We start from the raw sequence: 117,466 nt of genomic DNA on the forward strand, positions 1-117,466 counted from the left end.
GGAGTGCCACTGAATATCATTGCCTTTTCTAGACAAACAAAAACGAGAATGTTGTTTGATAGGTATTTGGCCTACAAAAGGGTATACTTTTATAATTAGTTATGTGTTGAAACACTAAACAATGCTCCACTGTATGTTATATATTACACCCATCACTGTCTATGATGTACACACATTACAGGCGGTTCTGTCCATTTGAAACGGTCTTATCTTTACCTAAACAGGTAAGACTACTGACACCGTCACAGACCATTTCAGCAACACTAGAAAGTTGTCTTCCACCTGCTTGCCATGCCTGTAAAAAATAAATACTAACACTTTCATCTCATTAGGTAGTGAAAGTGCCTTTACATAACTGAATATGGTTTATGAGCAGTTAACTGTGAGGTCTTTACAGCAACAATATACATCTTATGTATGGTTCAATAATAAGTAAACTCAGTTTCCTCACCCTCATTTGGGTTGTAGTAGAGTTAAAACATTGACAGTGTAGCTTGTAGTATGTTGCCTTAAATTGTGGTAAAAGGTATGATGCTGTGGGATTTAAATGGAAAAGTTATTTCCTGAAAATATGACTCATTGTCGTCGTTTGCCTCATTTTGACACCATATGGATGGCATTGTGTATCTATCTTTTTATTTATCACATCACTGACAAGATTATTCCCAATGAATAACTATTTTTCAAACTATATAACATCAGGAGAATCAACAACATGGTGCGGACGTATGGAGAAATGGACCACTGACTAGCAGCTATACAACTGAATAGTGAGCTACTCTGTTAGTTTGTCACCTATGTGAATTAGCCGAGGTTTAAACCGGCCTTTCAATGAAAGCCCCTGTGCTGTGTTCAAGCATGCAACAACACATACAGCAGGCTTAAAAGTCGAAAGGAATTTGATTTAACTCCACTTCTGTGCCCGCAGGGTTGCCAGATTTGTTGTGTGAAAACCTCTGAGCACTGTTTAAAATACAGGCTGCTGTGCTGTTAGCTAGCTTAGCATTGGGGCTCGCCCACAGCCTCCACAAGTAAGCTAACTAGCCACTATAAGCTAACCAAATGTGATTTACAAATAGCAATTACTTAATGCAACATTGTCTGCACCGTGTGCCCGGACAAAGTCGGTATCATTCATTCAAAAGGGGAATGGTGCAGATTGTGAAGCCGCCATTGACAGGCTAGCCCAAAGGTCTGCATTGCAGGGCCAGACGTTAGGTTAACAATTGGGCGTAGTTTGCACTACCAACGAAAATGAATATTTCCACTATAATGCCATTGTTCAGTGGTTACATATTGGACACACTGGCGTATCAACTAATTTAGTAATTACAATGTTGCAACAAACCCTTAAGTGACACACATGTATTAATTGTATCCATTTATTTTACCTTTTAGCGAGTGGAGTTCCGCGTCCGAAGTAGCGACCAAACAAGTCAAGCTGATAATCCTCTCGTTTCACACGATCTCTGCATTTCCTATTTCACACCAACACGCCCGCATTTAAGTCGTTCTACCTCGTATAAGAAGCAAGCGGTAACATGCAAAAAAGTGGGCAAATTAATCGATTGAACTTTCCATTTGATCCAGCGTCCGGCCTAGCTGCTCAGGTTGGCCTCCTTTAAGCGAATATGGGCGGATACCGGGGCGCACTTTACCCAGAAAGCATAGCTGGGGATTTCAACCGGTTTGGGGCATATTACTCGACTCTTCTGTGTCGCAATGTGGGCAACAATACGCTTTCTTTTGTCCTCTGTGAACATACTATTGGTGTTTTATACAGGGATTATTTAAAACTGTAGATGTATATAAACCCTGATTGTCTTTGTAATGTACAAGGTGTGTAGTGTGCGTGCAAATGTTACTTTTTTTATTATGATAAAATATCATTGGAAGTAGTTAACATTTATGCTTTAGTGATCATAAACAAAACTGTAACTATATAGATCACATGGTGTCTGTTTCAGGACGTCTCGTTTCAGTATCGTGATCCCTTGCTGCTGCCTGCTGCAGAGTCAACAAAGCCTAGGGGGCGACTCCACTATATATAGGCTCTAAATATAACTGAATTGTGCTGGAGAGACGTCATTCCCAGGCAAGGAAATGATTTGGCAATCCCTTGTCAGTTTTCCAAAGTGTTCACTAGGCTGCCTCATGCGCACTTTATGCGCATAAAGACTTGCAGGTTCATAACAAAACACAAAGCCAAAACAAAAATTCCCCCTGAGTAAGGACGAAGAGGACAAAGCATAAATGAATACACATTTTACCAACTTGATAAATACATTGTTATTTCACTACGAGGCTCCATTCGAGGGAATGCCTCTTTCAAAAGACGCAGTAACCCTATGATTAATATAACATAGACACTATCTATTTAATCTAATAGCCTGTTGTGGTTATACAAGACATGCAAGGGGCTTAAAAGATCATACAATACGAAAAGATGATAAACTGTTTTTACCCATGTTTTTTACTTCATACAGCAGACACACTAGAGGTCACTATTGACTTTGTGTCTGGCAGTTCTCCAAGCCTCTGTGATTTAAAAAAGAAATGAATGCATGTTCATGTGCCATCATAGTAAATTTAACTTATTTCTTCCCAAATAAATAACACGTTATGTAATTAATGGCATCTAAAGAAAAAAATATAAGGTTATATATTATTATTTTAGGAAAGTTAAAGTTAATTTGCATACTGTGTAAAAGGATAGTAGACAGAGTACATCAGGAAAATCTGTGCATGTCTCCTTCAAAATGATTGACAGTGTGCCCCTACCCCCTGATAGTGTGTGATTCTTTAAATTAGGACCCATGGCAAACATTTTTTTATTGTATGTTATCGATTAAAACGGCATTGGCTGCATTTGGGTGCTTTTGACTGGGGTCACTGGCAACAGTCTTTACCCTGCTCCTTGAATTGGTATTTTAAAAATTAATTATTAAAACAGAAACCGAAAAACAATGGTATGAAGTCATTAGGAACAGGTTGACTGACAAAGTCATGAACAATTAGAATGATAGATTAAAGCACATGTGAGACATGACAAAATGTATTCCTCTGGGGTCTGCAGGGACCCCAGTTGGTAGGATGAGGGTTAATGAGCAACCATTGTGTGCAGCGATGAGTGATTATTGGACCATTTTTGAGACGGTAATTGTACATTAATATTCCCATTTCTTGAGAAGGAACCAGCTTCTTTTATCTGCATCTCAAAGAAATGTATTGTGCATTTTCCCCACTGCATTCGGTTATAGTTACATGCAAAACAAAAACAAAAAATAAATAGAAAATAGTATATGAAGCATTGTGAGAGATTAAACTGCACGACAGGATGCAAACATATGTAAAATAGAATGTACCATAAGTGTGTTTCACTTAAAGCTCCATATTTCACTCATTCATTCTTATCGGAAATATTCTTCTCAAAGTCTGGCAAAACAAGAACAAAGTCCTTTCTATAACCACATTACATAGGTCATTAATGAGCTATAATTATATCCATATGGACATACATATGTATATCACAAACATACTGTCCTCAGATAATAAATACAATTATTCTGTTGGGTTAAATATTTATATTTAAAACTCAATCAAGAACTAATCTGAATCTAAGTTTCCTAAATAAAATGCATTGTGAAGCCAATTTCTTTTGGAGAGAATAATTGCTACAAGCCATTACAAAGTAGCAAAACACAACATGAAATGCGAAAAAAGCTCACATGAAGAGTGAGACTAAATAAAAACTAAATATGCTCTCCCTGTCTTATTTATATTTTCGTTTTTAAATATATTAGTGTTCTCAACCTAATTATTTGAATTATTGAAGAGATCCTATTTATTTTATTTTTCCAATGTTGTCCAATTGTTTTTTCTCATTTTGTGAGGTTATATTTTAACTTCATTATATTGTTGTGTTTGTTATTTGTATTATTAAAAACTTATTTTAAGTTATAGATTGCAAAATTGAATTTAGTGTAAAGATAATCTGAGACTTGTTTCCCAAGTGTTGGGCCTCTTCCTTCTGTAGGCTTACCTGTGGATACAAAACACACAAAAACTCCAATGTACTTTAATACATGAAAATAATTCATTTAACAAAAGTATAATGTCAACATTGCGTGGAAGTCTGGGACAGTGCCCAGGGGGTGGCAGACCGGGGTGGTGGTTCCCCTATTCAAAAAGGGGGACCAGAGAGTGTGTACCAACTACAGGGGTATCACACTTCTCAGCCTCCCGGGTAAAGTCTACTCCAAGGTGCTGGAAAGGAGGGTTCGGCCAAGAGTCGAACCTCCCATTGAAGAGGGACAATGCGGATTCCGTCCTGGTTGTGGAACAACAGACCAACTCTTCACTCTCGCAAGGATCCTGGAGGAGGCCTGGGAGTACCTGAGTACCAACCGGTCTACATGTGTTTTGTGGATCTGGAGAAGGCGTATGACCGGGTCCCCCGTGTGATACTGTGGGAGGTGCTGCGGGAGTATTGGGTGAGTGGGTCACTGCGCTTTATCACCAATCCTGTTTGTGATTCTCATGGACAGGCGTAGTCGTGGAGGAGAGGGGTTGCAGTTCGGTGACCTGAGGATTTCATCCCTGCTCTTTGCAGATGATTTGATCCTGATGGCATCATCGGTCTGTGACCTTCAGCAGTCACTGGATCGGTTCGCAGCCGAGTGTGAAGCGGTTGGGATGAGGATCAGCACCTCGAAATCTGAGGCCATGGCTCTCAGCAGGAAACCAGTGGATTGCCTACTCCGGGTAGGGAATGAGCCCTTACCCCAAGTGAAGGAGTTCAAGTACCTCAGGGTTTTGTTCGCGAATGAGGGGACGACGGAGCGAGAGATTGGCCAGAGAATCGGAGCAGCGGGGGCAGTACTGCAGTCGCTTTACCGGACCGTTGTGATGAAAAGAGAGCTGAGCCAAAAGGCCAAGCTCTTGATCTACCGGTCGATCTTCGTTCCTACCCTCACCTATGGTCATGAAGGCGGGGTCATGACCGAAAGAACGAGATCGCGGGTACAAGCGGCAAGGGTTTCTCAGGCGGGTGGCTGGCGTCTCCCTTAGAGATAGGGTGAGAAGCTCAGCCATCCGTGAGAGACTCGGAGTAGAGCCACATCTAGTAAGGATCCCACCTGGGCGCCTCCCTAGGTAGGTGTTCCAGGCACGTCCAGCTGGGAGGAGACCCCGGGGAAGACCCAGGACTCGGTGGAGAGATTATATCTCCTCTCTGGCCTGGGAACGCCTCAGGATCCCCCAGTCGGAGCTGGAGGATGTGGCCCGGAGAAGGGAAATTTGGGGTTCCTTACTGGAGCTGCTGCCCCCGCGACCCGACCCCGGATAAGCGATAGACGATGGATGGATGGATGGATGGACAGTATAATGTTTTTTTTACAGCTGACATTTTGACCTCTCATAGTAGGAACATTACAGATGTTCCTTATAACAATAATGATGGCTGAAGTTCATTTCACACATTGTGGCTTACTGGGACACTAAAGAGCCATCATAAACGTTATGTGTTTGACCCGTTTGTTCCTGCTGGTTATATCTACTGTGAAAAGGGGTCTATAATTGCATAGTTTTGATAATAATTTGCCAACGATTAAATGATATTTATAAAAGTGATTATTTCCCTTATATAGAATACCCTTCTGTAAAGTGAAGCTCTTATTTCTTTAGAAGAGACTTCATGTTCAGAGAATAAAACTGTAATTCTGACCTGCAGTCTTTAACTAGACTGGATGACTAATAGCCCTTAAACCTGCTGATTACACCTCTTATAAACCCGCCAGATAGCTGATAAAAGACCATATTTAGAGACATGACAGTTCCAGCTGGCATTTCATTACAACAGGAACGTGTGTTCTGTCACAAGAGGGCAGTAAGTCTCCATTGATGCATGGTCACATTGTCAAAGGTCCATCAGCTGCTCCAGTTCTGTATGTTTTAATTAATCTACATCTTTTTCAAATAACGTATGCATGTATTTTTGTGTCAGGTGTAGTGAGAAATATCATTTTTAAATCCACTATTTAGTTCACTATGGTATATTGTTGGATCTATACAGTGAGCAAAATAGTGACTGTTTTACATTAATTTCTTTCATGATGTGTAACAAAAATTCCACCAAAGTTTGCTATTTCATATCACTAACAAATTAATGTATTATGAAATGATCCTACTTTGCCTTTACGGTATGCCTATTTATATGTGAAATATGTTACTGCGTTTCAACTGCTTGGTAATTGTTCACCATTTAAATTTCAGATGCATGTTTTGCAATTGTATGGCATGACATTGTTATAGTTATTTTGAAGTAAGTAAAAGTGGGGCTTTTCTTCTGCAGTACCTTTTAATGAATGAAATGCACAACTTTCTTTACTCTGAAAACAAATTATGACCAAAGTAAACTACACATTTCTATTTTAATCTATCAGTTTCATGATATAATAGACTTTTGATAATAGGATTGACTCTGCTTTGTTCACACATCGCTACTGCTGATAATGTATTCTCTAAGTATGTTAGATGGGGCTATGTCTGTATAAGATAAGATAAGATAAACTCTTAATGATCCCCAGAAGGGAGATTCAGATGTTACAGCAGCACAAACACATAAATAAGTTCAGAAGTAAAGATAAGAATAGATAGACTAAAACAAGAGCTGAGTAGAAACTATACATAAGTGTCTTATGGAAAGAAGAGGACTGTTAAGATGTCCTGGATGTGTAAAAGTTGGCTGTAAGGTGGCCTCCCCCCTTCAGAGTGTATTGCAGCTTTAAACGGTCCACAATGCCTTGCGGTGTCCCAGTTCCAATGCGATGTATTTACCAGCAGGAGTAATGAAACGGGGAGAGGGGCTTTTTCCGCAGCTTCTTGCTGAGACAGAGACCGCAAAAGACTAGCGCACAGAGAGGACAGACGCAAACTTTCGGACAGAGGACCAGAACGTCAGTTATCTGTTAATGAAGGCGTCTGTAGCCTTTTATTCAGTTTTTTGTCCAGCAGCCAAACGATACTTTGTCGCAGTTCGTTGGAAGTGATTTACTGGGCAATGGTAAAGAAGGACACAGTTTGCGGAATTGACGCCTTTACCTGTGTTTTCCCCCTAAACTTCACTTCGGATAGGGAACACTAAGTTAAATCCTGTTTGAGCCATAAAGGTAAGAACCTTACACGGACCTAATAATAGCAGTGTGCTGCAGCTGTGCCCGTTGTAGTTGTGAGGCTGAAATAACGGAAACATTTCTGTAGTAGAATAGTTCGGGTATACTCTCTGAGTCCACTACAGCCCATTATCGCCATTTCTCCAGCCTCGTCCCACTCAACACAACACTATGAGGCAGAGGTGCAGTGTAACGCTCAAAGATGCAAACGTATTCTGTCTTTGGGGATTCAAAATGCCGAGACATCAAGCTAACACTGCTTTTTATTGTGTCTTTATCTGTAAGTATGAGAAATAATCAGTTGAAAGCATGTTTAGGTGTTCTCGGATGATTTAGACTTTATCTTGCACTATTTTTGTAGCAGGCCTAAATGTTTTGTAGAACATTCACTTAGAAATGTTGCAATACTTTTTCACAGTATTGTCTCTCATCAGGTTCAGCATTTTCTGTAAATAAAACGAGGTCTCATGCTTTCAAAAATCTTTACACATCAATAATCATAACGTATCTAGGTATAACATCACGTATTCCATCTGAAGTCCCAGTGCTCCACATTACTTACTAACACACACCAGGTGTAGCAGAACCAACCTGTGGAGTTGTTGCACTCAGCCAAGTTGTATGTCTCACAGGACACTTTGTGATCTGAGAGGCCTGCTTTAGTCTAGAAATAGAATCATGTAATTCAGTGGCCCTTGCTGCATTTAATAGTGTCACAGCACCACGAAGACCTGGCTGCAAAGAACTACCCACTGGCTGGAAACATACATAAGTGTTTGCCACTTTTTGTGTGTAGGTGCCATTTACTGCTGCTGAAAACCATTTTTATATCTGTTTATATGCAAGAGTGTGATTCATCACCAGATGATGTTTTACAAACCACTGTAACATGTAAACCTTGGCTAGAGGCCTCTTGTTGCCCCAGTGCAGGAGCCCGCTGCCTGCCTTGCTGGCTCTTCAAAGCTGGCTAGTGAGCAGTGAATATGGCAAGGGAACAAAGGCGGCATTATTGCTGGCCGAACGTGCCGTCCAGATGTTCAGGATCCTGCCAGCACTGACCTCCCAAATGGGGGAGGCCGCTCCAGCACCTAATAGTTTAATATCAGCCAGGCACAGAGACAAAGAGGGAGGCTTGCTCCAGGGCAGTAGCCACTGGAGAGCTCTCAGGAGCTGAGGGTGTTGCCTGTAGCGTGACTGGATGTGGGTTTAATCCCAAACACCCGGATCTTCAGATTGGAGCCAGAGCGAAAATTTTGAATTGAAACTAAGTTTCTAGAGGAAGTGCTGGGCAATGCCTCATTCTTTGTTTGTATTAGTTGGGCTACAACAAGCGGTTTTACACACAAAACAGTGCTCAATGAAATAGGCCTACATTCCTTTCTGCTAAATCTTGCAACTGCCTTTTAGCCTCTGATTTAAGTGGTGGTACAATGTCACCTTTAATTGCTTATTAATTAACAGTCATCTATATTGCAGGCCTTAGGTCATGTCATTGTGTAGAGGCTAATGCAACTGAGACACTACATTAACTGTGAGGAGGCTGACATTGTGCACAGCAGAGGCTTTTAGAAACTAATAAAAAATGACTAGAAATCTTCTTTTATCTTTTAGTGTTTTATATATTTCAAACATGTCAATTTCAGACGTTCGCTGATCTTTTAACGATGATCCATATGATATAAACACACTTTATATTGGAGGCAGTCCGTTGAAGTGTCATTGCATAGCTGTGGCCTGTTGCATAGCCATCAAGATCACAGAGCGAATGGACCCATAGCTTTCTTGTCTCTTCGTCATGGCCCGTTGCATTCTCACAGCCCAGGAATGCATACCCTGGATGTTATCAGTTTCCACTATACAGGATCAAGGCCTATCTCTGGAAACAGTCTTTGCCCTGCTCTGTAATGTTTACATTTACAAAGGATATTGTATACACTCGAGGCTGGCATACTGATTACGACGAGATTCTTTATCTGGTTCCCAGTGCAAGACCCTTTAACTTTTTAACCACAGGGGTCCCAGCTTGTCAGCGTGTCTTACATTTATGTTATACTGTTGCCACCCCAATTTGTTTTAGGCCTAGGGATTATACCTGGCTGTAGCACTTGATGACAATCAGTTGGAAGGAAAGCAAGGAATTAGATTCCTCCACTTAGTTCCAACTGATTCATCACCAGTGCCTCCACAATAAACCAGCGTCTGTCTTTGGCTGCTCGCAGAGATCTATTTCACAACAGATCTGTTACCAATTACAGCAAAGTATAAATTGCTAGTAAGTACATGTTGCTCTACAGGGAGTGCAATTTGAATTAAAGTTTGGTTAGCAATAGGCAACAAGGTTTAAGTACTAGAACAGACCGCTGTCTCGTACAGCCTGCAAGAATTATCCCATTGTCTTTAATTAACAGCAGCGTGGGGGAGTTTTGCATGTTTGAAACCCTCTATAATAAATTAGTTACTAGTTTTAATTAGCCACTTGGATACAAATTCCTTCAAACTTGCAATGCCTTAGTGAACAATGGCCAGAACATTTGGACAGGAACCAGGGTGTAATAGTGTCGATTCCTGTAAGATCATTTTTTTCAACTATGTTCATGTTGCCGCCCTGCAGGCTTTCTGTTGAGTAGAGCTCAGTCTTGGTTTTGTTTTAATGTAAGGAATGCTCATTTTGTTTTCCTCAAATACCCCTTTGTTCAGCAAACTGCTAAACCGCACGATACTCGGGCCACTTCGTGATGCTTGATGGACTGTAAATCCCCAAAAGAAGCAGTGCCATATTTAAGTTCCTACAGTATTTCTTCATGGTGTGTGTTACGGCAGTGTGTTGGTCGTGATGGAACGCCCACAGGAGCATATGGTAGGTTGTTTACACCAGCAGCCAGTTGAAGCCCTTTTCCTGCCAGCTCTGTGTGCTCCTGTAGGCCTGGAGAACTGTCATCAGCAGCCGGGCGGGCAGGCTGCTCAGTGCTGCTCACACACACCTCCCTGCTCTTAGAGGAATGCATCTTGAGTCAACACGACTGAACCAAAATGAGACTGAAACAAACATGCTCTGGAGTCATGAGGAGTTTGATGTTTTGCTGCAGTTGATCATCTCTCAACTGACCTTAAATAGAAATCACAGGAATTTAAGCCCTCCTCTGTCTCACTGAAATGCCTCTCTGGCATAAGATGAGCTGCACAAATCAGGGAGCGGGCATCTCCCCAGGCTGTGGCTTTGACAGGCCAGAGGAATGGAGCTTGCAGAGCTCAGGATGGCACTCTGCCCCACAGCGCTGTGCCTCTATCGTCAGTTGGATTCTGGTTAATGTTAATGAATGTAAATGTTCGGAGTCTGGTCCAGAGCAAGGGACATTTATAAATAAGCCCCGCTGAGACTTTTTGAGCTTGTGTAAGGAATAGCCATTGAATCAGTCCGCTTTTCTTTTGTCTAAAGAGTTGTCTCTTTGTTTTGTTTTTACTGAAAAACGTTTTTGTACTATTGTTAATGCAACACAGTATTCCATGCACTGGTCCTTGTAGATCCCTCTGACTCAGTGTTGTTTTAGGTAGCCCAGTATTTGTTTTTAAGGGCACTTTCCCCTTCCCCCTCAAGTTTATCCAAACCTTCTCCCTGGCTGATCCACTATGCCTGCTTTGCGTCAAGACCTACTCAGTCCCTAATACTGTTTCCACATCCCCTCAGAAAAAGGGTTAAAGAAAATGGTGACAGTGTTTTGGGTCACTGCAGAAAAATCTCAGTGTGCTTGTGTGTGACTGTTTTCCTGTTCCTCTCCATTCTTCAGCTCTTAATGCCATTTAAGGGCAGTCTGAATGAAGGACAAAAGCACTTTCCAACCAGCTGTGAATGCGCCAAGAATAGAGTGATCAAGAGTCTAGGCCACAGACACAGGTGACACTTACGTACATACAAATGCACATATTCAATTAATACACAATGAGATACACACACACACACACACACACACACACACACACACACACACACACACACACACACACACACACACACACACAATGCCTGTCTGCACTTCACACACACTTGAATCTGAATGTCCCTAAATGTCTTATAACTCCCTGAGGTTTTGTTTGGAGAGCTAAAATGATTATTCTATTAATTGGTAAGGGAATCGAATGAAAATTACAAAAACAATTTAATACTCTTATACTATTCTTATTAATAGACCTTGTTTTTTTTTTTTTACATAATTGCTGTTTTCCTTTCTCAAATGTGTGGAGTTTCTGCTCTCCTTTTGTTATATGTGATCTCTTTTGGGTTTTAGTCAGGGAAAACCAGCAATTTGGCGATGTCATCTTGGGCTTTGGGAACTTGTGATGGGCATTTTTGACCTTTTTTATAAAGTAAACAATTAATCAATCAACTTAAAAAATTATATAAAATGAGAATAATCAAAATTTAAAATAATCATTACATCATACAGTATCCAACAGTCACACTTAATCTAACTCCACAAATGTTACCTTGCAGCAATTGCTAATGTCTACCATATTTAGAAAAGCACTTGGTGGTGTGTAGGACAGGCTGGTGTGGGTGACTTTGTGACTGTGGATCGGGTCTACGTCGGCCGGGGGAGGTGTAATTGGTGGGGGGTTGGCGAACAAAAGGCCCTTTTGACTCGGTAGTGTAGGTGCAGTGAAGGTTAGATCCATGGAGAGTGATACAGATCTGGGGAGATGCCATTCATTCTCTCTCTGTCCGTTTTTCTTGAAGAATGCTTTGAAGGATCCATTCCCCTAGGTATTCCTTTACTGTGTTATGTCGGTAGTTATTAAACACATTTTTAGTATGTGCTTTGCAAATCTGATAAAGTGATAGCTGATTGTGTGACTCTTGTGACTGCATCAGCAATCAGTCAGTAGTGAAACTTCATGAAGACAGCCCGGCATCTCTAATATTTTGTTAAGTTTGTGCTTCTAATAAGGGATAAATAATTAACTATACCATAGAACATGACTTTATAACGTGTGCTACAGAACAGTGAAAATAACCGTGACATCTAAAACAAACCCTTACTCTACTCCCTCGTGTTATGATTCATCTGGCTCTCCTTTTTCCTTTTCAATTACATTTTTTTGCCTTCTCTGTTCCTGTCCTCTGTGTCACTGAGTCAATCTTCCTGCTCTGTCTTCGCTGCTTCCACGTCATTTCTTGTACAAAAGCAGGAACTGGGCTTGGGAATGTCTGCTGGCAGACTCTTCCTACATCCCCAACAGACATGTACCTATTCATAGAGAAGAACAAAACAACAGCGTTATGGCCAGCTGGTCCTAGCGTCCCTGGACCAGCTAGCTAAAATAGCCCAACTATACTTTGTATTTTTTGCTTATTTGACGACTTGTTTTAAAAGGTGTTACCACAAAGGGAAATGTTATGATTTCCGTGTGTCTGTTTAAGACTTAATCCTTCGAGGCGACTGATCATTACTACCGTGGCCTTGAGCACATCCTGACTAACCACTTCCTGTTTTCCCCTTGTGTTTCCTTTTCAGAGAAGTAGCCAGAGGGGCTTCAGCTGCCCTGCACCACTGGAGCCTTCAATAATGTTGGGGCCAACACACCACAACCGGCCCCATCGCTTCTGACCCAACATGGAGCTCAAGGTCTGGGTGGATGGAGTCCAGAGGGTCGTCTGTGGGGTCACTGAGGCAACCACCTGCCAAGAGGTGGTGATTGCTCTGGCACAGGCCATAGGTAGATCTTCATCATTCTTACTGTACAAACCACACACACGCGCACACAGTTTGAGATACAAACAGACCTGTTTGAACTTTCTGCTGAGTTGTATTTTTGACGTCTGATTATGAATTGGGCTATGTCCATTAAACTCATAGCCAGGCGATTGAACAGTTCATCGGTTACTAAATTGGCTGCTACACACAAAAAATCACCGGTTGTTTTTTTTAGCAACCATCATATTTAGTAAGAAAGATGTTTGTAACTGCTTTGTTTTAAAAACATTGGTAGCTAGCTATCAACAATAACCAATATTTATTGTTGGCAAATCGTGTTTTGTACATGTGGACCCAAGGACTGTATACTTCTGATTTGTTGATTAAGTTACACCACTGATATGTTCTGGTGTGTTGGTTTCACAGGGAACATTAAATTACTCATCTGCTTTGCTGAATTCCTGATCCAAATCCACTTTAGTCACTTGAGTTATTTCCGGTCTTGTTGAACGGCTTCTCCACATTACACTCATGGAGTGTTGGTGAGATCAGACAATGCATTGGGTTAGAAAAGGGTGCAGACAATTTAGGAATATTTAAAAACAGATTATAGCTAACCCTAACCCTCTGTGTGTTGTCCTTCCAGCTTCATGTTAGTTACAGGTTGATCTGTTAGCTTGTTCCATGTTAGCTTTGGTTGTGCAAGAGGACAGACTGCTACATTTGAAATGTCTGTCTCCCATGTAGTGCTTCAAGTTCTGGTTGTTGGTTAACATGGTATTAGCAGACTGATGTCCCTGTCCTGCTCCAGACAGGCTCAAGAACTCTTTTGTCCCCCTGGCCATAAGCCTGTACAACTCCTCTTGGTGATGGCCGGAGATTCAGATTCAATTCAATTTCAAATCATAACAGCCTGTACTTGTACTGTACAGTTTTATTGTATTTATCACTTTATCACTTAATTTTACTTTAAGTCTTATTTGTACTGTACATTTGTAATGAAGGGAGGGGGGTAGATGGGTAATGTTGTATGTTGTATGTCATGTTTTATCTATCTATCTATTCACTTTATTGTATTTTGGTCAAGTTTTCTTTACACAGTTTAAAAGTGTAAAACAGTTTAAGCCTATTTGTCAACTGTATTGTTAAGCATCAACCCACGACTGTAAACTGAGTACAAGGCTCTACAAAAATGCCAAATTGCCTTTAGTTAACTGAAAAAAAAGTCATTTGAGTCTCCTGCCGTTGAACTCCTGCTGCGATGCAGTGGGTCAGAGGCTTTTTTGGTACTTTCTTGGATCCAAACACCCCCCTTTCCCTTATGGCTCCTCCAAGAACGAGGGCACTTGAGCAGACTGTATTGACATCACTTCCCACAAAGCGCAGGGTAGGAGGAGGGAAAGTCTGACTCATCCCCCAGCCTCCTGCCAAATTGAGAAAGCAGCCCCCCCCCCCCCCCCTCCTCTGTCTTTTTTTCTATGAAAAGCATATACACCATGTTAAGTGATCAGACATCAATATTGATTTAGTACTTTGGCATTTTACAAGTGTTTCTGTCGCTACACTACAACAACTGTTGTGTTTGGGTTTCCTCTAGCATTAAGCAATTTATTTCTTATAAACATTGAGTCAAATGTAACGTGAAAGGGTTGCTCGTAGTGCCGGACCCACAGCTCCTTGCACTTTTAGCCTCTTTTAACTGATTGTTCTGTTTTACAGCCTGCATTTTTCCTGTATGGTTGAGACTTGAGGCATTTCAAGTGTTGCATCTCACTTCTAAAACTACTGTGGGCTGTTTTCAGAAATGTGAATGTTTCAATTGTTGGATTGCAACATGGCTCAACAGGATAATAATGTTGGCCTGTGTGCTAACACTTTTAACCCTTTTAGTGGTTAAAAGGTACTAAAAGTTTGAATATTTGCATTTTGGTGTAACCATCTACCAGCATTAGAATCTGTTAGGAATTCCTGTTTGTTTCTTGTTTCTAAGTGTGTTGTTCTGTTGTGTTTTGTACAGGTCGCACTGGGAGATACACTCTGGTAGAAAAATGGCGGGACACTGAGCGTCACCTAGCCCCTCATGAGAGCCCTGTGGCTTCTCTGAACACCTGGGGTCAGTATGCTGGTGACGTCCAGCTGATCCTGCATCGCACAGGCCCCTCCCTGACTGAACGACCCCCCTCAGAAGGACCCCCTCTCAGAGGTCCTGAACGTGGGCTGCATCGACAGAGCCTCCCTCCCCTTGCAAAGCTTCGTCATCCCAACGATCGCTCCCTCCGCCGGCGTGAACCGCGCCGCAAGTCTCTGACATTCACCGGTGCACCCAGAGGCCTTAGGGAGATACTGAGCGGAGGCCGAATTGGCGAGGCTGAGGCTAAACGAAGACTCCTCTTGGGAAACGGTGGAAATCACAACCATGCACCACCAGCCATCGGGACCGCGTCCCCTGGCCTGTGGGCGTGTCGCATGGAAGATCTGGTCAGACTGGTCGGTATACAGAGGGAGACTCTCAATGTGCTGGAGAAAAAGCTGGAGGCCTATGAGGCTGAGCTCCAGGTCTGGGCTGAAGGGCGAGGGATGAGGGGTGGAGGGTGCATTGGGGACCCAGATGGAGGAGGAGGGCTGATAAAGGAGATCCTGAGGCTGGAGAAGCATCTGAGGAAGAATGACGTGGAGATGGAGGAGGAGGAGTTTTGGGCCACTGAGTTGCAAATCGAGCTAGAGAGTGAGAGACAGCTAGAGGAAAGACTGCAGGAGCTAAGAGGACGCATGCAGGGCTGTGAAGTGGAGATTGAAGAAAAGCTGGCAATGGTACAGGTGTGCTATGTGTGGGAGAGTTTATATTGAATAACAATCCTGTATTTTAGTAGAAACTTTTGGGGAAAGATAAAAAATAACCAGCTAAGAATTCCACAGTCTGTTCTTCTGTTATCTTGTTTATCTAGATGTTTGGATATTGTAGTAGATGCTTTCCCTCGTTTTTTTCATATCTTTTTATCTCCTCGCCCTAATCAGGGTGTAGAGGCAGGCCTGGAAGAGGAGCGGCTGCAGAGGGAGCGGCAGGAGACCCAGTGGGTCAGTGAGGCCGAGGCTCGAGCTCAGCTGCTCAGGGTCAAAACAGAACTGAAAGCCCAGGAGAGACAGGCTGTCCAGCTGGAGAGCAGCTGCAGGGCTGTGGACCGGTCACTTGGACAAAGCAGCAAGAAGCTGCAGGTGAGACATATGCATACATTTAAGTTAGTAGTGCTGCAGGGTGATGTAGTGATAAGGTAGACATCCATCAGTAAGAATGGAGAATACTACTGCATATGTTGGGGAGGGAAAGTTATATAAAGCCTTCAGTGGGTACGGAGAGAGCTGTGTGAAATCTGAGAAATTGACAAAGAACTTGGAGATTTGTTGTTATATTCCTTATATTGTCCGGACATCAAAATACTAAAACATAGGCTCATATAATCTGTAGCAAACTAGTTTCAAGCTATTGTTAATGCTATCATGTTTCCTCGAGAATCATTCTTCTCGTGCCGTTTCTTTGAAGGACATGCAGCACGAGCTGGAACAGCTGACCAAGGAGCTGAGGCAGGTTAACCTGCAGCAGTTCATCAAGCAGACCGGCACCAAGGTCACCGTGCTGCCGGCTGAACCCACTGAGGATGAAAGCACTAACAACAGTCCAGGTATAGGTAATATCTTTTTGTTAACATTAAATGGGTGAATTTTTGTTCTCTATAGGAATATCGTTTGAGTTCAATTTGAACTCGTGCCACAGGACATGTTTTAAATATGAGGGTACAGTCACGTATAGTGCTATGTATGCCCAGGTATCTCTTGCTGTTGACAAGTAGAGAGCTGATCTGGTAACTACAGTGTGACTACAGTCAATGATATAGGGGTCATTTAAGTGCAACTGAGCTGAACTAATTGTATGTCAAAGTGTGTGCTGTCTGAGGATAAAAGCTGCTTTTTGGTTGCCATTCATGCAGGAAACACATGACTTGTTTTTATTGGAGTGCATGATGTGCCGTCTGAGTTGCTCTGTGCATTAGTAAAGTCATTCTGCTCCATCAAGGCACTTCATATTTTTCTACCTCATGCCTTGACAGGCTGCTGAGAGAAAATGACCCAAGTGTGAGTTGTCGTGCATGTTAGAGAGATTGTGATCGAGACAATGGGGAGAGGGGCAGTGGAGGAAACAGTATTAGTTTTTATCCACTCTGGTGGCAATTATAGTCTCCATGCCAACAGCTGCCTGGATACTGGCAGACCTGGTGTCATTCATTCACCTTACTTTCTCTGTCTCTCCCTCAGTCCTCTATCACGCTGTCACTCTATCACATGCTCAGCAGTTTCTGTGATGGGCTCATTGGGCCAAAGCTCTGTCATCCTACAGGAGACTAGCAGAGAGCTGACGCATGAACTAACAGCACTGATTAATGGCAGAGCAGTCACATGGCGATCCACATCAACTTTCTTTTTTCACATCAACTAAGTTTGACTTTCAGGAGCAAGTTTGAGATGATGGATATCCAACCTGAAACCAAAATGTACAAACTTCAACACAAATAAGCCTGCAATCACAGAAATGAATGTATAAATGCAAATTTACAAGCATAAACATTAAGCGAAACCTCCCACAACATCTATGAATAATTTACTATTCTACATGTTTGTAAATGCTGCATATTGGATTTCATGTTGCACTTGAATTTGAGAAAACAATTAAATGCAATCCAGCCTAAATGAATTGCATGGCTGTGTGAAACATGGAGAAGCATATTGAGAAACACGTGGTAACAGTAACAGTGATAGTTAACATTTTACACCTACTTGATTTTGTTTAAAATCTCTAATGCAGTGAATACAACTTGAATATCTCACCTCTGCAAGATATTTTTCTGATTGCATGACATGTACTTCATTATTTCATCGTTTAGAGCAGTAGGTCGCTTTATTAAACTTAACAGTGATGGATTTCAATTATGAAAAGTAATAAATTGAGTGTTCATGTCCTTCTAGTAACCTTCCATTTCATGTGTGTAAAATCGACAAGCAATTTTGTGCCTTGCCATAAAATTCACTGCATCGGCTGAATCTCTGCAGGGCTCGGCACTGCCCCCTAGTGGCACAAAGCAGAGATATCGTGTAGCGTCCAAAGGCCTTTGTTGTTTTACTTTAATCAAGTCATTTATTGGTATTAATTATGAATTTGAAATAATAAAGTGCATTTGGATGTAAGTTTAAAAAAACAAAACAATGACACACAAATGTGTTTTTTCCTTCTCAGATTTAGTTCCCCTGTCTGGCTCTCTGAAGCGCCCCGTGTCGTCGCACGCCAGTCACCTCCGGGTCCTCCACAGCCCTCTCACTTCTGGCTTGAACCCAGAAGGGATCTATGTGTGAGCCAGCTCTGCTCGGAGGGAACACGTCACGTCTCCCTCCCAGAGCCCATTTCACTCCAGAACACACGTGTAAGTGGATATCTGTGTACAGGATACCTCAGTAGCACACTACTATGCACTGTTGTCTCAATTACCTGAAGGCGACCTCGAGTGTGAAGACTCGTATAGTGAATGAACAATGTTGATCTTGAAATGGAAGTCGTGGAGCATGGTGATCAGGGTCTGAACACATTAGGACTTTCTAATCATCCGGCTGTTGTGAACTTCCTTTATAAACATATCCACTTAATGTACTTTTACTCTAACTTTAGTACCTGCTGAATGATTTGTATTGTTTTCTCAATAGCATCATGATTCTAAACTATTGCCTTTTGAAGAGTATTCTTGAGAATCTTGGTATGTGAATTTATGAACTATATCTCTAAAATCATATGTAATTTCTGCAGTGAATACAGCATAATGACTGGTTCTTATATACGTAATGAAGGATCCACTTGTGTCTATAGTAAACCTGTCTAGAATATATCGTTTTGCATATCAGAATGTATTCCTGTAGCTCTGATTGTCTGTTCATGTTAAAACTATGCACAACTGGTTAATGGTTTTGTTACTGAAGAATGTTACTGTCTGTGTGTACCACAATGATTTCTTACTGTAAATATGTTTTCTTACTTTTCAGCTTTATTTAGTGAATTATATTTTATTACAAAGCGGTTACAAAAATGCAGTGCCCTCATTCCCGCTACAATATCTGCATAATGAAACAATGTTAATTACCCTCTTAAGCTGATTATTTGTTGTTGTTGTTGTTGTTGTTAAGATGACTGCACAGTATATTTTTGCCAAATGTATTATGCTTGTTTTTTTTCTTCCTGTAAGGATTGGTGGCCAAAGATTAGCAGGTCTTGTTGCATGATTGTCGTTAATATAGCCATACCTGGATGTGCAGAGCACCCGCAGTACAGTAAATCGGTTAGTTGAAACTAAAAATGGAGGCATGTAATAATACAATGGATAGCTACACCGACAGCGTGTATGAGAGCGTGATTGAGATAGTGATTTAAAGACATGTGTTTGTGTGTGCAGAGTCATAATAGCCAAGATATAAAGCCCCTCTTAGGTTGTAGTTCAGCTGCTAATCACATCAAAGTGCCTTATATTCATTCCACAGTTGGTGTATTCAAATAATGTACAGCAAAGCTTTAGCATAGACATTGAAGCAATGATCATAGTCCGTTTGGATCAGATGTCGCTAGATGTATTAGGGCCACATTGCTGCACAGAGACAAATAGCACAGCGTCAAAGAGGAAACTATACTTATGTTTCTGTGTCAGTGTTTGGTAGAAACATCAATGGAAAGAACATTATTGATAGTGCTTCCAACTCTGTTACTGTATTATTGTCACCATAATACTATGTGCTGTAAAATGCATTCACATTATTTGATTTATTTCATCATGCAACACATAGTTGTACGCTGGAGTCACCAGTTTAAGAAGAAGACATTTATTGATCCCCATGGGGAAATTAAATCTTAGAGTTTAGATCAGTTCTGTCACCCAGGAATAAATGGCTGCAGAAGCGAAGTCCACCCTGTAACATCCAGTATCTACGAAAACACAACAAAACACTTCATCACTGCAGTTTGTCTCTGCTTCTTCATTTAAAGGAGAGACTGGTTTTAAAGTTCTTAGGTTTGAGATAGTCTATATATTGCGGTGGATTTTCCCTTTAAGAAACCACTTGTGTGCATTTTCCACCCTGGGATGAGACGTAGCTGTGGTCACTGTTTACAACCGTATAATGTTCTAGAGAACTAAGATGTCGACTGTACATAACCTGTTTTTATTTTTTCCTGCCTTAATATACTGCAAAGTGTTGACAGATGTATGGCTGTAACTGGCTGCTGATATGACATGGATTGCATGATTCAATAAACCATCTGACGAAATTACAAGTGTCACAGCTGGTGCTCGTGGTCAAAGTTTGCCTGTGGATGTAAAGCAGAAGAGGTTTGTACAGCATGTCCTCTACATGTTCTTCTAGCTTTTCGCCAGTAGATGGAGACATTTACTCAGTAATGGTAGAAACATGGAAATGTCGGCATATAGAAAATGCATATCCATGCAATTGCCAAACTGCTACATGGCTTCATAGGAGGGTTATGAGAGGATTGTATCTTGGAAAATAAAAGATGCTTTTGCTTAAAACTTTCAAAGTTGCTCTCACTGGTCAATGTAGATAGTGACAGAACCGTATTGTTATTTGAGCTGAGAAAGAAAAGGTTGCGTTTAAAAGGAAAGGGGGGGGAGGGGCCTTGATGCATCACTATGTGAATTTACTGAAAAAGGGCGCATGCAGGATCTTTCCAAGCCTTGAAAGGTATTCGTTGGCAGTAATTGGACTTCATCGTTGCCAGGATCACTGGAAAGCATAAAGTCAGACACTAAAGTTTTAAGGCTGTTGAAATTATGCATAAAGATTCAAATATAATGCAGTAAATCAGTTAAAGGTAAGCATGAAGACTGAGTTTGATCTTGCTGAAAGCTTTCGACAAGTTTGTAGGAGGCCCCTTGTTTTTCATCAGCCTGTACAGACGGAGTGTAATCTCACTTCATCATCACATGACGTGTGTAAAGCCTTGGCTTACTGTACACTGTAAATTCCTCTGCTGTGACCTGTCCGCTGATTAAAGTCTTAGCAACAATGCACTTCATCTCCTGGACTTCCAGTAGTGTTTATTCATAATACTGTACTCTGAACTGTTTGTCTTGTGCATGCATAACTTGGTGACTTACAGTGTGCATTGTTTCCCACGGCCTAGATATTACATGTGTAGGTATTTGTTGGTTTCCCATATGCTCACTGAACTTGTCCTGTATTTGCTAACATGTGGGACTGTGAGAACAAACAGAATTTGTGTTAAACAAGAAGAAGCCTGCAGAGTTTAGTTTTGATGTTTATTTTACAATTCATCAGCAATAATTTAGAACAGCATATGTGTAAAGCGTTAACGAAATGTGCAACAGTTGCTCAGTTAAATCTTTAAAAAAATCCATAGACTTCTACAACATTGACATAGACATGTATACTTTATGGTATATTCACAAAAAACTATTTACAGACACACATGCCACTTTATATAACAGTTTATAACAGATTTTGAGGCAAAACCAGCTGAAGTAAACTACAAAAGCAATGTCATGTATGCAAAATACAATGAAAATCTGTTTATTCAGTCACGTGTGAAACTTAAAAAAGCAGGAACAACACTACACTTGCAGGAATTAATCTCTTAGAAAACAGGCCAAGATAAAGTTAAAGTTCCTAAAACAGCTATTTTCATAAGTGATGGTCACATGACCACAGCTTCTTTCCCACCTTTGTCAAATATTTGAAAAGCAAGGTTTTACATAATGATAGCATATAACACTTAATCTGGGATAGTGTGGGGTGTCGTGGGGGTTTACAGGGTTTACAAATCTGATTTTGATTTGAATCAGTTTGCCTTTAAGAAATAAGCATTGTTTTGTCAAACCTGGTGAATGACTTATGACCACTTTACTGCATGAAATCATCACAAAGCATGAGGTATCTCTGCTCTCTCTTTTGAAATGAAATGATATATTTTTTTATTTCAAGACAACTCAACACAATAAAAAGGTTCTGAGAGAACTACAGTGATCGACTTTCAAAATGATGAGGTGACTGTTTGGGTGGAGTAAAAGCAGAAAAAGGTGCATTTTACATCTCAAAGATTTAAGATCATTCTACATACAAACTTTAACAGCTGGGAAAATACAGGTACATTCAATATCAAAGATCTATAAGGTGCTATCCTACAATGTTTCCTGGAGGTACAGGAGGTCACTGTATCTCAGTGCTGAAAAGCTTCATTCGGGGGACATACAATATGCTGGTCAAGCAGCCCCTTGTGAATTAAGGGTTTCTTCTTTCCATTATTCTGAACGATTTCAGTGATTGTTTTTTCTTTACTCACAAAACAAACAAGTAAAGGAAACCAAAGCAAACTCAGATCTGTAAAAAAAATGAGGCCAGGCATAATACCTTTCCCATAATTTCAGAATTTGTTATTATTATGTGTAAAGTAGCTGTTTTTTGTATGTAACGATGGAGATGGGGTGTGTGTTGGAAGGAGGGACAGTGAAGTACCTCCCACTCAGCCTACCCCATACAAAATTGGGGATGAGGTACATTGGGCGTTACACTTCCGGGAGCACTTCTTTTATAGGCCCATTTACATGTTAATAAACCAGACTGTCTTCCAGGTAATAATATTTACAGTCATAGTCAGCAAGGCTCTTAATAACCTTGGCAGAGGTCAGTTGCAACTGTATACATCCCAAGAGACTCGCTGGTTGGGATCTTGCGCACTGTTGTAGTACTCAAAGTTTTGGCACCAATGCTGCCACTTCAAAATATTTTATCAAAGAGGATACAAAACTAACTCCAGCACAACACAGCCGTATATTAATGTCAATCATTGTCGATAATCATTTATATTGATTAATCTAGCATAAGTGCAAAAGGCACACGCCGTCACAACTGTCCCCTGTTTCGCCAAGATACATGAGAAACTCTTCTGTGAAACCTCGTTTTAAAACTAGCCTAATTAAAAAACAAAATGAAACTCCTCAGCAGGAAAGGTAACACATACAAATTAGCTCGTTTGACAAGCAGAAAACTGATCGTGTGGGCTATTCTTGCTCTCCTGGGACGCATCAGCTACGTCATCCTCCCCGTCGTCACTGGCGGGACTTTCCTCGTGCTCATCTGGTGAACCTATGTCAGCCTCGTGTGACTCGTCGCTGTCTGGACTGTGGGAGTCATTGGACTGAGAAGAGGCTCCAAAGTGCACAGATAAGCCGGGGAAAGCGGCTGCAGCAGCAGCTGCGGCCGCCGCCGCTGACGCGTGTGCGGGGTATAGCCAGGGGAAAGGGGTTGCAAGAGCGGCCGCTGCTGGGTACATGTACTTTTCAATGTTGCTTTTGTCGAAAAAAGGCATGTAAGACGCCGCGGCTGAGGGGTTGATGAAGTAGAAAGGCATGCAAATAGGAGTCTGCTGTCCCACACTGCTTATTCCCATCAGAGAGTTCATAAACGCCAGGTCGGGTCTGGCGGGGTCTGTGCCCCCCAACCCGTTCCCAGGCCAGTTCATCTTTGGTTTCTTGGCTGCGCGATCATCTCCAAACTCTTGCTTGATCTTCACTGCCTTGGGTCCCTGCGCCGTATTGCGCTCACATTCTTTATCTTTGCCATCGCTCTTTTCAGCCTCGCCCCCGTATCCACTGTCCGTGTCTGTGTCATTCTCGTTAAGCTCCCCGCCGTGGGTCCTCTGGATGACTGGGACACAGTTAGCTTGGCTGTCGGCTTTCTGCCCATCATGTGCGTCCCCGGCGGGAAGCTGGTGCTGGAGAGGCGGTGCTCCGGGCTGGAACTGCGCCAACACCTTGTGAAGGTGGTTGATTAGCTGCGCGCACCGCTGCTCTCGTGCCGTCCAGTTCTCAAACTGACTCAGGTACTGCAGGACTTCTTTGGCACATGCCTGGAACCCGGAGTGGAACGCATCCAGATCTGCATGAATGGAAGATTTCGTCGACCGGTCCCCTACAAAACATGCAGTTGAAAGATTAACAGATCATTATTGTGTAAAGTGTAGCATATTATCATACAATGACAAGATAAAACGTGTCAATAGAACGATTTATAATTATGTTGTGGTATTCTCAAAATGCGCATTATCCTCTTTGTTCTATCCCTGTACATGTTCTGCTGCTGTAAAAACGGACTTTCTCGGACTATTAAAGTTTCATGCAAGACATTTCTATTAACTTCGGGTCTGCTTACCATTCTGCAGAGCAATAATCTTCTGGTGCTGCTGCTCAGTGACAGCAGTCAGAGCGTTTAAATGTTTCAACGTTAACTCCAGGACAACTGCTTTCTCCAAATGCCCGAGCGTCTAAGGAGAAAAAAACAAAGGCTCAGTTGGCTGTTTACGACATCTCATGTCATGTAAAACCAGGTTCGCTGAGCACGTAAAAAACATTTGGCATGAACTCACCGACAGCTTCAGATGTTCGGGTAACAAATCCTTCAGCTGGCCAATACATTCGTTGATTCTGTCTCTCCTCTTCTTCTCTATCAACCGGTGTGGTAACTTGTATGCGTCCTGCTGGCAAAAATAAAAGCGTTTACTGTATTAAAACACAAATATATAACAGTATAATAGAAGGCGCTGTATTATACCTGTTAAATTCACGAGTCTAATGCACACACAAAGGTTGGATCATGAAAACAACAAACTATATATTTAGATTGCCTTAGTATAAGAAACCGCGCGTACCTTCCCACCGTCCTCTCGTTTTATTCCTCTTTTGGATTTGCACATGTAGAGAGAGGGGTAATCCACCCTAAAGTCAAAAGGAAAGTGTCCGATTATTCACCAGGTTGTCATAACAGTTTATCGGACAGAGTTTGACAGAGTTTGCCAAAAGCGACACTCACCCCAAGAAATCTGCATGCTCCATGAACTGCCTGTCCTGTAAATGCGGTATTCTTTCATCCATCACTTCTATGCTGCTGGTTATCCGCTCCTGAGTTTCTTTAGGGAATGTTTGTTATTCCAAGAACCACACACACACGGACGGTTGAGGGAGATGATGCACAGTGCGTGTCCTCCAGTGGAGCTGCTCTTCAGACTGATGTCTATAGTTCCCTGAGCTGCCACTTTGCACAGCCGTCGGTGCTGTGGTTAGAGCGCACGCGCGCTTTCGGTAGGGAACAGCTTCCAACTCACGTGTAGCCTGCACCAGCACAAAGCCCGGTAATTAGACCTTCCCTGTATTATAGCAGCTATCGCCGCCGCTATTCCTACTGAGATCTAGTCCAAACACTTTTGACCTGGTTGCTGAAACGTGATTCATGCGCAACATATAGCGGAGGAAAAGGTGCACAGGAATGAGGAGAGATAGACTAATGCATCGGATCACTATTAATGCGTCTCATTTCATTTTGCTCCTTAACTTTGCAGCTCGAGCCTGTCTTACTGTGGCTACGGGATGATACGTGAACGGATAAGGCTGTAAGATCTAATGTGATAAATAATAATAGTGTAAACTGCAAGATAGTTTGGTGATTTTTGTAATTATTAGACAGAAATCACCGAACAATCTTGCTCACATTCACAGTTTAGAAGTAACCCAAAGGTTCATCTTTAAAAAAAACATTGCATTTTTTCCTGCTTTTGATAAAATAAAATAAAAATCAATTAGGAACTTCCTGATCTCTCTATAACAAAATTAATGCATGCTTATATAAAGTGGAAACACAGAGGTTAGTGTGAAGTAAACACAGAGCGTAAACAAATATTCAAGGTGTGCACGCTGTGTTGTTGCCAGGAGCAGGGCAGGGTAACCTATTCATACATCTCAAGCCGTTCAAAGCTGCGTTGTCAGTAACCATGGCACCGGCCCAGCTGTGTGCTAAAACACGTGCGTGGAGGTTCTCTATTAATCTCAGCATGGGTGCTGCTCTCCCACCTTCATCTGAGAGTCTTTGTCTAATAATGAAATATTAACAATGTGACAAAGATCGGTGTTATAATTGCTAAATGAGGTTTAGGAACTTTAACTTTTTGATTTGTCTGATCTCCTAAAATATTTAATATCCAAATAATCATCCAAAAAAGTCACTAAATTTGTGATGTTATTGTTATATTAACTAGTAATACACGTAAACAAGATCCAGAACTGTCATCTAAATATCTTATTACTAAAGTTTCATAAATGACTACAGGAAGTTAATCTGATTGTCGGTGACACCTGTTCCACTCTTGTGAACATTTAAGTGCTCAAAAACACTCAAATCTGAGCCCCTGTAATGCTCTCACATGCCTTATGATCACATTACTTCTTCCTGTAAGTCATGTGACTCTTCCTGGCTGGCAGCATATAGTTCTCTTGTGTAACACTGCTGACAAAGAATGATCCAATCACTTCGGCTCTCAAATGAAGTGTGACCTCCTCTGTGTTGGCTTTTCATTAACTCATACCTGCTGATTTGCCTCTGTACTTTCCCTTTCTTGTCTTTATTGTAACTACAAGTAAAATCATCCCACAGTCGTATGTTGGAATCCCCCTTTGTGACTTCCTGCCCCCCCTTCCCTCCTCTTCCTTTCCTCCACAGTATGCTGCCTGCTCTATATGTGGCACCGGAGCCGCTTTAGGAATCCAGTCCAAATGTTTTCCATATTAGTTCAGAGCCTTCTCTGTTTCCAAATAGCAGCCGAGCTGGGCTTATGGTGAGAGGAGGCCTTGGTAGGGAGGGGAAGGGAAGTTGAGAGAGGCAGACGGCAGGCAGACTCATCCACCCCAAACACTGCAACAGTAAAACTCAAGTGTACAGAAAGGGAAAAGTGAAGAGAGAAAAAAGGAGAAATGGGGCAGGGGCAGAAAGGTTCCTCAGACAAGGAGGGCAAGAAGAAGAAGAAGAGAGATGAAAGCCCAGCGCCAGAGGACGGCCATAAGTGCAGAGTCTGTCGCTTCCCTCTGCTCGTCGCCCTGCTCCAGTTGCTGTTGGGGGTGGCCGTCACAGTCGTGGCCTTCCTTATGTTGGCCATCAGCCCCTCACTCATGGCCAGGGAGACGCCACACTGGGCTGGATTCATTGTAAGCTCCATACTAACGCTCTAACATCAGCCACTACATTCACATGTTTGCATGGACCCCCATTTCTGATATGTCTGCATGACCCTCAGCTATATCCCTCACTGTGTTGTCCATCTTCACCACACTGCATGTCAGCACTGGCCCTCTCAGCCAGACAGTCACTGTAGGCATGGGAAATCACTGGTGTTGTCATGTTCTGATAAATCTACATCTGTCATATTCAACTGAAAGCATACACCTGGATCAACAATTTGTCTCAGTCACGCTAGCCTGCACGCACCTTCTGTTGCTTCTGTTGTATGTCCAACATATCCTCAACATCTGGCCTGATGAGACAAGCCAGCCAATCACAGCCAACTTGACTTTTGAACACTGAAGTAGCATCTAAATACCTTGTTATTATTTGAAAATGCAATGCTTATTATGTACTTGTTTACACCTGGTCCTCCTTACGGTCAATACACATAAATACACCACACCTTTAATTTACTTCATGTAAAAGTCTAAATTTGACGACAGAAAATGAAAGATAAGCTGTATATTTCTGATTAATGTGTGTGTAATAATATGTGTAAATTCTCTTATTAGTTTTTCTAAAGAACATTTGGTCCTAAAATGTCTTCTAATGTGAACTCTTTGCATGTGAAATATTGTTTGGAGATTGCATTTTGATACTTTTAAAGGAGTTCAAGTGTTAGTTCAAGTTCAGGTACCCCAGTGAAGGGTTGACAGGGGTTAAGAAGTCAGTTCAAGTGTTAGAGTTGAAATCAGTTCAAATCTAACTGCTTGAAAACATATGAAAGTTTAATATCATTTAAACCGTGTAGGAAGTTGAGTTGTCGGTTTGTTTGGAAGCACTGAGAGTAGGTAAACTAATAGTTGAGGAGTAAAAGCAGTTGAAGTGTACGAGATAAAAGAAGCCGAAATATCAGTTGATGTCTTAGCCATGAAAGTAACTAAAATGTCAGTAGACGTGTAAGCACTTAAAGCAGTTGAAGTGTCGCTGTTAGAGTTGAAAGCAGTTGTATGCACTGAAAGCATGTACAAAATCTCATTTTAAATCTTGTGGGAAGTTGCATTGTCAGTTTGTGTGTAAGTGCAGAGAGTAGTTAAACTAAGGGTTGAGGTGTGAGAGTGAAAACAGCAGAACTGTCAGCTAAAGTTTTAGAAATGAAGGAAGATGAACTATCTTAGCCATGGAAGCAATGAAATGTCACTGTAAGACATTTAATCACTGAAAGCAGTTGAAGCATCAGTTGAAAAGTAAAAAGATAAAGGCCGTTGCAGTTCCCTTTAAAGTGAAAGAAATGAACGTTTGAATGCCCGTTAACATATAAACAATGAAAGCACTTGAAATGTCATTTGAAGTGCTAAAGAATGTTGAAGTGTGTTGACAAATCACATGTTTACGTGCACGTTTATGACACTGTTAAATGTCTTTTTGCAGTTTAAAAGAAAATATTTTCAAGTGAACAATGATTAACTGTGAAATGTATAAAATATAACAACAAAAAGGTACAGTTTATTTATCATCATCATTTGAAATAGGACTTAAGGTCACATTTTGGTTGATAGAAAAAAATGTGTTGTTCCAGTCTGGATTGTATTCTAGTTTATCACAGATGCCATCTACCCTCGAAAACATCCCTGGACACCAACATCCCGAGGTAGATCCTCACGAGATTCAGCCAAGTGAAAAACACTGAGGTCATCAAGAACTTTCCAGAGAATCCTGAGTGCTTAAGACCTGAGAAAAACATTTAAATAAGATGCTGCATGCCAGTCACAAGACTCCAATTGCTCTAAAGAGATAGAGTGTGAGTGTGTCCGTGTGAGAGGGAGAGAGGGAGGGAGGGAGGGAGAGAGGGAGAGAGAGATAATAATGTAATCAGATGACAGCTTAGTGCTGAATCATGCAATATTAAGAGACACCCACGAAAACCTGAGCAGAAAATGCTATCTAGAAGAGTTTTGTTTCTATATTGTATCTGCCACTCATACTGTACATGCAAGAGATGAAGTTGAAAAGCTTCAAAATGAATATTATGTTGATGTTTTCATTGTCCTGATATGCGTTTATCTAATCAAACTATGTCAAATATCTTCTGATGTGTTGTTGCAGCTGTGTTTAGTTTCCATCCTGGGATTTATCCTGTACTGCATCACTTACCTCCCCGATGAGAAAACATCTATGCAATTCATTGGCAAGGTGAGTCTACACACCCTGTTTGACATATAGTTTGTAGAAATGATAGTGAACAATTTAGTCTGTGAATGATTGTCTGCCATGTTATGTATGGAGTTAAATCAGGTTACTCTATTAATGTACAATATGTCTATGTTTTCCCGACTGATAAGGTCTTTGCAGAAAACAATATTTTACTCACTGAGATACTGTAATTGTTAGATGGCCGTTCTTACAGTAAGGAACTGCAACTGTAAATGACATAGAGAGAAAGGCTTTCAGCTGCATTCTTGTTTAAAAGTCTCTGTGAGAGATCCTGTAAGTGAATGAGTGCATTCATTAATCCGTCTTGATTCTACAGCTTAATTAGCCATACAACATATGCAGTTGGAATTTCGAGGCAATTAAAATCAGTCCACCATTGTTTGCTACTGAGAAGCCGGTCCTTGGAAGTAGCAACCTCTTTTTCCTGTCAGGCTTGTGTTTGCGTGCCAGGTTCAAATATGTACATAGGCTGTGAAGAGAGTGCTTCAAAACGCTTCAATGGTATTTTGTCTTAAGAAGTAAAGCTAACGTGCATAATGGTTTTTGCAGAAAGCCATGATAAAAAGCAAGTAAAGAAGCAATCAAAATGGTGTATGCCAGAACAGCTGCAATTAGCCCACAGAGGTCCTAAAAACAAACTTTAATTTATCTGTGACATTAGTACAAATAAGTCAATGATCTAATGGCCTGACTATGATCATTTTTAACTTAAGAATTAATAGCTTAACAGTTATTAAATTTATTCCAATTTGCCCTTGACGCAAGGCGAGCAATGACTCTATTGAGTAGAAAATGTGTATCCTTTCTGAAGTAAAGTGTTACTATGTTGTCAGAAGAAGGCTCTCTGATATCCCTTTTAAATTCTAATAAATTGTTACAAGATGCTCAGTTTATCAAACATTAGTTATTTGAGTTTGTAAGCTACACACATACTGTAAACAACAATATTGGAGTTGACTCCTTTCAGTTTCAACCTGCTTTTGAATTTGAGATCATCGTCCTTTAGTGAAGTACATCATGTTCATTCTACTAGTACTTGTCGATGCAGTTGCTGTACATACATTTTGCTTTAACCAAACATACTCCACATTTCACAGCTGTTCCAAAATGAACATAAATGCCATTTCAAATCAAGCACCGCTCATCACTTGCTTAATTCCATAAGCAGCATGTAACTTAGAGCAAAACACACCAGCGAACGAGGGCTCCTGTTATATAAGCGAAGGATTAAGATAAAGGTTTAGTGTTATTGAGATTGTGCAACTGCATAAACAACACAAAGCCTCTGTCACATTTTACAACTGTATCTTTTAGACACTCTGTTCAGGACGTGCACTAAAGGTGGGAAGCGGCTGTAGCTGCAGGGCAGTCTAGCATGTGCCGTGTCTCCTCTGTGCTAATAGCTGGGCTCCTATTCTGAGGGTCAGGCCTTGCCTTGGAGAATTGTGGGTAATCTCTTTGAAGTTAACTTGCCATAGACACTGAACCAGCATGTCTGTATCAAAGCTACAGTTTTTGCACTCCGGGTTAATCATAAGACAACAGACTAAAGCAGGAGCCAGACTTTTAGCATGAAAATATCAAGAAATGTTTTTTTTTTTAAAGCTTTCAATGTGAAAGTGCACAACCTCTGACTTGTCCTCTGCCCTCTACTAGCTCCTGTACTTTGTCCTGTGTACCATCGGCCTGGTCATTTCAGTGCTGGTTATTGCGTTCGCTGGACACCACTACTCACAGACCAGCAGCTTCAGCTGTGAGCAGATGGGAGAGGACTGTGTGTGCAAACTGGATCAAAATGACCCAATAGCTCGCACCTTCACCTACGAGGGAGTCACCGACTGCGAGGTGATCACCGGGACGCTCACACTCTACTTCCTGCTCCAGATCATACTGAACGTGCTCCAAGCACTCGTGTGTGGCGTCGGTGCCTTCATCATGTGGAAGCACCGTTACCAGGTGTTTTTCGCCGGCCTTCAGATTGGCTCTCCCTCCTCTCAGCAGTGGCAGAAGGTTTAATGCGATGATGGGATGACTCTGATCAGGTTGGAGGGTAATTCCAACAGTGCGATCACACTGAGTGACGGGGTCACCTGCCTTTTTGGTTTTATGCCTAAGTGTGTTTTCTTTGATGTCAGTTTTTATTAACCGTTTGTGGTAGTTTTTCTATGATGGCATTTTGCACAAATTTTGTATACCATATAAGAAGCTTTATTCTTCCAATTGCCAATGCTATAAAAAAAACTATAAAGAGAAGCAAAGCATCTGGTCTATTTTTGAAAAAAGAATTGTGTTCCACTATTTCAATGTTTCTAATTATCTGGACATTTGCTCTGGTGACATATAGTTCATATACCATTACTTGACAAATTATGAGCACAACACTGAAACCACTATAGCTAATTTTTTATGCACTTAACTCCAAAAAAGTACTTGGCTTTCCTTTGGTTTGAGTTACTGAGATGTCATGCTCATGATTAGTTGCTCCAGTTATGCTTGTGTTGGTCACCAAATCATTGCTTTGTCAAATTATGGTTTCCAAATGTTAAATCACATGGCCTCGTTTTCACACAGTACAAATGTTAAATACTATTTGAATTCTGTAGGAAATATTAGTAAGACTTTTAAAAATAATTATCTAGTAGTTTATTGCTTTACAATAAGAACATTATATTGACATTTTTAACTATATTTAGCAGCTGTAACTTATTTTCAGTGTTGACACACACACAAATCAACTAGGTGGATTAAATCCTTGAATAACCTCTGTTTTGTTTCTTTTGCTATAATAAACTAAGCTCTGTAAATATTGCATACAATCCTTGATAAAAAGAAATAACGAAGTATGTTTCAGCTAATAGAAGTAACCCCTGTCATACAAACAGTCCAATAATATGCACTAAAAGCGGCTCCTGACAGCAGTAACACAAGCTGGGCCGGGTATACTTCATGAGACTGGATCCTGACTTGAACTGGGCTGTGGCTTGTGAAGGTGGATGCCAGGCCAGAAGCCAGCATGACTCAAACAGCCTGTAGGAGTCAAACTACTGCAACCACAAAGGGAGGGGGAGAAGGGGCCGGGGTGAAGGAAGGGGGACTCAGACAGGCAGCAGAACTGAGGTAACTAAATCATCTCTTTTCAACGTTTTCAGGTGTTTTCAACGTTTCAGGTGTCTCATTTAGCTAGTACAGAGCAAAAAGGGGTGAAACAACCACAACATTTTAGCTTTTAATTTAAAAAAAAAAAATGCTTTGCTCTATGCAGAGGTTCAGCTTTATTTTACTCTTACGCTCATCTCAGGTGCAGACAGCAGTCACCTACAGTCTGTACATACTGTGCAGGGAATGATAAACGGCAAGCAGTTTCTGCAGCAAATTAGATGAACCAAGTGCCCGGAGGGCACATTGTAATTAGTGTGCAATGCAACATCTGTCAATGATGAAAAAAAAGGTTGATTGGCTGGAGATGATGTAAAGATATTGTTTATTTTTCACAGAATGTGAGAAAGGAACATTTCATTTGGATGGAAAAAGAAGTTAATAAGTGCATTTTCTTTATAAAGACTGTTACACTGTTTTTGGATACAAATACAAAACTTTATTTCAGTTACACGCAGTTTACTTCTTCTTGTTGTGTCACTAAACATATGCAGATAATACACAGAAAGAGCAAATTCAGACCAAAACATCAGCCATATTCAAATGAAAGGATTTTCTTTTGCATTATTATTATTAGTAAAGACAACTGAGCAGAAAAAGAATCAGTGAGCATCGCTAACTGTGTACCCTTATACCTAAACATAAGACCGCCATTTCATTAAATTTGATGGGAAATACCAGTTGAGGTCGAAGTACTAAGATCATTTAATTAAGATTGTATTAATAATCTGAATCTGCAAAGTAATTTAAGCTGTTAAAGTAATGAAAGAGGGGAAAGATTTCCCTATGAGATGTAATGGAGTAGATGTATAAAGTTACATAAAATGGAAATACTCTATGGAAAGTAAAGTACCTCAACATTTTACTTAGTACAGCGATTGTGTAAATGTACCACCAGTGGAAAATACATATTATAACAGAATTTTTCATCCACATTAACAACTATATAGTTGTTAAAGTTAAGGCAGAATCCAAACGCATGACTAATCTGTGCCACCACCAAAAGACAAAGGCTTCTCTGTCTGAGCCTGGTTGTGATTTACTGTGATCATAACTGTCAATTTACACAAGTTAACTGTGACTGCTCACAGCTTTTTTAGGATTAAGAAATATTATCACAGTTCTTTTTCAGTGAGGATAGAGTGAGCTCTGGTATAGGCGATTATTGGATAATAATCAGCAAAGAACCACCAGGATATTAAACGAAGAACTGTATTGATGTGGAAATGTTTTATTAATTATGTTAACTGATGCATTTCACACACTGTATATACTGCATCTACAGGCAGTTTTCTTCCATGTGATTGTTCAGTGTTTTTATGTTGATGCATCTTGTGACTACAAAAGGCTCCATCTTGCAGCCAGACACAGGAAGTCACATGCCAGTCATCACGGGGGCATGTTTATTTCTAAAAAATGACAGTGAGGAGGAACCTTCCATCCTCCTCCTCGGTCAGTCACAACTTTCTGTGTGGTCTCTTGATCTTTCAAGGCAAAGAACACAGAATAACATCTGATTGTGATGGCCATGGACGCTGCTGTAAGTCTATAGAAGAGACTGCAGAAGACAAAACATCAATATGTGTATTGACACAAATCACAAAAATGTACACAGCAAAACAACAGATTGAACTCTCATCCAGTATTTTAATATTTATATAAATAAATAAATAAAAATATCTAAATATATAATTTTAATTCAGCTAATAATGTTGATTTTACGTGTAAATCTACATTATGTTGTTTATAGCAAGTCAAATATAGCCTATAGTTTAATTTACGGTGAGACACTAAGGGCAAACATCTTTTTCTCTTCATGCACTGGTCACATTTGAGATTTGAGATTTTGGTCTATGTCATCTTTTAGATTAGTGGAAAGAAAACATCCAAAGTAAACATTTTGATGTTTATTTTACTTTGTCTATTTGTGTCTGTTGATTTCTCCTCAATTCACCAAAAGCTAGCATTAGATAATATATCATTTATATATTTAAACATAAAATTAAATAAAACTTGTAATACAAAATAGAATTGTCTCAATATAAGTAATCAAATGGGCAAGTTTCATGGTGATTTATATACGTTCATTGGTTTTTGGTCTATTCACTTGAAGTGTCTATATGGCTTTAAAGGCTGTTTTCTCAGAAAATCTCAAACTCTGAGCCAGCAATCTTCACTTCAATAACACTTACATACACCAAACTTTCTTAGTTTCATTCCTATCTATATTCTGAAGGTTTTTAAAGAGGGGTTCGTTCATATATCACTCATAGCCTAATTTATATAAATTGTTTTATGGCTGTTGACAGTGTTTTCGGATTTATTGAGTGATACAAAGAGATATTATAGATGAATCTTTGGCTGTAATGTGCTTTATCCCATGTTCAGATTTCTGTTCCCAAAATGAATTCACATACAAACATACAATTTCAGAAAACTTGTCATATAAAAAGTAATTGTTTTTATGTAAATAATCAACCGGTGAACTGTCATGGTGGTATCTATTACATTACATTACATTTAATTTAGCTGATTTAGCTAGAAAACAACCGAGGTGGCGATGTTGATAGTAAGGTATTGGATGGGAGAGCCCTTCCCTGGAAGATAAAGCAGTTTGGTCCTGTCGAGGTTGAGCTTCAAGTAGTGAGCAGACATCCACAGAGAGACCTGAGAAAAGACAGAATCAGTTGAGTGTAATCTGCGTAGCTGTGGTAGGAGGAGCCATGAGAATGAATGACAGAGCCAAGTGAATTGGTGTACAGAGAAAAGAGTGGGGGACCCAGAACGAAGCTCTGAGGAACCCCAGTGGCGAGTCGGCTGGGTTCTGACACAGATCCTCTTCAAGTTACCCTGTAGGTGCGGTCTTTTAGGAACGATTTAAGCAGGAAGAGTGCAGAGCCTGAGACTCCCAGTTCTTGTAGGGTGTAAAGGCCCTGTCACACATATCCGTATGACAGAAACGTATGCCGGAAAATACGAAATATCAGCAATAGGTTGATATAAATTAAGGTTAAGTTGTGATCATTTGAAGGACGCAGATGACACGCCGAACACGGCAGACATACGGCCCTGTCACACAGCGTATGGCAGAAACATACGTATATGAAAATTAGCTCAAAATTACGTCCAACTTTTCCACAGCGGTGTTGTAGCTGACGTATACATAACAAATTATTATAAGTATGTGAAACATTGATAGCGTATCACTTACATATTTAAAACGCATCAGAGCTGAACGCTAGCTGTACTGTAGAAACACGTTTAATAAGTTACTCCGTCGTCAGGCATAATCTTAACATAGGGTAGGAATAGGTTATCCACTCGTTATCAATACATTGGCTGTAGGATTCACCGTCAGCCGACGTAGCCTATATCTAACGTACCTCTAACGTAGTCACGTACTGTATTCACGTAGGTATTTACGTAGGTAAGTATTTACGTACTATATTTACGTAGGTAAGTATTCACGTACGTATTCCGTATTCACGTATGTCTAACGTCACGTAACGTCTGCATATCTTATGAAGCACACGTCGGGTACGTCCGGTAATTTTGAACATGCTCAAAACATCAGTGTTCAACAACGCACCCCAGCGTAACACAGTGAAGCTCTTAATGAATACTACTGTATACCTTATCTTATATCTACGTAAACCAGCGTGTTGCCGATATTTTGTATACGCCATATTTTTGTATATCTTATGCATTCGTTGGGTATTCGTCTGATACATTTTGTATAAGGAAGTGATACGATATCAATAGGTTAGACATGCGTATCTGTATATGTTCACTTTTCCGATCCGATCCGATGAAAAGTTAGACGTATTTGGACTCTGTATTTGGATTTCTATATGCGCCGGCATACGTTTCTGTCATACGGATATGTATGACAGGGCCTTAAAGGAGGATCTGGTGGTTCACTTTGTCGAACGCAGCTGAAAGTTCCAGAAGGGGGACAACAGTTGATTAAAAAATGCACGCTCAAGTGTTTTAGTTACAAATAATGTCCTTTTGGTCCCGTCCTTTCTGTGCATCAAAGTCAAATCACCTGACTCACACTTCCTCCAGCCACATAGGTGTTTGGGACATTGCCTTGTCTGACCTTCTCTGGGTGTTTTCTCACTCTCACTACTGAATACACACAGGCTTAGCACGTGACCGTGGTTTGCAAAGAGATTAAAAAATGACTGTGATCCAAATGTGTCAAAGGTTGTGTTCATAAAGTAAATAATACACTGCTCACGTGCTTTCAAAAGGTCCATCGTGTACTGAGAGGATGTAATGAAGCGGACCATCTTGTGTATTATCCTAAGCCACCACCGCACGTAATTGAAAATGTTTTTTTTGGTAAATGGTTAACAGAGTTTAATGTTTTTCTCCATGATTAAAACAATCAAAATAAATCTGTTCATGGGAGTGAAGCAGACCGAAGCAGTGCATGTTTGTTCAGTATCACACTATGACAATAAGACTTTTGCCAGACAGTAATGGCGGTCCTGGTATTATCTTCTCCCCTCCCTTCCCTCTCTGAGTTTAATACATTCCAGTAATGTTGCACTTTACCCTTCTTGTCTATGCAGTGACAGCTGCTCACCATTATGGCACTGCGTGAGCTAATTTTAATGGCTGTCACATGCAGCAGGAGCAAATACAGGCCTGCAAGTGTAAACAGTGAAGTAAAGCCAAGAAGGTTGGGGCTTCTCTGTAGAGGGTAAATGACAGGACGGGATAAATGACCAGTTGAGGCTTTGCTGTGATTACACAGGCCCGAACATACAGACAGTTGATCAGACACATTTTAGAATGTTCCAATGCCACACAAGCACTGTGCTAAATAACCAACAATGTGAACGGATGTGCAGAAGACTTAATATAATCAATGTTTCGCAAAGGTTAAACACAGCATTTTGAACGACAGTAATTAAAGATGCTTTATTTCTCACATCTTCTAGAACAGTGGTTCCCAACCTTCTGTGTCTCATGTAGGCCTACAACCACAGCTCTAGTCAGATCAACTAAAGAACCCCTTCATCGACACCATCCGTGATGTTTCAAATGTGTTTATTTGAAAGGATTATATCTCTTGAGCCCGATGCATCTGGTACCGGGTTCACCCTAGTGGTGCAGTTACAGAAAGGTTGTGATGAAAGATGGTCTATGAGATGAGAAATTGCAGTGAGCGTGATGAGACAGCACCCATCTTAGTCAAGTTTGAGTGACGTTCACTGGTGGGAACTTTTTATTTTATTTGTCTGTTTTGTGACTTGTGGATACCTCATACAGCACCGTGGGGCCTGGCATTCTCCATTTATCTGCCTGTATATCAGTGGAGCTCTTCAGTCATATGTAAATGCTGTTCAGTATTCATTGTCTTTGTTACTATTTCCATGTTTTTGGGAGATTGATGCTATTTGTAACATGGCTATATGGAAAGTGTTTTGAAGTAAAACTCCCAGTAAACAGTCAACATGTGAACAGTAAACATGGCCAAAACATGGAGACCATCTGAATACATCATTATAAATTGTATCATAAATAGTATATTTTAGTGTTCATCAAATTTACAGTCCCAGCTGTAGTAAAGAGTAGACATTCAGTTTGCATCATTATCCATAGAATCTTGGTTATAATGGTAATATTGCCTTGAGATTTAGATTATATACTAGTAAAGGATAACAATTGTATTTATCCTGTTATTGCATTTCCATTTTCTCTGTAATGGTAATAGAGTTTGCTCACCATAGATTCATATTCCTCAGCTTCTTACCAGAAATATTCATATAAGCCTTATGGTTGAGGAGTTTTTCCTGATTCTTTTTGGGTATGTTATTTTATGTGTTTTTCCCCCAGGCCAAGGGCTTAAGGGGTTACCACTATCTATTATATAAAAGTAAGGTTTTGTTACAACAATTCTTTATACAATTGAACTGCAAATTTGTTGGTCGCTTTAGAACTAGCCACTGGACTTTTCATTTAACTTCCCATTACTTTAGCCATCTGTTACTCATTTTTCAATTACATTCAGCCTGTGTACAAGTAACCCATTCTAGCAATGATTATTCTAGAAAACATGCCTAATCTGTAATCCTATTTCTGTATTTTGATTCATTTCATTTAATTTTAAAAAGGTATTAAACCTCGATAACAGCAAAGCTTGTGAGGTAGACTGATGCAACAACAAAGGTTCAAATTCCAGTCTGGTCTGGTATCTCTGTGCATCATATCAGCTGTTAATTAGCTGCAATTAAATGTCAAGATGAGCTAAACAAGAGCAGCACAGTGACGGCATGTACAGCGAATCTGTTAACTTTAATATTAGATGACTACCCCTGCTGCATGAGCTGAAATATGATCCTGTCTGAATGAGGACAAGCCTTTTCTTCTGTCCTGTGCTGCCTTCATGGACAAGTACAAGTGTGAGTAAACTGAGTGTGGGTGGGTGCAGAGGGGGTCAGGTGGAGTGCTCATTCATCCCTAACAACAACAAATAAGGACTGAGAACACTCTGTTAGAAAGCTGCTGATTCAAAGCAAAGCCAATGAGTTTTATTACAAATGTATTTGTCCAACCACATAAAATAAATGTTTCTAGACATTTTATTTAAGCACAAAGTGTCGCAGGACAGTTACCATTGAGCGCTTGCGCTCGTAATCTGCCATTAGTTTAAAACACAAATTCAGATTTAACAATCACAATTACAAATTAAAATTTAAGAAACAGTAGAAGATGATGATATAAGCAGATACAGTAAATATTACAGTATTAGCTGACAACTCTATGAACATGAGGATGTTCATAATGTAACTGTAAGTTTACCATCTTCAGTCAGTTCTACATTGTGTACCGATATAAGATTTAAAAAGACATTTCAAGTAAGTTCTGCAAAGGTGATCATTATTTTGAATTCACATTTAGGTTATTTATATATTCTGTAGAAATCTATTTTAAAAAAAGGCGGTGCAGCGAATGCATTTTTAACCACAACACAAAGCATGCAAAGAAATACCCCAACTAACCAAAGTTTCCAGTCACAGGCTTACATTTTTGCACTTATTTTCTCTCAAAAAAGTGCACTTTCAGCAGCTGCAATGTACTGTTTAGAAAAGTTAATGAGTGAGGCAGCATGATACCTTTTCCAAAAAGCAATAATAATACTCCAGTTATGAACCACAAATGTTCTCATAAATACCATCAGAAATCTAAAAAGGTAATGGGGAGAATACTTGATGTTCGCACACGCACACACTCTTCCCCTAGAGACCAAAGCCTCCAAATTTCTCAAACGCTGCCAATCACCGACTGTGATCTGTCCGCTCTCTGACACATCAGTGCTGAGGACAGTCGAGGAATGAGACGTGACTGTCTGCAGACTTGACAGCACTTAACCATTAATATTACCTTAACATTTCCCTCGACCTCTGTCTTGCACAATAACACTACACTAGCAGATATGTGCCACACCTGGCCAATCATTCACAGAGTTCCTCTGTACGCGGGTGTGTACAGACGGCCAGTGAAGCATGCTGCTGGTGGCCGAGTGAGCACATAAGGCACAGTTTGTATCCCATAAGGCAGTGATTGTGTCATTGTTAAAGGCACTATGTCAAACATTATGTATCAACACTTGCTGCCCTCTTGCATTTTGACATCACAAATCTGAGTACATGGATTGTTCTTAAGGCTAGAGTTTGTGTGTCTTCATTTCTAGCTGGTTTCTACTTCGAGCCTGCAGTCCAGTGGCTCGTCACCTTGTCCCGTTTGAGCCCCTCAGTGGGCCGGGGTGTGATGGTTGGGCTGAGGAGGACCCAGGAATCCAAGCCTCTGCTTGTTCTTCCTCTGTTCTGTCATCTGTGGAGGATACAGAGAGGAAATAAAATCAACCTCAAGTGGCTTTTAATTTTGCATGGTGCAAACACATGATATGCAAACCTGTACTTGTGCAATTATTATTCTAGTGGGCACTTTATTATGCAAAACACAATGTTCCCACTATGTTCACACATAATCATTACATTCCGGGGGAGAGTGTTTATCTATGCGAACTTGGAGTGCAGGTATGATGACACTCTTTTCACTCTTTTCTTTTAAGAGCGAGTTAATTAATTTAGACGAAACGAAAATAATCTTTGGCTCATTGCTTTAAAAAATGAATCTTGATTAAGTGTGCTACAATAACAATTGAATGACACAAGAAAGCGTCACATAGTCCTTTCAAACACGGCAAACGATTACTTTATGAGAGTGTTACTATTCATTTCCTTTTCAATATTTAACCGAGATATTATAAAAGATATATGTCCTTTTCTTGGTTGTACGTAAATCACTTTGTTCAACCACCGTTAGGACTGGAAACTAAAATGTCACTTGGAAACTTCATTAGAAGACATCGTCATGCGCTGTGCAGAACATTGACCTGCATGTTGGATGTTGTATAAGTGTGGTGAAGTTTCATAGCGGCTGGTTTCTCACATTCGCAGTGGTTTCAGTGTTGACATCATAAATGAAGGCCAATGGTTTTGTAAACCATAATCTGTTAATGCAGTACACTGTGCAGAACCCTAAAACCCACACAAACAAATAGCAGCACACACATACGCACGCACACACACACACACTCACACACGCGCACGCACACACACACAGAGCTGTGATAGTGTAAAGTGCCGAGGTCAGCAGAGGTTGTAATGAGGGAGGAGCTGCAGGAGCACTTTCCTCCCAGTCAGAAACACTTTGAGTTGAGCTGGTGTGAGACCTGCAGGCCTCTCCTTGTGACTGCAGAGCTGTGGTTTGACCTGCATACACTCCCTCAACTCCCAAAATGTATGTTTATCATAAAGGGGGGAGTGTCCTCTTGCTAACCCCATGACTGAATGTCAGTATAGACAACTAAAGCTAGATTGGAATAATAAATGGGCTGTAGAAGCTACAGATTCATAGATAGGGCGTCAGTGTCTCGCTCAAGGGCAATTCAAACAGCACACAAACTTGGTTGTTACAGGAGTTACACAAGGGGTCCCAGACTAGCAGGGAGATGGTACAAACTTGAACCGCTTCCTGAGGCCGACAGAGGTTGTTTTTTTTTGTTTATTGAAGTGTGATCCTTCCCCAGTAGGAGCTGTTTACACACAGCTGTCAGAAGAGGAACAAGCACAGGCCTGTGACTGGAATCACATGCAGGGGAGGCAGGTGATGAGAGTGATCAGTCACACTGCAGCAGCAGAGCTAGTCATCCAAACAGCCAGAGGCTCACTGGCGACAATCAGTTACGCTGATCGCTGATATGATAATCACCTATTGTGCTGCGTTCAGGAGCATCAAGAGTCTGAGAGAATCCATAAAGGTTACTGAACTCAGTAAAGAGATGCATAGCATGCCCCTTATACGTGACCTTTTGCCCTGCATGTGACTTTAGGCAAAAGGAGTCTAAAGGTCAGGTAGCTGACAGCTTACATCTAAACATGATGAACTTTTTTAAAAACACATTGCTTTAGGTTACTCATCAGGCATTCAGTTCAGACTACCACAGTACTCAGACCAGAGCTTTTCCCGCCACAGCATGAAAAACGGCTTGAAGTGGTACTGTACCTGTTCCTTGAGCTCAGCCAGCTGCCCAGACAGCTGAGCCACCAGAGTGACAGTGCCGTCCAGTTTGTCCTGCAGAGAGCGCATCTCATTCTGCTCGTTGTCTCCCTCGCTGCTCACCAGAGAAATGGCTCTCATACGGGGGAACCACTCCAAGTTCTTCTCCTGGGAGGGGAGAGGGGGAGATATGATGTGAGAGAAGCAGCGAAAAAGGTGAAAGGCATAAAAGGCTGAAATAAAGCTGACTCAGTAGGTCAGAGAGATGGCGGCAACTGTATGTTGGCACAGACAACGGCAAGGAGGATTTGCATTGACGTGCACAGAGCTTTACGGAGCTAAAGCCAGACTGCAGGAGGAGTGTAAACAGAGAGGTATGGTAATTAGAGACAGGCTTGAAGGTTTAATATTAATCATTTCATCAGAATGGAAACTGCTCTGTTTCTTTCATGACAGTGTTAAGTGTTTTAATCAGCACTGCTGTCTGCTTGGATACTGCGGATAGCATTTAGTAAATGAACAGTAACTGGCATTTCAATTCACACCCACTCCAAGCACACTGTTGATGTCGGAATGAGTCACTGTCGTCTATCAAGAACACAACTGGGAGTATGGTGTTATTAATATGTGTGTGTGTGTGTGTGTGTCTGTCTATGTGTGTGTGTCTGTCTATGTGTGTGTGCATGCTGTCATGTAAAACTGAGACATTTAGTTTAGCATCTGTTTTTCCAACAGTGCAGGGGACAGAGCAAACCATCTGCAGTAATGCCATGAGAACACAGTGAGCAACGTGAACCTATGGCATTATGTAATGGACTTAAGTGTGTCTGTGTTTGTACATGTGTGGGTGTGTGTACTGTTGAATTGCATTTGCATGGATATGTATGTACATAGCAGACTGTGAGCAAGTGTGTGTTTTACAACATGCATGCTCTTAAGGGAGATGGGTTTCACAGAGAGACTGCCATCAGCTGATCTTATGTGATATTCCTTTGCCAGTTCTTATGATAAAAATGACTTAAAAAGGTGCCGAGAGTGGGATTTGACTGGCACCACATTAAGTCCAGTAGGAGTGAGGTATTCTCCCACCTACTCTTATATAAGAATAGACTACAGGGAGCGAACAACTGATCAGTGTGAGACGCTGAGGACAGAGAGGAGGACATGAGGACGTGGGGGGTGAGGATGGAGAGGAAGGTGGGGTGTGTGTTTTTGTTTCCTTAATTAATAAGTTTATCACACTTAGCCAGGTGCAACATTAATGGCCATGACATATCATGTCTGTGATATTCATAAACAGAACCAGGAAACTAATTCATTTGAATCATTATTATGTTTATGACTAACATAAAAAAAACATTGTTTTATTCTGAAATTTAAGTAACTCAAATCTGGAAAATTTGCTTTTGGCTGTAATATGCATTACATTTATGTCATGTTTAATAATGTATACCATGCACAGGAATAGAAAGGAACTGTAAAGCAACTTTTACCAGTAATTAAAAGGTAAAGAAAATCAAGACACAATAGCAGCCCTGTAATGTTCACTTAAAACCAGAAAACAACTGTTGAATAGTCTACAGTAGGTGGGGAGTTGAGAGAAAGCTTGCTTTTCTTAACCCTTTTCTTTTCCACTAGTGTGGCACAATACGGTATACGTATATGTATGGCAACAGTAGAAATTATATACATTTTGTTGCCTAAAGTACCAGGTTTATCTTTGATGCAGCCTCATCTAATCTCAAACTCAGTGTGTCAGGTACATCTCTGCTTTGTCTCACTTGACTCAACTTTCAATTCTAAATTGTACATTTAAAACTTTTACATTTAGCTCATAATCAATCAGCTTCAAATGCACTTTGTCAGGCTCAGGTGTGCTTTGAGTTTAATATTTACATGCTACTGTGCTAACATTAACATGCTAACAGTCTCACATGTAACATGCAACATTTAGCATCATTCCCGTGCTAAATGTTAGCATGCTCACATGGCGCTTAGCTCAAAGTTGAGGACTGGAGGTGAAAACTATCCGATTACAAATACACATATCACAGTTGCCAAGTGGCTTTCCATGTACTTGTAAAAATTAGGTAATTCTTCTTTCACTTAAGATTTGTGATTAGGTGCTGTTTTCTAATACTTTCGCAGCTGTTTGTACATATTTAGGTCCCCTTTACACTGATGAAGCACCCGAAACTAAGCTTGAGCTTAGCTGTGGGTTTTCTTTCAGAAAGTGGCCACATTGGCCCTTTTGCATTTATCATATATAACCAAGTAAATGTATACATGTATGTGCAAAAAGAGGTCCTTTACTTCTTTACTGCCCTTTGGTTGTTTTCAACACTTTCAACACTAGATGACTTTTCCATCCCTGCGTACAGGGGAAGCAGTTAGACTGATTAAGTGTGACTGCTGAGCAACACAGTATGAATCGAGTCTTTCTATGAGAGCTTGCCTGAGAATTTTCGGGCTAATTTGGGCCTCAGGCATCAAGGGGGCGATAAAATAAAAAAGAATAGTTTCCTTTCTCACAGATTCAAAAACACAGCGAAGGCTCTGTGAGCTCAAAGACAAAGGCTCAACGTCACTGAAACTGGGGCCTCTTGTGCTTGTTTTTTCAAGTCATCCATAACTGATGAATTAGTAAACCTCAAAGATTCATAAAGAGACCTAAAAGACGTCATTATGGGTGAATATAATATCCTGTTTGAACATACTCACGTCGGTTGAAGAATCATCTCTATATCAATTTTTTATATAAAGTTAAGCAGTGACTGTACAGGATCCGAACTACCCCACTCCCGTCTTGTTGCTGCTCATTAGACTGTACAGTAGTCCACTGTGTGCTGCGCTGCACTGTCTGAATGAGTCAAGGCTTTAGTGTTGCTTCACTGGTCCATTTAAACACCTCGGTGAGCATGAATTTACGGACATTCATGTGTTTCTCACTCTGCTGCCGTCGCCATACCGCTGCTGTGTTTCACCACGTACATGTTATATACTGTAGTTCAGCCGCACAGAGCTACAACGCCAACCAGAAAAGTTGCTGTAAACCATTTTATCAGGCAAATTCCAGCAAGGCAGAAACATTAATGCTCCCGTTGAAGTTGCTATTTGTCCTAACTACTACTACTTCTTTGTTTTTGGAGTTTTTTAGATGAGAGAAAATACTATATATTACTAAATAATTCATTTCCCAGGTAAGATTACACAACTACATTATTTACTTAAAAGGGTTGTCGATACATTTTCTTTAAAATATCTTAAACTGTGGATTTAGTTATATATATAATTAAAGCCCAAACATTTGATGGTAACATTTTCTATAATGTGAGGATTTGCTTGCTTTTGTTCTTTTCATATACAATTTCAAATTCAATACCTTTAGGTTTTTTCACAAATAAGAAATGTGTAGAGACGCACTGTGATTACTTCAAACAGGAAGTTGTTTTAGACATATGGAGACCTATTTATTTGTAAATAATATTTTATTTATTATGAAATTATCTTCACTTATAGTGAGATCCATATTCTGCTTACGATATTCTCGGAATAATAATGGTTGTAATTTTAATTATCCGTCATCTCTTAGTTCTCTGCATTTTGGATTGTGCCCACAGTAACATACATTATTTACTTTACATACAGTGCTATGTACTTGGTCAGGAAATGAAGCTAAGAGTAGCAGAGTTCAGGCTGTTGAATGACGTACTGTAGCTGTACAACGCAACAACCGTGACAATCAGACACACACACACACACACACTTTGTAAAGAATAATCTGACGTCTGCTCACAACGAGTACCTGTTCTAATCAGATAATTGCTGCTTTTGTTAAAGACAAAGTGTAAAGCAAATGAAGGATTCATCATGTGACGGTGACTCTGTGTCTGTGTGTGTGTGTTAGAGAGGGAAAGGGACAGGAGAGCACGTGCCAGGCAGGGCTGAGCTATTAGCAGGCCACTTGAGATGGCTTATGTAACAGCGTTGTGGCTGCTGCAGTACCTGCTATGCCTGTAGTCGCTGTCATAATTTTACACACTAATTCCCATCCACATGCACAACACACCAACAGAACAGACACTCAGTGTAAAACGATCCTACTCTTTTGTGTGTGTGTGTGTGTGTGTGTGTGTGTGTGTGTGTGTGTGTGTGTGTGTGTGTGTGTGTGCGTTTGAGGTCATTGGGTTTCAGCTCTTTTCCATCAAGGAGAGGGGAGGGCAGAGCTTTTATTAGGCCAGTGGCTTCATGTTGAGTTGTCGGCCCCAAAAATGTTGTGCATTGGTGCAGGAGATTACTATAAAGATGGAGCTTAGCAAGTAGAGCCCTAAACTGCAAACTGTCCCCCTCCTCCCTGCCCTCAAACGCACATTTATCCCTACCTAAACATCAAGTCAAACTCTTGGCTGCGGTGAGGAGAGGGCAGATAGAGCAGGCTCCTGCAGAGACCAATATCACAGACTTCTATACTTTCTAATTCAGCTGTTTTTCCATTACAGCTTCTGTCATGGCACCACTGCTTTGCTTCTTTTATCCATAGTGATGTACTGTGCGTGAGCAGATTAGGGTTTTGACTCTCTAAATGTAGTATTACACTTTTGTCACACGTGTCAGCTTTTGCACAAGGAAGAAATGGATTCTGAAGAGCCTCCTCCACTGTTTTGTCAGTGTGCAGGCATTTTATTCTATGACTTATCTACCATAAATATGGCTGAATAACCAGAAACAGATAAAGAATGTATTACCTCAGTTTAAATGATTTATGTTACACTTTATTTATGTAGGGTGCCGTTGTTTGGTCACTATTGTATTGTACATGTAGCTTGTAGTAAAAATCAATAAAACAATTCTGTAAAAGATCAGAAAGAAATTGAAGCAGCAAAGATGAAGATATCCAGACTTTTAATCACTAGTAGGGACCAAACTCTTTTAGTTGCTGTGTATCTGATTGGTTGTCTTTCATTTTAACTTAAAACACGTTTTATTACAAGTTTTGTCAGAGGTTTGACCCTTTAAGACTGCTTAATTAACCTTGCAAGTAGATGTACCAGAAACCCCTCACTCAACCATCTGTCCAGCAACAGGCAGCCTCTTTCATTTTAATATTTCTCTCTTATCTACCATCTGTTACTGTGCTATGTTCATTGTATTGTTGTATTTTCATTGTATCTTTAAGCACCTTGTATTGCAACTTTGCATGGAAGGTGCTATATAAATAAATAAAGTTTAAGTTTATTTATTGGGTCCTAGATAAAAAAAAAAGCCTGCCAGTTGGTTTGTACTCGTCAAGTTTGAATCTTAATAAATAACTAAGGATGCTTTTTTTTCAAAACTCTGACTTTAATAATTAGTTTATATTTAGACAATATTTAATGTAATTTAGAAAACTAAAGATTTGGAACCAAGTTTTCAGGGACTTATAATAATTTATAAGTATATATTTTTAATAATAATAATGTCACCATTTTATGAGAATCATGAAAGAAAGTACTTTTTATAAAATACATGAGAGCTACATGAAGTAGCAAAATGGAAACAGCCCAAGTTAGCCCAAGTTTCCTTCGGTGTGCGTTTCTGCTCTGCAGCACATTAGGGGGTGTTAATATAATTTCCTGACTCATCATTACCTCCTCACACAGAGATACCTTGGCCTCCCATCAGAGAGTCGACCTGTTGGAAGACCTGCTGATGCATATTAATTCAATGTCTGTCACCTGTTTACAATGCAAATTGTTCATTATAACGCCGCCATTCTTATGCCCATCATGGCCAAATGTTAATCACAAAATGTGCCATTGTGCTCTGAGGCTTCATTTGAATCCATTAACCTAACGGCACCACCTTTAGTTGCCCTTACATCCTTCAACTTCTTGTCTGTGTGTCAGTGCAGCAAGTTGGTGCATTGATGATAATAGAGCTGGACTGGGTTTAATTACTATTTAACCACACTGTGTCCCAGCAGGTTAAGAGCTCAGCATAGTGAAGACTACCTGAGCACAGAGACCCATCTCTCTCCAGCAGCGAGGGGAAAGAGAATAAATTGGGATGCTTGGCACAGGCCTAGAGGCTCAGTCTCATTTTTCGATCGTTGGTCTGCTGTACAGGCTCACGCTTCTCTAGCACACTGCAAGTCTGCAAAGTGAGGAAGGCTGCAAAACTTTAAGACTCCAACACTGAGACATCTGTATGCTGTCTGGCACGGCTCACCAGCAAAATATGAATTAAGGGGTGAAATGAATGCGTTTGTTTGCCTATATGTTTCTGGAATAATAAACAAAATCGCTGTGGCTTGGATGTGTTTATGTACTTTTGTGTCATCTTAAAGAAATATATAGTGAAGTCTCATATTCCCAAACACAAAGATTAAAGTGCTTCACTGCAACTTAAGCTACAGCATTTTTTAAGGATAGAGCAGCTTGTGTGATGCAATTTTTAAAAAGGTTCATAAAACTGCATTACAAAAGGTATTGCGTAACTATTTCCTGTATCACTATTTCCTGTGTGCGTTTGGTCTACTCACCGCAATCATCTGGGCCACGTAGCTCTCAGGGCCGGTGTACTCGGTCGGATCCTTCACCCTCACCAGAACCAGGAAGTAAAGGTAGTGCCACATGTTGTGTTCGGATTTGATGTGCTCCTCGAAGGACACCGTCTTGTTGTCAAATTTGTCCCTCTCCAACCCTGCAAAAACATTGGCTCCATTTAACACAAGTTCTTCCAAACATACCGTTCTCTTACTTCACTCTCATATGCATACAGTTTTGAGTGAACCTCATAGCTATACACACCGCAGATGAAACAGGTAGTTTTCAGGATCTCCTCCTTCCTTTGTTTCTCACTTCTCAAGTCAGCAAAGGTGTCGATGATGACACCAAAGATGAGGTTAAGAACAATGATGATAACGATGAAGAAGAACAGAAGGTCGTAAACCACTCGGGCCGCAAACAGAGGCTCCTGGAAGGTGCAATTACAGGTCAAATGTGGAGAAGAAGCAACAGAAGCTGATGCAGCACAAATGTATGTATAGTTCAAGTCCTTGCAAACAGACATTAAGTATAAAAATTCTGTAGTTAACACATTAAATTCATGTTCATTTTGAAGCCGTATTACCTCTTTGGAGGGTCTCCTGAGAATGTCTCCCACACCTCCTCCATTACGTAGTCCCTGGTTCAACACTGTGATTATACACATGAGCAGAGTGTCGCACACCCGCTCTGTCCCATCGTCTATAACCAGACACGCACAAATCAAGAGAAAATGCATAAAAACAGTAGACAACAGGAGTAAATGTGCAGCATTAGCTTCTAAATATCTACATTTATGTTACATTATACGACACTTGTTTTCTCTTGGTAACTTCTCCTTTTCATCAGAAAGTTCTACTCGTTTGATTACTAAAAGGATTAACTGACTTTATATAACTCTCACATCCACAACATCTGACTTCATTTTTCAAATCATTAACACAACGGAATACAATTAAATTGAACTAAGAGTGTGTGAAAGATGTTAAGGACATTCAAGTTCAAGCTCAGGAAAACACAGTCTGACCAAATTCAAGAAATGATCACTCAGCTGACAACTGATTTATAATAAAACACCTTGTCAGGGGAACAGCTGATTATGGTGTGACTAAAGATCAAGTCGATATATTAGACTCCCTCGCCTCCTCAAATGTAAAACAATGAAACCTCTATAAACTGTTATTCATATCTCATATAAAATGTACATACACTGTAAATAGAAAATGGCTTTCTGCATGACTGCTTGTGGAAAAAGAGGATGTGGATGAGATCACGTGGGCCCCTATGGTGCAGGTGATCAAGGGAGATGCAGGAACACACACAGGAGTGTGAGTCACCCCCTCTGCCTCATCAAGTTTCTTTGTGTGCACGCCACTGTCTGTGTGCGTTTGTATGAAACCGTGTAAGACTGTGTGTGTGTGTGCATGTCTCAATGTGTGTGAGAAACCTTTCAGGAACTGACTACTGCCGGAAAGGTAACCTACAAACCTACACCTCGATCAAGCCACAACATCTCTAAACTTGTCCACTCAGCAGTTCATAATAGGAAATGTAATGAAATAAAAATCATTTAATTTAATTGAATCAAAACTTACCAGGAACAGATTCAGGAGTGGAAACCGGGCAGTTATCTTTCATACATGAGTCCGCAACTTCATTGCCACTCAATAAATCCTCTTTTCCTTTTCAAAGAAAAAAATAATATATTATGTGAAGTTGATTAATGAACACCAATAATTTACAAACGAAAGATGATGATTAAATTGTGCTCTGGCATCAAAACTCCTTCCCGCTAATTATCATCTGCTCCGGTAAAAATCAGCATGAAAGATTTAGTCAGACGTTATGTAAACTGAGGCGGCAGCTGCTGGGTGGGTGGTGAAGTGTTGCTGAAAAAACCTGAACAAATCATTTGCACATCGGTAAAGCCCTGAGCGGCAGAGGAGCTGTGCTCGAGTGTGATCGGCTCAGGCAGAAAGGCAGAAGGAGAACTGTACACCTGGACCAGAGTGTCACCAAAAGGGCCTTCTTCCCTGACAGGCTGGATGACAGAGGGCAGGGCTGGGAGACAAGAGGCAGAGGAAGAAGAAGAAGAAGAAGAAGAAGAAGAAGAAGAGTGGACGGGACAGGGGTGCTGAGGCAGGGTGCAGGGGTCACAGCTCCGAGGCAGCAGCAGTGTGGACAGGGTGCTCCTCAGCTTTAATGGAGCTCCAGTTGTGCCTCTGCGCACCCCACAGCTAACAGATAAACAGGCGTGAGCTCAGCCGGTTACATAACACACCACTGCTCTGCTGTGTTTGCTGTGCTCTATTCAGCAAAACACAGGATGGCGCGGCGACCAGGTTATGCAACAGGTGCACATGTGCTAGCAGGTTGTCTTTCTGACCCTCGGAGCACTGTGCCGAAAGTCATTAACACACCCACGCTGCCGACAGTGTTTTCAAAACATGTGCCTGTACACTGTACATATCCATAACACTGTTTTATGTGGTAGTTGTATATACACAAACATTGATTCGACAGTCTGTACTAAGAAGTTCTAATCCAAAAGGGAAACTCAATGCAATGGATTCATTCTGAGCCAAAGACTCATGTGGATTATTGTCCTGATAGTTTAGAAGTTGTTGTGTTAAAATGTCTGATATACTGTATGTAGACGGCTTCATCCGTCTGCCATTTAAGTTTGAAACTCTATAACTTCTAGGATTGACCATTTCTGAGTTATTGAAAAGTTCAAACACATGATCTTTATGAGAGCATTGTAAAAGAGTGCAGGCTCAGGACATGTTTTAGGGTAACTAAGGTCACATTCAGGAGCAGAGCAGCCTCAGCATAACAGAAAATACAGCAACTCAAAATATTAAGTCACAAGCACTGCCACGACTCTGGAGAATACGAAAAGCTTTTTTCTCTCCAAAGTATTTTAAGTCGTTTTAATGCAGTATAGACCTGACAGCAAACCAGAGAGGAAAGATGGGAGGTGACGAGCAACAAAGGTTCCTACTCAGAATCAAATCAGGGACTTTGCAATTTCATGGGCAGCGTCTTAGAGCGCTAAGACGCCTTGTGAATAATAGACTTTTATTTAAGACAGAAGTCAAGCTCCACCAGGTAAAACCTACTATACATTTTAGAAACCGTTAAAGACACAGAGACTTGTCCCTTCACTTTGCATGGCGCAGTAAAACAATAACTAAGAGTGTTTTAACAGGTTAAGAAGTTCTGACCTGGTGCAGGAAGGCGGTCAACCTCCATGCGGAAGTCGTCCTTGAGGAAGAGGAAGCCGATGATAGAGAAGAAGTAGACGAGGAAGATGGCCAGAACAGCTGTGAGAATAATAGAGCGGCCATTCCTCGTCACACTCTTTATCACGTTGAGCAGCGTCTCCTCTCGGATCACCAGGTCGAACAACTGTGGAGATCAACCTCAGTGAGTCATCAGCGAATGTTTGTGTCTGAAGTGCAACGCTGATCAATCAGTCGCAATGTAATGGAACGCAAACGTATGAGAGATTTCTTACCAAAAAGCTGTAGAAGAACTCGTGCACAAAGAGGCCCAGGACGCAGATGATGGCATAGCCCAGATGGTAGATAAAGAGCATGTCCATAACAACTGCTTTGTAGCCCCGAGTGAATGTCCCCTGGTTGCCCACAAAACTTACGAGAAAGACTAACTTGTTGAACAGCTGAAAGAGAAGAAAACAGGGATAAAGCAGCTCACGGAAGAGGCAAGAACAGATATGTTCCCCAATAACACTGGCTCAAATCTTCCATTACTTACATTGACAGCACCCAGCAACAACAGAGCAGGAGCGAGGCCCATAGTGTAGATGGCACGTAGAATGAGGGAGACCAGGAAGAACAGGATGCCCAACGGCTTGGGTAAGACAGGAAGTAATGAGGTGAACACCCCCAACGCCACCCACAGCAAGATATTCCAGAAGGGGGACAAGGTGCCTGGACAGAAGAAGAAAGCATAAATCAAGGTAGCGCACATCAGTGCTCTGAAACAGTGTTGCATTTCTTTCATGAATTATTCACATGAGCTAAGAGCTTAACTTAGCACAACACAATCAGTTGCAACACTTTAAAATGTCAAACAGTGGTCCGTAGGGATGCTCAGAATCATCACTCAAAACAGCTTCGCACTGTAAACCACCGAACCGAAGCTTATGATTCTTCAGGAAACTGCAGTGCCCTAATGATTTATTGATTAAAAGAGGTTTTTTTTGGAAAACACATGAATAAGGGAAAAAACAACATTTGCTCAAACACAACAGCAAAACTCATTTTGCTCCCATTTATGTAAAACCTTTAAAAACCCCAAATATGACTTATATGGCTGGCAAAGTGATTAATTTAACAAAATATGAATGCAATCTCATTGTACTGCAGATTAATGCCGTGAAGAGGGAGAGTAACAAATGATGTCCCTTTACAAGCAGACACAAAAATCACTATGCCAATAACTATCAACAGTGCCACATCGTACAAAAGCACAATTTATTTAAATTTTGAGCATTTTGCAGTTGCTTGCCTCGTCGTTAAGGTTTTACAGGTGCTAGCACCTCCCACACTGTGTCAGATCATTTTTCGGATATGACAGTAGCGGCACAGCAACAAGGGCAACTACCAGAGGGGACTGTGTTGTACAACACAGACGTGCAAACTGTCTTCTCATGTCTGGGCCACCCACTACTGTAAAAGTCTTCCTATTAAATTAAGAGAGAGAGCACTTCTTACCAAACCTTTAAACATAAACGCCAGAGACCATGCAGCTACACACTCACTTTGTTTTTAGATATATGCTATTTTTGTAAAGTATTTATGCATTGCTGTGTTTGCTGATGAATTGCATTGACAATGTTGGGCCACTAAATCGTAATAACCTGCCCACGCACTAAAGATGAAAATGAGCTCATTAGCAAACTCTGGCACATTTACATTGAGGTGTAGATTGAAATGTTGATTGTGTCTGGTAAATAAATAATAGTAGCAAGAAGTAAAACATGTTTCTTTAAAGGCTCTGCACTCCCACATACTGTAGATGTTTTTCGTTCACCTGACTGATTAGACCTCAGGGGGAAGTTTGGCGGAGCTACAAAAGGGAATCACATGAGGAGACCGATCTCAACATACCAATAAAGATGATGAAAGTCTAAGCTGGCCCACCTCAATAGGAGAGTGGGGGAGAGTTCAATGAAGCACATTTTGTGCAAGCATACATTGTCCTTGACAGAAATCTAATCGGGTCAATGAGTGAACTGCGTGTGTGTAGCGCCTTTGAATAAACACAACCTCAGGAGACAGCGCCGAAAGCCGTTTTCAAACGCGGATGCACAGTGGAATAAAATCCTGACAAACAGTAGGTCTTTTTAAAGCCGATGTTTTGACTAGTCATAGTTGGAGAACCACAGTTACTAAAAGCATTAACAATGCCTCTGTCCCAGTAAGTCACGACAGTGAGTCAGAGCGCACGATACCAGCACCCTGAGACTAAATGATTAATTTTATTATTTACACATGTGCTCTTCATACTGTCAAAAAGGCTTATTTATTGTCTTGTGTATAATCCCGTAAGACACTTGAAGAGAAACAAATCTGAATCTGAAATTCTCACCCTCATCTCCATCATCACCAAAAGGGTAGAATACAGCCACAGCGATGTTGAGCAGACAGGCCAGGTAGAAGGAGATGCTCCCCCAAAGAGAGATGTGGCGTGAGAACCAGAACACAGCCTTATTTTCTGCACAAACACAACAGGAAGCATAAATAAGTACAGGGACACAAAATCAGAACACATAATTACTGCAAGCCTTTTAATTCATTGTGGAAATAACAATAACCAGACACTCTGGATGATAATCATGATTTACCATCCTGCAGCCGGCGTCTGCTGCCACCACCATCATTATTTTTGCAAGCGGCGGATTCAGAATGAAAAGACTTACTGCGGATCTTCTTCTGCCACCTCATCTCGTTGTAGAGGTTGTCAAACTGCTGGAAGAAAGTCGTTAACCTTGCTGCCCTGGTCGTCTCTCTCCGTGGTGGTGAACACGCGCACCATGGACTCCTCGGTGAGATACTCACAAATGTTAGGGACCGGAAACACTAACTGCTCCATGGTGCGGTCGTGACGTACAATCTGGCAAATAGATATCCAGTAAATCCTCATTACGGGTATATAGTTGTACCTTTTTTATGTAGAGAATGGAAAAATGTGATGTGCTTAGCTTCAGAGGATAAATGGATAACGTGATGAAGAGGTTTACCTCTATCTGAGCTGTGTGATTGGCATAGCAATGGAGGGCGTCATCCTTCTCATTGTCAGGGTCCATCCCCGACCCCAACCCCAACCCCGACCCTGGCCTCAGGCTCTGCTGCAGGATCTTATTGTGTCGGGCCAGCTTGGATCCAAAAACAAAATGAATTAATTACATTTTTTACTTACGTGGCAGTCTCAAGGACAAGATCTGTATCAATAACAGTAATGTCCTATGATTTCCAAAACCCTATCACAACAAAACCATTTTGTGACACAATGCTTTAAATACGGACATATTGATGGGAGTAAAAACAAGATGATGCAACTTGAAAAGAAAATAAGAAGGCAGAAGGGCAGAAAAGCCAAATAATGGAGAAATGAATATACTCCCTTACAGGATAAACAAACAGGGCACATTTAAAGTGATCTGGTCGAGGTAGATGAAGGACATTACTCTCCAAACTTTACATGAAGACAATTATGCAACTTATCCATATCGTCATTCCTTCCAGTTCTATGTATATACTTCTGTTAGGTAATATTGGATGCTTGAACCTGAAATAATTGATTTTTTGGCCACTTGGGAGCAGCAGAAAAAAGTTGGCATACCACCACCTAAATATATATATATATAGTATATAAAATATAATTGCCAAAAGAGTGTACAGAAATACAGAATTTTTGTGAATCACTTTCTATAAATCCCATGATTTTCTGTAAAAAGGTAGAGTAGTTGACTCGTTTATGTACTTACTCATTATGCATTTCTTATCTGACACAGCACTTACAATTATGGCAGCTGCCTGAGGAGCACGTACCAGATAATATCTTCAAAAATATATTTTATATTATATTCATGTTTAAGTCTGTGTGTGGATATGTGTGTGCGTATGTTTTCACTTTCTGAAGGTAAAAAAACAACAACTTTCTTGTCATGATGAAACTATACACTGTATGCAGGTTGGTCAAAAATACCCTGTTGGACACTCGGCAGTAAAGAGGCAGAAGTGATAACCCGCTCGGCTTAGTCTGCCCCCATTAATTGTAGAAACTACTACTTTCTCAGTGGCACAACACACCCGTCTCATTTCATTACTGCTGATACACTGGACGAGGCAAAGCACATTTGCTTAGTGATACAGTGACTACCTCCTGCTTTAGTGAACACCTACAGCCCACCTGTCTGCAGAACAAGTGTCACATCCTGAAAGCTAATTTTAGAAAAGCTGGCAGAGCGATTCGTTCATAGAAGAGCACTCTTCCATCATTTAGTGCAGGTGAAACACTCAAATAGGAGCATGCATGTGCGCGCACACACACACATACATACATACATACATACATACATACATACAAGGTAAGCAGAAAGTCAGACAGGTAAAGAGAGAGGAAATGCAGTAATGCCTGTCAAAGATAAAAACAAGCTTAGGCATTTTCATCACCTGGTGGGCCAGGATGTAAATGTTGTGTCCAACGTCCCTGGGCTTGATCTGGTCTGCAACACTGTCCTCGTCCTCCTCACTCTCCAGACCCTGGGCGTAGGCTTCCTTCATTACATCCACCTAATGCACAAAAGTAAGGAAAGTTACTGCTACTTTCAGTTACGTGAAAACTGGTTTTACAGGGGACCTAACTATTTATGCAAGCTGGCGCACACTCACCAGTTCGGTGGGTCTCATCTTGTAAAGAATCTTCTCTGCGTTCTCGCTGTCATGACGGCTCTCCATGATAGCCAATAGGAGTTTGGAGGCATTGTTCTACAACATAAGGCTTCAACAATGAGCTTTGACATGTTGATGCACTGTAAACTACAGAGCTGAGTAATTTATGACTTGATGGATGCAATTCTTTCGCAAAACCAAACCATTTGAATGTTGTCATTTTATTGTTGCATTGTAAAATTGAAATCCTTTGCAGTTTACCAGCTAAACATAATGTGCAGTAAACAAACATCAACGACCATCGAAAGAAAAACGTGGCTCAATTTATTTACTAAAACATGCCGTTGTTGCCATTATTCTATTTTCAACAATGGGGAATTGGACAAACTACCTGCAGTTATCTTGTTCCCAGTCTCTAGCACTATAGGTAATTACTACTATAAAGCAAGCCGTACGTAATGCTATAGTAATGGCTTTCAGTTGCTGTGGGTCATAGCGAGCAGCCTCTTAGGGTTCTCAGAGGCACGTGCTGCTCACCTTCAGCACCAGCACGAGGTCCAGCCGATGCTTCCCCAGGGGGTTGATGGAGTTGACAATCAGTGCTATAATAATGTCAATACCATTTGACTCATGCTTGGCTATACAGCTCTGGAAAAATAAGGAGGGGTATAGTTAGAGTAAATGCACATTGGATAAAAACAAAAATCATCAGAAGAAGACGTGTCTGTGCCCGACACAAAGAGAAAATAATAATGTGTAATAATAGTGTAAGATCAATATCCTAAAAGTTCTGGTCCTTGATTATGATTGGCTGAGCCACATTTGAAGCCGTTGTGTGTCTCACACACACACACACACACACACACACACACACACACACACACACACACACACACACACACACACACCTGGTACGATATTGCATGTGGGAATACCAACCAACATATTGTAACATAAAATAAAATAATCTAATTAACCCAATCCTCCACCTACCTGGTTTTCATGGCAGGGTCCCTGGCAGTACTCTGTGATGGTTTCTAGGGTTTGGCGAACCAGGTCTACGTTACATTCATTAATGTAAAGTCCCAGCAGCCCGAGGCCTCCTGTGGTGCTTCCACAAATACAGTCCAAGAACTGAAGAGTCTCACACACCAGATTGTAGTTTGTCTTGTTGTTCTGGTTGCGCAGAAAGTTCTGGATACAGAGCAGAAAAACAGTTAATCAGCTGTCAATTTAAGAGAAGTAGGACTTCAAGGTTCTTTCTCAAAATCAAAAAAGGGGCAGTTAGTCTACCTGCAGGTCTGTATTGTGGTTCTCACAGAGCAGCTGTAGGTAACGTAGGATAGGTTTCATGATGGTGATGGCTGGGCTCATCGGAGTTTCTTCTAAAACCTCTTCGGCCCCGCCTATCTCACAGTTCTGGCCGAGGCCTTCGAGGTCGGGATCCAGCTCCTTTCTGAAGGCACAGAAGGCCTTTGAGGTCGCTGAGGAGGCCTCCTTCAGCTGCCCTCGCATGTCCTCCCTCATATGAAGCCCTGCTTCCATCCCTAGAGCACAGCATGTATGTATAAAGAGTTATTTAAAAAAAACTAAACATGACTGGACAATACAGCAACATTTGGCAGAAGACAGGTCTTTGTAAACGAATGGAGAAATATTGATCAATGGCAGCCTTCATTCTGACATTCTAGTCGTATTAAAAAAAGAAATTCAGACTCCCCCCCCCCCCCCTCCCCACCCGGACAAGTGGGCAATTATTGAGTGGGGTTCTGTCGCATGCAAGTACCCGATCTTGATACAATGGTCTTTTGATAGGCTTGTGATGTGGGCCGTCACATGGCCTCTGACATGTGACTGCCGGAACTGAGAACAACAGTCTGCACAGAGGTCAGCAGAGCATCAAAGATCATTCTGGATTTATCCTCCTCTATTGTTAGAACTCAAGATCAAGCTGAACTTGATGACCACACATACTGTAAAAGCATTAAGGTTGTCAAGATTATATTTGAGCCTATTTTGTGGTTTTTCACGCATTCCAGGCCTGTTTCTATGGATATGCTCGGCTGTGCTCGAGGCATGACCCCAGTGATTCAGTATGTCACTTTTAAATGCTCATCTCTAGGTACATTTGACATTATTATCCAGGTGGTTCACTCTATATAAATATTGCTTTCTTGCTTTCAGCTTCGTATCACACAGCTGCATGTTCCAGACAGCAGTGGTGACAAATGTTTTTTTAACCACACTCGAGAATGAAGCCAAGGAGCTGCGTTGTTGGTTAGAATTCATAGGTTAAAATGCATCAATGCTAAACTTTACCTTTCTTCAACCTGATGCTACTGACGTCACTGTCGTCATCCCTTTTTCTGCAGCTGAGCTCAAACATGTTGACGGACACGGTGGCTCGGATCTCTTGCTGGGCTAAACGCATGCGGTCGTAGAATACTTTGAAGAACCGTTCAGACTTTTTCTGCTTGTACAGTTGGTTATAGAAGGAGTTCTGGATGGGAAGCAGAGTAGTGATCAACATAAATCTGAATCGGTGAGTGGGTGTCTTCTGGGTTTCAGCTGATCAATGTGGACGGAAATAAAAGGATTTGAGTGTCTGTGTCGCCCACCTGTATCTGTGTGTTTCCGCCCTGGAGAAGGGCAATGCCCAGCAGGATGCTCTCCTCAAACACCCGGTCGTTCTTTGTGTTGACGATGAGGTCAATCACCAGCTCTGATGCCCCGACGTTGTCCAGGAGACACTGGATCTCCACCACAGTGCTGCCTGGCTTATCAGAGTCAAGCATGGGAGAACCTCCTGCACAGATTGAATATGAACATTTAGCATAACTGTGCTCTGGACAGATATAACTGCAAACATTATTGATCATTTTTAATTCTAATCTTAATATATTCCACAACTGTTTGGACATAAATGATCAATATCTATAGATATATATATATATATATATATACTGTATAGAGAGATATAAAGAGAAATATATATATATATATCTCTCTATCTATTTTTTTACATGGTGCTTTAGGAATCGCTTTAGCCATATTTAATGTCTGCGAGCACTTCACCAATGAAGCTGTCATGTTAGCGGCTGTTGTTTCCTTTGCAGTGAGAAGTTATTGCAGTCTACTGGGTTTATTTGGGGTTCTCAGTACCTCCAGATGACGGCTTGACAAAGACGCCAGATGAGCTGTTTCCACTCCCAAGCTCTGACTTGGAGAGAAGCTTTTGATTTCCAAAGTAGCGTGAGAGGAGGATCTTTCTTAAATCATTTCCCTGTGGAGACAGAAATCATGATGTTGAATCCATATCACAGTCTGAGAGAGTACCAGCCCTCAAACTAGGAAATTCACATTTTAGTCACATTATGAAAAAGTAGCATTTTGTAGCCATATAAAAATAACATTGACATGAAAGACATGTTAGCAAATGTCCCATCCAAGAGAACATTTGTGGTGTGGTATTTTCTCTAGCATGAAATCTACCCAATCATCCAAAGACGACGGCTGAGCAGATTTCATCTTCCACCTAATAGGAATGATCACAGTCATCCCTGATGCATTTCTTTGTTGATGGGAACGATGGATTCCAGGATGACAATACTGCTATCAACAAAGAAATCGGAGCCTCTCATTGAGGAGAATGACAATAATTATGTTGTCCAATAAATAGATTTCATAAATGCACAGTTGAGCATTTATGAAATATTATGAGATAGCAGCAAAGACAGAAAAAAAAAAGTTTTATAGCTTTAGGTTTGTTACAATTATTGATAGTGTTTCTTGAAATATTGTATATCAATGTTTTCCTTATCTTGTGTTAAACATAAAACCTTAGCGTAAAGGTTTGACATCAGCTTAAACTTTACTACTTTTTTCTTCAAAAAGAGCAACTTCAACAACGTGGATGTCTGCGAGTGCATTAATGAAGTGGACAAAGAAGAGACAGGAGAATAATAAATAATTGAAAACATACATGTACATACATGTACATCAAACCAGCACCAGCTTTCTTCTAGCTACACATTTATTTAAGAGTTGCATTCATTTTTCCATCTCTCACAAACATCTCTGAGCAGCTCTTGTGACATTTGACGCAGATAAGCAGAAATGAGATTAAAGGATTCGTAGAGATAATCTCCCCACAGTGGTTGTGTAATCAAAGAGTGATTGACAGGTGGCTGCTTGCATTGTGCTCGTCACCACCTATTTTTATTGTGCAACTGGAGGAGGCAACGATAGGGTGGATAGATGGATGGCGTATAAAGAACGTATACGGACACCAAGGGTGGTCAGCAGCCGTTTCTATGGCAACCTCACAACGCAAAAAAATGGCCTTGTTTCAATGACACCTCACCATCGTCATTATTGATCACCAGAGAGGAAGGATGGACGAATAGTTGGATAAACAGATCAATTAAAGGGTGGAGCTAAAGAATAAATGGACTGTAAGGAGCCACCTGTTGTTTCCATGGAAACGTGTTAGTAGGACAATCAGCGTTCCCCTGAGATGCAAGTGGTGGACAAAATAACAGAAACACCGCTGTGAATTAAATACAGTTTTGATGAAGCTCATACTCTGGTGGTACAGAGGTGTTGATCCAAGTGATTCATCGTTTAATCAATTTGTGAATTGTGTCAAATGTGACATTTGTTGCTTTTCTCTGTTTTTTTATTTCATTGTAAATATCTGTTAATAATAATAATAATAATAATAATAATAATCATCTGAAGAGGTCATCTTTAGCCACTGTTTTCTGAACTAAATTAGGGCTGGGCAATATAGACTAGATTTAAATAGTGGTTATGGTAAAATAGCACAAGTGTCTTTCCCTAGTTTTAAATTCTGCATTACAGTAAAGTGATATCATTTTCTGAACTTGCCAGAATGTTAAATAGATTGCATTTATACAGAGCTTTTCCAATCTTTGCAACCTTGTCAAAGCGCTTTATAACACATGTCAGCATTTACATATTCTCATACAGAATAGAAGGTATCAGGAGTGATAAACATTCACTCACACACCGTTGGCCATGCCATTGGGAGGAGTGTCTTGACCAAGAACACTTTGACACGTTGACCGCAAGGGCCGGAGATCGATCCGCCAACCCTCCGACCCACAGCACTCTACCTCCTGAGCCACAGCCGCCCAATCAAACCAAAAATCTGATTGTGTAAATATTTTGTGAACGCAGAAATAGGCAACTCAACAATATCATCTTAATATCTACACCGAGGTCTTTGTTCAAAAATACCATGATATTAGATGTTCTCCACATCACCCAGCCCTACACTAAATGATTTATTGATTATTCCAGATATTTGTGGTTTGATTAGTCAATGATGACAATCCATCCTCTCAGGTAATGTAGTTTGGCATAGAAGGTCATACGTTTTTCTTTTATTACATTGCAAGCTTTTGCAGTGTTCGCAACTGATGCACCAAAAATGTTGGCAGCCATTATCTGGCCTCTTTGTCCCTCTCCAAGTTCCCTTATTCTCACCCCTCTATTAAAGCTGATAAATATTGCTAATTGGTATTCAGCTTGATATGTCTCGTTTGTGGAGCTGCCTTTGTTAGTGTTTATAGTAGTTGCTGGTGCATTGCAAACAGCTGTAATGTGGCACAGGAACAAAATCTCTAATTAACACTGAAACTGAATTATTAAAAGAGAAATACTGGCCACTGCTCATGGAATATTTTCAACAACACTCCAAACTGCATGATGAGACAAATGAGGCACCTAAAACCCTCGCCACGAAGGCTGCCCGGTTACAGTCCAGCTGAAGAGCCTCAAACTAAGTGCACTGAGGAGTGAAGATGTGGAGGAGCACGTGCGGATGATGCTCCCTGTGTCAGTAAACACTCCATCTCATCTGCAGTCAGCAGAGACACTTGTCTGCCTGCGCTGTCTGGCTGTGCTGTCTCACAAAACACACACACACAAACACACACACACACACACACACACACACACACACACACACACACACACACACACACACACACACACACACACACACACACACACACACACACACACACACACACACACACACACACACACACACAGAGACACACTTGAACTGAAGGTGAGGATCCATTGAGTGAGCTTCTCTCATTTCCACACAGTAATGCAAAGACACAATCTCAGTGCAACTCCAAACTCAGCACTACGCTCTGTAAAGCAGTGCATCCCAATGCACGCTCTTTGACTGATTGCAGATTAAATCACGTTTGACTTAACATTTCCCCTTTTCATGACTGAGAACGTGATTGTTTTGTGCCACTCTCAAACACCAGTGAAATAAACGCTCTGTGGTGGAAGTTAAAAAGAGGGTTGGGGTGACAGGTTTTTACTCTTGTTCGCCTCACTTTTGGGCGATGCAGTCTGCTGGCTCGGGCTGCAGAAAGGAGAGGAGAGGAGAGGAGAGGAGAGGAGAGGGCATGCAGGATGGCGGTAGAGGAGAGTCAGCACAGCCTGACTCATCTGCTTGCTGCTGCATTGACGAGGAAAAAACTCCAGTCAGGTGATGTAAGAGCCACGAGAAAGAGAGAGAGAGATAGAAATAGAGGTAGAAGAACTGACAGAAGTAAGAGGAGGAGGGAGGGAGGGGAAGTGGGGGTGAGGGAGAGGAGAAGAGGAACAAACAAAACCCAGCGAGGAGCAGACAGTCGTGATGTTTTAAAATGTGCACCGGCACGCCACACTGCGGCTCTGGTGTCCAAGCTGGGGATGAGCTGCCGATCCCCACCTCCGGCATCCTCACACCCCACTCTTCTCCCCTCCCTCCCCCAGCCCCCTCGCAGCTCTGCTGTCTGCAGATCTCTCGGAGTCTGGAGAGATGCAATGAGAAAAAGACAAAGACAAAGCCTGCCCTGTGCTTCTTTAGGTGGTCTGAAAACTCTCACAGGCAGCGGAGGGCAGCGCCAATTGTGAACTAAGACAGGCACTGCCAGGGACGGGCGGGGGAGGCTTGAGCTGCTCAGGTCAGACAAGGTTGATAATAGCAAAGGGGGGGGGGGGGGGGTACTTTCTTCCATAACAGAAACCTGAGGGAACTTTGGGTGTGTGTCTTTTGTAAATAGTGGGAAGCTCTGATCAAGTAAAGTACACTGTAAAAAAGGACAAGTAGAGTTTTCCCACAGGCCATGTGAAGGCCGAGCAACATCCAACAACTTTACCATCAGGAAGCAATATTTATGTCCCAGCAGCAACTGCAGTCAACACACTTTGTTCAGTACGGAGTTTCAAACTGAAACTCTAACTTCTATTGTTGTTGTAGCACATGACACTAAATCTCAATCTGATCACGCACAGTATAAAAGTATGCGTTGCATGTTATCTAACAAAGACTTCAGATGTCTCTAAGGAGTCAGTGAGCTCCTCCACAGTTTGGAACTGGAGGGAAAATGAAAAGCTTAAAGTGGGAGCCGTCTGTAATACAATACATATCCATATCAATGTGGTTTTGCAAGGCTTTTTCACCAAGGGAGTTATTTCATGAATAGGACAAAAATCAGGAAATCAAGACACATACAGTCACATTATCCTGCTGTTTTAGTACGGACACTTTGGGGACATGAAGGGAGAGAGTGAAGAGAGAGATGTGGGAAGACACAGGCAGGGCTGTAGCTGCCATTGAGGACAGTGAGGTCATGTCAGCTCTATTTTTCTGGGAATTTGTGGGGGGTTTTCAACATTGAGGGAGATTTTTCTGTTAAAAACATCCACATTTTCCAGGCAGATTCCAGTGTTTTTAGACTCACCTTTTTTAACTTACCAGGATTCTACACTTTTCCACCAGAGTTTCACTCCTGACAGCATTAAGAGGACTTCGAAACAGCATTTAGACATTCATATTTGAAAATGAAATTTTATATAGTTTATAAGCAGTAACTGCTCCATTTAAATACATTTTACAGAAAATATGATTGAATGTGCAGTGGTTTCTGTAGATCACCACAGGTAGCTCTGCAGCTTGGTGCACAGGGCCAAAATGTTCTACCGTGGTAAATGCATCTGATAAAACTATTGGAGACATGCATCACGTGCCGCCATTTATAATGTTTTCAAGCTGCAATTCCAGAGCACATAAAATGCTTTCATAATACAAACAAGCAGATCAGGAAAAACAAATTAAAGCCCACATGTGAGAGCAATTGGTGCGAGTGGTTCAAGGAAACACAGACCATCAGCGTAAACAAGAATTCATTCGAACGTTAGCTGGCGGGTTCAATATGGAAGTGTTACATGCGATTCACTAACATTGTTAAGCACTGATTGTGTTAGTTAGGAAACAGACTGTGATGTTGAAGATAGGCTAGCTGGTAAGGTGCAAGTGAAGGTTGTTTGTTTCATCTGCCTCACTGGTACTCAAGCATAAGGTGGACAAAATAAAAAACAGCTTACAATAACAGCCTTGCTGTGTTTGCTGGCTTAGATTTGAGCCATGCTGGTGGCGTTGCTTTATGGTTGGATATATTAGCCTGTTGGTCGGTTCACCACTTTGGTCCAGACTGAAATATTTCAACATCTATCAAATGGATTGCCATAAGATTGTGTACAGAGATTAATGTTCCCCATTGTGTGAAGGCGTCTGACTTTGGTGTTCCCCTGACTTTCCAGCAAGCGCCAAGTTTTCACTTATCCTGTGAAATATCTCAACATCTGCCTGACGGATTGGCACAGAAGATTGTACAGACATTCATGGTTCCCCGATGATGTGTCGTAATGGCGCAATCACAAGTTTACATTTGTGGTTTTGGTTGAAATGTCTCAAAAAATGCTAGATGGATAGCCCTCAAATTTGGGACTGACATTCATTCATTTATAAAAGGAGTACTGAATTGTAATTTTGTTGGTGATCCCTAACCTTTCATCTAGCAGCACCAGCAACATTTGAATTTTCCCAGAGCTTTTGCTTATAACCAAATACCTGCAAAGAAATTGGTAATGCCTCAGTTACAAACATTGGTGAAAAGAAGAACAAGAGTCACAAGTAGCCACAGATGAACATTGACTGAAAGACATCATAAAAACAAAATGAAGTTTACTAAATTCTTATTTACTGCAGGGCTGTTGTATGTAATTCTAAGGTGTTTCTATTATTATGTCCATAAGCAATCAGTCCAAACACGTTGCAATTCATATCATTCAGCCGGTCGCCGGTCATGTGCCTCCCTGAGCACAAGTGCCCTAACTCACATGCAATCAGATTCAAATAACACACTATGAACTGTATCGAAACACTGTTCACAATGACAACTACTCTCATTCATAGTGGCCCTCAGATGCATGAGGCCCAGAAGTTAAGGCATTTTGCAATTTCACAAGTGTTCTTTATTTTTTTTACAGGGCGGCTCTTTTCTCCTTGGCTTAGAGCTAAAAGAGTTTGGAAGGCACCGCGCTCCTGGTCTGAGGGCATTTCTACACAGGGTACACTGACTTCCTGTGCCCAGTCACGGCCAGTCCAGACAGACAAACAACATGTGCTAATCCCTCATCGCCATGGAAACCAAAACATAATACTCAACTAGCAGACACCTGACCGATGAACCAAGGGAGGTGATGGAGGAAGGAAGGAAAGACCTTCTCGACACAAACTCAGGTAGTAAAATATACAAGACAAAATAGACCATTTTTTTTTTTTACGTTTGTTTACTCCAACTTTGTGACTGGACTCAGCATGCTGTGTCAGCCTGAATCCAGTCAAAGGTCAAACCATACAAGGTATCCGTGAGCACATCCAGCCCTGCCTGCCGGCCTGACCTGCTCCATGTGGATAGACCTAAGCCATGTTCCACTACTCCCATCTGTACACAGATAAAAAGAGAAAACCCTGCAGCATGAGCTCACGCAGGGACAGCCAGCATGGCAGTGCACGCCTGGGAGTGTGTGCGTGCGTGTGTCTGAGCATGGCTTTCCGTCTACATGCGTCTGTGTGATGCGCTTAGTATCAAGAGGGTGGTAATCTGTAAATCTGCTTTGACTTGGGCAGGTGTTGTGAAACTTGGCAAGCAAGAAAGAAAGATATGCACAGGAATAGAAGGGACAGACAGACAGCGTGTGAATGACAGGGATAAGTGTGAAGGAGAGGGAGGAAAGAGAAACAGAGTGTGAGTGTTTTATATTACATAACTAGCTTTTTTTTAATCCTCTGAGAACAAGAAGACATGCTTACATGCATATACACCTGACAGCACATTGCATACATATGCATGCGTTCACAGGAAATAACAACTAAAATATGCAAAAGTTCTTGTGCCAACGTATTAAAGGATAAGTCTAATGGTATTCTATATTTTTCTTATCATCAACAGTAAGTACTACTATCAAAAGCCTGATATCATTTATTAATCTGTGCCATAGACCTTCATTATTGTCAAAAAACTATAAAATAATTTTTTTTAAAGTTTATGATTATGATGAACACTGTATCTTATTTTGAGTCCATGCATATTGAGTCAATGTTGTCCAGAGCATATAAATCGTATTTTGAATTCACAGTATATTGTATGCACTTAGTCAATAGAGCACTATAGAGCAATTCAATCCACATGACAATTAACTTTCTTGAATCCGACAACATATACATTCCTGGTGCTTTAAATACTCAGTAGCGCATCAAACTATATATAATATAATATATAATGAAAATAGATCCTAACAAATGCATTATTCATTTCTGTTTGAGTTACATTTCTGAAATACTACAGTGCCCAGGTGATTTAAGAAGTTAAAGCCCTGAAACGTATGCCGGCGCATACGAATATTTGTCAGAGTCCAAATACGTCCAACTTTTCATCGGATCGGAAAAGTGAACATATACAGATACGCATGTCTAACCTATTGATAGCGTATCACCTACTAATACAAAATGTATCAGACGAATGCCCAACGAATGCATAAGATATAAAAAAACATGGCGTATGCAAAATATTGGCAACACGCTGGTGTACGTAGATATAAGGTAAGGTATAAGTAGTATTCGTTAAGAGCTCACTGTGTTACGCTGGGGTGCGTCGTTGAACGCTGATGTTTTTAACATGTTCAAAATTACCGGACGTACCCGACGTGTGCTTCATAAGATATGCTGACGTTACGTGACGTTAGATATACGTGAATACGGAATACGTACGTGAATACTTACCTACGTAAATACCTACGTGACTTCGTTAGAGGTACGTTAGATAAAGGCTACGTCGGCTGACGGTGAATCCTACAGCCAATGTATTGATAACGAGTGGATAACCTATTCCTACCCTATGTTAAGATGATGCCTGACGACGGAGTAACTTATTAAACATGTTTCTACAGTACAGCTAGCGTTCAGCATGTTAGCCGTTCTCCAGCATCAGCATGACGTGAACCAGATGGCACTTTTCCAGCTCCGTTGGCCAGACGCTCTGATACGTTTTAAATAGGTAAGTGATACGCTATCAATGTTTGACATGCGTATAATAATTTGTTATGTATTCGTTATGTATGCGTCAGCTACAACACCGCTGTGGAAAAGTTGGACGTATTTGGACTCTGACACATTTTTAGTTAATTTTCATATACGCCGACATGTTTCTGCCATACGGCACTGTGTATGTCTGGTGTGTTTTGGCGTATCGTCTGCGTCCTTCAAACGATCACAACTTACCCTTAATTTATATCAACCTATAAGCGAGTTTTCTTATGCGCCGGCATACGTTTTCTTTTTTTTTATGTATTTGGGACACACTTTGTAAGATTTACCTCTTCAGTAGCAACAAATGGGCGTGCAGCCGATGATCACAGACAGGGTGCGGTAGTCAGAAAGTATTGAGAGATGGTTGTATTATTGTATTGTATATATAGTTTTTCCTGCGTAATTTCTAAATCACAGTATTATTCTTTCCCCCAAAAAAACATGTCACCCAAGACATATTGAGGGCAAGTGGGAGCACACATATTTATGAGGCTGTTCTACCTGGCAGCCAATAAAGTGCAGTGCAGCAGCAAGGGCTGTAGATCTTCCCCCCCGCTGCCCGACCAGCGCTCCTGGCATGACCCATGCAAACAGAGAGCAGAGCCTGGGTGGGACTACAGGGGAGAGGGATAGAAAATAACTCGGGCAGGCAGACAGAATGCGATAGACTGAGACAAAGCATGGAGGGGGCAAAGGAGGAAGAGACAGGCAGAGAGCGGACAGAAGAGTGAGAGTAGGGAGGGAGGGAGGGAGACAGAACGTGATCGTCCACGTGACGCTGGCTCAGGCACTGCAGGCTGTTACGTAAGCGCACCCCCTGCCCTGTCTCCTCATGGACTGAGCAGACTCCGCTTCTCTCCAATCCCTCACCCTGCAGCCGCTGCCCACTTTTTTTTTCCCTTCCACTCACATGGCTCCTCACATGGCTGCCTCTCTCCCTCCCCCCCTCAATCACTCCATCTCTTTCTCTCACTCTCCTCCACCCACTCATTGCACCCCAGGGGAGCACCAACCTCTGCTGCCTAGGCTGTCACTCTGTCTCTCTCTCCTTCTGTTTTTGTCTGTCTGCCTCTCCCTCTCTCATTATTTCCATCAATCGTTTTTCTCTCTCTCTCTCTCTCTCTCTCTCTCTCTCTCTCTCTCTCTCTCTCTCTCTCTCTCTCTCTCTCTCTCTCTCTCTCTCTCTCTCTCTCTCTCTCTCTCTCTCTCTCTCTCTCTCTCTCCTCTCCTCTCTCTCCCTTCCTCTCTCTCTCCCCTCTCTCCCTCCCTCCCTCTCGTGCAGTGAGGCTGCAGCTCCACGCTCAGGGCTACAGGGATATGACAAAGAGAGGCCACAAATACATGCTTGAGCACACTCACACACACCTACACAAACTGACATTTCAAATATCGTTACCGTCTAGCTGCTCGAATGCGCCGAGCCGCTTTTAAAAAGTGACTGTTTTTCCACTTTAAATTCCTCTGATCTTATTCCACACAACTGTTGAATCATTTGCCTTTTGAAAAAAAAAACCCAGCTTGGCTGACTGACACAAGATGCAAACACAAATAGGGAAAACAAAACTCTGACTCCTCAAGCAGCTGTAAGTGACACTGGCTGGCATGTACTATATTGACAAAGGTAGTCTTGACAGTATTACTAATGCTAATACTATTACATTGAAAGAGAGGGTAAAGGCACATACATGTGTTCTGTTCTAAGTGATGTTCTGCTGCAACAACAACAGCCTTTAGCAGAACAGCATTGTCAGCCAAAAATAATCATGTCTGCATGAAATCCCACATGGCAGAGGGCAGCGACATATGCTTTCTCCCAGTTTACTTCAGGACAACATTGTGTTTAATACTTAAAAACTGAGCTCTAAGAAATCAAAACAACTCAGTTGTTGTTTTCTTACTAAGAATGTTCTCTGCACACGGATTGAAGTCTCAACTCGAGCAGCACATTCTGTGTTGTGTGAATTGCTCAGCGTTCCCTCCTCTCAGCACGCAGCTGGAACAAACACACCTAAACCTTACAAAAGACCCAACTTTTTTTTTTTATTTGTACGCACCAAGGGGGTGGAGGGTGAGGGCCAAACATACACACATCGCAGCCACCTCCATAAGTCTCCTCTACCAACTCTCGTCGTTCTTGTTCCAGGCCTCTGGCTGAGAGGGGGTGCAGCAGGAGATGTGCTCCTGCACCCCCCACTCGCTGCAGTATTGATTTGTTTGTTCAGTGCTAGCCCCCCTCCTCTTCCTCCTTCTTTTACTTCCTCCCTCCTATTCTCCCTCTCAGTGCGAGTGTGTCCTCAAGTGCCTTCCTGTCTTATGTAACATAGAAAGGCCCACAGCATACTGATGAAGGGGAGTCTGGGCTCTGGGCCGACAGACCTGGGAGAAAACAAGGACTACACCGCACTGCTGATGGGAGTACAGCTTTGCTGGCACTTGAAGACAGATAATGTTACCTAATTCATGATTTTTGTATGCAACTGTGAGAGTGTGAGTGACTAATACCATTTTCTTGTAGAACCCTGAAGTTTTACTTCCTTAAAGTGACAAATGACGTAATTAAAACCATGTTTCTGTGATATACTCCCCATGCAGGGTCATGTACTCACAGCCTCCTGAAAGCATTCCTTCTTGTCCAGCATCTCTCTGAGTGTTTGCAGGATCTTGATACACAGCTTCTCCTCTTTGTCCATAAGCTTCTTGGTGTGTTTGATCAGCCTGACAGAGGGACAAGAGAAGTGCTGCATCATTCAGTCGGGTCCTGCTAATGCAGTCACTGGCTCTTAAGTAAAAATAAAGCAATACTTTATTGATCACCACCACAGGTGAAATCTGCTTTTCTGCTCTACATGGAGGTCTGACAGCAGCAGCAGAGTAACAGCACCCCTGGAGGTTTGATGATGTATCAAATGTATTTTATTGTGAATATCTAATATGTTAGTCCACTGACCACAGATACATTAAATTAACTTTGTTTTCCTTTACATATTTGCTATTGTTTCTTCGAAAGCTAAATGTTGGTCTTTTCAATCTTTATCTATAAATTGAAGTATAGGTTTTTTGTAATTGTGTCCATACTTAATAATACGTGATAATACTTAGTAGTTAATAAGTGTAGATTTAATGCAAAGCTAGTTTTTCCACCCTGGCTCCCTTTCTGACAATATTTAATTTAACACATTTTAAATATCAGAACTAACAGCTATCAGCAACTTCTGTCAAAAATCCTAATCCAACTCTAAATCAGCCATGCTGCTGGTACTCTCAACAGCTAGATGAACACTTTAACATGTGGCCTCCAAGCCCTCAAAAATGAGGAGTGTGTTCTTTGTTCCTTACACAGGTTATGGACAGTGACTTACTTGGACATGAAAGCTCCGCTCTCACAGCGTAACCGAGCAGCCTCTGGAAACAGCAGCTCGGGGCTGTGAAGAACATCCACCAGCACAGTAAACTCGGCCTGAACCTTCGGACTGAACTGTTCCTCCAGAAGGGACACGACCCCCTGTACATCACAGACAGACAGACATAAGGCTCAACAAACTGCTCTCCTGGAAAGATTGATACTGCTGAAGACCATTCAGAAAGCCCTGAGAAACTCTGATCTTGGACACTCCTGTTCATATACATTAACATATTTCAAATAACTATTGGCTGGATTGCATGAAAATTTGTACAGATAGCCTTGGTCTCCAGATGATGTAGCCTCGTAACTTTAGTGATCCCATGACTTTTCGTCTAGCACCACCAAGAGGATGACAATTAAGTGAAATGTGTCAACGGGTTGCCATAAAATGTGTGCAGTCAGAAAAAACACAACCCTAATTCATTATGAATCCTCCTTCACGACTGAATTATGTTTTCCAAAAATGATTAGGAAAAGACATGTTTAGATTGTGAACATGGTGAACATTACACCTGCTTAACAATTGTCATTGCGAGCATGTTAGCAAGCTGATATAGCATTAAGCTCAAAGCTTTACTGTGGCTATGTGCCGTCTCAGAGCTGATGGTGTGGCTGTAGGCTCCTAGTCTTGTTAATAAAATGTGCACCTGCAGCTTCTCAATGATGTTCTTGTAGTCAGGGCCCCCCAAGGGCTCCTTGCGGGGTCGTGTGCGGACAGAGGTCCTCCAGTCCTTGGCTGCTCGCTGCACCATGTTGCTATGGACCTTGAGAGACAAAGTGTTGACCTGACTGTCCAGGTCCACTGGGATGGCTATGGCCCGTGCCTTAGCTGGGGAAGAACACAATTCATTTACTTTCACATTAATCAGTAATGTACATTTTATTGATACATCTTAAATGTATTTAAATGCCTCCATCTCCATCATTTCGAAGACAGCAGAGTAGCACCACTCACCAACGTCAGCCAGTGTTTTGATACAGCTCTCAATATTAACCTTCTGGGCTGGGTTGATCCAGGTGCAGTTGTAGATCCTGAAAGACGACTGGAGCAGCTTGATGAAGACCGACTGGTTTGTCTGTGAGGAGAGAGGCAGCATGGAATATTGTTCTTTAAAAAAGGGGCTTAAGTGTAGAGAAAGACAGAGATAATCCTGATGGGAACACTTCAACAGTGTGTCTGATAGGAGACATTAGTACAGACTTCTGCTTTAAAACACCTCAAGCATCTGCTCGAGGTACAAATGTCTGCAATAAAATAAGGAAGTCTCAGGTGATGGTGCCTTAAAGGCAGCAGTCTGCTGTCAAATATTTTTACTGTAAAGTAGCTAAAAGTTGACAAAGTTACCTGCAAGTTGGAGTGGTTGACAGAGAAAGGCGAGCTGAAGAAACCCTTGACAATGGCCATCACCGTCTCTGTCACATACTTCTCCAGGGCCAGATCGGCATGGTTACGGTCAGTGGTAGTGTTGCACACCTTAAGTACAAAAAAAGAAACAGAGAAAACAAGCTCATCGTCACGTCACATCATTTTGCAGCCTGTAAATGGATTTAGCATACGAGTAAGCCTCGATGCATCTCCAAACACAAACTGCCTCATTAGAAAAATATCAGGCAGACATGTGACCTGTCAGTGTGACGGAGCCTTACACTGGACATGTCCACCAGGAAGTTGTCAAACAGCTTCCAGATATGGTTGGAGGTGTAAATCTCCTTCATTTCTACTTCTGTGTCCACGTAGCAGTGATTCACAAAGTTCACATAGGCAGTTTTGACCTGGAAGATAAAGAAACAAGATGCCTGGTTACTGTCAGATAAAAGTAGATATGTCAAAAATGTTATACGAAATTTGAAAAATTGTATATTATTTATCTATAATACAAAAAAGAAACAGAGGAAACAAGCTCATCGTCACTTCACATAATTTTGCAGCCTGTAAACGGATTTAGCATACGAGTAAGCCTCGATGCATCTCCAAACACAAAATGCCTCATTGGAAGAATTTCAATCAGGCTTCAGAGCATGCCACAGAACCGAAACTTACTAAAATAAGACTAAATTAGTGACCTCAGACTAAACTCTGATACAAACAAGGTCTCAATTCTTATCCTGCTAGACCTGAGCGCAGCATTTGACACGATCGACCATGACATCCTAATTAATCGTCTGGAAAAACTGGTTGGTCTTTCTGACTGATATATGTTCTGAACCAGTTTAATACACAAAGGGAGAAAGTATTTTGTCAGGCTTGGAGATCATGTGTCAGAGAAGCATAATGCCCACTTTGGAGTTCCACAAGGGAGCTGCCTCGGTCCATTACTGTTCTCCCTATACATGCTACCACTGGGGGACATCATTAGAGAACACAATGTGTGCTTCTATAGCTATGCGGATGACACACAGCTGTACATCTCTGCTGAACCAAATGATACTACAGCTATTAACTCCATCACCACATGTCTGTCAGCAATAAATAAATGGATGAGCAATAATTTCTTAAAATTAAATGAGAACAAAACTAAAATCCTACTAGTAGGTCCTGTAACAAAAAGAGAGATGATGCTGAATAACATGGGGAAACTTACTCCTTTGATTAAAGCTGAAGTTACAAGTCTTGGTGTTATCATAGACTCAGATCTAAGCTTTAAATCCCACATAAACAAGGTGACAAAAACATCATTATTCCACCTTAGAAATATAGCTAAAATCAGACAATTTATAAATCAAAAGGATGCTGAAAAACTAATCCATGCTTTTATCTCAAGCCGACTCGATTACTGTAATGCACTCTTTACCGGCCTTCCAAAATTAACAACGGAGAGACTTCAACTCATCCAAAACTCTGCAGCAAGGCTGCTGACTAGAACCAAGAGGAGAGACCACATCAGTCCAGTGTTAGCTACTCTACACTGGCTTTTAGAATTTATTTTAAGGTCCTCCTTCTTGTATACAAAGCCCTAAACGGAACCGCACCAAGTTACACTTCCAACTCTCTAATAAACAATGTGCCCCCAAGAACATTACGATCATCCACTACTGGTTTATTAAATGTTCCCAGAAACATCCAAAAGAAAATTGGGGATGCAGCCTTTAGCAATTATGCACCAAAGCTATGGAACACTTTACCTGCAGACATCAGGGAGACAAGCTCGCTCAATATCTTCTAAAGTAAGCTAAAAACACATCTCTTTACTTTAGCCTTTTACTGGTGATATTTTATACAATCTTTAATGCTGCTACTTTATGCCACTTTAAACTCATTTAACTTTTATTAAAGCTGCTATTTTATATCCTTGCTATTAGCCTTTTAATATACATTTTACTAAATGCTTTTATTCTGTAAAGACTATTTTAATTCTGATCTCTTTACTTTAGCCTTTTAATGGTGATATGTTACTGCTGCTACTCTATGCCACTTTAAGCTAATTTAAATGATTTCATTCTGTACTGTGATGAATGTGGTTTCCCGGCAGGACGGTCGTTAAGTACGGCACAGATGCGGAAACGAGGCATGACTTCCAATGTTATTATATACTATTTTAATTCTGCTATTTTTATAATGGTACTTCACACTTATTTACATCAGCACTGTGATTATTGTACTGTAAATGCTCTTATTCTGCCTATTCTTGTACTAATTGTTATGTTTTTGCTGTGAAGCACTTTGGGCTGCAATGCTTGTATGAAAGGTGCTATACAAAGAAAGCTTATTATTATTATTATTATTATTAATATTATTATTATACCATAAAACTCAAGCTTTGTTATTATTATCAAGTACAATCATGCAGCCTTTACCTCTGGTATACAGTGGATATCAGTGACAACTTTGACAATGTCGTCCAGTGGTAGCAGAGAGTTGCATTTCAGCTCAGTGTAGACGTTCTTGCCCTCGGTGCAGGCAGCCAGTAGCTCCACAAGCGTGTTGTGGTAGGCCAGAGCTCCATCCTCATCTGTCCGCTCTCGCTCTGAGCCCATCATCTGCAGCAACACCGGGAACGAGGAGCGGTCATTGTAGAACACCAGCACGTCTTCGCCTCCGTTCACCAGCTGGACACACAAACAGGGATCCAAAGAAAAGAAACAGTTACGCTCACGAATGAATTAAAAGTACAAATGCTATCATTAAAAAAAAAAAAGAAAAAAAGAATCTCACCTCTGTCATGACCTTATCCTGACATTTCTTCACATACTTCCCATCTGCTTTCACAATGGTTTGCAGGAACTTGAGGTACTGAACGTGTCTTCCGTGTGTTTCAATGCAGTGGACAAAATGATGGACCACACGGTCGCTGATCTCGTGGCACAGCAGGTAGTTGTTCATAAAGATGTGACGCATTGTCTCAGCTTCAAGCAACTGGTGAAATATGGGAAGCATAATTCAAGATTCATTCATGGTTCTTGCTTATAAAAACCGGACAACATATAACTTTTCAATTGTCAGGTTGCTGTTGTTTTGGATCCTGTATTTTTCATTATAAGCTAATTCTGCTGATGCTACGGCATGCTTTACTAGAAAAGAGAACCTCCATAAAAATATAAGGCATGTCAACAAGGGATAAGTACAGCAAGGTCGTATGAATTTACCCCTGGAGTGAGGAAGAGGTTCAGGTGTTTATGTAGCAGAACTTGGTTCTGAGAGTTTCCTCTGCAGAAATTTTGCAGAAATGCATGAGCCAGGGTCATGATCTCATTCATCTTCTCATCACTCTGTGCAAAGGCAAATAAAAGGAAAGATTATTAGAGAGAATGTAAGAAAGCGAGACATCAAGAAACCATGTTGTGCTAAGATTTGACAGCAACATCACGAGCCATTCACTTGGCTGTTTTGGTTGTTACTCACCTTCTCATAGGGGATCTGCAGCAGGTCCAGCACCACAGTATGGGCCCCCATGTTCTTCAGCAGCCTCTGCTGCTGCACACGACTCTTCTTACAGGGAGAACACAGCTTACTGAGCCGAAGTAGGATCTAAATATTAGAAACATAGGTGTATTATGGACAGACTAAAGAACAAACGTATATATACACATATATAGAAATATAGACATTGAGCTCACCTCTTTGACAATGTTGTAGTTGTTTGATTTGTTGCAGTCAATTTGAGGTTTATTATCTCCATCCTGCACTGGGCTCAGGACAACCTCCTGGCAAGACACATACATGAAGAAAAAACAAGCCTTTAGTAACTACATTCAATTATTCTTTCTGATTTCATTCATTTAAATGTAATAATAGTTTAATTGTTGTAGGTTTATGCCACAGTTAACTACAGCTCCACAATGTATATTTGTTTACTTCAAAAAGGTTTATCTTTGGCATGCACACTACCTCTACATCCTATCTCTAATTACCAGCCATTTGTCAGTGTGGTTAGAAAGTCTGTGCTCTGATCCCCGTTTTTCACATTATTGCAACAATAATGCACACTACATGTTACAGGCCTGACAAATAAAAACTGATTTAGAGCAGATTCCTGTTCTGCCAGACATTATTTTTCATTATTCCTTCGTACCAAGCCAACAACAGCTTTCCATCAGCTTTGATGAACAATGACAACAAACAGAGAGACCTTTTGCAGTGCAGCTGAATGAATGATGGGATGTTTAAGTTAAATATAGTAACTTCCTGTGGAGAAATAAATATCACACTAAAAAGGTGAATTTCTGCTTTTCTGCTTTAATGGAGGATACCATTAAAACAAGGTACAGCACCTCAATGTTCTGTTCTTTTCCCTGTCTGACCCCCAGGTCCTCGCTGCTGTAGACTCCACTCTTCTCCACCCACAGCTCCGACTTCTCCACAGTCAGGCGCAGCTGGTCCAGGTCTGCCTTGATCTGCTTGTAGTTCTCTACATCCTGCTCTGACACAAGCAGCTGGACCTGGAAGACACACAGACACGCATACACTGGATGAGAAATAAACCAGACACAAAGATATTAAAAGAACAATTGTGTGTGAAAGCATATCTCTGCCAAGATAGTCTCAGTGCACCACTTAGGAAATGCAGAGCATTGTTAAAATGTGAGCTTGTGCAGCTCTAGCTCCTAGCTGAGGAAGCTGTTAGTGAGACAGTTTACAACAGCTGCTGTTTAGCCCTTTGGAGAAACCTCCTAATCCAGACTGATTAACTCAGGAAGTACCTAATGCCACACTCTGTCAGCTCACCAAGTAACAAATGCTGGAGTTTAACTGTGGTGTCGCTACCTGTTTGAAGGCCTGCAGCACCTCAGATCTTTGGCTGAAGTGCTTGAAAATGAGCTGCAGCGAGCCGGACACCAGCGGGGGGTAATCTTGCATGATGAGATGGATCAGAACCCTCAAAAACGTCCGGCCTCCCTCATCGTCCAGCTCCACCGCACTCAACTCTGAGCTGAAATCACAATTAAGCTTAGACAGGAGTTTTAAAGCAGATGCAATTATTTCCAAAGAGACAAAGGAATCAGGTCAAAAACAATCAGCTTACATCTTTAATTCATTTCTCTCTGTGAATGTTTGATTTTATTTAAGCACAGCTTCACCTACCTCCCTGCTAACATGCTCTCTGCTTTGGTTGCAATCTCATCTATGTCTGGTTCAGAAGCTGGCGACAAAAGAAAGGAGACAACAGGTCAGTAAACACCTCATTTAGAAGGTCAAAAGAAAGCTTTAATACTTGCATTAAGAGAGAATAAAGTCTCACGTGTGATAGGGAGCAAATCAGACACAGAACCAGAGGTTTCAGTTATGCTCTTGTCCCCAAATTCTTTCTTGTAGATTGACAACAAGTATGTGATCCTATAATCTAACCTCACACTCAGGATGAACTATCAGGGAAACAAAAAGTAGACAAAAATAGAATCAAACACTGAAATATTTTGATTTTTATTAATGCCAAATTGAAACCACAAATCACTAAAAGTACTTCCAGTAGTCGGCGCTTACTTGCAGGATCTCGATGATCTTCAGCTTGGTGTCCATCACCGTGACATCCTCATTGTCCGGCAGGAAGTGTCCTCTCCCGTAGCGCAGGGACGGAGAGGTGTCAGGGAGGCTGTGCGGCACACCTCGACTCATCATAATCTGAGTCATCATTTCTCCAACTCCGTGGATCGTACGAAGGACATTGTTGCCTAAATGAAACATTCATCTTCACACACTTTGTATTGGGTGTGTGCAATTTACACAGTTGACATATTTCAGCTCAAGCCTGAGAAACTTTGACTATGTGTATCATAAGAGCTAAAACAATGATGATGTCCCTGAGGCAAATTAAAAGGATTGCCCAGAACTTTTTGCAGCTGGACTAAAAATAAATCTGTTATTGTTTCCAGTCCATTAAAACCTAACACTTTTATATTTACCACTTTGTCCACGTTTATTAAACATTTCCAGAAAAGCTGTTTTTAACCCAGTTGCAATCCATCCTAAATCCTAAATCCCTTCCATGAGCAGATCTTCATATTTTGGTTCCACTGACGCCCAGGCTTCTTCAACTGGCCTAAAAACTCTATCAAGAACTAAAAAGAATATTATCCTATTTGTTTTCTCCCTCTGCTAGATCCTTGTTACATTCACAGTTGAATTCTAAATCCTAATGCTTTCATGCACAACCTTGCTCCTGCATACATTTATTAACTGCTGCATCCATATTTCCCATCTAGAAACCTGAGGACTATTGACGCTGGGCTCTTCTCTGTACTTTGGTCATAATATTAAACTGAATCATGTTTTTTTTATTAGCTTTCTACATTCCATTAGACAAATGATGGAAGTGCTTCCTACCTGTTCATTTATCTTAGTCCCTTAACCAGGAAACAACCAGATAAAGTTTTACTTATTAGCTTTAAACTTTCCATCTACTGTTTAAAGCACTACATAAAAAAGATAACCATAGTTGACCAACGCAATGAAATAATCGATGTATGCTGTGTAACTGCACTGACCAGCCTCTGGGCTCTTGTTGAGTTTGTTCATGAAGTTGAGAGGGTGCTGGACAATATCCAGGATGGCCAGCAGAGTGCGTGTGAGGCGCAGCAGCTCACTAAAGCTATAGAATCCGAAGTAAACCAGGTTACGAGCCAGATTCACCACCTGGAAGAGAGAAGAAAAACATCCTGATAAAACCTTAACAGTGGCACATACAAATACATGCATGAAGCACAACTTGAGACTGATATAGCCTACTGCATGCCAGTGTGGAAATGTTTATTTTACCTCAAGCGTGAGCTCATTCTTGTCTTTATCCCCAAATGGAAAAGGCTGGCTGACCACATCTTTGAGGTATTCTTCCACAAACTCCATGGTGGACGCAAACTTCCTCTTCATCTCCTCTGTTGATGCGTCGGTGGACTCATACTCAAACCTGTGGGAAAGCACAATCACAATCTGCATGTGTTGACTCGCAAAATACGCCTGTAAATACACACAAATCACACAGACGGACGCTCACTCGTGGATGGTGATCTTGGAGGGGATCTCGGTCCAGAGGCGGGCGTAGCGTACAGGCACCACGGCCTCCTGTGGGTCACGGTCCACGTGCATATGCAGCATGAGACGGCAGAAGGAGGCTCTGAGGTTGTACGGTAGGCAGTCGTCAAACATGCAGCGCAGGATCAGATCCACAGGTAGCTGACAGGAGATCTGGTTGATGGCTAGGTACTGGCGGTCCAGACACATTTTAGCAAAGAGGTTCAACTGGTACCTACAGAGGAGGCGAGGGATGTTTTGGTTTTGCAGAATGAACATGCAAAGAAAACGGGGGGGAAATGTCAGTGAGTGACCAGCAATTATATGTATTATGATACTTGACCTTATAAGTCATTAATAAAATGCTTTATAATGTGTTATAAATATATTAATAATGTGCTATAACAATGAGTGCTTAGAACTATGATTATTCAGTGCTATGAGCAGATTATTCCGCATTATAAGTATGAGAATAATACACTATAGACATAGACCTCGTTTCAGCTGTTGTTGTGTTACCGGGGTAAGAAGGTGTAGTACATAGAGGAACTAAAAGCACGAATGCCACTGTCACCTGTAATAGGTGACGATGTCTACATCCATCTTGTGGTTGCCCTTGGCATCCTGGGCCAGGTGGCGAATGGATTTGCCGTGAGGCTCCTTGTGGCTGTCGATCCAGTAGAGCCAAACCTCCTCCTCCTCCACCTCCTCCTGCAGTGGAGAGGACTCCAGGGTGGTCTCGGTGTTAGGGATTAGTCTGTGGGAGGGGTGGGGGGGGGTGAGAAAGGGGGGCGAGGGAGAGAGTGTGACATAAAGCACTTGCTAGAAAAATTGCACACATTACACTCTGGCGTAGAGCTGCTGCTGAAAATTTCTATTTCACAACAGGCACACTGGCGGAAGCAGCCCATGCTTTAGAGTGTACCGAATGTGCGTGTTTGTACAGGTTTGAAAATGATGGATTGAAATATGACAGGATCAACTTGGATGTATTAAATATAGAAACCACAGGGTGTGACTCACTTGGTCTGGATGAGGATATCTGCGTTGGTGGGGTTCAGCATAAATTTACAGATAAGCTCCTGTGTGACGGGGATGGCAGTCTTGTTGGACACGCAGAGATCAGACAGATAATCCAGGAATCTGGAAGAGGAGAGTAAACATCAAACATCACGTTTAACAAATATTCTACACGCAAGGAAAACACGAAACATGGAAGTTTGTGTGTATTCCTGTAACATCTTTGTCTGTCCCGCCTTTTCCATGTAATCTTGATTGTTATGTTCCTTCATATGACAGACGTGACACTATTGTGATTTGACATGTAAAGCAGGGGGACACAATAACAGCAACACCTTTTAATAAATTATGCACTTCAATACAACTCCACAAAAAGATGGAGGAACACTGAATTTATTTTTCCTTTATTCTTAACCTTCTTTTTCTGTTGCTATTAAAAAAAGGTATATTATAGATAATTTCTCTGTATTGTCGTCTATAATTTTAACATTGTTTATCCATCATTTTGAATATATCTTCTGTTTTCAGCTGTGGTTGCCTGCGTTTGTTTTTGTTTGGGCAGATGGATGTGTTTAGACATGGGTGAGTGTTGTTCAGAAACCAAAAAGGTCCCTTCCCTTAACAGTTACCCTTTTATTCATTATTGACAATCAATAAAAAGACTAAAAGTAAACATTTTCACGGAAGTAGGGTTAAGTAGTTAAGATTCACATAATGTGTTCCTGTGTCAGTGTTCAGTCTCTGTTAACAAAAGTCTTATGTATGACTGCTAATTTTCATACACAATGTCACATTTTCCCCTTTTATTATATTATTAAATTGTCCCCTCGGGTCATCTATTCTTTCTGAGGTGTACATGTCTGACCTGGGCTCTCTGTTGCGCCTTAGCAGGTTGACGAAGGTCTCAATCTCTTTGGCTGTGATGTGTTTTTCCAGCAGCTTGCGGTTGTTGTGCAGCAGGGCAGTGATTGTGTCCTCAGCCAGGATCTCATATCCAATCTGAGACTGCATGATTGAGAACTTTTTGGCTATATATTCCTACGTGACACAAGAGACATATGGTTATAAACACTTTTCATAGTTGGAGTTGAGAGAAAAAGTAATGCAGGGAGCATAAACATGTGAAGAATCACTGCGTGTTCATTTCATCATCATCCAGGGAGAAGTTGTTGAACAAGATAACTTTTTCTTTTCTTTTTTTAAAAGCACCCTGATTCACCTTCATGAAGTTACCCATAGTTATATATGAGAGCTGCCTGTCACATCCACAGCCTGTTAGCCAGTGAGCAGCTCAACATGAGCAATTTGGGGTTAGTGAAGGCCAAATGACTGACTGTTCTATCAATGCATCTACAAGCTTTAATTTAGCTTACAAAATGCCACAAAAGCAAAAGTGCAGCAAAGCCCAAGTGAGGGTGTGCAATAGTCAAGTTTGCATGATGAGCACAAAAAATACTGAATTTGTATGAAATGAAATTTAGAAAAGTGAGCAAATCTTCCGAAAGGCGTAACTAGAAAATGTTTGCCATTTTTATTGGATAACATTTGTTAAAGGCAGGTATATGTAACGCTATGGTGGTAATTATGGCATAATGGCATATTAAATCACAGAAATTGTCATGACTTTTTTCTGTTGGTCCACTAATGGATCCAAAGACTGTTTGAGCACTACTTAGGTTCCTTGATTAAGGGCATCATTACAGCAGCTGTGATTTTTCCAGACAGTCGGACAGAATCTATGTTGATAAGCTCCCAGTGAATAACAATCTCTCTAAGTCCCTGATAATGAGCGTGTTAATGAGCCTGATGACAAACTTAATTGTGTAGAAGACAGAAACCTGCCTGGTTCTTGCGATAGTCCTGTTGGGAGTGGCGTAGCACCCTGTAGCAGAGTCTCAACATATACTTGAAGTGAGCATAGCGCTGGTCTCCCAAATCCTCCAACTTTAGCATTGGACCATCACCCTGATCTGTGAATGGAGCCTTCAGGATGCCAAAGATCTGGAGGAACAGAAACCCACATACAATGATGAAGAACCAACCACGGAAAATCTGAGGTTATTGTCAAATATCACACAAATGGGAATACGGTGTTAAGATTTACACTGGGCATCACTATACATCCTGGACCCTCATGTTAAACTTCAGATCAATTTGCATTCAGCAAGGACACACAGAAGTGTGTGTATGTGTATGTGTAGTGTGTGTGTGTGTGTGTGTGTGTGTGTGTGTGTGTGTGTGTGTGTGTGTGCTCGTGCTGACCTGGGCGAGGATGTTCTGTTCCCTCATGAGTTTCTGCCTCTCTCGATTGGGTGTGGAGGTCACCACGGACAGAACATCCTGGCCGTTGTTTGGTACCACACACACGAAGAAAGCCAGGTCCTCCAGGAGCTTAGTCACAAACCTGAAATATATATGAAGGGACAAAAATAACATATGAAATCATAAAATATGCACACCATCTTGTGTCACCTGTGTCGTCATGCTCATACGTCCGTACCTCCTCTCATTCTGAGCGATGTTGCCGTACTGAAGCTTCCTCACAGTGGACTCCAGGACCTTGCTGGCATCGTTGGCAAAGTCCAAGTCTCTGACCTCTGACAGAGGAACAGATACGATGGCAAAAGCCTCTTTGTCCTCTTTAGTGGGACAGGTGCCAATCTAATGTGATGGCCAAAAGAAATATTAAAATAATGCATCCATATTTGTTTTGCTTGTGTGTGTGTGTGTGCGAGCGTGTGTGTGTGCGTGTGTAGACCTTAAGCATAACAGGACGTTCCTCCTCTGCATCGATGGGGACGTTGGTGCTCGTCACCCAGGTGTTGGTGCACAGGTGCCTAAGTCTCACATAGGAGTTTCTGAAGAAGGATGGGACAAGTCATTTACACCACATATGATTTTTCTTTGATTGTATACTCGCTGCTGTTGTTGAACTAAAAAGTATCCATATCATATCTTAGCAACTATGGGATGGATGGTCATGACATTTGGTACAGACACGCATGTCCCCCTCAGGATGAATTGTAATAACTAAAGTGATCTCCTGATTTTGAATTTGTCAAAAACGTTTGTATTGGTATTGGGTTTTTATGACCAAATACTAATGCTAAACTAATGATATTGCCAGCCTCCTCAGCTGTTCTTTGTGTTTAGTGCAAATTAGCTAATGTTAGCATGCTAACACTCTTAACTAACTAATATGGTAACCAATATACCTGCTAAACACCAGCATGTTAGCATTGCCATGTAAATATGATAGCATGCCGACATTTATCTCAAAGCACAGCTGAGTAGGCCTACAGCCTCACAGAGCAGCTAAAGGCCCTGTCACACATATCCGTATGACAGAAACGTATGCCGGCGCATATGAAATATCGGCAATACGTTGATATAAATGAAGGATAAGTTGTGATCGAAGGAAGCAGACGATACGCTGAACACGCCCGACATACGGCCCTGTCACACAGTTCCGTATGGCAGAAACATGCCGGCGTATATAAAAGTACCTCAAACTTTGTCAGAGTCCAAATACGTCCAACTTTTCCACAGCGGTTCACGTCATGCTGATGCTGGAGAACGGCTAACATGCTGAACGCTAGCTGTACTCTAGAAACACGTTTAATAAGTTACTCCGTCGTCAGGCATAATGTTAACATAGGGTAGGAATAGGTTATCCACTCGTTGTCAATACATTGGCTGTAGGATTCACCATCAGCCGACGTAGCCTTTATCTAACGTTCCTCTAACGTAGTCACGTAGGTATTCACGTAGGTAAATATTCACGTACGTATTCCGTATTCACGTATGTCTAACGTAACGTCAGCATATCTTATGAAGCACACGTCGGGTACGTCCGGTAATTTTGAACATGTTCAAAACATCAGCGTTCAACAACGCACCCCAGCGTAACACAGTGAGCTCTTAACGAATACTACTTATACCTTACCTTATATCTACGTAAACCAGCGTGTTGCCGATATTTTGTATACGCCATGTTTTTGTATACGTTATGCATTCGTTGGGTATTCGTCTGATACATTTTGTATAAGTGATACTCTATCAATAGGTTAGACATGTGTATCTGTATATGTTCACTTTTCCGATCCGATCCGATGAAAAGTTGGACGTATTTGGACTCTGACAAATTTTCATATGTGCCGGCATACGTTTCTGTCATACGGATATGTGTGACAGGGCCTTAAGAGACTCAGTCTTTTTATAAAATACGTTTATATTGTGCCAATTGAATAAGAAACTTCCATTAGCTTCTTTTTCAGCAACACGCATTTGTGAAATGATCCAGTAACAAGAGTCAGTTTATTTCAGATTTTTGTATTACCAACAATAAAAGGACACTTACTTGAAGAACAGTCATAATATTAGATGGTTTGGAGTCAAAATAAGTGATATTATCTCACCCGAATAGCATATTTTCTGACAAAAACATCTGTGCTCTGTGCTGTGAAGTCTAGTGGAAAAGGCCCCCTGTGGGTACAACTACAGCAGATGTAACTTGTTGTTGTTACTGTTGCCTCCATATGAGTGACTGACCTGGGCACGAGACAGTCGGCCCGCTGCAGAGTGGTGGCATCCAGCTCAAATAGAGAGGCAATGTCATTCCCATGGGGAACAGAAACCAGGGTGAAAGCGATCTTCTCTGCTGCTTGATGCTTCCTCTTGGAGAACAAAGTATCTGTCTCATTCTACAGCACACAAACACACACACACACAAATAAAAAAACAACCATGCACACGCAGAGGACGTAGAAATTAGCGTCTGCAGTCTAAAAGCTTATATGGCTTATATGACAGTTAAGTCATTCGTCAAACAAAGTGGATTTTATTCTCTCCCGGCAATCTTTGAACATACAGTACACAGCACTACATGTTTAGTCTATATTGAAGTCTGTAACAGAAAGATGAATGCAGAGCTGTTGCAGAGTGTGTTTTCACTGTTGGACCTTACTTGTAGCAGATTTGGGCTGCAACTAATCATTACTTTGGTTATTGATCCTTCTTTTAGCTGTTTTTCAGGTCTCTAAAATGTAAAAAGAAAAAAGTTGGAATTGCCCATTAGAAGTTTACAGAGACTCAACTGATGTATTGAATTGCTTATTTTGTTAAATAAGCATAAAAAAACTTAAAATGTTGTTAGGATTAGTTGATTAATGATTTAGTGGCTCAACAGAAAATTAATAGACAATCTGCAACATTCACTGGTTCCAGCTTCTCAAATATACTGATATGCCAGATTTGATAGAAAATGTAATATCTTTGTTATTTTAACTGTTTGATAAAAGAAGCAATATAGCCACTATTTTCTGACATCTTATAGACAAAATGAAAGATCAGAAAACTAATCTGCAGACTAATAGATACTTAAAGTAATTCAGAATAATTCAGTTTCTAATAATAAGATACAGAAAAAAGGCTCATTCTCACGTGTTTATAGCTGCAACAAGCAAACAATTTGTATATTACTTTAAATAATGACCTAACACAAGATAAATACACAGGATACTGTAACAATAAGTGTTACAATAACTACAATTATCTTTTTGTCCATAATGATTAAGTGATAAATAGTTTAGCGCTAAAGGCAGTGTGCACAGCAGGACAACACATCTTCTTACCTTCATGTCCAGCAGCACTGGGCCACAATGTTAAACTGCACACACACACACTTTACATTTCTTGATAAATTATGTATATCTAGCTATATTCAAAAAAAATCTGCCTCATTTCAGTAAACAGCAATTGTTATGTTGAGTATTAGTAAGTCTATGCAAGGCTGAGCACAGACGTGTTTTGCGTTAGTTGCCATATCTTTCCACAGATACTCGTGGAGATTCTGATAAATGAGCCCAACTGTTGATAAGATCTATAATTGAGGACGGACGGATGTGAGCCAAACTATACTGTCACAGCTTCTTACACTAATGAGGTATCAAATTAAACAGAGATGTAGCCAGAGAGCTATGGCTTCTCTGAATATTGTGCTAGACACTGCGGTACGCAGGCTGCTACAATCTGCGCTGTGCAGATGCAGCACATAATGGCAAGGGTTAATTTCTCCCACTGTTCTCTGCATGTCAATGGGAAGCTCCCCAGAGCTGCCTCCACGCCTCAGCTTCTCTTTCCTCCCACTCCTCTCCTCTCTCCTCTCACCCCCCCCTCTGCTGGTGACTCACCCCACCCGCTTAGCACAGGCGAGTGGAGCAGAGCAGACAGCACGTCTGCCTTCCCTCCATCCCCTCTCGCAGGGCACCCCCACACCCAGACGTTATGTAAGGAGCCCCCTGTGTGTCTGAAATTCAGCATGTGCATGAGAAAGTGTGTGAGGCTGGGAGACTTTGTGTGAGTGTTCCTCGCACTGCCAGAATACAAATGTGCAAGGTAGCTAAGAGCTGAAAGAAATGTCTAGATATAGATTCAGTTTGTTTGTGAGTGAAGGAGAACTGGTGGTATTGCATAACCAACGGGTGAGGAGACAGAGAAGGGCCTGAAGTTGGACAGACAATGTATAACTGCTGAGATAATAGTTATTTCCATGAAAACATTGGAATAATCTTCTCTCCTGGTCACCAACTCATCCTCTCATTCAGTCAAATCGGACTCATGATGGTGTAAAATTATATTTGTATTGCTGCCGTCTTGAAACATTAATAACAACTTAGTACATTAATGTGAACGATCTGTTAGTATGAGTCAGTGTGAGATTGGGTGTCAGTGACTCTGCAGCTGAATGTGCTTGTTTGACTGACTCACCTCTCCTTTGGGCTCCACTGTGTTGTCTTTGAATTCAGGGTTCACCTGCAGAGAAATCACTCAGTGACTTCAAATATTGAAAGCCCAGAAGATTTTCCTGTCATTATCATCCTCATAACCCCAAATCCAAACTGTTCAACTGCAGATGGGTGATAGGTACCATATCAATGGGAACACTGCCACCTGCAGCATATCATCTAAAATCCCCTTCAATTGTGCTTATTCAGAAACTGTAAATTAGAGACTTTCAGTGGGGAAAAAAAGTGGCTCAGACAAGCTACTCAATAAAAGTACTGTGTAATTAATCCCAAAGATGAGCAGCTACAACATTTACTAGATGAAAAAGAGTAAAACTCACTTCAGCTGCGAGGTAATTCCCAGTCGCCAGGTGTTTGAAGCGGAAGAGGCTGTTCCACTGACCGGCTCCACCTCTACAGGGGTCATAGTGCACAACCTGGCATGGAAACACATTGTGTACAATTTCATTAGGTATTACAACAATACTCATTTAGTTTCTGGTGTATATGCTATATTAAGTATCTGTTAATGAGTACCAAATGATTTGTCTATCTATAAACATTTCAACACTTTGTTAATAACTGGTTTGTAAACTGTCTATTAACATTATGTGGATGCTATTATAAAGTTACAACTGATGATTATAATTCCTGGTTAAGTGTCAAATAAATACTTAAATAATAAAGCATCTATAAACATTATTTAGATAGTTAGTTAATACCTTGTTGATGGTTAATAATTGGTTTCTGGTCCAGCTATCTAGGTCATGTGTATAGATGATTTATGAAATATTTCTTAAAGGTTTACAAATCATTTGGTAATCATTAGCAAATAGGTTTGTAATCAGAATGCAATTGTTATCTTCCCTTATGACACAATATATAATTTAGAAACTAATTATTTCAAAGTACGCAAACTAATCACCAGATAACGTACGTTATAGCATTACTAATAATAAGTCAACATTATTAATTATAATGGTATTGTTTGTAAACATTAAAAATAATTGTTAACTAAAATTGAACTAACTATAAATGTATTATTTATTAATGATGGGTTTTATAAATACGTTGCCGTTTCTGGCTTTGTTTAGCAGTTTAACAGCTCCTTGTAGGAAAGGATTAGTTTAACAGCAGAGCATGATTTCTTTTTTATTATTTATCATACAAAGAGACAATAATTTACAAACCAAATTAGTTCCAGTGAAACCAACACCACATTGTCAGTTTGATCACTGTATTACTGTGTGCCAAGTGTTTGTCAGACTGGTGCAACAACATGTCAACAATAGATATGGTAACATAAGTACACGCTGGCACAAACCGTAGAGGGACAACAGGAACTGATAGAGAGGAACATATAGTACAGTAGACAGTGTACTACAAGAACTAAAGGTTAAAGAGATAGAAAGTATGCATCATCGAAGAGGAACTGATGGCCCAAACGTGTGAGAAATGCTCCTTAAAATGTGACAAAACTGAAAATGCAAGTACATCAATTTGAATCAATGATGTTCTCAAAATTTTTGTGTGTTTCACCTCGATCTCCCAGAGAGCCTTGGAGCTGGTAGCAGAGGTGGCAGACTGCCGCAGTGTGGTCCGGAGAAAGACGTGCTGCTGCTTCTTGTACTCGTCACCGGTCAGAAATTTCTCCTGCTCAGCGTGAAACAGCCTCACCACGTCTCCCTGACGGAGGACAAAAGGCAAAACATGAGACTGCTGCAAGATAACTGCAAGCTGTTTGCTCTGAAGACATGCAAACTTGATGCGGTTGTATTTAAAAAAAAAAAGATGTGCTGAGGAAAGAGATCTAAAAGCGATTAAACACCATACCCCCTTTAGCACGTCTTCCCTGTAGTCGCTAAACTTCATGAACAAGGTGACCTTCCAGCTGGTGTTACAGTTAACAGCATTAACCTGCAGCATGAAGAAGAGAGTAAGGGGTAACCACAACATGAAATTAAGACTTTTATCACACATGTCCGTTGAAATCACAGCAATCAACCTTTTAGAAATGTTCATGCTTCAACCACAGTTTAAAGACACGACACACAGTTACATTAAAATCTATTATTTTATTTTTATGGAAATATTAGTCTAAGTACATGTGCCGTGTATTTTGTGCAACATTTCCAAATAAAAACATTTAAGAAAAATCTAGCTGTAGATAGACAGCTAGTTTTCTCTGTCAGTTTTGTGTTTCAGCACTGACAATATAGATGAAATAGTCCCACCTCTTTACAGCCGGTGTTGTCTAGCAACTCGATGTTACTGGCATGGAGAGGCTGCCCTGCGTTCACTGGCATCAGCACCACCTTGTCTCCAACCACCACCTTCAACCCAATTAGAGACAGTCATATCCCAGCACAGGTGAAGACACAGGTTGGTAAACTTTGTTTAAAAGTGTTCAAAGTGTTCAAATGGATTAAGCAGGAAGTAAGAGTGTGTTCATGCAAGATGCTTGTCAAAAGTCTGCAAACATCTCCTTATTTATATATATTTTTTAAATAGGTGCTTTGTGCAACAGCAACAAGCGGAGCTTCACATGGTTGAGCTGTTCACGGTGGGGCTGGGCGATATGGCCAAAATCTTCTATCACAATATAGGTAATTTCATATCTCGATAACATAACATAAATGTTTCAAGTGAAAAAAATTAATAAAACTATATATATATATATATATATATATATATATATATATATATATATATATATATATATACATACATATATATATATATATATATATATGTGTATGTATATATATATATATATCTATATATTATCTGTTGTGTGTGTGTGTGTATGTGTAGGTGTATATATATATCACACACACACATATAGGGCACAATTAGGACATGTTCACTATGGGGTGTACTCACTTTTGTTGCCAGCTGTTTAGACATTAACAGCTGTGTACTGAGTAATTTTCAAAGACAATAAATCTATACTGTTATTCAAGGCAGCACACTGACTACTTTAAGTTATATCAAAGTTTCAGTAGGATAATTTATCCCCTGAAAGGATATAACAGAATATTTCAAAAATCTAAAGGGTGTACTCACTTTTGAGATATACTGTATGTATGTAATGTGTATATATATATATATAATATACATACATATCTACATAAAAAACATATTATATACACATATATATATATATATATATATATATTATGCTATATATATATATAATACACATATATATATATACACATATATATGATATATATTATAGTAGATATTATTATTATATATATATATATATACCATATATAATATCTAGATATATATATATATATATATATATATAATATATCATACACATATATATAATCTATATATATATATATATATATATATATATATATATATATATATATATCTATTATACTATAAAAATATATATATTACCGACTATCTATATTATATCTATCTCTCTATATCCTATCCTCTCTCCCTCCATCTATAGATCTATCTCTCTATCATATATCTCTATCTTATATCTCTATATATATATATATATATCTATCTTATATTCTGATATATATATATATATATGAGATCTGTAATATATCTATATATATAATATCTACATCATATATATATATATACATAATTATATATATAATATATATATATATAGATATATATATATATATATATATATATATATATATAATTCTCTCTCTTATATATATATGATATATATATATATATATATATATAATATATATATAACAGAGTGGTAATTTAAAGTGTGATGTAAAACAAAAACCGCAATTTAACACATTTGAGTTAGTATGCGCTTATTATGATCAATCAACGACATAACTGGGTATCACAATATACAGTATGATTTCATCGGGATACGATTCCATTGAAAAATAATAAATCCCATATTGAATTATTGCCCAGCCCCAGTTCACAGCAAACGAGTTGATTCATACCATGTTGAGAGGACATGAAGGCAGCATACAGATATGGTGACTGAAAAGTACTCTGCCTGTCATTGTATGATTGCAATGAATAATACATGCTCTCTGAACAAATCTAAGTTATAAAAGACTCTACACAGTATCTCATGTTAACCTGCCACACACAAGCACACTGTGGCTTCAGAAAACTTATTACCAATACTGTGCTGCTATATTTTAAACATTTGAAATAAAACAAAGCAGCAACAGTGACACACAGTAGATAGAAAGTAACGACCGAATGGTTGCTTTTAAAGCTCACCTAAAAGTCTAACATGCAGGCTGGTGCATCCATGCTTTTTACATGATATTCTGTGTCTGACCTAATGATGCACAAACACCATGCACAATCAGGAGTAATACCTTTAACCATAGGATGCTAAAGCCAAAGGGGAAGGACAAAATCAGAAATGTTACTGGGACAGGACGAACAATTAACTGACAGTGTATAGGATGAAAAAGTCTGCTGTACTTGCAACATAAAGGAATGTTAAGTTGTTGAACAATACTTTGTTTCTTGAGAATTATGGGGGAGACCTACATTATCTCCTTCACTGCGGAGCTTCCAGAAGGGCTGAATGTAGAACCAGGAGCCCTCGTTCCCGGCCGGGTCCAAAGAAACCCGCATGGCGTTCTTCTCGAGCAAAGCAGGGAGACGCTTGTTCACCGTCAGGTACTTATTACTCTTAATGTGCAGGAGCTGAGACAGAAGAGTCAGAGTGTTTTAATACTGCAAGAGCAGCGGTGGAGGAAGTATTCAGATCCTTTTAAAATACTCAAATGAATACTCTGAATTGCAGTGGAGTCGAAGTATAAAGTGGCATATAAATGTGTACAGTACAGTACAGAGTTACTGGACTTAGTTACATTTTACCACTGTACAAGAGTGAGGTTGATTATCGCCTCAAGGTAACTTCTAGTTTGATTCATTTTATTCCGTGTGGCCTCGTTTGAAGAAGTGTGGGTATTACCACAAAACACATTTCCCGATTCCCTTTAACAAACAGGAGCTAAATTATACCAGCGCTTTAAGTCAATCCGAACAAATTGCTTATTGAAAAAGGCCTGTTTACTGAAGGAACAATGGAAACTGCATGGAACTCATTTAGCAACAGCACATAAATACGTTGTTGCTTTTCTCAAAAGAACCCGTAAAACTGGTGTTGAGCAATCAGTCAAACCAAATACTACCATTGTGGACTTATCCAAAACTCACTATGGTATCGTGGATTGGGTGACAGTAACACAACCTTGGTAAACAAGAAAGCCAAAACAAGGCTCTGGACTCAAGACAATCTGACGCCGCGGGTGTTAGCTGAAGAGATGGGCTGTACCTGGATGACATTACTGTATTTCACAACTTCTCCAAGGAGCTTCTTGTTCTCAGACTCGTTCTGCTTCTGCTCCAGTTCTGCTGCATGCTGAGTAATGAGACAGAGATTTACTAAAGCTTTCGGGTGCAAATGAAAATGGAGATCTGGGTGTAGCTTGTGATATAAAAAAAAAAAGAAGATCTACCTGTAACTTCTTAAATAGGTCTCCCTGAGTGTTGTTGTTTCCTTGTTTTCCTTGTTTTGCCTTCCGGAACTGCTTCTGGGCCGAGTATCTGTTCATGGGACACACCTTGAAGAGGCAATCTGGAGAGGGGGAGAAGCATTCAGGCACACAGAGGTCACTCTCTCAGAGTCCATCAAGGGTCTTAATGTGGTGAAACAGCATTTTTTTTAAGTCATTGGTTATTTACCCCCCAGAGGCCTTTAGCCCATAAAGCTTCTCTAAAACCACAATGTTGTGTTAAACAACATTAAGCGCAAATAATCGGGTTAGCCTTCACAGTGTGTGTGTGTGTGCGTGTGTGCGTGTGTGCGTGTGTGTGTGTGTGTGTGTGTGTGTGTGTGTGTGTGTGTGTGTGTGTGTGTGTGTGTGTGTGTGTGTGTGTTCAAAACCAGTGTGACTAGTATATTCCTACACACCTCTGAACTTTTTGGGTGGGTTGGCCAGGTCTCCAGCTTCAGGCTGGACCACACACCTGTCATCGACAAGCCTGCAGAGAAGAGGACGAAATGATACAAATCAATCAGCATAATTTCTTTATATTTTAACCTTTATTTATGCAATGGTTCCATTGGCCAGTAAATCAGTTGCATTAAAATCAAAGATTTACATGGCACACAGTGTAGTCCAATTGTGTGTTAAACAGTCAAATGCAAATACACAAAGCAGAGTCTATTACATCCGAATATTTGAATATGAAGTTCAAAACCCTGCTTGCTTTACAGTTGATTGGCCACCGCAAGGATGAAAAGCTCAGCTGGAAACACAAGAAAGAGTGACGGCTCTGCTCACCATCACATCCACCTCCTGAGAGCGCTCTCACTATCTGGACTGAGCTCATCTAATCTAACGTCACTTTGATCTCCGCTTTCCGGCCCAACAGGGGGAATCTGCTGCTCAGTATATGTAGAAAGATAAAACGGGGTAAAATAATAATAAACAAGATTCTGTGGCTTTCACATAGTGCAGTAAAAACGGATGGATAGAGAATATATCTCATTTTAAGGATTGTCAATCTTTTCAGTATCTCATAATTTGATACAAATGATTCCTGATTCAAGATCGATTCATAGAGCTGCTAATTATTTGCCAACATATTTTTACTATAAAAGTTTTAGTATTTCTCAATTCTCAGTGACTTCAAGAACAACAAGTTCAAGTTAAACAAAAAATAAAAATTCTGCCCGTTACATAAATACAATTGGTAGGCTCAGGCTAGCTGCCTTTTTATTTTTATTTTTTATTGATTGTACAAAACATAACACGCCAAATAGGTATTTCGTGTTATTTTTCAACAAATCACACAATAATGCTCGACACAACTTTGACTTGGTGTGTCGGGTTACTGAACCATCAGTAAAAATATCCAGGTTCTTTTGTAGAAAGAATAACTTCTTACATGAATCAATTTCCCCCCACCCCTAACAATTATAATTAACTAAACCAGAAATGAACATGGTGTGTAAATTAAGCTTTGAGAGTGACCATTGCTTTGGTCATTGAAGACTGAGCTTCTGTGTAAAGTCTAACGTAGTAGAGCATGTATAGAGGATGCATGTGGTTTCTGTGCAGGATTGATTAGAGGACATCCGATGGGTGTCATCACAGTAATAACTGCCGTGTTTTCCACATCCTATCCTTTCATTTCCTTGTGACTGACTTTGTTTTACACACTAGTGATGTTTCATTAACAGGTTTAGTGATGCGCAGCAGGACCGTGAAATTCCCACGTTCAACTGACATTCAGTTAAACGTGTTAAGCTGATGACATATATATATATAGTAAATGCGAGAAGGGCCTGAATGATTGCTGCAAAACACTGAGCCAAGTGTGCACAGGGTGGTTGGTATTTATTCATATAGCCTAATTTACCTCATCCATGTAAAGAATAAAAAACATGTATTCAGCCGTCACGTCATGCATCTGTGGGTTTGTCATTGGCCTGTTCCCCAGGTCTTTATCTACAATATTTAACACATGAAAACATGAAAGTGACTTTTTTTGTGAGCACTGAAATCATCTTCTCTGCATTTGCTAGACCGCTTGGTCGGTAAATTAATTGACTAAATACTAAATAATTGCTCTGAGGTTAAACCTGCCTTGAAGTTTTTTTAAGACTTAATTTTGTCCTCTCTAAACCTCCTTCAGGAAATGTGTTTAGTTAAATGAAGACAAGGCTCAAACTGAGAAAGCAAATGTGAAATAATCTGGTGTAAAAGTCAGCTACACTTTAGTTGGGAGCTAGGTGTAATTCATGTGTGGAAAAGCAGCTCTCTGAGGGCGAAGGTCACAGTGTGTGAGGACGCTTTCATGTGCGTTGTTTGGGACATACAGTGTTTGTAGGTTGTTTCCAGTTTTACAATCACACATGGCTTTATACCAGAGAAATGTTGTCACTTCAACATGCTGGGATACATTCTATAACATCAGCTGTGACTTTCTGTATCAAAGACTCCATATCATCCCATTCCCTTTATCCCCTTTGCCCCAAAGGCCGAGATGCACAAACACATCCATTCATCCCGTCCACTGAGGAGAAACATAATGCTATGCACAATTCCTCCAATTCATACAACGCTGTCTGCTCTGCTGCAGTGAGCTAAGCCATTTCCTATTTATGCCTCGTCACTTGATCAGTGTCAATCGCCAGGCCGTGTATTATTTCCTCCGACTCTGTATCAGAGTTACATCTAAATGAGACACAATAGAGCTCAACAGGAAGCAGAATCAAGTGCTAAATGGCTAAACAGGAAGGCTCTCTGGAAGAGTTCCTCACAAATAAGTAACCTTAAGTCCGCGGAGTCAGGCTTTAGTTCAAACAGAAAGGCTTTGACGGTGCCTGACTCTCACAGTCAGCACAAGAGTTTGCTCTGTAACGGAGTTAAACATGAGCCAATGATAGCAGGCAGGCCACAGACAAGCTCATTTTAGCTCCATTGCTTGTGTTGAGCGGACTGAGACAACAAGGAAGAAATAAATACAGCATGTAATGCAGAGCAGTAGGTCTGATATGTTTCTGTCAATTGTTTTTTGTAAAGAAAAACTAAAAGGCAGCAGAAGAATGACTCATCTGTAAGAAAAGTGCAACCTTTCCCAACCTATGCCTGTTATTGCATGTTTCAACATGATGATAAAACAGCCTAGTGATCTAATAGAGTCACAAACAGGAAAATAATTATATGCAAAAACACATTAAAATAATGGATGCAGAATTATTTTATCTTCCTCTTAAAGAAAATATATCATGGCTCTACAAAAGGAACCTTTTTGATAATTAAAAATGTGAGACAGCACAAGATCCAAGAGGTCAAGTCCACTTGTGGTTCTGGATCGGCCAAATGACCTTAGGAGAAAGTCAAAGGTAATTTGGCTTTTGAGTGTTTACAATGTAAGGTGTGTGAGGAACTCGGAGATTTAGTGTTATCCAAAGCAAACAAGGGCATGTGTAACCGAGGTTACATTGTGCTCACAGGGGCTGTGGCTCAGGGAGGTTCCTGCAGGGTCTGACACTCGCTCTCTGGGCCTTGGTGAGTTCTGGCAAAGCACAGCCCTTGATAAAATACTCAGCGCTCCTGTCAAACTACATGAGTTATTGAATCGCTGATAAGACTTTCACTGCTTTACCTCACAACAACAAAAGCTGTGAACAATTGCCGCGACGCAAGTTTGCTTTTTTATTTTATTTATAGCCCCTGTGCTGCTTACATTTGCGTAAGCACTGGCCTTTACAGTTAAGGGAGCATTTCAGCAAAAGAAAGTAGGTTGGCTGTGTGCATTCCTGTAGATAATGAGGCAGGGAATATTGTTGTGTACAAACGGGTTGTAATTCAAGGTGCTAACATGTTTTAGCTGCCATTTGCTCAGAGACCTCTGATTGTTTTGATCCTCCACAGCACAAGGCAATAAAGAAGAAGCTTTAATGTCAGAATATGCCAGCTGTTGTGAAATGAAGTATGTAAGAGGAATTTAAAAGAGAAAAAGAAAAGAGAGAGAGATTGAGAAAAACAAAAAGGAGGTGGGTGGGGCACATTCATTCCTCAGGGCCAGTCTATCATTCCACGCTTGTTCTGCAGGCTAAGAGGCCGCAGTGCACCTGGAACCACAGAAGTATTTCACTTTGCTTTGAAACCTTTAGCTGAGGAACAACAGCCAAACAAACCGTTTTGTTTTTTTTGCACTACTTTGTGGAAAATGACACGATGAAAAGCAGTTTCCATCACACCTACACACAGCCTCAAATATGATGTCAGACTGACAACTGACACTATGAGCTAGGACACACTTTGACACAGTGGTTCTTTATGGTTGACATGAAGTAGCGTCTGTTTGCAAACTGTCATCATATATTGAATATGTCTTTTAGCATACAGCAAGTATTAGACTGCAGAGTATTTCACCAAATGAAAGCAAAGATTAGTAAAAAAAAAAAGAGTTCTTCCGTCCTGTCCTATTACTTATCTTGGCCCTTAAATTTATTTTGTGACCCATTAAAGGGGCCCTGACCCCCAGGTTGGTCACCAATGGTCTAGTGACTGAATCTGGCAGCAAACCTCTCTCCAAATCACTCTCTCCTAAATCAAAATGTGGTCAGATCTCTTCTAAACTTGGCTGCTATATTACACAATATGAATGATCACAAAGACACCTCAAAGAGTATGTCACATAAATAATATATAGCATTATTAGAGGAGAGAACGTAGTGTTGTTAAAGGTCAGGTACCACACATACAGACAACATCCATCTGGAAAGATTTAAAATCCACCTCTAAGTATTTTATTTGATGATCTACACAACTTGGTAACTGTATGATGCAGGTGAGGAGTGAGCAGCATTAACATTCATCATACCCCCTGATCCTAACTTCAAATGAAGGGTAACATAGTGTTGCTTCTTCATTCTTTTGTTAAAAGGATCCCCCTAATACCTCCTCAAGTCACCTTCTAGGTCCCCGGACCCTACATTGGGGACCACTGCTAATAAAAGTCAGCGTGTAACCATTACCACTAGTCTACCTGGACTACACGCTGCTTTGCATTCCTGTTACATTTGCGTAAACGTGAACAACTTCCTGAGAAGCTGCAGTTTGCGTGCTGACAGGCCTCGGCCACAAGTCGCACTTTAACTTTTGTCTTGAGCAGTTTACAGTGAACGTATGTAGATAAAGAGAGGAATAAGTGGTGTCAGATGTAATGTGAAAGTAGTACATATATGAGTAGTAATCCATGCGGACTTCCCCAGTGAGTAGAAAGTAAGAGGCACACAGGAGGAACATACCCCAAAGTACTGATGAAGCCATTCACCGAGCCCTCCGCGTAAAGAGACACAATGTCTCCAATGTGAAGAAAACTGGACCTGTGCTCTGACATTTTGTTTTACTGAATAAACGTTTTAGATTTGTCCCGGTTTCTCCATTTAAAAACGACTGGTGCTTCTTCTCTTTGGGTGGAGTAATCCGCACGTTACAGTGCCTCCAGTTTAGCAGCAGTCTTCAGATTCACCTTCATTCTTCCTGCTCTACATTTCTGCAAGCCGATTGAGGGGAAGAAAAAAAAGCGAAAGTGCAAAAAAAAAAGCAAAACTGGTGGCGATTTTTAAAGACAACGCTGTGTTTTGAGACTTATTCAACTTCTTCCTGTATGTCAGACAGACCGGAGGGTGCTCTTCTTCACATCCACTTCAGGGGGAGGAGACTGCTGCTGTCAGGGCTGTGAGCAAATTCCGTTCAATGACAGGTTTCTGTTTGTATTCGGAGCAGGCCCTCTGAAAAGTCATTTAAATATAACTTTTAGAAGAAATATATATCGCAGTGTACCTATAGCTGTATTGTTTCGGGAGATCAAAATGTATCATGAAGCCTGCTCGGCCATGATTATTCTCCTGGTGTATGAAGTCACGGTTGACTAGCACCGTTGTATTTCTTTATATGTAGCTATAAAAAGTATTTATAGATTTGTATTGCATTACTGGAATAACTTTAGTTTCATTTTGTGCACTTGGAATTACTCCCTGCAAAAAATGACAAACCAAAATCAAGCTTACATAAACATTTCTGATTCATTTCTGTGAAATGTACTGTAATGTAGCACAATCCATGCAATACATATGAATTTTGTTTTTTTGCTAAATACTGTAGATGTGTGAAATGAGTGACAAAGTGTCACTGTTGGGAAACAGTTGTGATGTCTTTGTTTTTGTGACATAGTGGTGTGCTTTGCTTTTCATGGTGAGTCAGCAGTAGATTCAAGCCTGAAATACACGTTGACCAGTGGTGGAAAGTAAATGAATACATTTACAAGTACTGTGTGAGGCACTTGCACTTGAGAATTTGTCATTTATGTTACTTCATACTTCTACTACACTACATTTCAGCAGGTATATAATAAAGTATATACACTAGGTACTTTTACATACAAAACTTAAGAGATAATCTTATAAAATACAATGCATTGTCAAACCAGTAGTTCCCAAACGTTTTGCACTGTGGCTCCTTACAAATAAACAGTGTCTTGTCACATCTCAGATATCTTTGCGTTATTAGCAGTTCCACCAAAGAGACATTTACCCTCGATACTGCTTCCACCACTGACAATTACTATAATGACTATTACAATGATGATGATCGTGCTGGTGGTGACGTTTCGGTGGACATTTGTTATTTGTTTTTGAAAGTTTGAGCAGCTAAAGATACCAATTGCCAAATGTTTGATAATCATGGTAGCCATACATGATGTCAGCTGAAAGAAAGTGCCAACATTAATCTAACTGTAGTTTATCCTTTCAGTTACCTAATTCATTTGAAAACTTGAACGGCAGAAGGCAGTCTGAATGGCCAGCAGTGAAACAGTGACAGGCTTTTAAGAAAGAAGAATGGTAGAGGTTTTGGACATTTTCATATACTACCTTTATTGACACACCAGGGGCCGCTAGAGATCAAGCCTCAATGGGTCAGACTCATACAGGCAATCTCATTATCTGACCTTTATCGCCCTCTAGTGTTCACTTCAATTAATCAACAGGTAATTATGCTGCTCCCCTCTGTGTTAAATACAAACATTGGACCACAACAGGGTTATTTCATACTGGTTCAGGCATATAGTGACACACATTCAAATATATACGGCCTAATCCACAGCACCATACAAATATAACAGAAACTGATTTAAAATTCATTTGAAAAACACAATAGGAATAGCAGGTAATATGGTTGCATAATAAAATGCCCTGAAATACCCAAAAGAGGTGTCAGATTACAACTGACCTTTTTATGCTGTAAAATGATTTAATGTTGCCACACAAACTGGTTTATGTCTTTTAGGAAGTAACATATTTACAGCCTTGAGGTGTGTCATTTTGACACAATGCCTCTAACAGAAATTAGTACTGTAGTTAACAATTACTATTTTTGTATTCTTATAGTACAATGTAAATATGCACTGTAGTAATTCACAATGTAAGAAAACAATTGAATTATGTTCACATTACTCCACTATACTCGCACTGCAAAACTTTAGTTAAGGTTTATTTTCTCTTCTCTTCTCTTCCTCTTCTTACATTTCAGAGGAAAATACTTATGACACATATAAGCATATTTCTCTGCTAATAATACATTCCTAAACTACCTTGTTATGTAGTGTTATGTTTCCATCACCTATGTAACCACTGTGACTAAAATAGATATGTAATTAGGTTTAATTGAACTACTTAATTGGGCTGGAGAGAGAGAGAGAGAGAGAGAGAGAGAGAGAGAGAGAGAGAGAGAGAGAGAGAGAGAGAGAGAGAGAGGGAGGGAGACTGAGAGAGAGAGAGAGAGGTGAAGAGAGAGGTAGAGAGAGAGAGAGAGACGAGAGAGAAGAGAGGGAGGACTGAGCGAGAGCGAGGAGAGATGAGCGCAGAGCGAGAGGAGAGAGAGAGTAGAGAGGGAGAGAGAGAGAGAGAGAGAGAGAGAGAGAGAGAGAGAGAGAGGGAGACTGAGCGAGAGCGAGAGAGGTAGAGAGAGAGAGGTAGAGAGAGAGAGAGCGAGAGCGAGAGAGAGAGAGAGTATTGATGTTCCTTTTCACCAGCTCGCGGACAATGAAACGCTCCCCTTCCTCCGTCACTCAGCACCACACGGACCTGTTTCCTCGCTGTTGTATTTTGTTAGAAAACTAAACACCGTCGGGGACTTTCTCCCGCTGATAACTGCGAGCTTCATATCGAGCCTGCTCAGTCTGCCCCCGCCACCAGCAGGACTGTCTCCCGGTCACTCTTCACTTCAGTCGTTCAAGTCGTCGCGAGGTGTAAGTAAACCAGACTTCTTACATTTTAACGAGCTGCTTTCCGAGCACGTGCGGTTTCTGCTTTCACACAGGTGGTATTCAGCGCAGTTGATTATCTCTGTAAACTTTCTTATACATTGTTTATTTTACCTTTCTTTTGCCTCGTGGGTGTCAGTTAACAGCTCGCGCGGCTTTGAAATTAAGCTAATATGGTGGAAAACGGGAATAAAAACGACAGAGTGGCATATTTAGTCTGCTGCCCAAAGAGAAATATCAATATCAGTGTACCAGACAATAGTCTGACACAGCAGAGCTGTAAAAAGTTGCATGGCTGTCTTCGGTTCTTTGTGTCTCACACCAAATTGTCAAGATTTCTATTGACACTATGCCATTACTGTACACTGTGACATGTGTGGGCCTACTGTAGAAAGATTATGTTTCCATTAACCAAGACTACTTTACCTGGTTTGCCCCTTTCACACACATAGATGTGTTCATGCATACTGAATTATACCGTTGATCTTTTTATGACCACTTTACTGCCAACTGACTATTTTTAACCCAGTTCAAATCTCCTTTTAGGAGATTAGGAGGCAAATTGGGCCCAGCCTGCTTCATTCTGTAACGCATTTAGTATTGACACATTTTCTACTTTCCCCCCCAGAAGCTTGAGAGGTGAGCGGTGTGAACAGTGCTGGAATGCAACAGGATTATCATCTGACCTTAACTCAGAGGAGGCGAAGTGACCAGACCATTAGATCACACATTTTCTGCTGCACTACAATGCGTTTGAGGTTATAATGTCTGCCCTGCAGCACGTTATTCTACAGGATAAAGACCAGGACGTTGAGAAGAAGCTGGACTGGAGTTGCATTGAGTGGGGTGAAAATGAAGTTGTCACCACAGGTGTGGCAAATGCACAGACACAAACGGACTGGGGGCCTTTTCAGCACAAGGAGTGTCAGACCAGCAACCCCATCATAATGCACATAGATCTTACACGGACACACTCCAAGCTGAGACATAAGTCCCTGGGGGACATTGACGGCTTGGTCCCACCTTTCTTTCAGTTTGACCGGCAGGCCCCCGCGCGCATCTCCACGTCTCCCACCTTGAGGAGGATGAGGAGCACTAGACGTCCTTTGATGGATACCCGGGATCCTGTGATGATGGGGAGCACTCAGGAAGAGCCTTCCTCTGGGAGTACACCCCCTGCCATAAGACCCCTGTCCCAAGTACACAGAGTCAAGTCTCCTCTTGCAGCCAGCCCCATCTCTGATGGAGAGATCTGTCACGATTATCAGCCCATTTCATCCTCCGGCCATCAGAGAACCAGATCTCATAGATCAAAGACTTTTGACAACTGTATCACTTCCACAAGACAAGAATGTCACAGTGCTAATCCTGCTCTTATTAAAGATTTTAGATTTCCCGATAGTGGAATACAGGTGAGTTTTTACTACTTGTCATTTTAATTGAAGCATACCTTCATATATAATCATTTGATTCACTAATCATGCAATCACGCAAATATCTCCCCACCATCACCACGAGTCATGTGCTTTAGTCTTGTGAGGATTTTTATCCAAAGCCTATAAATTAAATGGTTACACATTCCTTCCTTGCGGAAACCTTCTCTCCCTCATGCTGCCTTGCCTCCTGTGGCGGTCACTCACAATGCAAGCTTTTGACAGCAAATGAATCAGCAGTTACATGCACTGACAGCTCTGACCAAACCCACTGCCTGGAGAACCCTGGGAAGTGTTCTCCTTGGGCCCCTATTCACCGCAGTCAGCAGTCACCCAATAATGGAGGGGTCAGTGAGCGATGGAAAAAGATAATGGGGAGATCTATTCATCAGCTCGTGGTATTCAACCGAGCACATTCTCAATAGAGTCCCAACGTTCTCCTCAGATATCAGAGGCTTTTCAATCCAAGCGACCACTTAAAACACAGATTCAAATTTGAATGTCTTTGAAAGTGATATAGTGGTGTCGTTAGCAGGTCTTTGCACCCTCTATTTAATGCTGAGTGCACAGTAAGACAGTGATAATATGGCATGTAATAGTATACTAATTACAGCTTTGGAAACTTGACAGCATTGAAAAAATGTAATGACTGTGTAAAAATATTATTTTAACTCGTTTCAATTACATGCTGGAAATTCAAAGCCTGTAGGAGATGTTAATTATCTCAGTATATTTACAGTAAAGTATGTTTTCAGTAAATAGTGATGTATATAATTAGTGTATAGAAGGTTACAATTTCAAGTGTTCCATTGACTGATTCAGTATCTTCTTCTTTTTGCAGGAGAAAGAGCATTGCTATAATAGGTAGGTGTATCTTGTACTGCTTTGCATGTTGTCTGTGTGCTGTGTCAGCATATCCAAAAACACCAGGACTTCACTTTGAAGCCTGTGAGAACATATTTGCACATCAGGACTGTAGTAAAATATTTTCCTGTAACTGATAAACTGGACTTCAACATGCACATTTGTTGTTTTTGTTGTCCCTCTGATTCATCTCTAATTTCCATATTTAAAACAGCAGCTGTTTCCCAAAAAAAAAAATCCTTAAAGGGGAATATTTGAGCTCTTACATTCAACATCGTGAGTGCCATGGCTTCCCTGTGCTCACAGGGCACTCGTGAGTGAGGATGATTTGACCTTTGGTTTAAGGAGCCCCATTGTTCATTCATGTCTTTGTTAATGGAGCATAAGCTTGGTGGGTTAAGTTTTGAGAGTCCCATGGTTATGTACGGCCTAGACAAACCCTCATTAAGGCTGTTTTCTCTTAGTGCCACCCATACCCCTCCTAATGGCCCGCTGGGCTCTTCCCTTCACTGGATAATTAGGCAGCTATTGTCCCTTTTAATTGCACCCTAGCACTGTGCTTCTTACAGTGGCCGGGCCCTGCGAGCCATTCGTTGGGACAGTTTTGTTTTTGGGCCTAATTGTTTCTCTTGTTATGTAGGAACAAAACATTCATTTTTACAAGTTCTCTCTGTGGCAGAGAGGCTGACACTGCAAAAGATTTCTGAGTGGTCACAAAGCAACAAGATGTCATTGTGAGGAGGCTGTGGAATGAACTGCAAGGAGGCACTGACCTGGTTTAGAGGAATAATCGTGGCTTTTTTACTGTCCCAATTGCCACACATCCTCTACAATACTCAGGTGCTGACCATTGTCTGTCTTACTGATTCAGCACTGCCTGCCTTTACATTGATGTAAAGGGGAAGGGGTTGTATCAGTTTACCAGGGAAAGCACGGCCCCCGTCAGTGAGAGCAGTGAACAGTTGGTGCTTTCACAACCAAAGTGTCCTGGAGAAAAAAAACATACCTGTGTACTCCTGTTTAGTTGCAGACCAAATGATCCTCTAAGTGTAGAGTATGTCCCCACAGTCATGTGGCATACATGCACATTCAAGTCTCGTTTGCTTCTTATGTAACTGCAGCTACTGTATGAGAGGCTAATATGAGCTGTACAAGGGAGAGTCTGATAAAGAGGATCCAGTCTAACAAACCAGATTTTGTATATAATAGTAGACTGGGACAAACCAGTGCCAGCATTGTTTCCCGTGTTTCTACTTCTGCTCCACTTCATTGTATTGTTATAAACGGGGTCAATAGCCCTCATCTGTAAGCCGGACTTCCTTATTGTCTGATCATTTCCTGAAAACTTTTACTGTAACCCGAAAATGTGTAGAACTACCCCAATGTAATGAGGATGTGTTTACAATCTACCAATAGTGTGAATTGGTCAAAGCTCAGGGGAAGGTGAGGTTGTGTGTTATAATTTCTACTGTAAACTGTTCTTTTTAAAGGCAAGAACCTGAAATCAATGTGAAAAGTGAAATCGCAGCCTGTTGACACAGGTCACTGACAGCTGTCGATCAGTGTCTGTACCTTTGGCATAACCAGCTTGTCTGGTTACGGTGCAGCCTATTTCTGCTGACTGCAGCCAAGTGGAATGACTAAAAAGCCTCTGGTTAGCTATGACTGTTTTGATTGTGATTGTTTGAGTCACACAGTGAACAATCAAGTTTTACTACATTTAGAATAGTTTTTATTTGTGTAACAAATGAAAAGATTGATGTTGCCGTGCCCTTTCAAGATATTTAGTCGGCACATTAAATATCAGCCTAACCTCCTTAACACATATGGGTCTTTTGGTTTTTAATTTCAACACTTGAATGTCCGTTTTACATCCAGCGGTAATCCCTGAAGTACACCAGCAGAGTATAAGTCAAAACACTTGAGAACAGTGGATGTTTGGGCTTTGCCTGAGGCTTAAAGGCAGGTCTGTGTTTTTCCAGCCGCAGCCATGCCTCTGTTCCTAACTATGAAAAGGAGACAAAGAGGATTATAACTGGCACACACGGTCAGCGCGCCATCTTCCACACAAATATGGTGATCCATTAATCAGCCGCTATCCACGCATAAACCAGACACGTAACACTTATACTTTATAATTTATGCTGCTCGTTTTAATCGCCAATTTGCTTCACAATGCAGATGGTATTTCAACCATGTAAAATGCTAAAAGGAATTCTGTTATTTCCTGTGGCCTTGTACTGTATTACATTTACAATACAATAAAAACGGTTCTTGTAACCGTGAGTCCCACATGTCCAAAGAGGTTGTTTTGAAAATGTTAATCATTACAACTGGTTTTAATCTTAGCATGTTTTTCAGTTCCCTCAGGCTTCAGGAAAGGAGACGGAGCTCTGTGGTGGTCAGCTTGCCCGGACTGGATGTTTCACCAGGAGACCTTTTTGTTTCCAATGGAGCGGCTGACATATTAAACAGTTCAAACTTCTCTGGTAAAATTCTACATTGTATTTTTTATATATTATATATATTTTATATATATATTATATTATATATATTTTATATATATATTATATTATTATTATTTTTTATATATATATATATATATATATATATATATATATATATATATATATATATATATATATATATATATATATATATATATATATATATATTATATTATAAAAGTTACCATTCTTATTTATTGGTTTATGATGCTTTTGTTGACCTTTTGACCCCTTTCTGAAGTAAGGTGGATAAGTAACCTGCTTCGACTAGGGAAAAATGAAATGTTATCCTGTATTATTCTTTAGTTAAGAGACTTGAGTTAAGCCCATATTTGCGCTCAATTTCTCTTTGTTGTTGAATGAGCTTTCATGGGATTTTAATCAGAATTGTAATGATTTGCATCTTGTAACATAATGTTAATTGCAAATGCAATTATTTACAACAAAATGGTCAACAACTCTGGTTATTCTGAAAAAGAAAATGTGCAACCCCTCAATATTAGAAGCTTATTAGAGACTTTGAGAACTAGCACTAAAACAAAGTTTTTGTCCTCGGGTTGAAAGAGTTAATCAGTTATTAAGTGTGTGTTGGTGTGTCTGTTTTGTGGCGCAAAACCACAAATCATGTCCCAAAGACAACTCGCACACTATTTGTGTGCCACTTTGCCAGTAATTCAACCTCTCATATTTGCAAAAAACGTCCACCGCAGTTGTAACCCTAGCACACTGTTTTGTTTGTTTGACTCTAATCCCATCTGTTGCACAGCAGCACACATTCTTTGATCTTTTGTTCATAATCAGTATTTTGTGTTTATGATTTTATACAGATACTAAGAAGTCGAAGTGGCCCTTTTCAAGGCGTAGCACGGTAGGTGTGTTGTCTGTCTGTTAGTTGTGGTATTGTGTGGCTGGTGCCAATGGTGTGCTTGTGTTTTTTTCTTTTTTTGATTTACTTTGTTTCAACAGTGGGCAGTTGGTTTGGACATTGTTCTCTGACCCACTTCTCAAAGCAGATTAATGTGGTTCCTCTTATCCAGCTTTTGTTATTGGTTTAACGTTTGAAATGCAGAACTTAAACCAAACTTTAGTTTTTGAACAAAGTTTTTAAACACTGTCATATGGACATATATTTTAACAAAATGACTCTGCAAACATGTCCTTTTTTTCTTGATCAACACACATCAATAACTCATTCAAAATCTGCCTAAAATAATAACTGTCTTTATTAACAGACTAAAGGGAAGTCGCAGACGGGCACGGCATCAGATATTGAAAAGTATCTCTCAACATCACAGATTCAAGACTGGAGAAACTCTGACCTTCAGAGGTATAAGGTGAGAAATGAGCGCTGTCCACAGCGAAAGCCCTTAAGCATCCACATTTGTTTGTTATGTAAATCCTGATGTTGATTCTGTCTTTGCAGTGGCTTCTAATGCAAGCAAAGTCAAGAGTTTAACTAAAAGATCTGGATTTCCAATCCAAACAGATCTCAGTGTTTAACAAGTGACTCAGAAATAACAGGACAACAGAGGGAAGTTCCTGCAACATTTTAGATGACTCAGGTTGTGCAAGAACTAGAATTTCTAGGCAGTAACCAGTCGGGTATACAGTATATCTCAAAAGTGAGTACACCCTTTAGATTTTTGCAAATATTCTGTTATATCCTTTCAGGGGATAACATTATCCTACTGAAACTTTGATATAACTTAAAGTAGTCAGTGTGCTGCTTGAATAACAGTATAGATTTATTGTCCTTTGAAAATTACTCAGTACACAGCTGTTAATGTCTAAACAGCTGGCAACAAAAGTGAGTACACCCCATAGTGAACATGTCTAAATTGTGCCCAAAGTGTCAATATTTTGTGTGACCACCATTGTTATCTAGCACTGCTTTAACCCTCCTGGGCATGGAATTCACCAGAGCTGCACAGGTTGCTTCTGGAATCTTCTTCCACTCCTCCACGACGACATCACGGAGCGCACGGATGTTGGACACCTTGCACTCCTCCACCTTCCTCTTGAGGATGCCCCACATGTGCTCAATTGGGTTTAGGTCTGGAGACATACTTGGCCAGTCCATCACCTTAACCTTCAGCTTCTTCAGCAAGGCCGTTGTCATCTTGGAGGTGTGTTTAGGGTCATTATCATGTTGGAAAACTGCCCTACGGCCCAGTTTCCGAAGAGAGGGGATCATGCTCTGCTGCAGGATGTCACAGTATATATTGGAATTCATGTGTCCCTCAATGAAATGCAGCTCCCCAGTGCTGGCAGCACTCATGCAGCCCCAGACCATGATGCTGCCACCACCATGCTTGACTGTAGGCAAAACACATTTGTCTTGGTACTCCTCACCAGGGTGCCGCCACACACGCCGGACACCATCTGACCCAAACAGGTTTATTTTGGTCTCATCAGACCACAGGACATGGTTCCAGTAACTCATGTTCTTGGATTCATTGTCTTCAGCAAACTGTTTGCGGGCTTTCTTATGCATCGGTTTCAGAAGGGGCTTCTGTCTGGGGCGACGGCCATACAAACCGATTTGATGCAGTGTGCGGCGTATGGTCTGGGCACTGACAGGCTGACATCCCACTTCTGCAACCTCTGCAGCAATGCTGGAAGCACTCGCACGTCTATTTTTGGAAACCAACCTCTGGATATGACGCTGAGCACGTGGACTCAACTTCTTTGGTCGACCCTGGCGAGGCCTGTTCCGAGTGGAACCTGTCCTGGAAAACCGCTGTATGATCTTAGCCACTGTGCTGCAACTCATTTTCATGGTGTTGGCAATCTTCTTATAGCCAAGGCCATCTTTGTGAAGCGCAATAATCCTTTTTTTCAGCCGCTCAGAGAGTTCCTTGCCATGAGGTGCCATGTTGTCCAGCATTCAGAGAGAATTGTGCCCAAAACACCAAATTTAACAGCCCTGCTTATCATTTACACCTGAATCCTTGTAACACTAACGAGTCACATGACACCAGGGCGGGAAAACAACATCATTGGGCACAATTAGGACATGTTCACTATGGGGTGTACTCACTTTTGTTGCCAGCTGTTTAGACATTAACAGCTGTGTACTGAGTAATTTTCAAAGGACAATAAATCTATACTGTTATTCAAGCAGCACACTAACTACTTTAAGTTATATCAAAGTTTCAGTAGGATAATGTTATCCCCTGAAAGGATATAACAGAATATTTGCAAAAATCTAAAGGGTGTACTCACTTTTGAGATATACTGTACGCTCGAGTGTGTCAGAGTGGTGGTCGGAACTTTACAGTGACAGAGTTAGCCGGTTTTATACAGACACACTTTCTGAGGTGTAAATAATAAGTCTAGTTTTCCAGTTTTAGTCTTTCTTAATATTTTTTTTTCTTGCCAATGCATTGATTTGTCTTTCTGCCCGTCTGTGTGCAGGAATACTCTCTGGCAGAGTTCCTGCGGGACCAGTCTTCCCAGATGAGCGCGGCTTCTGATCCTCAGGGCTTCAAAAGACAAGAGGCCATCTGGGAACTCTTCACCAGCGAGTGTGTTTACTTCCTGGATCAGCTAAAGGTTCTCAAAGAGGTGACTGTTTCACACACGCACACGCACACACACACACACACACACACACACACACACACACACACACACACAGGACCACAAATAAATAGACGAAACCCAAAACCTGTTGCTTTGTGTTTTTCATCCTGTCACTGAATTCCTTGCGGTGAGATTCATGTACACGGGTGGATTAGAAATTGAATAGCCTGAGCCTATTCTCTATCGAACTTCTTTGTTGCTTTCAGGTGTTTTTGGCTACACTCACAAACCTGCAGATGAGGAACTGTCTGACCGATGTCGAGTTTTGGAGGCTGTTTGCAAACCTCAATGAGCTTTGCCTGGTGAGACATGATGCAAATACGTAGCACGAGGCCTGTTAGTTTTAGGTGTGTTATGCAAATGGTTAGAAACAACAGCATCCTTCATTCACACTTGTATGTTGTGCAGCATCAAAAGGTAAAAGATGGCAGATCTCTGTCCTATTGCTTTCTTTAGAGGAACATTCATTTCAAAATGTGGATTTAGTTTCTATTGTTAACAAGCTGAGCGTGAGCGAGGTAGGAGAGTGTTGCATGGCTGTGCGGTGACACTTGACACTGAGTGATTTCTGCTGCAGGTGAGCTTTGGTTTCCTCAACAACCTCCTCCGCGTCATCAAGGACACGTTGGAGATTACGGAGGGTGGCGGGCCCACCCTGCTAGAGCTGCTGAGCAAGGCAAGTTTGACCCAGTCACAGATAGACAAACATTAACAGAAGCACACTGACTCGAGCAAGAACCAAATCCAAAATGACAGGTACCAGGTACCCAAAAAAGGACAGGACTGGATGAGGCTCCACAACTAGCTTCTGTTTTGTCTCGGCACTATGGGAAGATTAGGAAGAGTGCGAGCACAGGAGACAGTGACGCTGATTGCTGTCGGCGCTTCACTCACTCACTCACTCACTCACTCACTCACTCATATATTTATTTATATATATAAGAGAGATTCTCAACCCAGTCGTATGTTTTTCTCCAACACACAATGAATGTTATTTAGCGTTACAACTCGTATTTTGTTTACATTCACCTCCATTTCCTGTATGAAGTAAACACGCCTGTCTGTCTTAACGTGGCTCGTTGACTCGGACAGTCAGTATATCGCTCGTCTAACAAGGTCTGGAAAACTTCATTAGAAAATAATGAAGCAAGTTTTTTCTTTTTCTTTTGCGAGCAGTGACTCGATCGGGCAGCGGTCTGATTGTATTTACTCCCTGACGTATGTTGGACCCGGTCTGTGTCACTTCGGCAGGTTTTGGTGTTACAGTAGGGGAGACCAGGGGAAATTGTAACATCTCAAATTGCACCAATCAGAACTAACTTGTGAAAGAATGAACTAATTATTGAATCATATTATTTAAAAACGGCAACCAAATTAAACTGTATGCAAATGATTTACAGGTTCCTTAAACCTTATGAGGTGAATATACATTTGTCTAAAGGTTTTCAATGCGTTTCTTTTCCTGTTAAATAAGGATATGACCTTTCGACCCTCAAAGAATCAAAAGTCAGAACTGGAATCGTTGAAACCCAAACGATACCCTCAATTAATGCTTAATGAATTGTAAAACTCCACGGATGAGACGTTGGAGACTAAGAACACATTTCGACCTGAAAACAAACTACGTGTGCACATTAGTTTAATATTTAGTTATTTAATAATGAATAACTTTGCTCCAAAGATCAAGGAGAATAATAGAAACTCTTCCGGATACTGTTGAATGATCATAAGAAGCTGCTGGAGAATATATTTCACACGCAGGGTAAATGTTGTGCTTGTACCCAGACTGGTATCATCTTCTTGCCTTTTTATGATTGATTATCGTCGGCTTACAGCTGATGTGCAGTCTGTATCCTGATGTTTGTATAACACTCCTATCTGTTGGCAGGCTTTCCGGGAGAGCGTATGTCTCTGCCTGCAGAAGTACTGCCTCAACTACTCCACGGCTCTGCTTTATCTGGACAGCCTGAAGCCCAGAGAGGACTTTGGATCCTACGTGAAGGTACACGGGGGAACTCGCTGAGGGCAACTGAATTATGTGTGCGAGTGCGATGCCATGTACCTAAACAACACGGCAGGCAGCGCGGTGCCAAAGTATAAGAGAGGACACATTGCGTCCTACACGGCAAACAACCAGTTCAGTGTCAACAAAGCCAGATAAAGAGAGGAATGTGACCATTTGTCCCTTGCGTAACGGTCCCTGTCATCATGCTTATGTATTTGTTGGGCCTTTTGTTTTGCTCTTAGATATGACACGCTTTCCACCGCCCATCCCCCCCCCCCCCCCCCCACTACCCCTCTGTTCTAACAAACACCGTGACCACTCTTTCACCCCTCTGACCTTATTCTGTTTCCCACCGACAGCCCTCCTCTCACCCCGTCTTCTCTTTCTCTCTCTCCCTTTTTTTTCTCCCAAGTGGTGCGAGAGGAACGAACAGTGCCGGAGGCTGCAACTGCGTGACCTGTTGGTGGCGCCGCTGCAGAGGCTAACTCGGTACCCGCTGTTGTTGCGGAATATCGAGAAGAGATGCCAAACAGATGACGAGACCAGAGGCCTGCGGGTTGTAACGGAGCAAGTGGACACGTCTATATGTGAGCACCCTGACCTACTTCCCTTTTATTGAAAATGCTTCACTACGAATAGGGATGGGATGATATAGGATTTCTTTCGCCGATCGTGATAAAAACACTCACAATAAGTTGATCGTGGTGAATTTCCATTATCGGGATAATTTGTTATTCATCCTTTATTTATACAGAAGGACCTTATGATTTATGATTACCTTATTTAATATTATGTAATACCAATATGTGTTTCTAGTAAGGTGAAGTGATTCCAGTATAGTTTAGTGCCATTTTACGAGTTCAAAGCTTATTTGAATGATCATCTAGATAATATCGTTAGTCCAGGATAATTATGTGCTCTTATTTATATAAAACAGTGATGTTCTTTACCACCTGAGCATTTCAGCACTGCCTTATCAGAAGAATGTCACTGATTGAGTAAGCTCAGTGTCTGCTGGTATGTTAGTTTTATGACTTTAAACTCTTTTTCAGCCTCTGATGACAAGCTGAGCCTTCCTCTGAACTTCAGAAGTCTCAGCTCTGTCACTCAGCTGATCATGACTCAAGTTTTTCTTCATTCTGGTGTTTGACAAGTATACAGTAGTACAAGAAGCTCGTTAAGCAGATGTACATGAGGTATCTGCCTAAAAACAAAGCATGCCTCTGCCTGCAGACCTATTGTGGCGGTTTACTCTGTAACTAGATAGACAGGCTGTGGGAAATGTGCTGCGGCACCGCAGTGACATGTTGTTGCATTGAACAAATAACCAAACAAAAACAAACCGCGTGGGCTCCTCAATCTTTAATTACAGACAAACATAAAACCATTAAAAAGGCGTGGCACAGCTGCACAGGTGACGAGAGATATTGCAACCACGTCCAAAGTCCTCTGGGCGTGGGTGGGGTGGGGTGCGTGGGGGGGGGGGGTGATATGTACTGTAAAAGCTGAGTGCTGAAATCTCTCACGACACGGTCACGCCCGTGTGGGAGGCAATCATCACTACACATAAATAACTCGACAAGATAATAAAGCAGTGCTAAAGAGCAATTTATCCTTCATTATAAAATAAAATGTGACGAAAGTGCAACAATTTGATCCTAAAACAAAAAAAATCGTACTGATACTGATACATTTCCAGTCGGAGATATTTGTCTGTTTCTGTTCTTGTGGATTGAAGGGATGCCTCTCTGCTTCCAGGTGATTTAGAGGGAAAGGTGAAATGGCTGGATAACTACCAGAAGGTGAAACAGTTGAGAGATGCCCTGGTGTGGCTGCCTGTATGGGAGAGAGACAAGCGCGCCGTCGTCCCTGAGGTCTGTCTGTTTATGTGTGTTAGTTTGTGTGTATATATATTAACATTTTTGTGCGTTTGTGTCTGTGAGAGCTTTGTTGACAGAGCACCAACACTTCCACCTCCAGATAAGATGATCCAATCATTTATCTGGATGTTGAATCAGATATCGGGAAAGACAACAATTCAGTTTACAACGCAGTGTGTCATTATTACTTCAGTATCAGCAACTCAGCTATCAATATCAGTTAACGTGTCCAAAGTTGAAAATGTTTTCTTCTCTTTCAGAATCTGAAACATCTCTTAAAGGCCGTCACTCTGGAGAATCTCATTTCTCACAGAAGTCTGCTGCACGAAGGGAAAATGGTGCTCATAGGTGTGTACAGCTGCCACAGCGCCAACACATTTCACATGCTCAGTGCTTTGATTGAATCTAATGCGCAACTCCTTTCTTCACCAGAGAACACGAAGCTGATCGATGTTTATCTGTTCCTGTTTGACGAATTCCTGTTGATCACGAAGATAAAGAGAAACAAGAAGGTACTCGCTCCGTTGCCCTGGACCACGACAAACATTCAGCTATAAGGCTTGTTGTAACGCTGCTCGTATCGTCTTCCTGTGTAGCGCTCCATCGGTCCTGAGCAGAATCCTCTCAGGATGCCACAGAACCAGGAGCTGGATCAGCTCCTGAAGGACGGATGCACCTTCACGGTTCTGGACCAGCCTGTCTCTCTGGACCGACTCCAGCTGAAGAACGTTGATCAGCTCAATGCCTCGAGTAATAAAAGCATTCTTTGTTGAATTCATTGGGTTTAAAGCAGTAAGGATATGTGGAGAGCACAGAGCAGAATCACAACGTGTCTGTCGATGTTCACAGCCAGTGTTGTGTGTGTGTGTGAGCTGATGTTAATGGAAATATTGCAATGTTGTGCTTCCTTTGTAGCGTCGGGGCTGCCTCATTCTTTCATAATCATGCACCAGAACCGCTACCAGCAGTGCATCGGTGCGTTCATCCTGCAAGCTGCGTCAGAATCTGCCAAGGTATCATCATATGTGGATTTATTTATAATGTCCAAACATTTTTGCTTCCCGTTTCGCCCACAGGTAAAATTCAGAAAGACCCTCACAAAAGTAATCTTTTATAAATGTTTTGCATAACAGGATTTTCAAATCGTCAGTCCTCTCGTACAAAGTAATTTAGATTCACCTCATATGTTTGCAGTAACTCACTGACACAATACTTTTGGAAATCCTTTATGGAAATGTATTTAGTCTTAAAATGTTCATGCATTTTATCTGCAGGTTTGTTTTTTGCTTTATAAATTGTTATGTAGGAACTCATTAGTTAACAGATTTATGCACATAATTTACATTAATTTCCTATTATGTGCATGTCTGAAGTGATTTTGTCCTTCCTGTAAATGTAAGGACAATAGTGAAGTGACTGGTCAGGGATGACCTTCAATGTATGGGGCTGTTAGTTAAGCTCTAGCACAGAATTGGTGATGGCTCATATAAATCCACTTTACAAATGAAGAATATACATTTCTCAATACAAACAAGTAAAACAATACAATCAGAGCAAACCAGCAACACATTGCTGCTTAACTGCTGGATTACAAACGTGATGACATTCAGTTTTTGCTAAACCCCTTCATGTGTCTTTCTGCAGAGAGCGTGGATGTCAAAGATAGAGGGCGCTGTGTCTGCGCTGCTGAAGCTGGACTCTCAGCAGCCGCGGCTCAAGAGCTCCTCACTGTGGCTGGAGTCTTCACAGATATGAGCTCTCAAACAGCAGCACTAGAAGCCATCGGCAATGTCTCTACTTTCAATGTGCACTTCACTGTCTCCTCATTTCTTGTAAATGACTGTAGCACTAGGATCGTTTTGTAAACGTAATGTTTGCCTTTAAAGGCAGCTGCTGCCAGTAGTGTACAATAAATATCTGATTATGTAGTAAAAGTTGTTTGGAGTGTTTTTGCTTTTAAGATATCAAATTTACTTTTCAAATATTTCCCTTCAAGTTCTATTTACTGCTGTTTTTATACAATTCAATGACAACAAACTCCATCTGATGTGTGATAGAAAGCTCCAGAAGAGTTGCTTAAGGGACCTTGAGGTAAGACTGCCGTCAAGAATGAACATCAACTCGGATAAAAAGTACAAATTTCATTTGTTGAAAGCATTGTGAATTTCTTAAATTAGTTTCTGGCTTTATTATTCATGTCTATAAATAACATAACACACGAGAAAATAGAAACATACTGTAGATTTTATTTATGTTTGTCATGGCGATGAATTAGAAAATCAACTGGTGCTTGTGAACATAAGTTACATTATTTCTCTCGTCCCTTCAGGTAGACTGACTGTAATACATGGTGCGTGTCACCGTTAGTGTGCAGTGACGTACAAGACGTTGGCCTAAGGCACACCTTCACAACCATCAAATATGATGACTCGAAACAGAAAATGTGAACCACGAGCCAGTTAAGTCATCATGCACGATAACCGACAGCAACACGAAGCAAGCCACAATTCCGTGTGTACAGATCTGTGGTGCCTTTTTAAGAAAAGGAAAAAAAGAAATCGAGTAAGACACAGATGAATCCACACACATTTTCACTGGTCATGTTTTTTTCTCTTTCATTACAAACATTTACAAAGATAATTATGACAGCCTTAGTATTAATGAGCAGTTAAGTACATCAGGGCTATAAATGCTGAAGCCTGTATAAAGTTGGCGGTCCTACATTTGTGGCTGGGTTCTCATACGGACGAGCCCAGAATACAATAAGGTGCAAATCATCTCTAGGTTTTTAGGGACTGTACAGCTTGATAGATAATATTTGTGATCGCTCGCTAAGATTTAGAAATAGTGCTTTTCCTGTGCCAATCTGAGGTAGACATAACAAAACCAATTCAACACAAAGAGAGACAGGTGTTCGTGAGAGCTTCCAACTAAGATGGACATTGTTTTTCGAGCATAAAGAGCTAATTTGTTAAACCAAAGTCTGAAACAAGATGCTTGTTGCAAAATGCCAGAACAGCCTGCATTGTCACCTGGCTTACAGTGTTTTCACCTGCTCCAGTCTTTAGACCATTGCACAAAAGATCTTACCAATATTTGTCAACAATTATAAATTATACAAAAGCAGGAATTTACTTTTACAGTGTGCACACAGGTTGGACAGAGAACCGACAGCAACCGCTGCACCTGAAAGCAGCACCGACGTCCCCGAACAACGCGGCAGAGATACTGAGGTTCTGAGCAGCCAACGTTCATACAGTGCATCTCAGTGGAAGACACACACACACACACACACACACACACACACACACACACACACACACACACACACACACACACACACACACACACACACACACACACACACACACACACACTCTGTTACAGCAACATCACACACTCTGTTACAGCAACATCACACACAGCCACAGTTATTGCTTCAAAGCAGAACACGCAGAACACACACACACAGCTCCAGCAGTTTTCAGTGCCGCTCAGTGGAGACAAGCAGCAAGAAAATTAAATTGTGAAATGAACATGCAGGCATCTTCAATGACTGCATTAATGGTCTGCAGAGAGCACCACACTTTGCAGAAATTAACAAGCAAAAGAGAAACGTGTACATAAAAGCCTCTCAGATCGTCATCCATGCTGTTTCCAGATAAAAATGTAGGACCCTGTGATTTAAAACTCAAAAAAAGGTTTCCAAAGAGACGCTTAGAAAAATACTGAAATATGAATCAAGCTCAGGGTTTTCATTTCGGCTGTATTCCTGCTGCAGACATTCTTTGGTCATGAAATAGGCTGAATACATCAATATTAACACATACACAAACACGCTGCCGCACAAAGGTAACATGCAGGAACTGATTCAACGTCACGGT

At 40.9% G+C, this 117,466-nt stretch overlaps 6 protein-coding genes across 9 annotated transcripts in view; 3 read left to right on the forward strand and 3 right to left on the reverse strand.

Moving 5' to 3' along the window:
- Nucleotides 1-1,657, reverse strand: part of kras (v-Ki-ras2 Kirsten rat sarcoma viral oncogene homolog) — a 10,668-nt gene extending 9,011 nt beyond the window's left edge. Inside the window, exon 1 of the mRNA XM_029433432.1 lies at nt 1,392-1,657. The gene's annotated coding sequence lies outside the window, so the exon portion shown is untranslated. The remainder of the gene's footprint in view (nt 1-1,391) is intronic.
- A 5,146-nt stretch (nt 1,658-6,803) lies between these two features.
- rassf8a (Ras association domain family member 8a) lies at nt 6,804-20,216 on the forward strand. Of its 3 annotated transcripts, none has more exons than XM_029434121.1 (6): nt 6,804-7,169; nt 12,683-12,884; nt 14,880-15,679; nt 15,878-16,075; nt 16,401-16,545; nt 18,147-20,216. In XM_029434121.1, the coding sequence occupies exons 2-6, from the start codon at nt 12,782-12,784 to the stop codon at nt 18,260-18,262; spliced, it is 1,362 nt and encodes a 453-aa protein (XP_029289981.1). In that variant the 5' UTR covers nt 6,804-7,169; nt 12,683-12,781; the 3' UTR covers nt 18,263-20,216. The 3 variants fall into 3 exon arrangements, with proteins under 3 accessions (XP_029289981.1, XP_029289982.1, XP_029289984.1); XM_029434122.1 differs by having other exon boundaries at nt 16,401-16,539; XM_029434124.1 differs by having other exon boundaries at nt 14,880-15,673.
- Nucleotides 20,217-21,208: 992 nt separating this feature from the next.
- bhlhe41 (basic helix-loop-helix family, member e41) lies at nt 21,209-24,986 on the reverse strand. 2 transcript variants are annotated; one of them, XM_029434793.1, is made up of 5 exons: nt 24,788-24,986; nt 24,627-24,693; nt 24,345-24,452; nt 24,131-24,242; nt 21,209-23,890 (listed from the first exon to the last, which is right to left on the reverse strand). In XM_029434793.1, exons 1-5 carry the CDS (start codon nt 24,847-24,849, stop codon nt 22,944-22,946), a joined length of 1,296 nt encoding a protein of 431 aa, XP_029290653.1. In that variant the 5' UTR covers nt 24,850-24,986; the 3' UTR covers nt 21,209-22,943. The 2 variants fall into 2 exon arrangements, with proteins under 2 accessions (XP_029290653.1, XP_029290652.1); XM_029434792.1 differs by having other exon boundaries at nt 24,345-24,455.
- Nucleotides 24,987-26,518: 1,532 nt separating this feature from the next.
- sspn (sarcospan (Kras oncogene-associated gene)) lies at nt 26,519-31,960 on the forward strand. Its single transcript, XM_029432947.1, has 3 exons — nt 26,519-26,949; nt 29,072-29,158; nt 30,836-31,960. The coding sequence occupies exons 1-3, from the start codon at nt 26,719-26,721 to the stop codon at nt 31,193-31,195; spliced, it is 678 nt and encodes a 225-aa protein (XP_029288807.1). The 5' UTR covers nt 26,519-26,718; the 3' UTR covers nt 31,196-31,960.
- A 6,883-nt stretch (nt 31,961-38,843) lies between these two features.
- itpr2 (inositol 1,4,5-trisphosphate receptor, type 2) lies at nt 38,844-98,627 on the reverse strand. Its single transcript, XM_029433147.1, is given in 59 exon segments — nt 38,844-40,183; nt 41,921-42,082; nt 48,435-48,595; nt 48,703-48,868; nt 49,025-49,140; nt 50,034-50,120; nt 51,666-51,849; nt 51,959-52,123; nt 52,219-52,394; nt 54,058-54,183; nt 54,389-54,446; nt 54,448-54,582; nt 54,710-54,844; nt 56,145-56,264; nt 56,364-56,459; nt 56,901-57,011; nt 57,357-57,557; nt 57,657-57,910; nt 58,683-58,863; nt 58,982-59,169; nt 59,526-59,646; nt 70,437-70,545; nt 71,190-71,332; nt 71,881-72,062; nt 72,189-72,309; nt 72,579-72,707; nt 72,881-73,006; nt 75,029-75,280; nt 75,387-75,587; nt 75,818-75,940; nt 76,074-76,199; nt 76,289-76,375; nt 76,943-77,110; nt 77,436-77,601; nt 77,754-77,811; nt 77,911-78,034; nt 78,153-78,340; nt 79,154-79,301; nt 79,425-79,572; nt 79,660-79,911; nt 80,251-80,433; nt 80,700-80,819; nt 81,562-81,734; nt 82,539-82,697; nt 82,959-83,100; nt 83,197-83,357; nt 83,455-83,554; nt 85,248-85,399; nt 85,663-85,734; nt 87,465-87,509; nt 87,823-87,918; nt 89,021-89,167; nt 89,315-89,398; nt 89,716-89,814; nt 92,003-92,161; nt 92,796-92,882; nt 92,980-93,098; nt 93,435-93,505; nt 98,292-98,627. Coding segments are annotated over 59 exon segments (8,136 nt in total). The 5' UTR covers nt 98,384-98,627; the 3' UTR covers nt 38,844-40,102.
- Nucleotides 98,628-101,034: 2,407 nt separating this feature from the next.
- plekhg7 (pleckstrin homology domain containing, family G (with RhoGef domain) member 7) lies at nt 101,035-115,522 on the forward strand. Its single transcript, XM_029434152.1, has 17 exons — nt 101,035-101,293; nt 101,937-102,720; nt 103,583-103,605; nt 105,967-106,094; nt 106,940-106,980; nt 107,345-107,446; nt 109,530-109,679; nt 109,904-109,999; nt 110,275-110,373; nt 111,586-111,699; nt 112,115-112,289; nt 113,461-113,576; nt 113,843-113,930; nt 114,015-114,094; nt 114,179-114,332; nt 114,498-114,595; nt 115,227-115,522. The coding sequence occupies exons 2-17, from the start codon at nt 102,073-102,075 to the stop codon at nt 115,335-115,337; spliced, it is 2,223 nt and encodes a 740-aa protein (XP_029290012.1). The 5' UTR covers nt 101,035-101,293; nt 101,937-102,072; the 3' UTR covers nt 115,338-115,522.
- Nucleotides 115,523-117,466: the final 1,944 nt, after the last annotated feature.

The sequence above is a fragment of the Cottoperca gobio genome, chromosome 6, assembly GCF_900634415.1.
Source record: "Cottoperca gobio chromosome 6, fCotGob3.1, whole genome shotgun sequence".
Classification (NCBI taxonomy): Eukaryota; Metazoa; Chordata; class Actinopteri; order Perciformes; family Bovichtidae; genus Cottoperca; species Cottoperca gobio.

Bases quoted from the DNA above. Each gene is read 5' to 3' on its own strand.
- bhlhe41 (XM_029434792.1), bottom strand. From the start codon at position 24,849: ATGGATGAAAGAATACCGCATTTACAGGACAGGCAGTTCATGGAGCAT. The intron at 24,456-24,626 runs GTACGCGCGGTT...TATTTTTGCCAG, and splicing joins AACGAGAGGACGGTGGGAAG to CAGGACGCATACAAGTTACC. The intron at 23,891-24,130 runs GTAAGCAGACCC...CATGTTTTGTAG, and splicing joins GATTATTGCTCTGCAGAATG to GGGACCGGTCGACGAAATCT.
- plekhg7 (XM_029434152.1), top strand. From the start codon at position 102,073: ATGTCTGCCCTGCAGCACGTTATTCTACAGGATAAAGACCAGGACGTT. The intron at 109,680-109,903 runs GTGACTGTTTCA...TGTTGCTTTCAG, and splicing joins AGCTAAAGGTTCTCAAAGAG to GTGTTTTTGGCTACACTCAC. The intron at 111,700-112,114 runs GTACACGGGGGA...TTTTCTCCCAAG, and splicing joins ACTTTGGATCCTACGTGAAG to TGGTGCGAGAGGAACGAACA.
- sspn (XM_029432947.1), top strand. From the start codon at position 26,719: ATGGGGCAGGGGCAGAAAGGTTCCTCAGACAAGGAGGGCAAGAAGAAG. The intron at 26,950-29,071 runs GTAAGCTCCATA...GTGTTGTTGCAG, and splicing joins CACACTGGGCTGGATTCATT to CTGTGTTTAGTTTCCATCCT. The intron at 29,159-30,835 runs GTGAGTCTACAC...GCCCTCTACTAG, and splicing joins CTATGCAATTCATTGGCAAG to CTCCTGTACTTTGTCCTGTG.
- rassf8a (XM_029434121.1), top strand. From the start codon at position 12,782: ATGGAGCTCAAGGTCTGGGTGGATGGAGTCCAGAGGGTCGTCTGTGGG. The intron at 12,885-14,879 runs GTAGATCTTCAT...TGTTTTGTACAG, and splicing joins TGCTCTGGCACAGGCCATAG to GTCGCACTGGGAGATACACT. The intron at 16,546-18,146 runs GTAATATCTTTT...TTTCCTTCTCAG, and splicing joins TAACAACAGTCCAGGTATAG to ATTTAGTTCCCCTGTCTGGC.